The sequence below is a fragment of the Sphaerodactylus townsendi genome, linkage group LG13 (assembly GCF_021028975.2).
Source record: "Sphaerodactylus townsendi isolate TG3544 linkage group LG13, MPM_Stown_v2.3, whole genome shotgun sequence".
NCBI lineage: Eukaryota > Metazoa > Chordata > Lepidosauria > Squamata > Sphaerodactylidae > Sphaerodactylus > Sphaerodactylus townsendi.
The window spans coordinates 21,190,634-21,334,812 of NC_059437.1; the positions used below are offsets into that span (position 1 = coordinate 21,190,634).

The following is a 144,179-nucleotide window of genomic DNA, read 5'->3' on the forward strand; positions in this document are numbered from 1 at the left end:
AAACCTGGTTTTGAAGGGACAAAAATGGAGCTGTGGTAGGTTCTTGTTTTCTTTGACCATTAGGGGATGCTAGCATAAAACATAGTTAACTAAAAGATTCATTTAAACCAATATACAAACAACATGTGCAATAATCACAAATGTGCAGCTATGAAGGAAGCTGTACTAGCAATCATGAGTAAACAATTAAAACAATTTTCAAACTGTGAACGAGATAAATAAGTCCAAACTTGGAACAAGGCAATCAATAAATTAACCAGGGAAAGATATTTAAAAAATCTGATTAAAGCAAAATGTATATAGAATGATCCGTTCCGCACAATAAATAAGATGTCCTGGGGATATTTTTAACAGTTCTGGGAAGGCAGCCTGCACAGCTTTCTCCCCATGATGGCCTCAGGATGCTTTATTTTAGCTCAAGGCATCTTTTTTTGAAGAATGCTTCAAAGTGCACCTTTTCCCCTTAAGCCGCCTGCAAGACATCTCCTGCTTGGCTGTGTAGAATGCAGAGCTCAGGAAGTGTCTCCTTTTTCTGGTCAGTTTCACCGTCAGCTTGTGCCCAATGTTTTGTGTGCAACTGAAGGCATTCTCCCTGCCACAGAGGTGTATCTGGGCCAAACTGCGTCCAGGGCGGATTCTGTGTTTCTACCCCCCATGGGCCCTGCCCTGCCCTGCCCCCATGGTGCCCCCCACAGCACCCCCACCCCTATGTCCACCTTCCACTTACCTTAGTTCAGCTTGAAAAGTTCAGCTCAGGCTGGAAAAGCGCCCTGGTGAAAATCACACTTCCCAGGAGACCTTGGGGCTCGCAGTTTTTCAACCTGAACTGAATAGGCCATTTTTTTCAGCTTGAACTTTTTTAAAAGTACCTAATTTTTAAAAACTTAAAAAAAAACTTTTTAAAAAAGTACCTAATTGTACTCAGCTGGTCCTGCTGATTTTGGCGATATATAGTTTTCTTTTTAAAAATTCAGTGAGCTATCTTGGTAGCTATGCAGTCTCAAATATGAGAACCTTAGCCACTGAAAAGACCTGTCTATCTCCCATTGTGAAGCATTGGGTTGACCTGCCCTCTGTGGACCAACTGTTACAGCACAGTAAATTGGCCAATGGAAAAGCCCAGCAATATATTTATATATTTTTAAAAGTTCAGCAGGAAGGGCATCAGAACCTGAGGCCTTACCTGTTTTTAACTCTAAAATTAGTTTTTCAATTTGCTCAGGCTTGAATGGAGGCCATCTTGGAACATTTTGCAGGATTATATTATCTGAATTAATCAGGGAGTCAGACAAGGAGTTGTTAGGAGTGTTGAATATACTACAATAATAATCAAGTCAAATTTGAGGGCAGATGTGAGGTTCAGATGAAAAAGATTTATCATTCTGAGCACCAGAAACAGCTGACCAAAAGGCTGGTCCCATTTTCCCTGGGAAAAAACCTCATTTATTCCCTTCAATCAAATCCTGATACTTCTTCTTGTAGTCTAAGTAATTCAAATCCAGGTATATTGGAACCAAAAAATTTCAGGATTTACTGAAAATTCCTGAATTTTCATACCTGGCTCATCTTGGGATTGCTAGCTCCAGCAGTAGAAAGGGAAGAAAATCCTGTCAAAAGAAAAAAATGCTTCAGCACATTTGTTTCACAGGGCATTATGGTTCAACCCACCTCCCAATTCAGCTCCATTGTAGCCCATAAGAAAACTTTCCAGGGCAGGGTGGGTGTGTTATTTTTAAGGTAGATTACCAAATTCCCAGCATAGTTGTTAATGACTCTTCTTAGAAAAAAACCCAAGTTTGCTAAAGATTGGGTCAGAGGGTCCAATGTTATGGGCCCCCAAAGAGGATTATTTCCAATAGAGAATGGATAGGGTCACCCACTTTGGGACCCTGACCCAATCTTTAGCAAATTTAAGAGTTCCTCTAAGGAGGGTCACCAATAGCTAAGTCACAACTTTGGTGACTCTACCTTAAAAAAATGCCCCACCCCCAAACCCCTGAAAGATTTCCCATAAGCTACAGTAGAACCAAAAGTTAAACCTTAAATCCTTGCAACCCAGTGCAAATGTGCCAATTGAAGCAGGGGTTTTTTTCTTGTTAAAAGGATCTCTTCTCTTTTTTTCTGCTGCAGCTTGGGATTCCAAAATGATCACTGAAAAAAGCCAGTGTTTTTTAGCTTTTCTGGGATAATGATTGCTGGCTACAGCTTAAAAAGCCATTTTTCATTTCGGCTTTACTGAATGTGCACCCCTAGTAAAGAATAAAAATAAAACATAAAGAAGTTATATAAGGCAGGACATTTGCATTTAAAATTTGAATTTTGCTGGGAGGAAATTACATTGCTATGACCTCACAGGATGTGTTATCACATCCCTGTTGAGCTCCTGCCCCTCTCCAAATCCTGCCCTTTTCAGGTCCTATTCTCAAATCTCTGGGAATTTTCCAAACCAGACAACACTAGACACCTTCCTGATTTACAGAGCAGGACTGTAGCCCCAGCTCCCACCCCCTACTATCTTCTTGCAGCGGCACTGAAACTGTAAAAGCACTTTGCAAATGAACCAAGTAAAAGCTGTCAGGTTAATTGCAGATGCAACAAAACATGGCATGTAAACAAACCTAAATCACAAATAAACTTTTGAGCAAATAACATGTACTTAAAAACATAGCCAAAACTGACAACCTAGATGAAGTATTAGGGGGAGGAATGAACCAGGAGAGGTTCTTGGTTTTCACTCCAGAGGCTGTACATGTGCCAGTTTAAAGTTTGGGTAGACAGTGGAGGGAGGTGCAAATAGTGTTGCCAAACACCAAATGGCAACCACTGGGGGAAGTAACCATAAACTAGAGCTCAATATACAGCAGAAAAGTATGTAGTTGCTCCTGTCTGTGAGGTGGGGGTATAAAACTTAATACTCTTAAGAGATGAATGTGTCATTGGCCCCTTCTGCACAACACAAATCAGTAGATGCTGTGAAAAGAACTGGGTTTTTTTTTTGGGGGGGGGGGGGTTGTCCGCATAGTACTATGGGGGCTAAAGTTCAGCATTTTCGGAAAAGTTCATTTTGAGCAAAAATAAAACGTCTTCTGAACATTTGGGGAGGGGGGAATTGTGCAGAATTCCACCCCAAAATGTTTTTAATTTAAAAAAATCCTGAAGACATTTCATTTGTGATTAGCAGAATGGACCATTCTTGCTGGTTTGACTCCAGAATCCTAGTTTCTATTTTGCTTCTCTGGTCTGCAAACTAAGTACATGATTCCTTACTTTTGGTACAATTTCTGTTCCCTCTGGCCACCAGCATTATGCAGTATTATAGGTATAAATGTGTAGATCCTAAGATGTCGTTCCATTGGTGGTGCAGCAGCTCCTTCAACAGAATGTCTTTATCATCTGGGGAGAGGGGAGGGAAGTTTCTACTGATCCCCCCATACACACATTCATACTGCAGGCTCTCAATATGCACCCTATGGTGATCTTTTGGGTCCCCTGACCTCCATGGGCATAGTTTCAAAGAGCTCAGGAAGGTGCAGTGGGTGAGGGAGGCAGGGAAACTGCCAGTCGATGTAGTATAGTGGTTAAGAGCAATGGTCTCTAATATGCTGAACTGGGTTTGTTTCCCTTCTCCTCCACATGAAGCTTGCTGGGTCACCTTGGACTAGCCACAGTTCTCTCAGAACTCTCTCCGTCCCCCCTACATCACGTGTCTGGTGTGGGAGGGGAAGGGAAGGCAATTGTAAGCTACTTTGAGTCTCCTTAAAGGTAGAGAAGATCTGGGTATAAAAACCAACTCTTTTTTTTCTTCTTCCAGCACAACTCTGCTTGCACAGCTTGCGCATCATTCATAACAATTGTACCAAGTGTATGCAATAGGAACAAATCTACAGCACCTGTTGAAAAAAGTAGAGAGCCAAAACAGCTGATTGAGAGAGAATAAAACAAAAGGAGATGGAACGCAGAACATTAGACCATCCCTAATAAATATATTAATTTATAGTTGGTAAGTAGAAAATGCATGTTTATCACAGTAGACAAGCTGGCATTTTAAAATGTGTGAGGTGCTCCTGACAGCCAGGACCCTCCAGAAACAGTTTCTTGTGCTTCTTCCTATTTTATTGATTGGAGAGGATGCCTGTAAATCTCGTGTGGTTTGATCTTACCGATGCTTTTGGGATTGATGCCTGACTATGTAGGATGCTGTTTGTACCAGAAACTATTTTTGGTGATTTGGGCATGCAAGCAAAAGGGGACACCTTGTAAGTTTTTAATATGTTGAGGATCATTAACTTGATTGTATCAATTTGCCAGAGTGCCAAGTAATGATTTTACAGGTAATTAGACTTTAACGGGGAGAAACAAATTTATGTTCTCCTTGTTTTTATGACGCATGTAATGATAGATGTACCATCATGCAAGCTGTTGTTTCTAGGTACACAACATCTCTTAATGTCTTGAAACAAATGAAATATTACATGTCAAGAACTGATCACTGACTGTATAAAACACATTAGTGGCTTTTTCTTCTTTTAGCTGCTGTTAATCGAAGCTCATTCGTCATGTCATAGAAAGATGGAATGTTTCAAGTTATTTTTTGCTGTGTGGAGAAATGGCTATGAACCTTTAAGGTTAAAGGGATAAGACAATAGTTTCGGGTTATTACAATTGTTCTCCACCAGCACCCCCCAAGTAACTGAGGTCTATGCTACTCTAATAGTTTTTGTGCTTTTTACACTGTATCTGCAAGTACTCATTGTTGTGGCAGTCTGAATAACAGCACCTTCTGACTTTTTAGACGAATTTGTCTGAAGGCCAGTATGGTACATTGGCTAGAAAACTGGGTCACTCAGTTTTAAATTCCTGCTCAGACACAGACAGAATGTTCTTGCGACTGACCTGCTACAAACTTTAAATCAGGGTTAATGCTAATGGGCTGGCTAAGACTCTGAAGGAATACAAGAACACAGTTGGCTTGCTAAGCTAAGCTCTGCCCTAGAGGGCAAATATAGAGAGATACTCTTTTAGGGTCTGCTCGTCATCTTGCAGGCAAAAAGGCTTTGTAGATGGGTAAGATGGATCTTGTCTACCAGATGTTTGAGAGGAAATGTCATAACTGTGGTTTGCTCAGTGCAGATGTGGTATTAAATCATCGTTTGCATACCTAATACAAACTATAGTTTCACATTCTGGTTTGTGGTCAATGTTTGCTTTAGATACCTATAATACTTAACCAGGGTTAAGTTGAACAAATCATGTCCAAGTATTATGGTTGCCTAGAGTTTTGACACTCTACTATTCTATAGCTCTAGGTTTTGGTGATGGTAGAACTGCTCTGCCCTGATCTGGATGGGCCAGGCTAGCACAATCACATTAGACTGTGAAAACTGAGTGGTGGTGGTCATGACTACTATTTGGATGGGAGACCACCAAGGAAGTCTAGGGTTGCTATGCAGAGAGAGCCAATGTCAAACCACCTCTGTTTATCTCTTGCCTTAAAAATACTACACAGTTGCCATGAATTGGCTGTGACTTGACTGCACTTCACATGGCATGTCACACACTTCACAATACTCTAAAGCAAACTTTGTGCTGCAGAATATTGGATAGATATAACTGTAACAAATAAGTAGTCTGTATACTGTATACTGTATACTTTCTCTCTCATGGGGCCCACCACAACTCATACATTTCTCTGTTAACATCCTCCCCCTCTGTTGTGGTGGTCTTCCCATCTTCATTGCACCATGCTGCAGTCTCTGAATTTCACCATTACCCGGGTCTACAGTCCCACTGCCAGCTGTTTGCAATCTCTGTGGGCTCCTGGCTTGTCGCACCTCCCGAGTAGAGGCTGCAGCAAGTTCAAAATTCAAGGCTTCTTGGTATGCCGTTTGAAAAGTCAAGTCTGTCTTTGCCAGCAGCAACTTTTGCAATGGTGCCTCTCTCAGGCCACAGACCAGACGATCCCTTAACATTTCTTCCAAATTGGAGAAATTACATTGTTGTGCCAACCGCCGTAAGACTGCAACATAATCTGCAATGCTTTCAGTCCCCTCCTGATCACGTTTATAAAAAACACTCCGTCTAGCTATTTCTGACGGTTGGGGAATGAAATGGTTCCTTAATGCAGTCAGTATCTCTACAAGCGGTGTTGCTGATAAGTCTCTTGGCGCTATCAATGCTGAGGCGAGGTCAAACACCCCTTCACCACAGAGGCTCAAAAACACAGCTCTTTTCCTTTCTGGGTCTGTTATGCCATTTGCCAGAAGATAAAATTCCAATCGGGCCTCATAACTCTGCCACTTCAAAGGAAACTCCAAATTAAACTGTTCCAGCTGCCCTTGAAAAGCCATAATTTACTCACAGTCCTTGCTTCACAAAAAACTTGCTAGACTCGTCATAAGTTTATCCTCGTCGCCAATATGTTATGTCTCAAAGAATCAGGAGTCGGAGGAACAAAACATGGTGCTTTATTTCAAAGCTGCTACTCACACATAGCCTAAAATCACTCTGCAGCTGTGCTCAATATAACACACCTACTGATTACCAATTCCAGTGCAACAGCTGCAGACTCTTAAAACAATACAGTACCTCACAATCAATACAATACATTACAGTTATGTATTGAATGATGTCATTTTTCTCATCTTAGATCTTAATAGCAATCTTTTTTTAGAAATGTTTTCATGGATGCCTATATTAGATTAGACAAAAGATAAACAAAATTGAAACTTCATGGAAGAAAATGGCTCTAAGCCATGACAGAGAGAAATGAACCTTCCATGTTCTTATATTCCTGGGTGTTCAAATACTTGGTGACAAATAACAGAATTGATGTCACTGGGCTACCCTGCTAGCGAGCCACCAACCTAGCTATAAGGAAAAGAGCCCTGCCCAGTCTATCTAGTTCAGCAACTTGATTTCCACAGGAGTCAACCACAAGACAGCCAACATAGTGAAGTGGTTATATTAGGATCAGGTCCATGTTCAGATCCCCATTCTGGCACAGAAGCTTGTTAGGTGGGGCTTCTGACCTCAAGGTAGACCTTGAAGCTCTCCTGAAATTGCAACTGATCTCCAGACCAGAGGCGTAGCTGGGCCAAACTGTGCCCGGTGTGCAGTCTATATTTTCTGCCCTCCCACGGCCCCCCCGCAGCGCCCCCCTTCCCCCCTTCCCACACTTACATTAGTTCCTTTCCTTTTCCTAGAACTTTTTCAGGCTGAAAAAAAGGCCTATTTGCTATTCAGGCTTAAAAACGGCCCAATGGGAACTATACTTTCCAGAATACCTTGTGAGCCCCAAGGAACTGTAGTTCCTCAGGCCATTTTTAGCCTGTACTGTGAACAGGCCTTTTTTTCAGCCTGAAAAAGTTCTAGGAAAAAGAAAGGAACTAAGGTAAGTGTGGGAAGGGGGTGACTGCCACAAGGAGGCACCATGGGGGTGCCGCAGGGGGGTGGGGGAAGGGGGAGGGGTGGGGGGTGATTTTCCATGTGCCCCCAAGCATGCACCCAGTCACGGCGCCCCCCCCCACGTCCCCTTGTGGCTCTGCCACTGCTCCAGACTGCAAAGATAAGTTCTCTTGGGGAATATGGCTCCTGGAGAATATAGGGCTGTATCATGGATCTCCAACGTGGTGCCTCAGGATGCCATGGTGCCCATCGACACTTTTTCTAGTGCCTGCCAAGTGTTTTTAAGAGGTGGTTGGGACTTGACCCAGCAAGGTTTTTGATTAACTATTGGAGATTCGATTGGCTGTGCAGGTTATTTTTAATCTCGCTTAGGCAGCAGCGGCCACCACAACACAAGGAGTCACACTGTGTTTCTGAAGTTAAGCTGCAGCAATAATTTGACGGCTGGCTCCACCTCCTGCAGCAGCCATTTGGTCACAGCCATTTTGATGCTGCGCCCACCATGACTGGTCATAAATCCAAATATGCTTGCAGACCCAAAAAGTTTGGGGACTCCTGCATTAAATCCTGCAGAGGTCTCTCCCCCACTCCCCAATGCCCCCCTCCCTAGGCACCACCCAAGAATTCCCCATCCTGAAGTTGGCAACCCTATTTCTGGGTGACCTTAGGCCAGTAACACACTCTCACCCTGAACAGTCTCCCATTTGTGAGGATCACAGGTACAAGGAGAGAAGAATCTTGTAAGCTGCTTTGGATTCCCACTGGGAAGAAAAGTGGGGCATAAATATCTAAAGGAAGGAAGAAATGCTTCTGGAAAACCCCTGGTCAGGATATGAAGGTAATACCTTTCCTTACATCTCCCCCTCAGGATCTGATACTAATATCTAAACTGGGTGGTTTCATTTAGCCAACATGGGTCTTCTCTGCAACTGTAAAGTATGAAACAAACTATTGGGAAACTCAGGGATCCAAACAAGCTGCACCTTCTGTTAGGCAGCCTGGGCCTGTCAAACCAAGACAGAGATTACCTGCTCCTCTGCCTTCCCAGCAGCAATTCTAGTGACAATTCATAGGCAGAGGTTAATTAAAGATAAAGCAATGGCTTGTCTTGGTTAATTGCCCTTGTTGCTGTTTTTATCCTGGAGGGCAGAGAGGGAAGCAAGGAAGAGAAGATGATCCATACATCTCGTGTGCACTTAAAAGCCAATTGTGTCTGTGTTATGTTTTGGCTCGTGGCTGCAAAAAAGTTTGCTGTCAATCAGTCCTGTTGTCAGCCAAATGCTTTGTACCGAGATGTCAGAGTGGCAGCCCACCTTTGTGATGGTTGATGCTTCGCAAATGAAGTGTTTACTTCAGTAGATTCTTACCTACAATTATAATGTCACAATGCACATAACGGGATTTAAACCTCTGTCACCATTTTTCTGTTGCAAGCACAATTTTCAAGGGTTTATAACCTGGAAAAATGTGATTAAAGGCTAAAAGTTAGCACACAAACGTTTGTTCAGAAAGTCATTGAAGTCACTCGAGGAAACATGCCACATTTCACTCTTTCCAAAGGCAGTAAAAGATGGTATTGGCTGGTGTGAGTGGGGTAAGAGGCAAATTCCCCTAAGACCTTTCTTCCCACTGAAAATTGTAAACAAAACAGCAACAACAACTGTTTTTGCCTTCACCGGGAACGTGTCGGAGTATCAACAAATCTTTAAAATGATCATGGGCCTTTTATGCACAGGGCTTATCATCAACGCATTAGGCTTACCTTTCCTCTGGGGTAGATTTTGTTTATCCAACAACATCATGACATTATCCTGATTTTTATTTACGCAACTGGGCCATGGGTGAACGAAAGGTCAGAGTTTCCTGATGTGGGAAAACTGTGATCTTTTTCTCAGCTTTGCTAGGCATGCGATACAGAAAGAGTGTGCCATGCCTGCCTTGGGCTATGTTCTCTCCTCCCTCACACCTTCTTCCCTCTCATGAGGGGATCATTCCTCCATTTCATCCACCCAGTCTCCATCCATTTTGCTCCCTCCCCTTGTGAAATCATTTGGCACATCTCCTCTCCTCCCATTGTCATTTTCCCTCAGTCTCTTCAGTTGCATTTATTCCATACACCACAGCTGATAACCCTCCCATCAATAATTTTCTCTCCCCCCCTCCCCCGTTTTTGAAAGGATTTCCCAGCTTTGCATTAGTGGACTAACATTATGGCAAAATAACACAAGTCAGGCTGACTGTGTTCTCTTTTTCAATTTCGCTTAGTATTTGCAAGTGAAATTAAAGGCAAAGATCCATTGTGTCTGCAGTTAGGAGCATGAGTCTTTCCTAACTCCTTGCCTTTAATTTCACTTGCAAATACTAGGCAAATTGAAAAAGAGAATATAGTCAGCCTGACTTGTGTTATTTCTCCCTAACATAGTCCACCAAAGTGTGGGGGGAATCCTCTCAAAAACTAGGAAGGGGGGAGAAAATGGCTGACATTGAGAAGCTGCAGCAGATTTTGGGGGAAAGGGAAGTGTAAAATTCAAAGCACACACTGTGAGGGAAAACTTTGCAAAGAGCTATGAGTGTATAAATGGCCATGGAACTAAATATGACATGTGATTCTATGCAAAATAGATTGGATTCCTGGTTTGCTGGAAAAACATAAAAACCATTACTTGCATGTTAAGATGTACTGGTGAACTATAGTTTGGTGTGAAAGCAGAACTATGTTACTAATCTGACCACACAGAAAGGGGAGAAGATCCATGTGAGCGACCCTGGGCCACTACCCACTTACCTCACTAAACTGCAACGCCGCTGCGACCCCGCAATGAAAAGCCTCCGTGGCTTCTGACCACGGAGACATTTCAATTCTACTAATGTTTGCAATTCTTGAAATAACTTGAGGGCAGCAAGAGCTGGGAGTTCCGTTGCAATGAGGGGAATGGAAAAACTCCGATTGGCGTCAGGCGTGTGCGTCATGAGTTCACGAGAAAGTGAAAGAAGCGGCCAGCCGAGGGCGGAGTCTCCAGTGTGATTGGCTGGGAAGAGGTTGTTTGCCATGTAAGGTTACGCGACGAAGCGTGAGTGCGAGCGTCATCAAAGAGGCGTTAACAGCCCTCCATTAAAGGCGTCGGCACATGCTGGCGTCAGCAGTCATCGTTGGCTGGCGCTTTCTGTGGAGACACGCGTCATCAGCGAATGTTTGGAAGTGAAAAGCAGAAGCCAGTCTGTACGCCGCATCCTCTTGTACTTCCCCTCATTAAACCGGTGACATTATTTCCATTTACCGGCTGCGGGCTTTGGAACAAAGTTGAGGCGGTGAAGACGCGGTAACCGACTGGATGTCGACAAGTGTCCTCGTCATCACTACAGCGCTTGCGACTTTAGGCAGGGGACAACCCCCCACTTAACAAGATGGCTTCCCTGTTCCCTGATTGGCCATTGAGCCTGTGGTACAGCGAATCGGCAGCCAAGAAACAGCAACGAGGTTCCCCACAACCCAGCGGCACCAGCCGGTTTTTTTAAAAAGTTGCTCTTTTTAGCGGAGCTAATTTGCCGCGCAGCCAGGAGGCGGGAGAGAGGTAAATCCCTGGCAGCCGCGCAGTGAGCGCCGGAGATGTGGGGAGCGTCCAGGACCCCCGTGGCTTTTAAAGAGGTGACCCCGCGGCTTATGGTGAGTGGATAGTGACCCCCTGAGTTTGTTCCAGAGTGGCAAACCATGGTTTGCTGTTTGTTCAAAACTGTGACGAGTTTCGAATCAGATATCTCGCTGAGTAAGATCCCCTCCCCTTTATTCCCATATTAATAGGTACCGACTTAGTTGCTATCTAGTTTACAAACTAGTGAGAAGAGAAATGTGGTAATTATTTCCCATTAATATCAGAGTACAGGATTTGTATAACTGTCATTAAGGCACTGTATGAGTTTTTCTCTTTTGGCGAAGCCAAAGGGCAAACAACAGCTAATTAGCCACATGACTGTCATTTCCTCTTTGCTGGTGTCACCTCAGCTTGTCCACCTGGGGATGTAACCAAACTGGAAATAATGTTATGCTTTGCTCTGTACGAGACAAGACGATAATTTTTCAGCGTTCTAGATGGTCGGTATGGCAATGCAATTCTAATGACTAGATAAATCCCTGAACTGTATCATAAATAATCAATGAACAGCCCCTGGTCTCTCCCACCCTGCCTTTCCGTTTAATTGTCAGGCACTCTTACCAGCACATTTCAGATACTAACCATTATGCATAATAGTACAGAAACAAAGAAGCTGGGCTGTGACTTACATTCCATTTTGTCTTCTGCCATCACGGTCTTTGTGACACAAAGCAGTATATACAGCAAGGGTGTCTTTCATTTTCTGAAAGGTATCTAATGTAATTTTACACCCTGAGAAGATGCTGACTTACATTAAGTGGCAGAATGGTTTCCACACACCTTGGATTTCGCATTAAGGCTTTTCTGTTTTAATTGAAAGGTAAGAGACATAAGAAAAAATGTTCTGAAATGCATACGTACAAAAGAAAATAGGTGCAGGGAGGGCAAATTCTCCCATTGCTCCGTGCTGGTTTTATCGGTTTCATATGAGCATGGATTCTGGAGGAGACAAGCCTGATATAGGATACATATTGCTTATGTGGGACAGGGGATCTAAACATATTGACCCCAGCCCCCCACAAGTCATATGAACCTAGATGTCATCTCCATGATCAAAAGCAATCAGGAACTGTTTGTACATTGCAGAGTTGGGACCACCATGCTCACACCTGCTTCCACTGCCCTTCTGTGCATGTTGGTTCTACTCATCAACATGTTATCTATAGAGCACCCCAAATTTCCTCTTAAGAGTAGATGAACAGAGCAATTCATATGTAATGCTATGACAACTAGCTGCCAAGTGATGATAGGTATGTGGGATGGGGGAAGTAATACTCTCATCAGGCTGTGTGAGAATTAGCATGCATGAAATACTGCCAAATACTGCCAGCTTTTTCTACACTGTGAGACTACATGAAAAGTAATCTGTTGAACCGGCTTCAGCTGCTCACAAACAGCTGAGTTAATGGATGAAAAATCTGTTCACAGCAAGCAGAACATGAGAGAACTGGGGGCGGGGAGGGTTGGACCATCCTAATGAGAACTTCCTTGGTTAAACTCTCAGTCTACCAAAGCTAAGAAAAAAATGTCAAGCAAAAAAAAGAAGGAAAGCATTTGGCAGAGTGCTATGGATCAATGTAACGGTTCCAAATTCCAATTTTGATTAATCCTTTCCGCACAAATTGCATAAAACATTTCCAAAACCTTTTCAACCCCCCCCCCTTTACTATGAAGTAAATCTGAACTCACCTTCTCAAAACAATTCATGGTTGCCATTACATGATTTTTCCCTCCTTTTTGTTTAGTCCTGTGTTGAATTGATGTTTCAATGCTTCGAAATCTCCTTCTGCAATTCTCTATTTCTTGTATACTTGATGCTTCAAAGAGTGGCCCCCACAAAAAATAAAAAACAAACAGAAATGCTTCAAATAAACAGGCAAGGGGGAATTGAGTGACCTCAGAAAATGGCACCAAGGCAAAAGTTCAAGGAAGCAGAGAATAGTGGGCAGCATAGTCAATAGATTGCACAGCAACTGAAGATATTTCAATCAGAGAACTGTTTTAAAAGAGGATTCATTTAAAACATTTTGAGGCTGCAAATAAAACACTTGGGGGTAAAAGCAATGTGGAACTCCTGCCTCAAAACGTTTGAAAGATTTTGTATGGAAAGGATCATTGTTTAAATAATGTTTCAAATATCCTGTACTTCATAGAAAAAGTGTATGAAGAAAGGTCCTTCCTTCCCATTCCATTCCATTAATTCCATAGTACAAAGTTTCTACAAGTGATATTGATTGGCAGTGTCACTGGGGGGAAGTATTCCTTCCCACAAGATATAATTAACTTGTGGGATTCATAGCCACAAAGTTTGGTGATGGCATTGCAGATAGTCAGAGGATTCAATAATTTCATGAATGCTACAAGATCAACAGGTGTGTTAGCCATGACCTGAATGGAGTTCCTAGGTTCAGAAGCAATATACCTCTCAATGCTAGTTGTGGGAGGAGGGGCTACTGCTTGATCCATGAAGCATCTTGCCAATTGGTGTTGAAAAAGATCCTGTTGGACCAATCCAGTGAGACTGTTCTTATATTTTATCTTAAAACTGTTAGGATAAAATCTTTTTTTTTAATTCTGTCTTAAAATTTTGCATAGCACTTTAAAAAATAACACAGGCTTGACCACATCCTGATGTCATTATGATGCACATTTCTCTGTTTGCCAGTGATGCAGAGTAGAGATGGGAAACAAATTTGTAATCGTGGCAGGATACAGGGTAGAAGAGCACAGCGTATGACACAGGGATGCCATTTTCAGCAGCAAGCCTGTGTTCTGAGTAATCTGTAGTTCCACTGTGGTTTCCTGGCTCTTTTTTAGACTGTTGTTAATCATTTAGTGGCACATTATCAATATTATTTATTCTCTGAACACTAAACATGTTCTCTTGTACAGCTTTCAAAAAGAGCCCTTCCTTCGGGAGCAAAAAAAAAAGAGTTGTTCTCAAATTAGCTACACTTGATGGCTTAAAGTTAATTCACCTAGGAAAATTGGATTGTGCTTTCCTTATCAACCCACCATTACCTTCCTGTTGTGCTCAAAACCCATTCCAGTTTGATAATTTCAAGCGACACTTTGAAAGTTTGCTATTCATCCGCTCTTAATCACGGAGCACTTTGATATCCATCACTGTGTGACAGGAGTGCCTTGGCCTCTCTTTTTTTGCAAGAGAATTTTGCTTTGTTGAATTTTGCTTTCGCCGTAAATATCTTTCTGGAACAAAAGTTAATTCTTTAGCATGATGCTCTCCATAAACTAGTGACTTTTTAAAAATGACAAAGGCCACTTGGGCCAACCCACTCTAAGGACAGTACAGATATAGCATAGACCCCTCTCGTATTTGTGGATCAGAATCTTGCACTATTCCCAGACATCAATTATTTAGAGCACATTTCTGTTTTCCACTAAAATAATATTGGCAATAGGGTTTGATTATTCCCTATGCTGGGGTGGATCCAATCAGCTTTTGGAACGATAAGAAAGGGAGGATGGAGTCCGCTTTGACCACCACAATTGTTATGCTAGTGATCATGGGACTGGCATTGACAAAAGCCATGTAAACTTGCTATTGTAGAGAGGAAGTGAATTGGACAAGATTGGACTTTTTTAAAAAAAATTAGATTTTAATCCCACCCTACCCTGACCAAGCTGGGCTCAGGGCAACAAACAACTCAATAATAACTGTGTAATACAGTCCACAAAATCAAATCAAATCCTTCCAACTATGGGCCTTTCCCCACTTTTCCCTCTACCACACCACTGCGCTGCAAGCGCATACTCCCAGCTACCCCTCCAGCGCAGACTTGCAGTCATTTCTGGTGCGCGCCCTGGCATCCCCATGACCCCGCACTCTGCGTGGGGTCGTCAAAAGGCGCCGTTTTCTCCAGCGCCAGGAATGACGCGCACTGAGGGGTCGCAACAGCAGCAGTGTCAGGGCGGCTGCGTTGTCGCCTCCCCTGTAGTGGGGAGTGCCCCAGCACCCCGCGCTACTTGCCCCAAGTAGCGCACAGCAGAAGGTAAGTGGGGAAAGGCCCAATAATTAAAACAACCTTATAATATTACAGTTTGACTAAAAACTGGCATCATAAGAGATTCTTTTCAAATTTTGTAGTGTTTCAGTTAAAGCAAGGAAGTGTCTCTATAGGGAATGTCTTGAAATAAACTACTCACCCTAGACTCCCTGCCCTCTAGAGCTTAAAACTTAAACTTAAAACTTAAAAAGAGCAGGTGGACTGGGACCTGGAGAACGGAGTATGATTTCCCACTCCTCCACATGAGCAGCAGACTCTTATCTGGTGAACTGGGTTTGTTTTTCCATTCCTACATTCCTGCTGGATAACCTTGGGCTACTCACAGTTCTCTCAGAACTCTCTCAGCCCCACCTACCTCACAAGGTGTCTGTTTTAGGGAGAGGAAGAGAAAGGAGTTTGGCTGTTTTGGGACTCCTTAAAGGTAGAGAAAGGGGGGGGGGTATAAAACCAAACTACTACTACTACTCATTCTGGTAACCTGACACAAACAAAAGATAAAAAGAGGCTCAAAAATGATAATTAGGTCTACCCTTTAAAAAATAACAACGTAGGGAGTTATGCCAAGGTAAGAACTTACACTGCAGGTTCCAGGGAAATTCCTGCAGAGGTAGCCAACATAGCACATTTTAAAGCAAGAGGTGACCAGTAATAAAAATCAATCCATTCTGCAAATTCTCTGGAAGTAAGTTGTTCTCACAGAAACAATAAGAAATAAAGGTTATTTTCTGATTGTGACCTTTCTAATTGAGTTGTCTGCTGTCAATCGCCCTGCTAGTCTGATGGTGGTTTTTGCTGGGAATTGATTGAGTTCCTAATACCAGTCACCAGGAGATGGAATGAAGTTATCAGGTATAAACTACGCTTTCTTGTTTGCCTTTATCAGCAACTGCTAATGATGGTGCTACTGTGCCTTAAACACAACACAATATTAATTATGAGAGTCTTACGTCAGGGAAATCCTTTTCCAAATTTTAATCTTACAGCAATTCCCTGTGGGGTTTTCTAATCCCAGAAGCCTTTTGGAAATCATCAGAGACAGCATGATGGGATAACATATGTGTTGGTGATTTTGTTTAATTAAATAAAATTCAAAATGTAGGGTTTTTAGCTGAAGATATGTTAATTAACAAGCATCAAACGTGGCACAGTAATGAAAGATGCTATGCCTCCAGGGAGGCTGTGGAGCTTAAAAGGTAAAGAATGCAAAATATTTTAAGGAAGGCAAAGGAGGTTTGCCTAGCCTTTTTGGCCCCAAGTCTCATTGCCTGCATTTCTGAGTCCTGGGGATACTGTATGCAGGTGAAAGCAAACAGAAGCAGAGCATGGTAATAGTATTCGGTTACACCTGGGGAGACCTTGATTTTACCCCTTTGGGGTGATTCTTGAGTCATTCATTCTCACTCAGCCTAAACTGCCTTGCAGGGTTGTTGAGAGGGTAAAAACAAAACCATGCATGCTGCCATAAGCTCCTTGAGGAAGGGTAAGATTTAAAACAGCTGAATAAAATCGCAGTGTTCCCCAGCAGAGAGGCACCAAAGAGTTCCGCTGGACAAAATCTTACCTGGAGCAGAGACTGAAAAGACTTGTGTGCATCCGGTACCCAGTGCTAATGGCCATTTATATTTCTCTCATGTTCTGTCACATTTTTTTTCAAATCTTGTTCTTCCTACACAAAGTTTAGTATGTTGCACAGCTTCTGCTATTCCTCAAAACTTTTTCACAACAACCTTGTTCCACTCAGAGATGGTGATTGGTCCCCAAAACCGCCCAGTGGATATGCTTCATGTTACAGTCTGGAAGGGTGTGCTTCCCTTATATATATTTTGCTTTGTTCTTATATGTTTTGCCATGGGTGTCTCTTTTGTGAAAAAAACAAAACAAAAAACCAGATGGACAGAATTTTCCTCATCATTTGGAGAGTTATCCTAATTTCTCTCAAGGTCTTGCTTCACTGTTTCTCCTTGTGGTCACCTCTTTGTGCTGCCGGGTTCCATAAAAAGTATGTGTTGTCTGGTTCCATAAAAAATAGTAATAGTAGCTGTGCTGAAGGTTTTTGTTTTATTTTGCTATCTGACTATCATTTTTGCATTGCTGCTATCTTCAGAAATATTGGGATTCCGACAGTGTTGCTCTAATATTTTGTTCTTTTAACAGGTGCCGCTGTTTAAGTTGCAAAGAAGGCCAATACTGTCTTCCACAGTGCTATATTCTGGCCAGTAGCAAAAACCACCCATTTCAAGAAAACTGACATTTCAAGACAGCTCAGAGGTCTTCTCTCAAATGAAGGTAAGCCACCCTAGGAAGTTTTGAAAAGGAAACTTTATTCTTACAACCCCGCTGCCAAGAATCCTCATTGGACCACAATGGATTTAGACCAACCAAAAGCCTGACTTAAGTCTGGATTGCAGCCCGCTGGTGCAATGCCAAAAAAGATGGAAGGGAGCCAGATGGCATCAACTCCTCCCCCGGCCCAGCCCTACTCTACTGTGCTAGCATTGGCAGCAGAGGTACGGAGATGCTGTCGCAGCATCTTGCACCACGTCCCACTGCCAGGGGATGGCAGCAGCAACCACATAGGGGTGATTTCACACCTCCACTGGGGTAAGTGCCCCAGAGAGGGCAAATCCACTGGTACAGCCACTCCACCACTCCCACGGGCAGACACCCCCCCTTCTTTGGGTGGGGCTCACAGTCATGGAACTCTAGCATCAAGTGGACAGCCAGTGAGATGTACAGGTTAGAGTTCTGGACTAGGAATTGGAGACCCATATTGAAATTCCTACTCTGCCTTGAACTTTGCTCAGTGACCTTGGGCAAGCAGTCCTCTCTCAGCTTCACCAACCTCCCTCAGTTGCTGTGAGGCTTAAATGAGGACAAGAAAACAGCATATGCTACTCTGAACCCCTTGGAGAAAGGGGTGAAAATATACTCGAGAGATAGAAACATAACCTGCTTTTTAACTTCTCCATACTGCAGGGCCCAGGAGTGTCCCATCTTTCAAAAAAGACAATAGATTTTGAGCCAACTATGTTATGATACTATCAGCAGTATGTACAATCAGTGTATTAATTGGAGGGGGCAGCTTTTCGCAGAAGCCATTGCAGTGTGAAGATCTGCTTAAAAAGTACTGCCGACCAAGATAATTATGGGTGACAGTCATCAACAATCAATTCCTTTTTTTAAAGAATGAGATAATGAGACAACAACGTTTTGTAAAGTATTATTCCCATTTATCATGCTGGTCCTCCCCCCCTCCCCCCTCCCCCCCTCACCCAGCCAAAAACCATCAGTCTTTGCTGAGTAATACATTACGCCAACATACTTTCAAACTATTAAGTCCAATAGTCACTGGAAAGCCCTCAAAATTAGTTTAAAAATTGAATAATTAGGCCCATGCTGTGATGACACTGGGTTTGCTGGTGCGGCTTTCAGCTCGCACCCACAGTCGCTGAGCGGCCTTCATTAGTCGCTCTTCATAAATTGGTTGCTAAAGGAAGCCGGGTTGGTTTTTTTAATTAGATTTTCGCAGAAGAAGAATGAATTATGGAGCCTCCATGACTTCAGCCAATTCCACAAGGCAAGTACAGTGAACTACAGGGAATTAAACCAATGATATCTCATTATGAATTCTCATGTCAGCCCAGGCTTCTGTGATGTATGTAATTTAGGAGTGAAGGCTTACTATTTCACAATTAAAATAAAGTTCAAACAACACAAATTTACTGGGAGATTTAGATCTGGAGTCTGTCAGACTGGTTTTTTTTTCAAAATGGCAGCCATGTAGAGAGGGATCCATAGATCAGAGTAACAGCACAGGAGGAAGGGGATTGGCTCCCCTCCCCCATGACATTTTCCTGCTCTAAGTAGCCAGTCTCCCAAATTATAATTTGCTGTGTTGTGGAACATTCATGTTTCCCTCTAGTGGGTAAATAGGAGCTCTGAGGGGCAACTGAAGCCAGGCAAACAACTCTCCAGAGCATAGGTGTCAAATTCGCGGCCCTCCAGATGTTATGGACTACAGTTCCCATCATCCCTTGCCAGCATCATGCTGGCAGGGGATGATGGGAACTGTAGTCTATAGCATCTGGAGGGCCGCGAATTTGACACCTGTGCTCCAGAGCCAGTCTGGATCAAAGCACAACTGCTGCTGTTGTTGATCATTCCGAACACATACAGGCGAACTGTTTACTGATCTTTCAGTGTCTCCCTTTGTCAAGCCTGAAAGCATATTCTCTCGTCAGTTTCCATTGTCACACCACCACCTTATAAATCAACATGAACTTTTGAAGGAAAAATATGTCTGGTACGTACTTATCACACAATGAATTGTTGACAGTCCTTATGAATTGCCATCTGGGGATCAAAGTCTTTCTGGACAATCTCTAGACAGGTCGGGCATTAAAGATTGGGGTAAAAGAGAGTTGGGATGATTGCACTTCACAATAGAAATGGGAATTGGTCAAGGAGAAGGGCCGTGTTTTCTTTCAGAGAAATTGCTGCTTGCTGTGTGTATGCCCATCCCAATCTTAGCTTTGGTTAAACAGACTGGGGAGGGGGCAGGCTGTGTCATTTCAGATACTTTTGAACTGATTAAACAGGGGTGAAGCCAATCAGCAAACAGGTACATGTATAATATATGGTAGGAAGCCAGACATTTCTCGGACCACTTTCCACTCTGCTAGGTTGGGTGAACAGTACGGTTAATTGGGAGAAGTGAAGGAAGTTTCTTAGCTGGTTAACTGGCTACTCTGGTATGGGGATGCCATAACATTTGTATTGGGCAGCTTGAGCAGGTGAGCACTCCTTACTGGTCTGATTCAACTACCTGCAGGCCAGCCCTCAGACATGTCCACTCCAATGTAGCTGTTGAGCTCCAGTGGCAGGCCTTCAGGAGCAGAGGAAAGTGGTATGTGGGACTGATGGTGAGCAGATATACCTCGCTGAGCTACAGAACACAGAGGATTACCAGAGAGTCTGATCCTCTTTGTTGGGCCATAAGGTTGGAGATTCAGACAGTCCGAATCTGGATTTTTACCGAATCTGCACTGATTCGGACGGATTCGGACGAGCAGGGGCCGAATCTGAGCTGTCCAAATCCTAACAGATCCGAATCCACGAGATTCGGATCACCAGCCAAATTGCGTTTTTATTTTTTGGTGTTTTTTCACGTTTCGGCTTGCAGGGGGCGCATTTTTAAACATATGGGCACCAAAATTTCAGAGTATCATCAGGAGACTGTCCTGATGATACCCTCCAAGTTTAGTGCAGTTTGGTCTAGGGGGGCCAAAGTTATGGACCACCAAAAGGGGTGTCCCTATCCCCCATTCTTTCCAATGGGAACTAAGGAGATCAGGCTACCCTTTTGAGGGTCCATAACTTTGGCCCCCCTGAACTCACTTAAGCCTGGAGGGCATCATCAGAACAGTCTCCTGATGATACACCTGAAATAGTGGTACCGATACATGCTACAAATGCACCCCTGCAGGGACCCCCAGAAATTTGCACAAAGATTCTATGTTCTGCAGTGACTTAGCTGCATTGCTGTCAATAAGAATTTCTGATAGAGGGCTGTGGAGTGCACATTTTTCATGAGTAAAACCCACAAAACTTTCCAGGGTATCTTCAGGAGACTCTCTGGATGACACCATCTAGGTTTGGGGAACTTTACTTCCAGGGGGGGCAGTGGGAGATGGGCCCCTACCCTTTTGGGGTCCCTTAGAATTGAACCCCCTGAGGCAAAATTCCCCAAACCTGGATAGTGTCATCCAGAGGCTCTGCCCTGAAAGTTTTGTGACCATACGCTTTAGAAATGTGCACCTCACGGCTCCCTCTACCAAAGAAATTCCTCATTGACAAGCAATACAGCATAAGTCACTGCAGAACAAAGAATCTGTGGGCAGAATTTCTGAAGTGCCTACAGGGGATGCATTTTTGAGATGTATCGGCACGCAAATTATCAGGGTATCATCGAGGTGACCTGTCCTGATGTTGTCCACCAAGTTTGCAGTTGCAGTTTGGTTCTAGGTATGGGACCACTCAAAAGGGGTGCAACTATCCCCATTGTTTCCAATGGGAGCTGATAGAGGATGGGGGCTACACTTTTGAGAGTCCCATAACTTTTTAACTCCCCTGAACCAAACTGCACCAAGCTATGAGGGTAATCATCTGTAGGACATTTGTGTCTCCTGATGATACCCCCTGAAAGTTTAGTGTCACTAGCTTTAAAAAAATGCTGGTTTGCACGTGTTTTCACCGCTCACACACACTCCACCTCCAGGCTTCGTAATGTGCAGGAAAGCGGTGAAACATGAAAACCAAGAATTTTTTTTTAAGCTGAGTGGCAACCGAATTTCAGGGTATCATCCAGGGAGACTGTCCTGATGACACCCCCCAAGTTTGGTGTAGTTTGGTTCATCGGGGGGACTGTCTCTGATGACACCCCAAGTTTGGTGCAGATTTGGTTCAGGGGCCAAAGTTATGAGACCCTCAAAGGGGGACCCTATCCCCATTGTTTCCAATGGAGGAGCTAAAGGAGATGGTGGCTACCATTTTTGAGGGTCCAGCTAACTTTGGCCTCCCTAAAACTCAAGCTGCACCAAGCTTTGAGGGGTGTCATCAGACAAGATCTCCTGATGATACCCTGATATTTTGGTGCTGATATGTTCTAAAAATGCGCTCCTGCAGAGCACCCCAAACAATTTGCCCAATATTCTTTTTTTTTTCTGCAGTGACTTCTGCATTTGCCTTGCTTGCCAATGGGGAATTTCTGGTGGAGGGCTGTGGGGTGCACATTTATCATAGGAGTCACAGTCACAAAACGTTCAGGGTATCTTCAGGAGGAGAGTCTCTGAATGACAGCACCATCCAGGTTTGAGTGAACTTTTGCCTATGGGAGGCAGTGGGAGATGGACCCTACCGCATAACATTCAACCCCTTGAAGCAACGGTCACCAAAACCTGGATGGTGTCATGAAGAGACTCTCCCTGAAGACACCCTGAAAGTGTTGTGGATTTACTATGAGAAATGTGGACTCCACAGCCCTCCCACAGAAATTTCCCATTAGGCTGCAATGGAGCCAATAGCCAGCCAGCCAATGGCTGTACTACAGAGCATACAGAATCTGGGGAGGCTAATTTCTTTTAGGGTGATCTGTGAGGGGTGCACTTTTAGAGCTACTGTCACTCAAAATTTCAAGAGGTATCATGCAAGTACTCGTCCCTATGATAACTCCCCAGAGTTTGGTGAAGTTTGGTTCAGGGGTCCAAAGTTATGGGACCTTCAAATGTGTAGCCCCCATCTCCCAAGTTAGCTTCCCATTAGAAACAATGGGGGGGATGGGGGCACCCCTTTTGAGGGTCAATAACTTTGCCCCCCCACTGAGACTCAAACCGCACCAAACTTGGGGAGAATCATCAGGACAGTCTCCAGATGATATCCTGAAAGTTTAGTGCTGCTAGCTTTAAAATTGCGTCCCCTGCAGGCCAAAATGTGTAAAAACGCCAAAAATTCAAAAAAATAATAAAACGGACCCGAATTTTTCGGATTTACCCGAATTTTCGGGCATATCCAAATCGGCTATGATTCGGATTCGGGTATACAAATCATTTTATGCCCCAAAATACCCAAATTCGAATTTTAACGAATTTTTTTAGTATTGACCAACCCTATGGGCCATTCTTTGTGGTTCAGCACAGTACAGTATGGGCAGCCAAACAACCCATTGGGTTATTGGCTTCCTGTGCATAACTGGTTGGCAGGGAGTGAGATTAGCTGACAGCGTTGCTACCTCTGGTTGTCTTGATAGGAAACTTTCCAAGGAAATGAGTTCTAGCGGAAAGTTGCTCCCAAAACTGGCAACAAAATGAGTATCAAGGTATACTGGAAAGGACTGTGACTGCATGATGAGATATCAAAAGACCTCTGCAAAGAATGAGTTCATTCTATATGTTGTATCTTTGAAAACGTTTGCAAATGGTGATTGTTGCATGAACATGAACATTTGAAGATGGCTTATACTAAATCAGACCATTGGTCCATCAGGGTCAGTATTGTCTACTCTGTTCAGACTAGCAGCAGCTCTCCGGCATGTAAGTCTTTCACATCACCTGTTGTGAGGGTTTTTTTTGGGGGGGGGTATAAATCATACTCAGAGTGATGTCATTCTGCACTAAATCATAAAACTACAAAGAAATGTTTGTTAGACTGCAGCAAAGAAATGAACAACTGTTGTGTCTCAACAACCAGAACTACTTTTCCAGCTGAACCAGTCAAGTAACTGCTCAGGGTGGCACATTGAGGTGAGTACCAATGACCCAAAGGTGCTTGGGTCACTTTTGACCCTTGGTAGTGTAGAAGATGGCAGACATAATCTCCTGGCCCATGGGCTTCCCCCAATTGGCTACAAACCAATCCCCTGAGCCCTGTGCAGAACTATGGGAAGGAGCTATGATGTTCCAAATACCTTGAATCCGCCCTGCCAACAACTCCTTGTAGACATAGACAGGAATTACCTGAATATATGCAGCCTATTCATTTTTTTCAGGTTATTAGTTGACCCAGAAGTACTCTGACTTATTGTAATCACTTGGCGTGAAACTGTTTCTTTTTTTTCTGACTTCACTCAAAAGTTATCCAAAGTATTTTTAACAAGCTGATGATCCGTTAATTGGTATGTTTACTTTTGGGCATTCTTTATTTTTCTTTAGCTCTTTCTGGCATGAAACTTTGGTTACAAATAGAAACTCACACTTAAGAAAATGGTCTTTTGTTTTCTACCAATCCTCTTCCACCAGAGAGAGGAAGAAGGGGGAGATTTTTTTCTGGTATATTATCTTATGTTGCCATCTAGTGGAGTCATGAATATGAGCAGCTATTCAGCTGATTGTGAAAACTGCCTATTTATACATGAGACTGTGCCCTATTTTGCATTTCCTATTTTCACTGGATTTATTGCTGCATGAAATCACAACTTTTTGTAATATCCTTCACGTTTTGAGATCCATCCCAAAGTTGGTTTGTGCTCTATTTGTGATTTCCCCTTTTCTTACCCGAGCAGTTATATTTTCCTGTTCTGAACTTTCCTTTCAAAGTGAGACCTAATCGATTGACTCTCTGTGCAAACCCAAATTTGTCGCTGATGCAAATGCATACCCACGTGATATCCACCATGCTAATTTGTGTCCATGCTACCCCATATTTTTCCTCCTCTCCCCTCCATTTCCCTTCTGCATTTGTCAGAGTGTTTTTTTTAAAAAAAAATCAATATAATGTACTGTTAGTTCATGGATTTGCTGATCTGTCATGTAGCCAATCACCCTCATAACTTTGAGACTGAGTGAATAAAATGATGCCTCTCCTCCAGCACTTTTTTCCCCAACCGAGCTGCCGTCCCCCACTCTCCATGTAAAAAAATGCTAACATACCCATTTTCCCCCTTCTGTAATGAAGAAGAAGAGTTTTGGGTTATATCCCCCCTTTCTCTCCTTTAAGGAGATTCAAAGGGGCTTAAAAACTCCTTTCCCTTTCCCCCTCACAACAAACACCCTGTGAGGTGGGTGGGGCTGAGAGAGCTCAGAAGAACTGTGACTAGCCCAAGGTCACCCAGCTGGCGTGTGTTGGAGTGTACAGGCTAATCAGAATTCCCCAGATAAGCCTCCACAGCTCAAGCAGCAGAGCGGGGAATCAAACCCAGTTCCTCCAGATTACAGTACACCTGCTCTTAACCACTACGCCACTGCTGCTCTTTTGCATTGGTATGTTGGTTTGCTGATGAGTCTTGAACATGCACCCTTGTACAGAAATTACTGTTTTAAAGAGCTGCAAGCGATGCCTCTCCCTCAGGTGGGGTAGATTGTAGATCCCAAATCAACGCTCACGTGTCCTTCTCTTCTCCCTGTGTACCTCCCTTTCTCTTTCCATGCAGAACAGAGAGAAATATGAACCTCCTGCAGGAGAAACTGAGTGTTGCTGGTGGATCGGAGCAAAGCTGATCTCTAGGTTTGTGGCTTGACCCTGCACAAAATCAGTGCAGAACAGGCCTGTTTGTTCTGCATATGTGTAGGTAGCTGGGGAAGTTATTGTTGATCAAATCTGGTCTGATTTGAGGGAAGTCTACAGCTTAGTGATTTTTGTGTGCAGAAAACCCCAGGTTTGATCCCAGCATCTCCAATTAAAAGGATATCCCAAGTGCAGTGTGAGAAAGGTCCAGCAGAAATGCTGCCAGCACACATGAAGCAGCATTATACCAAGTTATACTATTAATCCTTCTAGCTTAGTATTGTCTACTGTGACTCTCTGTAGCACTTCGGGGGCAGAGGCAGAGCTAGATCTCTCCCTTCTACCAAATCTGATTTAATTGGGGATGCCGAGCACTGGACCTTCTTCATGCAAACCTTGTGCCTCTACGTTGACTTTTCTCTCGTGCTGTGCAGGATGGTGCTGGAATTGTGCTTACATCTCATGCCATTACACATCTCAATTTACTATTTCTCCTTCCTGTTTCCTTCACCAATAGCCTCCTCGGGTGATTCTTTGACTTTCTTGTGCCTCAGAAGCAGATGCACAGCTCTGAATGAGATCCCAGCGCAGGACAGAGTTCTGTAATTGATGTTTGAGCCCAATGGATAACCTGGATGCGATGGGAGCTGCTGAGAGCTTTTATTCACTTGTCTGCCAGCAGCACCATAAGGGTAAACTGTGGCCAGATGAAACAAAAAGAAAGCTTTTGTATAAAAATGAGTTCAAGCCCTCAGCGCTATTCCCACAATAATATAACATACTTGAGCTGGCTAGATAAACTAGGTGGTTCAATTAAATGCAGAATAGAAGCGAGGAAGCTGTGTTTGGCATAAGTTTCAGGTGAAAGGGAAAGGCTTCCATTCTCTGCTTCTCGTCTTTGAGTTGCATTTCTCAAAATATTTTCCGGTAGTATCAGGAAGAGGAAGAGTTGGTTTTCAAGCCCCACTTTTCTCTATCTTTAAGGAGTCTCAGTGTGGCTTCCAATGGCCTTTCCTTCTCCACATCACAACAGACACCTTGTGTGGTATGTGGGACTGAGAGAGAGTCCTGAGAGAACTGTGAGTCATCCAAGGTCACCCAGCGGGCTTCATGTGAAGGAGCAGGAGAAATGAACATGCTTCACCAAATTAGAGTCCACTGCTCCTGTGGAGGAGTGGGGAATCAAACCCAGCTTTCCAGATTGGAGTTCTCCACTCTTAGCCACTTCACCACACCGGATTTTCATTTTATACATCACTTTACTCCTTAGTGGAAACTCAGAGTGGCACACAACATCATTCCCCCCCCCCCTTCCCCCCCCCCCCCCGCATACACACAAACACAGTAATACTGTAAGACAGGTTAGACTGTGAGAGTATGACTGGCCCAAGATCACCAAGTTAGCTTCTGTGACAGAATCAGAATTAGAACCTGGGTCTACCGCATCATAACCTGACTTGCTGAGTACTACACTGCAGTAGCTTTGGACCTCTGAAGATGTGGTGTCCCATTACTGATTCATATGAATTTTGCCATATGGGAACTCAAGTTCTTCCCAGACATCTTGCTGTCTAGATTCCACCCAGCTCCTTATTCACTGTTTTATCCTTTTATCCCTATATATAATACATCTCCATTTGTCCTGGCTGCTTGATGCTCCTTGCCCAGCTCCCTGGTAGCCGAGATAAGTTTTGACCCAACCTCTAAATAATTTCCCTTCCTATTTTGTCTCCAGTGCACATGTGGCATTTTCTTTCTCATCACTCCTGCGACTGACTGGAAAGGCCCCAGGACACTCTCAATGCAAAACGAAACTTGAGATAAGCAATACATAATGCTGGAGATACAACGCCCTATTTGGGAGCCCCTGCTTCTGTTTCTGCTATATCGGCTTGAGTTCCCAAAAGTCCTTTGAACTAAAGTCAGCAGCTCATTAAAGGAAGCAGAACCCTTTATTATATTCTCTAATCTCTTTATTGCCAGAATCACAAATGAGAATATAAGGTATGCACCGGTAGCCTATTAGCCCCCCTGGATTCTGTATTCGACTCTCTGCCTTAGTGGTTTCCATAATAATAGCTCTGCCCAGGACTCTCATCACTATTGCAGCCTCCCATAACAGTCTCTGCAGCGATCGCTTCAGGGGTCTCCAAGGCCCGCACAGTGGTAATGGACACAGCCAATTAATTTTCTCTCTACCCTTTCCCCCATGCGCCTCTTGGCTTAAAGCTGGCACTGAATGTCAAGTTCTAAATTCCACCCTTCCCATCCCAACCTATCTAATAAACACTGTGAGCATCAGAGACCCAGGCGTTTGATCAAGCTGAACGCAGGCAGCTTTTTAACGCTGCTTAACCTGAGGTGGGAACACCAAGTGTGCCATAGAGATCAGGACTTTGGGGTATGATCAGGGGGACTTGTGGGTCTGTCTAAGGCTTTTGTCAAGTTAGGCCAACCCATCCTGAAACTGAGCTGTGATCGAATTCCCTGATAAATTGGGTTAGAAAGGCACAGTTCAATGGGGTTGGATAGAATCATAGAGTTGAAAAGGGCTGTACAGGCCAGCTAGTCCAACCCCCTGCTCCATGCAGGATCAGCCTAGAGCATCCCAGCTGCCATGTAAAGATTGCCAATGAGGGGAGCCTACCACTTCCTTTGGCAGCTGGTTCCAGTCAGAACCTTTCTCCCAGTAATTTATACCCATTATTATGAATCCTATCCTCTGTTGCCAACAGCTCCCTGCCCTCCCCTAAGTGACAACCCTTCAAATATTTCAAGAGAGCAATTTCACAGTGCACTGTTAGGCTGTGTTATGTGTAGGAGTCCACTGAGCGAAAAGGCTACCTGTAGCTGTGGGAAGTCAAAATCCCTGTGCTCAGATTCATGACTATTCAGGACCTAGGAGAGTTCTCAGAATAGCAGGAGTTTTTCCAGTGGAGTTCAAAGCTGACAAAATATGTGTTTGCTGGAAGAGGTCCTGGCAACTGAGAGAACGCAAACCCCCCACCCACCCCCTTCCTAGAAACATAATCATTTGTAAAGCTGAGGGAAGTAGTGATACTTTCCTTGAACTAGATTTTGGATAAGCCAACCTATTTGCCCATAAACAAATATTACTGTTTCGTAAGTTCGTTTGAAGATTTGTGACACTGATGAGCATTCCATACTACATTTAATTCCTGGCGCAAAAGATTCTAGGAAAGAAGCTGAATTATTTTCTTGGGTGAAATTTAATGGTGTACTACAGAATTTAATGGTGTACTACAGAAAACTAGGTTCAAATTTTGTAGCATAACCTCCTAGCTAATACCAATTGTCAAATATTTGGCCATCTGAGAAAAGTAGATCAGTATCATGTGCTGGAAGAAGTATGCACAGGTTTGTAGCATACAAGAATATGCTGCTTTTATTTGAGAATTTTGGTGGGATGACTTCACTTTGGTTGCAGATGTTCCTGCCATATCTCCAGCGAGGTGGCAATTAAGGAGTTTGAACAGCAGGTTGTCCTTAGGAAGCTTCCTTTCCTCACATCTGATGACCCAGCTGCCAGACTCTCAGGTCTGCCTGCAAATTACAACATAAAACCACTTGCCTATGGGGCATCTACATTTGACATTCTCCACTGAGAGTTGGCTGAAGCATCTTGGGATCCATCCCTCTGTGGACCCAATGTGGGTTAACAGGTGTGTTGCCCCCTAAGGCCCTCATTTCACATTTCAGAATCTACATAGTGTCTTGTATTGTCGAAGGCTTTCACGGCCGGATTCAACTGCTTCTGGTGGGTTTTCTGGGCTGTGTGGCCATGGTCTGGTGGATCTTGTTCCTAACGTTTTGCCTGCATCTGTGGCTGGCCACACAGCTCGGAAAACCCACCAGAACCAGTACATAGTTTCTGTCAATTCATAGCTCCTTTATAGCCCTTCAAGGAGCCTGAATATCCCAGCTTAGCTTGAGATCATCAGGACTTGGAAGCAAAACAGTGTTGGACCCATCAAGAAAGACTGGGGTTTGCAATGTAGAGAGGACAGTGGCAAACCACCTCTGCTTATCTCTTGCCTGGAGCACCCCATTGATGCAGTTGCCATGAGCCAATTGTGAAGAAGCTGACAAGAGCAGAGGGCTATTCTCCAGTTGTTTTCTCCAATTTACAATAAGGAAATTGCTTGCTAAATCAGAGACTAATAAGTAATGCATCAGAACTGTGTCTATTTTCCTTTTTTATGCATTAGGTATAGAGATACAGACCTATATAGAGGTCACATACAGTTATTTTTTAAATGCAGTTCTTTTTATGAAAGATGATGTTTTAAGTTCCAAAAGTGAGACCTGCACCAGTCAAACAGGGTCAGGGTGATTTAACTCCATGGCAACAAGTCCCCTCAGTGTCCCTAATTACCACATAAAATGCTGCTATTAAAAAGAGTAGCCAACTGACTAATATTCAGTTAAACAGAATAGAAGTCCAGTGGCACCTAACATAGTAGCAATATTTAGTAACTACAGGGAGCTGTTCTCATTGGCAGCAGAGGATAGGACTCACAATAATGGGTTTTAATTACAAGCAGAAAGGTTCTGAATGGATGTTAGGATTTCCTTTTCAGTAAGAGTTGTGCAACAGTGGAATCAGCTGCCTAGGGAGGTGGTAAGCTCCCTGTCACTGGCAGTCTTTAAGAAGCAATGGGACAAACATGTGTCAGGGATGCTCCAATTGGCCATGCTGACAGGGGCTGATGGGAATTGTAGTCCGTAACATCTGGAGTGCCAAAGGTTCGCCACCACTGCTCTAGGCTGATACTACATTGAGCAGGGAGTTGGAGTAGATAGCCTGTATAGCCCCTTCCTACTCTATGATTCTATGACTCACTAGACTTTCAGTTTATTATGCTATCTCTTACATGACTATCCCTTAGGAATGAAAGTTCAGTTACAGCTGATGAACACAAGGTTATGTTTGGTTATTTTTGGTCATTATTTGGTTCTTAAAAACAGGAAGCCAGATGCAGGCCCAAGAGTAGTCACACGAAGGAGAAGGTGGGCCCCAAGGTTGACTAATGTGTTCTCAGACCCTAAGGTGGGCCTGTTTGCTTCCATACGTGTTCTACCTGTTTATTTGTAATTTAGAGCTTTGTACATACTCAGAGATACTGAAAATTGAATACCAGATTTAAATTGTTATGAAGATCCTAAGTGGTTGTGCAGTTATTATAGAACAGGGGTCTGCAACCTGCGGCTCTCCAGATGTTCATGGACTACAAATCCCATCAGCCTCTGCCAGCATGGCCAATTGGCCATGCTGGCAGGGGCTGATGGGAATTGTAGTCCATGAACATCTGGAGAGCCACAGGTTGCAGACCCCTGTTATAGAAGAACGTTCTAGGCCCCCTTCAAAAATATACATTTATCTATTGCACAACATATGAGAAAGCAACTCCAGTATCAACTGTTGGTGTGTGTGTGTGTTTTTTTTTTCAGAATATTGTGTTATTGGCCACTGAGGAAGGCCATAAGGGGCCAAATCATGTATGGTTTTGCTGGTCATTTGATATGATCAGTGGTATGGGTAGTAACACCTGTGTTGTATTTGCAATATATTTTATGATCTGGTTTCCAGGACCTGCATTCTTAGTTATCCCTTCTTATTCTGTGTGTGCACTAATTAAATATATATATTTGATAATATTGTATCAGCTAGACCCTTATAGAAATACTAATGAAAGGAAATACTACACAAAAGCCAAATGTATCCTATGTCTTAACTCAAAGGGAACCAAACAGGGAAAGTACCAGTTCCAAAAACTTCTCTCTGCTCAGAGAAGTGGAGAGAATGTAATAATAGAACTATCCTGGTATACAGGTCTTCCAGTTCAATCCTGATCCCAAGGCAGCCAGGGATGGGGCCGCTTCCGCACCACCACACTGCTGTGCTGCCTCCAGGGGGCTTCCAGGTGGTGCAGGGAGGAGGCTAAAAGAAAAAAATCCGGCCACTTGGAAGCCTTCGTTAGGGCTTAATGGCGTTACTCCACCCTTTCAGGTGATGTAAATCATAAGCCCTCAGTGCAGCATTCCCAGCTCTATGGCTGAGTGGAAGCCAACTAAAATTGGCTGGACCCCAGGAACATGTCAGCTCCCCCCACACATACTGGTGTCCAATTGGACACCTGCATTGCTTTGTTGTGGTGCCCACTTCTAGGTTTCTCTGCCTTGGAGCTGTTAGGCACCCGGCTGCTGGCACCTTTGCCCTCTCCCCCAGTGGGACAGCCCCTTACATTGGCAGAGAGGATAAATATGCTGGCACAGTCCTCTCCTGCTTCCTATGCCCATTTGGCCCTCCCCCATTTGGATTGGGCTGGCCATCTCTCTGGAAGTCCAACTAGATGAGAGCAGGGAGACCTGTAAGGAAAGCTTTACAACATAGTAAACAGAAATTGAGGTGATTTCAAGCCTTGAGTTCTGATCAGGACCACATGATGGAGAAAAGGAGTTCAACTATAAAACCCTTGCATCAGTTCTCTCCCCACCCCAACATACTGTTTTTAGTCTTGGAAGGCAAAATGGCGGCATTCATCTTTAGCCATGATTTTTATTATTGTGGATGGGTTCATTTGACTTTGAATAATGTTAAATGGCCCCAGTTCAGACTGGTGAACCCTGTGGCTACTATTTCTAAGAAGATCAAATCACAGTTTTCTAAGTGTCTTCTGTACCTAGACCCTGATTTTGAAACCAGTTTATTTTTTGGAATATCATGATGCTCTCAAGGAAGTGTGCTACTGGAAGAGCCAAATAAAAACACAAACCAACCCTTAGATGAGAACTTCTTTTAAAAACCTGCTATTATGAAATGTTCCAATCAGTTTAACATTTTATCATAGTGTCCCACACCTCTTCAACCTACAGAGTTCTCATAATTAAGGGCAAGGAAATTTCCTTGAATAGTTCTTGGTAGCAGAAGAGTTTTAACTTGCATTATGATAGAAGCCAAGGTCATGCTGTGGACAGGAAAAGCAGAATGAATGGATGTCTCTTGAAACTTGAACGATCAAAAACATTTTTGATAACACCTTAAATACAGAGTAGAGTGCATGTCAGAAATGAGCATAAATCCTCTTGACATAAAATTATACTGTTTAATGAAAACAAGCCACAGATGGATGGAAGACTCCACCTGAATGCTTTGTAAAGCCACCGCCATTCCGAGGCTACTTGGCGACAATAAATATGAAGGAAAAGTAAAGATCTTTCTACTCAATTTTACACACCATTTACTTGCCTGCATTGATTCCCCTATTAGATGAACATTTTTTTCCAATGTCACATGCAGCGTTGTGGAGGAAAAGTGATTTTAGGCATTGCCAAAGTTGTTCAATGGAAAATTGTTGGTCAGTGTTGGTTGGATGAATTTGTCATAGGTAGATTGGATTAATCTGGTGATTAGGAAGAATGGGGTTGGACTGAAGCATATTTTGCTTCCTTTCTCCACTAGAATTCCATGAATACACCTACACATTTGTAACTCACAAGTAAGCAAAGGACCCTTGAAAAATCCCTATGTTATATTTCCCTCCCAACAACCAACAATTCTTTCTAGTCTTGTATAATGCTAAACACAGGACAGTCTTAAGTGCTATATACAACACACATTCCATTTATTGTAGCTGTATCTAATTGTGAAATCCTGGGTAGGTAAAATTAAAAAAAACCTCATTGATATCTGGGGAAGGGGGTCAAAAATGTCCAGGACTATTAAAGCGAAAACCAAAAATACTGAAAAAAAATGATCACACCTCTAGTCCTGGGCCCTGTGTGGATAGTGAAATCCATTCAATTAAGCCAATCAAAAGGGAGACAGATGGGTCTGCAAATCCAGTGGAACCTAGATATGTAAAAACAAAATCTGGACATACAATCCTCTAAAATTGCTCCAAAAAATCCTAAAAGGGTGTTCCATGATCTATGAATGCCTATGGAATCCACCATCAATATAGCTGCCAATACAACCAAAATGGTACATGAACTCTCACAAAACTTCCAGTGCCATTTTGGTTGTCTCAGCATTACACATTAAAGTCTTTGGTTCCCACTGTGCCATGTAGCCTGACCACACAGCAAATCACCAAAAAAATGGGAGAACGGGGAAGGGAGAAGGATAAGGACAAAGACTTGAGAGCAAGGATTACAAGGATGGGATAATGGAACAGCACTGATAGGCAAGGGACAAAGCACAGTGGAACAGCACTCATAAAGTAAAAGACTGTACTCAGGCTGCTAGACCAAAAGGCATCAAGAACGTGCACAGTGACTTAATAATAGGGAAAAATGCAGGTGCAATGAACACTATCGATGTAGATTAGAGTTTGCTGCTCTTGTGGAAGAATGGGGAATCAAACCCAGCCCTTTGAAAATCAGACCTTTAGGATGACAATGAGACTCAGTTTTATTAAAGGGAACATTTTTAGTCAGTTTTTGTGGTGTAGGTCAACAGATGAGTTAAAATACGACTTAAAGAGCATGATCATTTCTGTGACTTTACCCAAACCTGCTGTTTTTATGAGAAGTGCTCAAGTTAAGCTAGTTGGTTTTGGTTTCACTCTAATTTATGCCAACAGAAAGTCTGCATTAGCTTCGGTGAGCTATAGCTAAGTGCTAAGGTCAGTTGTGCATTTCATACTTCAGCTGTACGGGAAGAATTTTATGGCTTTTCAGAGTCATGCTGCAGCGAAAAAAGGTTCTTTATGATGCCACAGACAATTAATTGAGCCACATTACCTGAAAGCGAAAAAGGTCACACATGGAACATAATCGACACCTCGTAGCCCCTCTTGCTGAGTGTAGAAATGCAAATGAGTGCATTTTGGCTTCCTCAGAGAAGCATAATTCTTCTTCAGCCTTGAATTATGTTTCCATTTGCTTACAGTTTAAAATACTCAGTTTGCTTCCTTTTTCAGTTAAATTGATCAGAGTTGGATATGGTCACAACCCTATATTTTTAAAAAGAATGTATTAAGTGTATTAAGTTGCAATTATGACTCGTCTGGCACAAATAGGACAGGAGTGTGGAATCTGCATAAAAGATGTTTTTGAATGCTTCAGTAAACCCTCTTAAGGCTGCAATAATAACATTGTGTCTGTACCTTAGGAAATATAAAAAGGGCAGACCTTGAAGGGTAAGTTGGATTTGAAAGGCATCCAGATTTGAAATCAAGTAGAGAAAAGTACAGCATAAGAAGTTGCCTTATACCAGTGATGGCGAACCTATGGCACGGGTGCCAGAGGTGGCACTCAGAGCCCTCTCTGTGGGCACGCACAGAGTTCATCATGTGGGGGAAATGCGTCCCCCCCACACACACACACACACACGCACATGTAGGCTGGCCTGGGCCGCTGGCCAGCTTTGATTTATTAGCACAAACCTAAAAGACCCTAGTTTTGGTGAAGCGGTGTAGAGTAACCCTGTTAGGAGTGCTGTTAAACCCCACTGATTTTCATGCCAAAAGAACTAGTAAAGCTGCGAAATCCTTTTACCTATGTGTAAGCTCTCGGTTTGTTGGCAATGGGGCTTCGTTTCTGAGTAAAATCCTCCTAGGGTGCGTGACTCACCCATTCGAAGGAATTTGAGCTGCCAAAGTTGTTTCAAAGCAAAAGCCACTGACTACCACCCGAAGTTTACTCCCGAAGTAACGTGCGCCTCTGAGCCAACTGCTTTTCCTCAAAAAACAAAAAAAACCTCAGTATTAGTGGGTCAAGCACTACCATGTTGGCACTTTGCAATAAATAAGTGGGTTTTGGGTTGCAGTTTGGGCACTCAGTCTCGAAAAGGTTCGCCATCACTGCCTTATACTGAGTCAGAACATTTGTCCATCCAGAGGGTATGAAACATGGCAAAGTCTTTCTCATCACCTAATACTTGAGATCCTTTTTATATGAAGTACCAGATGGAAGTGAAAACTGAGTATTTGCTTTGGGGAGCACATATAGTAATATGTAATCCAAAGTAACCCAAAGCATTTGCCACAGGTGATTTTGGCTAGCATAAAGAAACATGCAATTCTGGTAACATTTCCTTTAGGAACAATACATTTTGCTCACACCAAAGCCCTACCAGAACACTGTATTTGGAGTTAAAGAGGAGTATTCTTCTTGGAATATGATACTAGGTATGTTCAAAGTTGGTCCTCTGATGTACACAAGATGAGGGTCATTGCTTTGTATCAGAAGGTCCCAAGTTCAACCCCAGACATTTCCATGAAAAAAAACTCTCAGATGAAGATTGTTAAGAGATTCTGGGGAGTCACTATCAGTCATTTTAAACACTGCTGAGTTCAATGGACCAGTGGTCTCACTGAGTATGCGGCCTCAGATAGCAACAATCAGGAGAGGACTTTTTCTGCAGGAGATGCTCGCCGTCAGTCAGAGTAGATCACACTGAGTTAGATGGGCCAAGATGGACCATATATGTAGATCATACTGAGTTAGATGGACCATATATGTCTTCAGACAGTTTCACATATGGCTGTTTCTTGTATTTCAAGTATCTGTAGCATATGTGGTATACTGGCAAAGGGAAGATCACGGCTCGACAGGATGACTGTTGCCCAATTTCTGATGTTCTGTGATTTCTAATGGAAAATCTTTATTGCAACGAATGAAGGGGGGTTGTATTTTTATTTTTGCAATCAGATCACAGCTAACTTGGGAAGATCTCATACAGTTTTCAAGGCAAGAGACATTTGGAAGTGGTTTGCCATTGCCTGCCTCTGCTGTTCCTTGTAGGCCTTTGCTAGAATTTCCACAGTCCTCCTAGCTTTAAGTAGCCTGTACTGGCATTTTGTTCATAGTATGGGTGGAGCACAAATGCAACTTCTTGTTCTAAAAAAGGGGTAACCACAACATGGGAAAGAGCTATCTTCATATCACGGGAAAGGTAGGCCTAAATCTGTGAAAGGCCACATGCATTGCATGCATAATGTTCCCAATTCATTCTCTTACCAATACAGAGCTAAGAAATGGAGCACTGACCATCCAGTTAAACAAGACAGTACTGGGGAGATGGACCAATTGGTAGATTCAATATGGCAGCTTCATATGCTGGTATTTCTTATGGACCAGGACTCTATTCCACCCTACTGATGATTGAGGGTTGAAAAAACAATGAAGAGACCAAATGTCCTGAAACAGGAGGAAGTAATCACTCTACCAGAGATCCCTGTAAGAGTCCAAGAGGTGCTCTAAGAAGCAGGAATTCACCAACTCCAGAAGAAGCTGGCTTTCCTACTTGGATTTTAAGGAAGAGCTCCCAGGATGTTGAGCCATACAACCTTTGAGACAGCAGAAGCAAGTACAGCATCATCAGAGCACTCACTTTCACCCCTGTGCAGATGACCTTCAAATCCATCAGCCGTTCTTTCCCAGTAGATGGAACCTGAACTATGTGTTGAATTGCAGAGCTGTTTAAACCTTCAAATGGCACCAAGCTTATGCTCCCTATTGAAAGTGTCACTGAATCCAGCCTGTTCCAGGCAGTAACCATGGCCTTAAATGCTGTTGGATAACTTGACCCTAACTGCTTTTGTCTGCTTAGCTTGAAATCACCCTATGGATTCTGTTGGACCATTACTAGACCACACTTTCCCTTAAGCACTAATGGCAAGCAGAGGAACCTCATAGACTTTCTCCAGAGGTTTCAATAAAATCATGGGAGATTATCTGATCTGATCATCAGTGAAAAGAATGGATTCAGTAGAAAGTGTCTTCATCTGTTCATATATGCATTGTGGCTGCTGCTCCCACGTGATGGAGAAGTTCTGAAATTATTTCTGTGGCATAGCTGCAGTGACTTCAGCACCACAAAAATAAAGTTGGAAGAGGCCTCCAAGAGGACATGGTCCTGGATTATGGAAGTTTATTGGAGCCATGAGGATATGGAAGATGGCTACCTTTCAATGTGGCTGAAATGGTTCTCATCTTAGTACAGGGGTCCCCTATGTGGTGCCCACGGACATCTGATACTTTTTCTGGTGCCCAGCAAGTGTTTTTTTTTTTTTAGGAAATAGGCTGGAACAGGAATGGGTTTTTCCCAGCATGGCTTCTGGTTGACAATTGGAGATTTGATTGCCTGTGCAGATTTTTTTAATGATATTTTGGCAGCAGCTGCAACTACAAGGATTTGCACTGTGTTACTGACATGAAGCTGTGGCAATCATTTTGTGGCTGGCTCTGCTTCCTGAGGCAGCCATTTTGTGGCAGTCATTTTATTGCTGCGCCCACCACGCCATGTCAGAATTCCAAAGGTGCCCACAGGATCAAAGAGATTGGGGATCCCTGTGTGCTGTCTTCTAGTTCTGATGCTACTAGAAACAGAGAGTACAACACTTAGCTGTCAAATTAAACTCCTACACAAACTAATTTAATATTTACCTTGAAAAGGGCAGAATATAGTCACAATATCTAATAAGTGGGAAAAGTCCTCCAGATTCATACACATATATGTAGATTAGTGTGCCGCCAGCTGCCGTCTCAATACATTTTCTTTTCTTGGTAGAAAATGCTTTTATAGTTCAGTGGAGGAGGAAAGATTTAAATAAAGTTATGAGAGAGAATTTGATTTGATCATCAGTTTAAAGAATGCTGGAATAGTAATTGGGAAATTGAATCCTTACCAGGATTAACTGTAAGGAGAGTAAAATTTGGCATGCATGAAATGAGATATTCCTGGCCAGGTGATATATCACCCAAAGTGAGTCTGAAACTGCTCATTTGTTTTTGCTGTTCAAGTTCTTCCCCTTTCTCCTTTTACTCACCCTGATCTTAGAGCTCTATACATAGAGGTTAAGGGGGAGTTTTAACCATAGCCTTCTGTCAAACCTTTGTTTGCTGTCTTGGCATGTATTGTTGGTGTGTACTGAATCGGTAGCTAATATGATGCTTACAGACTGAGAAAACATGATTTCCTACCGATTCCAGCCATCCCACAAATGTTCAGCCTGTACCAAAGCAGCTATTGTCATTTGAAATGCTGCTCATTTTCTACTGCAATCAAGTCAATGGTATGGTATGCTTGACTTGAGAGAAAGCGGGCACTGCAAATAGGCTAAGGTTGATTTTGAAGCATGCCATTTGCATGAATAGCAACATCTATATTTTTTTAACTTTCTGATGGCTGCAGCTGTTTTTTGGAGAATGAACAAGAATCTGATGCTCACACCCACTGTCCTACAGATCAAGCTCCACCTATTCACCTCAGTTGTGATCCGACAGCCATTTATGCTAGCAAGACCTGGAAGGCATTAACAAGTATCAACAACAGGCTTGACATCTTCCAACAGGAGTGCCTTTGCCAAATCCTGAAGATCCAATATTATGACCACACCACTAACAAAGAAGTGCTCTGAAGGAGCAGCATGTACAAATTCTATACCATCATTGCACACAGAAGACTTCGACTGGCTGGCCATGTCCTTTGCATGGAGAATGGTCATATCCCAAAGACAGCAATGAAGTGGATACCTCCTGATGCCAAATGACAGAGAGGATGCTCCTGATACACCCTGAGGAGAGCATTCAAGCAAGACCTAAAGGCACTGAATATTGCATGGAAAGAGACTGAAACACTCACCCAAGACTGGAAATGCTGGACAGCACTTGTTGCCAGATATGCTACTTTGCATGGGGGGATCTGACTAACTAACTAACTGGTCCCAAGAGCTGGTGTTCCAAGTTTCCGTTCTGGTCTATGCTTGCAAAGAGGGCTATATTGTTGAAGCAGAGGTTACTCAGAGTAGACCACCATGTAGAAGGCAATGCAGAAACAACTGACAGACATACAGTCAACAGTGCAGAAGTTCTATTTATTGCTACAACTACCAAAGTGCTTCGCCAGACAACAGATGTTTCTAGGCACCCTCCTCTGTGTTCTCTGTGCCAACTATATACAATGCAGGTCCCAATCAGGTCCACAGGTTTTATCAGTTATACACACCTTACAATCGTTGCACTCGACACTGATTGTGCACACGGCACCTGTCTAGGGGTGGATACATCTGTCATGTAGATTTTGCTCATGTGCACATGTCTTTTTGCCTGAACACACATGTTCCAAGAATGCTTTCAAGGGTAAATCCTAGCCTCAGCCCATTAGGTTCCTGGTTCAAGCCTCAACGTCCCTGATACTAAAATGCTCTTTTTCATTTTTCTGCTATTGTAACTAATGACAAGCATGTAGAAGAAGCCATGTCTAAATAGAAGAGTACATTCTCTGAATATATAATGTCCTGTGTTCCATACTTGGGATCTCTAGTTAAAGGATTTCAGATTCTGGGAAAGACTTTTCTCTGCCTGAGCACTGAAAAGTTCCTGACAATCATAGTAGGCAATGTTAGAAGGACCAATTGGGTGCTGTGTGGTTTCCGGAGCCTGTACTCATGGAAACAGATGTTCTAGAAACATTCTCGATGCCTGGCGTTTATACCAAATGTGGCTGGCATCTTCAGAGGATCCTCTGAAGATGCCAGCCACAGATGCAGGCGAAACGTCAGGAGAGAATGCTGCTAGAACACGGCCATACAGCCCGGAAACCACACAGCACCCAAGTGATTCCGGCTGTGAAAGCCTTCGACAATACTTAGAAGGACCAATGTTTGGATTCTGTAGAAAACAACTTAGTACACATTCTTTGGAAACAAATACAACTGCAATAAGTAAGATAGAACAGGATAAATGCAATGTAAAAGTGATTATTCTTTTTACATTTTGAAATTGCAGTCATTTTCACAGATAGAAGAAGAGTTTGGATTTGGAGTTTGGATTTGTACGCTGCCTTTCTTTCCTGTAAGGAGACTCAAGGAGGCTTACAAGCTCCTTTCCCTTCCTTTCCCCACTACAGACACCCTGTGAGTCTGGTGAGTCTGGTGAGGCTGAGTGAGTTCTGGAGAACTGTGATTGGCCCAAGGTCACCCAGCAGGCTTCATGCGTGGGAGTGGGGAAACAAATCCAGTTCACCAGATAAAAGTCTGCCACTCATATGGAGTTCTGCGGATAAGAGTCCACCATTCTAAACCACTACACCACATTGGCTCTCAATGGGACATTTTCGTTCAAAATGGCCTTTACTGGTTCTTCTTGCAAATCTCAGTATTAAAAAATTAAAACCTTCAGTCATGATTCAGTCATGAGGAACATGATGTGTGTATGTATGTATGTGTGTGTGTGTGTGTTATATATCCCCTCCACACACAAAGTGTCTTCAAAGGGTGAATAATTAATGAGATTCCCATTCTTGTTTTCATCTGGGCCCTGATCAAAAATTGATGATGATCTTCATAGGTCATCCAATTATAATTCAAAGTAAGTATATCTAATAAAAGATTAACACAAATTCCCATTTATCCAAAGACAAAAAGCTATGTTGAGATTAAGTTAAGGGTGAGAGGTCATAACAGTAATTTAAACCTCGGTGTATTGCAGGCAAATTGTAGTCAGCTTCAAAGTAAAAATTAAAAGCCTTGGAAATTCTGCATTAATCTGGGCTGAAAAGCAGACTTGCCGCCTGATCTGGGCAGTGCTTTGCCAAAGAAAGTAGACTCCTCTGTGCTGCCAAGTGGGGCAGCTTCAGAGTGTGGGCCTTTATGATACAAATGTGCCTCAATTCCATGCCAATATCTGAGAAGGTATTGGTTGCCTTACTATCTTGTCTTTGGTCTTTTCCACATGCACAACTTACCACAGATTTTCCAGTGATCAAACCTAGTGTCTTAGAAACATTTTCTGTCAAATCATTCCATACCCTTCCTTTCCCCACATCATTTTGGTTCCCCACCCCCTTGTCTCTTTTGTTGTATTTATTCCACATGCTACTGCAGAAAGCATATTATTCCTAATGGTGGTAAGATGCCATCTGTGATGTAGAAGAACAACCTTTCCCATTTTTTTTCTTTTGCTCAGGCACTTGAGTGTTACTGCGCAGTTACATTCTGAAATGACAGTTCTAAAATGACTCAGCCTCCGTTGCTGCTATTGAGAACTACCAACCCAAAGTGGAAGCCAAAATAACTCCTGCTGCAGATGCCATTACCTGAAGGAACAGAAACCTGGATCCCCCCCTTGACAAAACCACATTTTCCAGCCAAATTTGATCTGCAGGAATACATAATAATTACTGTAGCAGTCCCTGATTGCATAGAGCAATTATTCCTTTTCAATCACCCAGTGTCTCATTGTTCTCTCACTGATGCAATCACCCCCAGCTTCAAAATCTGTCTCTGCCCTAAATTACATTGCTAGTTCTATATGAAATTGACAAAGCTGATCCCATCACCCATGCTTCTTTGTTTCTCTGCCTCACCATTAACATTGCAAGTTCCATGTGAAATTAACAAAGCTGATCTGATTGACCATCTCTGCCTTAATGCTTCATTTGACCCGTGAGGAAAGGGCCTATGCTTGGCTGATGGAAGCATTTTCACAGCATAGAGATATTTGACTGGGTATGAAATATATATTGCCTAGTACGCCATATGCTCAAAGGCATACTTTACTATTTGTTTGTTTGTTTGTTTATAAAATGAACATGCCATCTCTCCAAAGACCTGCTTTAGGTGACTCACAACTAAAACAGCACAATAAGCCCTGAAGCCCTTACAAAGAAGTCAGAACATAAAAACAAGTACCTAAAATGGGATTGTGAGGAGTTTGTTCCATGTGTTTCCAGTGTGGGTTTTATTCTTGGTTTGTTGAATTTCTGGTTGCTTGTGGTTAGGCTACCTGTTTTCCACCTGTTTTCAGATTGATAATTTGGGGTAACGTTGCATTTTTATTAACTTATGTTTGGATAGGTAGGGTCCCTTTCATTGACATGTTCATCAGGGCAGGTGGCACCGCACTGGACAGAAGCTCTGGAAATATTATTTTACTCATAGTTACTAAGTGTGGTTTTAAAATATCATTCTGGAAAAGTGGCTGCCATTCTTGGGTCTTTTTTATTATAATCCCTATTCCAGGGGCAGTGGAAACAGATCATTTTGTCAAATTCATTGGAAACTTAGGGAATCTTTAGAAGGGAGGATAAACTAGATTTCTGGCTATTTTGACACCATTCAGTAAAATATGACCATGCAGAAAAATCTCTTATCCAATCTTAATGAAAATGGAAATGGAACCTCAAAAAAGGCATCATGATATGACATTTCCCCAGAATTCTTAAAATTTATACTATTAAATTATGATATATAAATAAAATGCTAATTTTCCAGCACACGCCCCAGTGCACACCCCTAATGTAGACTTCCATCTCATCTTTTTATGTTCTTACTAGACATTGGTCATTCGTGCACTTGCATTTTGCCTCTCAGCAATTGTACCTTTCCTTCACCATAGACTTTCTTTTTTTGCATTGTTTTTTGTCCTTTCCAAAGCCACCGCTGCACAGATCAGAGTAGCCATGTGGTATCCAAATGATGGCAAAATGCAACTTTTCCTGCCTCTTCATCTTTCCTGTGAAGCTAAACTGCTAAACAGGAAGCATAATTCTTTCTCCAGGTTTTGTTGCTCCTCTCCGCTTTCCTCCACTTACCCAGTCACACCAATTTTTTGTTTTTTCAGGCTGCTGCTCTGTGGAAAATATAATAGACCAGTGAAATTTACTGTATTTTCAATGGGCCACCCACTGTCAGGCCCTGCCATTCTAACCCTGCCAAAACACACAAGACATGACCAGGCATGTCTGGCTGCAGCTGGACTCGTATTAGCATTGCCCAAGGCCAGAGGCCCTGCCTTTTGTTACTGCAGTAATGTAGTGAATGGAGTCCACCAACTCTCCCTAATTGCCCCTTCCCGGAGAGAAGCCAAGCCATTCCCAAAACAATGTATCTACAGCAACTGTCTTCAACTGTCCTTTCTCATGCTGATATGGGGGGGGGGGGGATGCAAAGGTGGGGGTTAACTGACTGTAACTGTAAGGTTTATACTGGGGCCAGGGAGCTGGGGATTCAGTCTCAGCTACCTTGCCATAGGGGTCAGACACAGTTCTAATAAAGCTCCTGAAGCCATTCTCAAGTCTTGTTATTGACTGGAGTACCAAACCCTTACACCCACCCCCTCACAAAAAGGCTGCAGACGACCTGCCCCAGAGGGAGGTCCCATTTAGACGAGAGGAGGAAATGACGGGTGGCAGAAATTGAGGAAGTGGAAGCTTCACAGTGGGAGCTGTAGGGAAAACCTCTCAGCAGTGGTAACTGCACAAATGGCCAAAGAACTGATTCAGGGCTACTGTTTTTATGGGCAGCTGTGCAACCTATATCCTGCCTAGCTCAGCCCCAATTTTTCATGTTTTTTCCCATAAGGCAATGGAGTACGTCCCCTATCTGTCTACTAATCTTTCTTAATTGGAGTAAACATTACTGTAAATAGAAGACGTTTAACTTATCTTTGACAGAATGTTAATAGGATTAGCAAGCAATATGGAATCTCTCTGGCACCGAGTGCTGTAATCCTGCTAATTAGAGTTGTATATCGTGGCACAAACTAGCGTTGTGATTTTAATGAGCAAAAACATAGTTAGGAAAAATATGGAAAAGACATAAATATTTTCATGTTGTCTTTGCTTCTTCAGCATGAAAAAAGCCTCTGTTTTAATCAGGGATGCAAATTCTGTTGGCATTCACACCTGCCTTGCTCTTTCAACAAGCTGCCCTGCTGTGTGTCTGAGGAGCAGCTCCTTTGCAGCAGTCTCTGCCTCAGGCATACCTGCATATGTCTGGTTATTAATGATGATTGATTAATGTATTTACAGTCATAGACCAATAATAAACATTGAGTAAGACAACCCAAACTAATGCTGTCAGTACTTGTTCTGAAGGAAGGTGCCGCCTGCACCTCTGAGAGTCAGCCTGGTGTAGTGGTTAAGAGCAGGTGGATTCTAATTTGGAAAACCGGGTTTGATTCCCCACTCCTCCACCTGAGTGGCAGAGGCTTATCTGGTGAACCAGATGTGTTTCCGCACTCCTACATTCCTGCTGGGTGACCTTGGGCTAGTCATAGTTTTTTTTTTGAGCTCCCAGCCCCACCTACCTCACAAGGTGCCTGTTGTGGGGAGAGGAAGGAAAAGGAGCTTGTAAGCCACCTTGAGTCTCCTTACAGGAGAGAAAGGTGGGATACAAATCCAAATTATTCTTCCTTCGGGTGTCAAGGAAAGAGGGCTTTAAAGTGGCTTTCAACATAATTAAATATACAACACATCACCCCTACTCACTCAGAGGGAGGGCATATGACTGTTGTCCTGATACTGCTGCCACAGCTGTTGTTTCTCCTGAATGATTTAGTGCATTTTTAGTCCCACTCTCCCTCAAAAGTGCACACAGTAGTCTAAGTGGCTCATCCTTCCTTCATTTTATTCCTGAAACAGTCCTGTAAGGCAGGTTTCAGCTAAAAGGGAATGTATTGTCAAAGGCCTTCACAGCTGGAATCAACCGACTGTTGTGGGTTTTCCAGGCTGTGGGGCTATGGTCTGACAACTTTAGTTCCTAATGTTACATCTGTATCTGTGGCTGGGATCTTCAGAGGCATGTCATGTGATATGTCTTTGAAGATTCTAGCTAAAACCCACCAGACCATGGCCAGACAGCCTGGAAAACCCACAACAGCCATCTTAGAGGGAATGATTTGTGCAAAGCCATCCTGTGATTTTCATGGCAAGCAAGGATTTGAACTCAGGTCTCCCTAGGCCTCTTCAAACACTCTTAGTACCACAGTGGCCCTGGTGTTCACTAAAATTTACATCCTCCCACCCCACAAAAAATGTGGCTAGGTTTATACTCAGCACCTGGATATTGTCAAATACAGTAGAAACGTGGCTTCTGTTCCTGAGCTATGCCCCTCTGCTGTAGAACCCAACTGTTCTCACAGGGCTGCTGGAAATCCTCCAAAGGTTTTAGGCATTGGGCCACCTGCTCCAAAGACCTGCTCCAAAGACCTGCTTACATATGTATATATACATGAATATCTATAAATATAACATGCAGCCTGGATCAGACAAGCCATCCCTGCTGCTCCCACCCCTCCGATGGCCAGGAGAAGAAGAGAAGAGTTTGGATTTATACCCTGCTTTTCTCAACTGTAAGGAGGGGGGGGGGGGTTGAGATTGATCCAAAAAAACTGTGACTAGTTCAAGGTCACCCAACAGGAGCAGAGAAACAAATCCAGTTCACCAGATGAGAGTCCACCACTCATATGGAGGAGCCATCTCTACAGACAGAAGAAGTATTTGGATCTATACTCTGTCTTTCTGTCTTGTAAAGAGTCTCAAAGTGGCTTACAATTGTTTTCCACTCCCTACAACAGACACCTTGTAAGGTAGGTGGGGATGAAAGAGTTCCCAAAAACTGTGACTGTCTCAAGGTCACCCAGAAAGTGGGGTAACAAATCCAGTTCACCAAATTAGAGTCCACTGCTCATGTGGAGTGCAGAATCAAAGCTGGTTCTCCAGATCAGAGGCCACCACTCTTAACCACTACACCATGCTGGCTCTCAAGGGGATTGGAAGGGATCTTCCAGTGTGGTGTAGTGGTTAAGAGTGGTGGACTCTAATCCAGAGTACCAGGTTTGATTCCGCACTCCTCCACATGAGTGACAAACTTTTACCTGGTGAACCAGGTTTGTTTCCCTGCTCCTACACATTAAGTCTGTTGAGTGACCTCGGGCTAGTCACAGTTCTCTCAGAACTCTCTTGGTCCCACCTACCTCACAAAGTGTCGGTTGCGGGGAGAGAAAGGGAAAGGAGTTTGTAAGCCATTTTGAGACTTCTTATGGTTTGGAAAAGTAGAGTATAAATCTAAACTCTTCTCCTCCTCCTCCTCCTCCTCCTCCTCCTCCTCCTTCTATTCCAGTGCTACTAACCTGAGTCAGAACCCACTATCACAACCACTAAGGTACTTTTTGCGTCTTGGTTATTCATGTGAAGATCTGATCACCAAAGGGATCAAGAGACCTCTTGGCATTCCACCTCATTGCCCATTTGGCACCTCAGATATTGGTGAGAAGAAATGGAGAGACTAGAGTGCACACCAGCACAGTGTTGGCACACCAGACCCACCTCCCAATTTCTCCAGGGGGTTGCCAGCTGCAAACTTGCAACTCCAGATCCCCAACTGTCAATCTCACAGGTAGGTTAGTTTGCAGTTGCTTTTGGGATTTGAAACCCCCTTGAATGTCTTTATTTTTAGAGACACAAGTTTGTCTTTAGAAGACTGTGGGGATAGCAATAAGGCCTTATATCCTAGGGGGAATTGCGTCTTTCTAAACCCACAAGCTTCCACTTTCATTTGCCTTGCCTTTAATCTTTAGTGTTTTCCTGCCCCTTTCAAAATGGCCCAAATGGGTTTAGGGAAAAGGGGGGAGAGGTGGGAAAGGAAGACTTCATTATAGCTACATTCCTCCAGCTTCATTGTGAATAAAATCCAATTATATTCTAGTAATGAGATGACTGGATTTTAAAGTCATGTTTAATGAATAGTAAAGTGCACTCAAAAACAAGCTGAACAACTCAGCCTGCCCCAGAGGTCCTCGGAGATCAATGCGCTTAATTGGTTGTGGCAAAGAATCGGAGTAAATGTGCAAGAATGTATTGATCTAACTAGTTCTTCTGAAGTAAGGCTGATGTTAGTGTGAGAGAGACTCAGTGAGGACAGACTCTGTTGTATACCCTAATTTTGTTTCTTTCCCTCTCTTTTTTTCCCCACAAGATGCAGTCCATAGAGAAGTGTGCATATTTAAGCCATATACATAGGGCTAAACCCTACAGGTTAGTTAGTGTGGGATGGGCAGTTGCTTTAAATAAATAAATTATGCACAGTTGCTGTGCAGCAAATGTTTCATGGGACTCCCTCCCAAGAAAGTATGCATAGGATTGGATCCCTCAGTCTCCACCCCGTAGGGGGTTCAGTTATAGCCAAGTTGTTTTGAATGAGATCAGTTTAGCTAGAGCAGTGGTGGCAAACCTTTGGCACTCCAGATGTTATAGACTACAATTCCCATCAGCCCCTGCCAGCATGGCCAATTGGCCATGCTGGAAGGGGCTGATGGGAATTGTAGTCCATAACATCTGGAGTGCCAAAGGTTCGCCACCACTGAGCTAGAGTATTGACATGGACCAGGGTTCAAATTTATTCCCAGCTAAGAAGCTCAGAGATCAGGAGGGGCACCTTGAGCAAGTCACTGTTTTTTAATCCAAACAACCTTGCGGGCTTTTGGGACCAGACAAGAACATAAGAAGAACCCCGCTCGATCCCACCAATAGTCCATGTTAACATTCCCTGCATGTTGCGCGCATATTGGTATTGGTGCCACTGTATTGGTGCCACGCAGATAAGGGGTCACCCAGCAAGGGGAGCTCTCTTGGGCAGCTCAGTTCAACACAGTGTTTTGGAACTTGCACACAGCACACAATGAAAAGAATAAACTGTCTGTTCAACATCGGCATAACTGCCACAAAAAAGGAAGAAAAAATGTAAAAGTGATATACATAAACATGTATTCAATAATATAAGAAGAATTACAATAATTCCCACCAACATGAAATACAACAATGTGAGCCAATACAACTTATTGAAATCGAATGTGTACAAAAAACCTCTCCAACTTAAATACAAAAAAATGTTTTTGATATTGTGAATTACAGTCAGAAATCTAACCAGTAAATGTAATATAATTTCAATGTCCAATCTTACTCAGGAGGTGATCTGCATATTCCCATACTCTATATCTAACCTAAAAGAAAAATGCAAGAAAAATAAAAAAATTACTAATGAGCTATAGCTAGAAATTCAACAGGTGAGCGTAGTCCAATGTTAATATCCAATTCCAGTAATTTAACCCTTATTCTTCATAGTTTTATTTCATCCGCGGAGAATGACTCAATGATACATATCTATAGACAGCAGATGGAAATCCAACTGGTGGATGCAATGCAATATTTATCTCTGACTCTGGTCACTGAATAGTCTTTTCTCTATTAGAATGATGCATAGTCAACTCATCTTCTGAAGACTAGAACTAACCAAGACTGCAAAAACCATTTACTCAGATGATCTACAGAATCAAAAAAAAACTTCAATGGAATAGTGCTGGCCGCGGGATAATGCTAGCTACTTTCAGCATGTCCTTCATCAGTTTCTACTTCCACACAGCAACAGGAAAGGATTAGAGGTTAAGTTGGCCCATGTAGTCTCTCTCTCTCTCTCTCTCTCACACACACACACACACACACACACACACACACATCCCTTTATTAGGCATATATGGTCAATGACCAAATATAATTAGGCATAGTACAATTACAGCCATGTAGTCCATGATCCTGTTCACACATCAGCTGAACAGCTGCCCTGGAAGGCCAACAAACTGGGCATAGAGGTCAAGGTCTTCCTCTAACATTACCTTCTATCACAGTGGTTCTCAACCTGTGGGTCGAGACCCCTTTGGGGGTCAAACGACCCTTTCACAGGGGTCGCCTAAGACTCTCTGTATCAGTGTTCTCCATCTGTAAAATGGATAAATGTTAGGGTTGGGGGTCACCACAACATGAGGAACAGTATTAAAGGGTCGCAGCATTAGGAAGGTATCACTCAGAGGTTTATGCCTTCTGAATATGAAAGTTCCCATTAGTCATCGTGGATAGTAGCCAGTGAAGAATCTATCTTCCCTGAATCCATCTAATCCTTCAGTAAAATCATATATGCTCATGGCCATCAGAGAGAATTCTAAAGGAAGATCAATAAATGGGAGATTTTCTTACATGCTACTTTTTGCCTCAGTTTTATATAAACATAGAAAATTGCCTGAGGGTGGGAGATGTAGCTAATTCCACTAAAGCTAAACAGGGCTTATCCTGGTCCATGCCCAAATTAGAGAGCTCCAAGCAGGATTGTGAAAAAATAATGGGGATAGAAATGTAATAAACAACCAGGAGTGGAGGAGGAAGAACTATAGACTCAAACTGGTGTAAATTTATATTTACATATTTCTGAAATGTGTTCCCTTCCTTTTAACTTTCAAAGTCTACAAATGGGCTTACAGGTTAAGAAAGTCAAAATCATTACAGAAGATACAAAATATGTTCAAAACAGACAGGAGCAATAGGTTTGCCAACCTCCAGGTGGGGCATGGAAATCTCTCAGGATTACAACTGATCTCCAGGTGACAAAGAGCATTTCTCCCAGAGAAAATGGCTGCTTTGAAGAGTGAGTTGTATGGCATTATAACCTGCTGAGGCGCCTTCCTTTCCCAAATCCTGCCTTTCCAACCTCTAGCACTAAATTGCCAAGAATTTCCCAACCCAGAGGTGCCAACCCTGGCAAATGGTGCTTAAAAACACACACAACATGCGGACGCATCAAATGCCTCAGGGAAAGAACAGTGTCATAACTTGATGACTAAAGGAAAACATGATTGTCAGCAACAGAGGATTTTTGTCAGCACAGAGGGCATCATCACATAAAAAGCCGGTGCCCCCCTCCCCCCATCCAAAAAAACCTCAGAGGGCAGGGCCATGCAGGGCAAAGCCTCAGAAGATAATGTAAAAAACCAGGCACATTCTTCTGAGAGTAAGAGATCCTTCTGAGACCTGGGTTGCAAGCTGTGTAGAGCCAGCACATCTGGATGCTGCTTGGGAATACACCGGCAACCAGTGCAGTTTTTGACAGTTTGGGCATAAAGTTTACACGTGCCACTTTAAAAACAGGCTGCCTTGTTCTGCAACAACTGAAGTTTTAAAAAAAGTTTTCAGATGCATCTGCTTGAATAATGGACTGCAAGAACGTGGTGACAGATATAGATGATTTCTCTTCTAAGGAAAATTGGAGAATTGTCTGACGGGGGAGATAACAATCTTCAACAAGAAGTTCTTAACGCTTCATTGAACTACACTTCCCAAGGTTTTCAAAGTTTAAACTGGTCCCTCAAGCTGTCCTTTTAAAAACAGTTTGAACTGCAACTATTAATATATGATAAAAGGCTTCCATTTCCCATTTCTGTATTTTACACCTCTACTAAAAGGAAAGGGTTTTTCCCCTGGCCTGTTCACAACCTTAGTAACTCACCAAACTACAGCTGCCAGGATATCATGAAAATTAGTGGCATGGCACAGATATAACTCTGTAGTGTAAATACTGGCCAGGTCTATCCACTTCTGTTTTATTTATTGCCATACTGCCTGCAGTGTTTATGCCACTGTTAATTTTCACTGTGTCCTCAATCATTATAGTTGGGAAATATGATTAAAGGAAATTAGTGTTGAGTCAGTTTTCATTCTAATCATACAGCAGCCTGCTCTGTTTGATATTCTGTTTACTCTGTTGTAATGTTTTTTACAAGTCAACTAGCTAGTCTGGTGAATGGGAAGAACTGGACTCCAACGCCAGCTGGAGAATGTTGAATGAACTGTGAAATCCATGTTCAGAATTTACAATGGCTACAAAGAAGCAAGAAGAGAGAAAGAGGGGAGCCCTTGGCAAATAGCAAGAATCAGTCAACTACTGAGGCAAACTGTAAAAATGGAGCCATTCAGTAAACTGCTAGAAATAATATGGGGTGGGGGGAATAAATCCCAAATGAAGAGAGCAGCAATGCAAGATGATGAATCTACTTTATTTTAGGCATCTTATATATGTTTGCATCTTGTCCCACTCAAGACAGAAAGCTATTTTGTTAAACACTATGGATGTTTTAAAGATTATCGGACAGCATCATCTTCTGGGCAAAAGTTGTATTGCAAGAAATATCCCTGAAGTCTAGAAGGGGAAGGGTGTCAAACACACAGTGAAACCGGCTAGAAGGTGCCGGTTTGGAACTGGTGCACAGAACTGGGGTCGACAGTGATTGGTAGTGACTTTTCTACTGCAGAAAGTCAATGTAACCCAGTAAGCGTCATTAACAAATCTCTCCCTACAGTACATGCCATAGATTATCTGGCTGAAAAGACTTTCTGCAGCAGAAAAGCCACTGCCAATCTCTGTCGACCCCAGTTCTGTCGACCCCAGGTCTGACTGTATCAGTTCTGTGCACCAATTCCAACCTGGCGCACTTGTTCCTTTAGCAAAGTCTCTTATATGAGACAAACACAGTCTATCAGAATGGAACTGTGTAAGTATGTTAGATGTGTTAAATGAGCCAATCAGTGAATATTTGTTTAAGGTTGGAATCACAGATAACTTGTAATCTGTCTTAATGGGAAGATTGTCATGGTATGAGATACAAATGATTTGGTCTTTTGAAACTTGGGTTGTATAATTTGTCATTGTCCACTGGCCGTTGCTTAACAAAGTTATCCTTTGGGGGTGGAAAATACACAGACCTATCCTTTTGACATGCAGGTGAGTCCCAAAACAAATGTAATTCATGTCACAGGTCTCCATTTGCCTTTACAATGGAAACTGCAAATGTTTGTGGTCCTAATAAAGGTGGGGGGGGGAGTATAGTAACAGGAGAAGAACTATTCAGACCTGCTTGGTTTCACTATTAGTGGTTTACAGGTGGGAATTTTAAAAAACAAGGATCCTTATTCACTTCAGAAGCCAGTAAGGTGACCCTGGGCCAGCCTCCCCCACTAAAATAATAAAAAGAGCCCTGCAGAATCAGACCAGTGGTCCTTCTAGACCAGCAGCCAGTCTCTCACAGTGGCCAACCAGTTACTACAGAGGGCCAACAGCAGGGCATGGAGGCAAAGGGCATCCCCAATTCTGCTTCCTGGCATTCATATTCAAATATTACTGTCTCTGAATGTGGAGGTTGCCTTTAGTCAGTATGGCCAGTAGTCACTTGGAGACCTATCCTCCATGCATCTGTCCAATCTCCTTTCCCACAGTTTCTGTTTGTGGCCATCACAGATAATTCCAAATCAGGGACCCTCTTTCCCTGTATGTCCCTAATCGGCCTCTCCGCTCTGCAGAGGAAAATTTGCTGGTGGTCCTGGGCCCCTCAATGATGTGACTAGCTTCTACCAGGGCTTTTATTGCCCTGCCCCCTACCTGTTAGAATGCTCTCCCTCTCCGAGCCATCAGGGCCCTGCAGGACCTTGGACAGTTCCACAGGGCCTGTAAAACAGAGCTGTTCCAACCAGGCTTTTCCGGAGGGCTATTCACTGATTGCCTCCCCCGCTACCCTCCACATACCATTGCACCAACTCTTTTATACTGTGTCAGTCCGCTCCCTGAGGAATAGGAAGTCTTCTCGGGTTGCCATCTGATGTTAGGTTTCTTTGGGTTCCTGTTGCTGAATTTGATTAATTTGGTTAACTATGTGATTTTAAGTTTATTGGTTTTATCTTGTACACCCCCCGGTGGGCGGTATATATTCCCATACCTTGTACACCCCCGGTGGGCGGTATATTAAGTCTAATAAATAAATAAATAATCATTCACTAAGTTTAAAAAAGTATTTCCTGAACCTGTTGCCCATCAATTTTTGTCAGATGCCCTCAAGTTCTAGTGTTGTAGGAATGGGAAATAAAGTTCTTTCTCCACTCTACTCTGTGCATAATTTTATACACCTCTTTCATGTCTCCTCTTAGTTGTCTCTTTTCTAAAGTGAAAAGTCTCAGTCTCGTCTGCTTTTCCTGTTGGGAAATGTTCTCAAACTCCTTAACCACCTTCGTTACAGATCTTTGGTGTTCTTTTAGAGATCCTGTGACCAGAACCGCTCATTGTATTCCAAATGAGGCTGCACCATAGATCTATAACGAGGTATTTGGGATGTTTATTTCCAATCCCTATCCTTATAAATCCCCAGCATAGATTTTGCCTTTTTCACTACTGCAGGGTTGACATTTTCAATGAGCTATCTGCTATAACCTCAGTGTCTCTTTCTCTCTCCATCTCAGCAACTTCAGAACCCATTAACACATACTTGAAGTTGGAATGTTTTTGTTTCAGTGTCCATTACTTTATACTCACCTGCACAGAACATCCTTGGCCACAATGTTGACCACTCACTCAGTTTGTGGAGATACTTCTGGAGTTCTTCACAATACTGAACAATTTTGAGTCATCAGCAAATTTGGCCATTACACTGCTCACCCCCATTCCAAATCATTCATGTACCTATTAAGTCGCACCTGCCCCAAGATTCTTGTGGGACACTACTGTTTACTTCCTTCCACTGAAAGAACTGTCCATTTATTACTGCTCTGTGCTTTGTATCATTTAACCAATCTTCAAACTTTGAGAGATCCATCCTGTTATCCCATCACTGCTAAGTTTACTCAGGATTAGTGAGCAACTTGTCAAAAGGCTTTGAAAAGTACAAATATATAATGTACCAGATCACCATTATTTACATGTTTGTAGATTATCTACTTTCTCAAAAAAACTCCAAACAGTTGACAGGACTTCCTTAGTCTAACCTACCTTACAGGGTTGGTGTGATGATAAAATACTGGATAGAGATCAACTGAAATTTGACTATGTTGACGTCATTGCTTTTTTTTTTGTCTTAGCATGTGTCCTGTTTATCCAAACTTATCTTTCTAAAATTGAATGAATGCCATTAATTGTAACTGAAATATTCTGGTTTATTGCTCTTTTTCTTAACATAGGTTGTTTTAACTCAAATTTATTTATGTAAAATTGAATGAATGCCATTAAAGGTAATTTGAATTTGAATATTACAGGATTGAGGAAACATACATGCTACATTGAGCTCCTTGGAGGAAAGGGAGGATAAAAATGTAACGGATAAAAGACAGAAGTAGTTTATAGCCCCTTCCACACATGCAGAATAATGCACTTTCAATCCACTTTCACAATTGTTTACAAGTAGATTTTGCTATTCTGCACAGTAAAATCCAGTTGCAAAGTGCATTGAAAGTGGATTGAAAGTGCATTATTCTGCATGTGTGAAAAAGGCCAAAAAGCAGCATATCATGGGAAGTATGTACACATTCAGCATTTCAACCTTTCCCAGAGACTCCACATCTATGCTAATCCGTCTCTTTGAGTAATGGTCAAATGTGTTACAGCCATTAATATTAATTAAATATTAAAATTCTGACAGTACAAAATCTTGTTCTGAAAATGACAGCCCTATTGCAAACTCTCAAGTTTTTAATCAAATCTTATTTGTGTTACCTTGGGAAGAAAACTAGGAAGTGTATTTTTTTTTCACGTTTACTCAATAAGTGGTATATATTAAATATATATTAAATGCTTGGTTTAAATGCTCTCAGTGTTTGGACTGCTTTATGGCCAAACCATCTCCTGTAGCCTGGATTTTTAAAAAGCCAACAAACTAACTCTCCATTATTTACTTGAACAGAACAAATACCTTGACAAATGTTTGTTCAGTATCTTATTAATGTTGTTCAATAATTCATTCCGCTCATCATATTCATGGAAACAGAGTCCAGACCGGATGTCCTCTCTAATTGTTCCATAGATTGCCTCTAAAATATCACAATCCTTCCTACAAAGTACTAGAGCCAGCTCTTCCCAAACGATTTAAAAGCTGAGTTGTGCAAACAGCAGAATTGTATCTAGCAGTTTCAATTTAACCGTTCCAGTTGGGGAAAGTTATTCTTCCTGGTGGGAACCCAAACAGCTCTAAATATTGTTCTCCCTTCTTTCATTTTATTCTCACAACAACAAGCATCTGTGGTAACTTCGACTGAGAGACATGACTGACCCAAGGGCACCCACTGGGCTTCCAGGCAGAGTGAGGATTCAAACATACATCATATCTCTGTTGTGGGGAGAGGAAAAGAAGGAGTTTGTAAGCTGCTTTAAGACTTCTTACTGTTGAGATAAGTGGGGTATAAATCCAAACTTTTCTTCTTCCAGATTCAGTCGGACACTCTAACCACTCTAACCAAGTTCAAATGTCCACTCTGCTACCAGGTGGTCTTGGGCCACACTGTCAGCCTATCTTAACCCACGTGATTGTTATGAGAATCAAATGGAGGAGATGAAAACAACATAAGCCATTTTGGGTTCCTATTAGAAGGAAAGGCGAAGAACAATGGAAGTAAATAAAATAAATCTGACATGACCTGTCTTCTGTTGTCCTTAAAGATCTTCCTTGTTTGTTGTGTTTGTATGCCACCCTTCTTCTACCAAGTTCGGGACAGTGTGGTAAATTACACTGAGAGGGAATTACTGACCTCAAATCACCCAATGAGCTTCATGGCCAAGTGGAGATTTCAACCTGGTTCTCCACAATCTGAGGCCCTTTCCGCACGGGCCAATAACAGCGCCCTAGGGAAGGCAAAAACGCCGTCCCTAGGGAGCTGTTCGCATGAGGGGCGCAGCTGCATCGCAGCAGCGCCGCCCTCATTCCCCTCCAGTGGCGCGAAGCCACTGTTTCCCAAGCTCGCTCCCCAAGTAAGGTTTTGTGGAAACAGAGGCTTCCAGCCACTGCCATGCAAACGGCAGCGGCTGGAAGGTGCCATCCCCCCCCTTTCCCAAACAACTTACCTTCTCTGCGACTTTCCGCCACATCGCCCAGGCCTGGGGACATGCCCCCCCTGCCCTGCGACTCCAGAGCTGTCGCGCAGGGCAGGGGGGCATGTCCCCTGGCCTGGGTGACGCACCGGAAGGTTGCAGGGAAGGAACGTCATTTGGGCGAAGGCGCAGCACTGCGCCGTCTTCCCTGCCCCTACCGGGATCATTCATGTGAACGGTACCGGGGGGGGGGGTGCGTCGGCATTGTATATGCCAACGCACGCCCGAGCGTGGCCGTGTGGAAATGGCCTGACATTCTAATTGCTACCCTGCACAGTGGCTGTCAAATAGGGCAATATTTGTACCCTCATCAGTTAAAATAGTGTGGGGAAAATTGAGGGGGAAAGACTGCGGCTTTCAATGGTTAACCATTGAACTGATGGCTGCTGAGACAGGAATGACACCACTTTTTTGTAAAGGTTTTATAATCCATATTTAATAATGAGATTGGTCTATATGATTGTGGTCATTCCCAACTTTATATATTAGAGTTATAGTTGCTTCTTGCCAAGTAGGTGATATTTTCTTTCTTTCCTGAATTATTCCTCTATAAATAATACTACTTGGAGGCTGTCTGGCTCACAGCTTTGTCTTTTAATTAGTATTTGACATGAGCTCTAGACTGGGATCACAATTCCTCTATGACCACCTCAAAAATAGGGAAATAGTCCCTCCTTTTCTTTGCTTAAATACAGGAGTAAAAGATACAGTGAAGAATGACATCATAACGTTGAACAAAAAAATCCTTTGTTGGAGAAAGTAAAGTTTATTTAAACAGCATGCTATACTTGTTTTACTATAAAAAATAGATCACCCTCCTTTTTTGCAATTTGATTATGCAGGGTTTTTTTAAAAAAAAAAGGCTTTCATTTTCCCACTCCCACCCCTGAATTTTCAGTAGTCCCATGGCCTAGCCATTTTTTTGTATCCATTTCCTTCGAACTGTATAATAATATAAAGTCTGCTTTGAAATAGTATGTTGCCAGAGTCTGGAAAACAACATCCATTTTCTGACAGCTTCTTTTTATGTAATGACAAATCTGTTTTGGTTTGTTTGTTTAAGAAAAAATAATCTTGCTGTGAAAATGGTTTTTTTAAAAACCCATGCTGTCCAAATATTTTAACTAAATAAATCTTCTTATATACAGTATAACATGTCCTTGTTTGATGGATAGCAGAATGTGCAAGGTTGGAAAATGTGATGTGATTCCATCCTTCTTCTCATGGGCACTGCTGTGCCCCAGTGTCATATTCAAAGCTCAAATGTTGACAAATGAAATGAAGAAAATGTTACATGTTGCTTGCAGATCTGTAGCCCATATGAGTGCTGGCCACTGGGCCAGACCTATTTGCATGGTAGAGAAGCCTCAAGGACTTTGGGGGAGGGAATATAATTTTCACCTGTATCCCCCTCCCCACACTATTTTCTTCTTCCCTCCTCCAGGCAACCTCCATGTCTTCTTCTCCCCTTTATTTTCCTCAAGCTCTCCTTCTCAGCCATTCACCAACTAATTTTTTATCTGCTTGCATCTTCAGCTATATTTATTATTTATTTACTTCATTTATACCTCATGTTTCTCCACAGTGAGGACCAAAGCAGCTTACATTATTCTCTCCTCCTCCTTACCCACACAGGTTAGGCTGAAAGTATGTGATTGGCCCCCAAATCACCTAGCCTAATTTCAGTTGTCTCCGGGCGTTGTGTTGCCAAACCCCAGGTGGGACCAGGAGATCTCCCAAAAATTTAACTAAATTCTAGATCACAGAGATTTGTCCCATTGGAGAAAATTGCTTCTTTAGGGGATGGACCCTATGGCATTATGTTAATCTGAGGCCTCCTCTCTCCCCAAACCATACCTCCCTTAGACTCCAAGGCAAAATGTCCAGAAATTTCCCAACCTGAAGCCGGCAAAATAAGCCTTGAAATAAACCATGTTTCCTCCCCCTGCATTTTACTAAGAGAACCAAGTTTGGAATACTGCTGTTGCCTAGCAACAGCCAGTGAGGAACTCCATTGCTTAAAGCTACAGGTGCTCCTTTTATCATTTTCAGATGTTTAAAATCCCCAATGTATTTATTTTATGTCAGTTTGGTTAATTTTGATTTCAGGTTTTTCTGCAAACCAGGGGCCACTTTCAGGTTTGTGGAAATATTTGTCTTGCTCGTTCACAGCTCCAGTCATCAGAGTGAAGTATCATCAGATTGGCCAACTTTGCTATTAGAATATAAGATAGAAGTAAACATGTGTCATTTAATATAATATAATGATAAGCAGCACACTGTCTGTTACTTCAGGTACAGTTGTCTGAATACGTATCACATTTTGTACTATGCAGCAGAGGCCAAAGGTTTGCCATACCAATATGATAAACATATTTTCACTGTATAAATTCCATTCTGCAAATATAACAACATCAACGCCTCACTGGCGATAGATCTTAACATCCACTGATTATTCCTCGGAAAGTAAATTGGTTAAAATATTCTGACAGGTGGTTTGTGAGCAAAAACAATTCAGAGAATCACTGGACACAATGCAATTAATATGATAATAACAGTGCTGTGTTTCTGTCAAAGCAGCAATTTTATCTGCCATCCTGATTAGATTTTTTTCTAAAAGAAATTAGGTTTCACTTTGGTGGCATGTAGGCTTTACAAACTGTGTTATTTACCTGAGAGTATAAGGATACCCATGCATTATTAGACCAATGAGCCACCTTGTCCAGCATTCCATTTCCAGCAGTGACCAATCAAGTGCCGTAAGTACAATGGGAGACTGAGCACCACTGGCCATAGGGAAGCCCACAAGCAGGCCTCTCTATTCAGGGGTCTTTGAAGCCATAGTAGACTGTGGAAGATTGATCAGTATATTCAGAAGAAGAAGAATTTGGGTTTGTACCCCATTTTTCTCAACCAGTCTCAACTGGTCTCAAACCAGCTTACAAACTCCTTCCCAGCATGGTGCAGTGGTTGAGAGCAGGTGGATTCTAATCTGGAGAACTCGGTTTGATCTCCCGCTCCTCCACCTGAGTGGTAGAGGCTTATCTGGTGAACCAGATGTGTTTCCGCACTCCTACATTTCTGTTGGGTGACCTTGGGCTAGTCACAGTTCTTCGGAAATCTCTCAGCCCGACCTACCTCACAAGGTGTCTGTGGGGAAAGGAAGAAAAAGGAACTTGTAAGCCACCTTGAGTCTCCTTACAGGAGAGAAAGGTGTGGTATAAATCCAAACTCTTATTGTTCTCTCCCCACAACAGACACCTTGTGAAGTAGGTGAAGCTGAGAGAGTTCTAAGAGAACTGTGACTAGCCCAAAGTCACCCAGCAGGCTTTTGGTGGAGTGAGAAAACAAGCACAGTTCTCCAGATCATAGTCCACCACTCGTGTGGAGGAGCAGGGATGAAACCCAGTTCTCCAGATTAGAGTCCACCACGTGTGGAGGAGCAGGGATAAAACCCAGTTCTCCAGATTAGAATCCACCACTGTTGACCACTACACCATTCTGGCTCTTAGAGATATTTTGTCAAGGAGACAATGTACTAAACTATATAGCTCCTTTTGTAATCAAAAAAGGCAACATGGTTACATGGTTACATTGATTACTGGATTTCCAATATTCTTTTAAATTTCCATTCTTGACAAGGTGGCACACTAAGCCATTCTAGTTGACCCAACAGATAGATTTGCTTCCCACTGGTATTGTCATTGTGCACATTTTGGATGGCACCATCTATCCTTGGCACCATGGCCATCATTCTCCTTACCTGCTCAATGTCACAGGGCAACTTGACAATATGTACTGACATGGCTGTAAACACTGGGAGAAACATGCTCAGGACAGACATACCACAGGCTCTGAGAACTAGATGAATGCTCTGTGCAAAATCAGTATATCAAAAGCCAGCTGCTGGACACATCCCAAAAAGAAGTCCACCAACCATCATGTTTTGCTTGTGTACATCTGGAAGGTCATTGTTGGGAAGTGAAGCTGTGCTAGATAAACCTTTGGTGTGATTCAGCAGGACAATTCTTATGCCTCAAGTATCATGAAGCAGGAAACAACTTTATGGCGTTGATACACTAGAGGAGGTTGGCCTGCCTATCAGCTTGAGTTTCTCAGTCAGAAGCATTTTTAAAAGACTTTGACTGATTATCTGGTCTGATAGTCTCTGCTCTGACAGGCATTGGTTTTCAAGGTCTCAAGCAGCCTTCTTTCCCAGCATCTGCTACCTCAGTTTTTGGAGATACCAAGCATTGAACCCTGAGACCTTCTGGATGAAAAGCATGAACTCTGCCACTGGGCTCCAGATCTTCCTCTTCTCCTTTGGAGTCTTCATCTGTCCCTTTGTCATAAATTGTATTTATATCTCAGGTGGCACAGAGACAGACACCACAATGCTTTCTGCATTACAGCTAATGAAGCAAATTGTGCTCTACTTTAAGGTGAACAATTGGCTGGCTCTTTTGGCTGTGGTGCAGAAAGCCCTTCTGGTTGTGCATGCACCTTTGAATTGTGGGCATGCTGCTCCTTGGATTGATCCAAGGCATTCCGTTGCAAGTTTCCCATAGACATTGCCGTCCCAAGGGAATGCCAAAGTTTCTGATGACTTAAGGTCCACAATAACTGGGCTTCTGTGTTACAGGAGCAAACATCATGCAATACAAATTCTGAAGGTGGTCAATATTGATTGATTTGAGATGGGAGGAGCACCTAGGTGGATCATGCTCAACCAACTGCATCAGGAGGCTGCTACCTTTTCTTAAATTTGAACTAAGCACAATACCAATACATCCAAGGAGCTTTTCAGAATGGAATTTGTTCTTCAAAGATCTGATTGGGTGTTTTTAATTTGTTCTGATCCGTTCAGAAAATTAAATATGGTTTTTCAGAGGATTGGTCCCTCCAGGACCCACAGCACCTCCACCAGTCTGCATGGCAGGTGAGGGAACTACAGGCAACCCTTAGATGCTCAGCCAATGCAGGAGGAGGAGTGAAACCTTTTTTTGGTGCTTATGTTTTTTTTTTCCACAGAGCAGGATGCCTCTGCTATTGGATCATAATACATTGGCCTTGGATTGGTAGTTTTCAAGACCAGCTGACCTAGGGCTGCCAACTCCATGTTGGGAAATTCCTAGAGATTTGGAGCCTGGGGACAGTGCTTGGCAGGGATGTGATGTCATAGAATCCACCCTCAACGGCTGCTAGGAGAACAGATCTCTGTAATCTGGAGATCAGTAATCATTCCAGGAGATCTGCAGGCCCCATGGTGAGGTCACAACATGGGAGAGACAGAGAGGAGGACAGGTTCACATTCAGTACAGATCAAAAATATATATTAAAAAAAACCCAAATGCCCTGTGCTTGTAAGCTGGACTTCAATATGGGTTTAAGAGGTTGAAGGACATTAGTCCTTGAAGTCATTTGCCAATTAGCAATGCAGTTAACAATGCAGCTACATAAGTAAATACGTCTGAATTTCTGCCTATGCTGATGAGCTACACACTGTTTTATCTTTTATGCCATGAGGCTCTTTCTTCACTTTTAGAACCGGCACCCTCTGAAGGGTTTTCATTTCACTAGAAGATCTCAAAGTTTTACCAATGCCCCCCACCCCACCCCATGGCTGAAATCAGAACCCCTGATTTTGTCATGTGCTATAGTGAAGGGTACAATCAGTTCTGCTACATTTTTCATTCTTGGAAATATGTGGCCACTGTCTCTGGATATCCAGGGAGGAGCAGGGAAAGGATTTCCAGTCATTATGGAATGGATGGGTCTTAAGGGTTCCCTGTGGCTCTTCTTCCCATATGTAGTAGCAAGCAAATGAGTTAATTGCACAACATAATCAATAAAATGCAAATGTGGGCATGTTTCTTTTGCCCGCACAGTCTGGCTTCCCTTGAGACTGAGTTACTGAGTGAATACCCAGTTCTTCTCTGTGAATTGAGGTTAGCTTCACCATGACAAGGAAGCATGGACCGAGTTTGTCTTTGGAATGCAGATCAGTTAATTAGTCATGCTCAACTCCATGCTGGCTCATCCTTTTGTCTTCCCTTCAGTAATGGAGGCTGCTGACACTGTGTCCAAAAACATGTCTCATCATTCTTCTGCCATGCTGCTTTTTGGAGCTGGGCTGACATGTTGTTTCACATCTCATTATGTCCATCACGGTAACTTTACAACTACAACACATGCTCCGGCTCTTCCTATGTTGACTGGAACCTCCTAAGAAATAAGAAGTACTTAGTTAGCTTCTTGGACTACAACACTTGCTGATCTGAATGAATGAAGATCTACATTCTCTTTCACTCACTCACTCACATGCTCATGTTTTGTCAATGGTAGCAAAATAATGATGTCCAGAAAAAGATAAATCCCAGATCCTAACAACTGACATATGTTTAGAAGTGGTTGTTGTGGGCTTTCTGGGCTGTGTGGCCGTGGTCTGGTGGATCTTGTTCCTAACGTTTCGCCTGCATCTGTGGCTGGCATCTTCAGAGGTGTATCACAGAGAAAAGTCTGTAACACACAGACTTCCCTCTGTGATACACCTCTGAAGATGCCAGCCACAGATGCTGGTGAAACGTTAGGAACAAGATCTACCAGACCACGGCCACACAGTCCGGAAAACCCACAACAACCAGTTGAATTCGGCTGTGAAAGCCTTCGACAATATGTTTAGAAGAATTATTCACCATGCATGTGATATGGGTTAATGTTAAGCTAATTGAAGAATTATCCTATATACTCGTGTATAAGTCGACTCGCATATAAGTCGAGGCACCTAATTTTACCACAAAAAACTGGGAAAACTTATTGACTCGCGTATAAGTCGAGGGTGGGAAATGCAGCAGCTACTGGTAAATTTCAAAAATTAAAATAGATACCAATAAAATTACATTAATTGAGGCATCAGTAAGTTAAATGTTTTTGAATATGTATTTCAAAGAAAAACAGTAAACTAGCTCTGATTCTCCCTTTAAATCCACTCGGGGGGTGATTTAAAGGGAGAATCTGGGGAAAATTTGAGGGTGCCTGTCAGGGGATGAATGTTTATGTTAGCAATACCAACATTCCGGAGTATCTTTAGGAGACCCTCCTGATGATACCACGCAGGTTTGGTGAAGTTTGGTTCAGGGGGTCCAAAGTTATGGACCCTCAAAAGGGTAGCCCCACCTACTATTAGTTTCCATTGGAAACAATGGGGAATGGGAGAACTCACTTTGGGGATCCATAACTTTGGGCCCCCTGAACCAAACATCACCAAACCTGGCTGGTATCAGCAAGAGATTATCCTGATGATAGCACACAGGTTTAGTGAAGTTTGGTTGAAGGGGTTCAAAGTTATGGACCATCAAAATGTAGCCCCATCTACTATTAGCTCCCATTGGAAACAATGGGGGATGGGGCATCCTCTTTGGGGGTCCATAACTTTGGACCCTCTGAACCAAACTTTACCAAACTTGGCTGGTATCATCAGGAGTGTCACCTGATGATAGCCTGAAATTTTGGTATCACTAGCCCAGGGATCTGCAACTTGCAGCTCTCCAGATGTTCATGGACTACAAATCCCATCAGCCAATTGGCCATGCTGGCAGGGGCTGATGGGAATTGTAGTCCATAACCATCTGGAGAGCCGTAGGTTGCAGACCCCTGCGCTAGCCTAAAAACTGCGCCCCCTGGCAGCCGACAAAGTAAAAACCCTAAAATATTTTTTAAAATACACCTCACTCGCGTATGAGTCGAGGGGGGCTTTTTTCAGCACAAAAAATGTGCTGAAAAAGTCAACTTATATGCGAGTATATACGGTATGCAGATTCACCAAAAACATTTACACCAGGAATAAACAGGAATTCACATTCTAAGTTTCAACAGAGGGCAATACAACAGTAATAATTGTTATAGCCAATGGCTCAAACAATAAATACTTGACTGACTGACAACAGTAATAAAAAGCAAGACAAGAGAAGCAGGAGAATACATGTAAAGATGATTGGATGTAAGCAGAGCTATTTTCAAAAGGCATGAACATTTGCAGCATTGCACAAAAGACTTTGCGAAAATGGTGGATTATGAGAAGGGATTTATAGGAAAGGGGAGAAGTAGTAACAAACAGTTTTTAAGGAAGTAACGAGAGAAAAGCAACAAAGTAGAATGGATAGACTCACAGAAGGAATAGAAAACCTTCGGGCATCTGAATTTAGCATAATTGCAGAAGCTAAGATCATAGGTTGAAATATATATGCAAGCAGAGAGATAAGTACAGGCAATTACCTCTGTCCATTCATTGTTTTGGGCATCATATGATTCTACTGTGTCCAGGTACGTGTGTCCATCATAGCCTCCCACTGCATATAATCTGTCTCCAAGAGGACAGATTCCCACAGCATCACGAGGCACACTCAAAGGCGCTACAGTCGTCCAAGTATCTGTTTTGGGATCATATCTAGAATATTTTGTAGGAAAAGTTGATCAACAGATATTTAAGGCTAGGTAATGAAACTCCTAACTACTCAACTCAACAACCTTTAATGGCATAATAAAACAATTCTATCAACAGATAATTCAGTCACCAAACAGGTAATGAAAAAAAAATTATGAATAAATATCAATACATAAATTGAAAGCTAAAACAAGGGGGAGAGGAGGAAAAACGAATAACTCCAAACTAAATTCTTGCTATTCCTGTCTCACATAAGCCATTATTCTGTTGGCCAGTGAAATATTTATAGATCTTTGCAACTGTTCCTGAGGTGTCTGAAAGAGAATCAGGCCATCTAGCCATGCCTTCTTCTGCCACCAGAGGGCTGTCCAGATTCAAGATCTACTCCGGTTTTGAAGCAGTCACATTCTGTCAGATAAAACTACCGGTATCAAAGGCTGTATAATCTGAATACCCTGAAGCAGGAAGGAATGCTGTAATTCTCAATCAGCCGTTCCTTATTTCCTGTCCATGTGAAGTCTGTCACATAAATATCCAAGGGCAAAGCAATTTCTTACACAGTTGCTGCTCTATTTTTAACCTATTAAAATTGTTATTATTATTATATTTTATTTATAAATTGCTCTTCTCCCATTGGGCAAGGCTCAGAACAGTAAACACCAATGAATTATACAGGATGAAAACTTCAATTTCCACAGTATGGTACCTTTTCCTTTGCATCCATGAGGGTAGGGCTAATAACAAAACATTTTTAAAAAACATAAAAAGAGGAGCAATTCTGTCTTACAGGTCCTGATGAATCGTTGGACCAGTTGAAAAGGTTCTAGACCTGTTCAAGGACAGCTGGACAACCTTTGGGCTACGGACCTCCAGAAGGTTGTTATTAGCTGAATGTACTATTCACTGAAGGGTATGTTGGTAGGCAGTCCTGTAGATATGACAGTCCCAGACTGTTTATCTGATCATTAGTTGATCGATTGCTGGCCTTTTAACTGATTGATTTGATTAAACTAAAATCTGCATTTTACCACAACCTCAGTATAGGTGCCTTTTTGAGACCCCGAAGGAAATCTGTGACTACTTAATAATCAAAAGCTACTTCTTTTAGAGCAAGGTTGGCGTAGTGATTAGAATGCTGTCCTGGGATCTGGGAGACCCAGATGCAAATTGGCCATGCTGGTAGGGGCTGATGGGAATTGTAGTTCCTGAACATCTGGAGAGCCGCAGGTTCCCTACCCCTGGCCTAGTCCTACACTTGCAGCCTAACCTACCTCACAGAGATGTCATGAGAATAAAATGGAGGGCAGGAAAATGATGTAAGCTTTTTTTGGGTCCCCGAAGAAAAGTGGGGTATGTGAAGTAAATAAATACATGAATATATTCATAGTCAGACTGGATCCAAAGCCGTTCTTTTTTCTGCAGAAAGGTCCTCTGCTCAGGGAAACTGAATCCAAAGGGGCAGTTCTGCTCATGCGGTGTCTAGCATAACTGAAGTGTCAGAACAACTATAGAAGTTGAGCCTCTCAACTACAGGACAGCAAACTCTGAGAACAGCATGTATAGAATGGTTCTAACAGCTGTTCTTTTGCTCTTTGTGTCCAAACCATTGTTAAAAGGGAAAGGCATTGTTAATTTACATTTATTTTTCATTCCCCATTTACAGAAACACACCAGAGTCAAATTAGCACACCCAGATAAATGTGCCCTTCCTTATCGACTCCACAGAAAAAAAATAAGTAGCTTCTACCAGTGAGTCCCTTCAAGCTTATTTGGATGATTAGCCACTTTGTGCTTGCAGCCCTTATAGCTGTGGTGTCTCCAATGTCCCACTGTTGCATCCCTTGGCTGGCATCGAATACACCTGCTCTAAAATACATTACATATGATCCGTGTTAAAATGTATTGAATGGTCAATTTCACTCGTATTTCTGAAGATTCTCTATTGTGTTTTCAGCAATAGGTCCGCCCGGCATACATCAGGCACATAAAAAGATTTTAAGGAAAAGGAGTATAAAGAGAAACAAAGGGTGTTTTATATGCTATGCTTGAATTGGAATGCAATGCAAATTCAATCCTACATTGTCTGGAAAAGACATTCCATTTGTCTTCCGCATTCTCCTCTTACGTTAATAAAGTGTACACAAAGAGCGCAAGAGCTGGGGGGTGAGGGGAGGCTCAGGGTGGCTTTTTAGTATCATGAGTCTCTGTAGAATCATGGAATATGATTGAAATCTGCTAAAGGTGGGTAAAGCAATGCTGAAGAGTTTCTGGTTGCATAGCTACAGATAGATTAATGTCAGAGCACTGAACTGATTTTATCACATCTCTCTCCGCCTCCCACCTTCCTCCAAGGAACACTGGGTAACCGGCTTTATCTCCCATTTTATCCTCCGAAGCATCTTGAGGGATACAGAACTGCCTGGCCCAAAGTTACACAGGGCCTTTGTGGCTAAACACTGGAGACAATCAAGGCTTCATCAGACCCAAGTTCTCTCCGCAATGGTTCTCTTGCTACAATGACATTTGAATAAAACCAGAGTGCAGAGAGGAGCATTTGCTTTAATATGCAGCAGCTGGGGATCAGTTCCTGAAGCAACACTCTCTGTGGTCCATTAAGTTTCAAACAGAATGGTTTTCCTGGTTCTAACTTTATTCTTATTTAATTAGATTTATTATGCTGTCCCTCCCCTTGCGGGTTTAGGATGGCACACAACATCCATATATAAACAGATAAACAAAATAATAAAACCTCTAATAAAAACACATCAATTGCCAAGGTGGAATTTGTATTTTGGCCCTTTTACAACAGTAAGACCTACCACACCCAGGGGATCTTTATTAACATTAATAAATGTTAATGGGGAATGAATAGATAATTGTACGAATGATTAAATAATTGATTGAGGGAGGCCTAGAATGTTAACTGTAGCTGCCTCAACCATAAGCCTGGCAGAACAGTTCTGTCTTACAGGCCCTGCGGAACTGCATTAGATCCCTCAGAGTCCCGGTCTCCTCAAGCAGAGCATTTCAACAGGTTGGGTCCAGGCCTGAAAAGGCGCTGGCCCTGGCCCTGGCCCTGGCCCTGGCCCTGGCCCTGGCCCTGGCCCTGGCCCTGGCTGAGACAAGCTGGACATCCTTGTGGCCAAGGATCGCCAAAAAATTGTAATTCACCTATCTCAGTGCTCTTTGTCTGGACAATATGGCAGGCCAAACTGCTGTGGTACCAGTATGATGTAGTGGTTAGAGTGTCAGACTAGGATTTGGAAGACCCAGATTTGAAAACCCACTCCACCAAAGAAGCTTGCTGAGTGACCTGGAGCCAGTCATACACTCGCGTAATCTACCTCACAGGGTTGTGGTGAGAACAAAATGGAGAAAATACAGCAATTTAAGCAACATTGGGTCCCCATGGGGAGAATTATGGGGATAAATGAAGTAAATAATAATAAACTAGAAAGTAAACAAACAAGAACTACCAAGTGCCACACTTTTAATGGATATTAGCTATGATGACTAAATGGGGCCTCCCATGAAATGAAACTGACATGATGTAAGGCAGGGAGATCAGGTGGTGGGGTGGGGAAATAAATCTGTTTTGCTCCCACGGCATTCGCACAGAATCGGATTCAACGTGGGATTTTGGAAAAAGTTGACAATTTTAGCGGTTTTTGAAAAACCAGGGATGAGGGAAATATCACGGGACAAACCCACTTTAGAATCGGGAACCATGCGAACTTCTTGGCCAAACTGGGATGTTTCCCTTGCTCAACCCAGGATATTTGGACCATGAGGAATCGACCTTTGAGAGGCTGTAACCCTCTGAATGGCAGTAACTGGGGGAGGGGGGGCATGGACTTGTTTACAGGCATTTCTGGACATCTAGTTGGCCTCTATGTGAAGCTAGACTAAATAAACTATTGACCCAATCCAGCAGAGCTTCAATTAAGTTTTCCCACGCGCACACTGCTTTTTTAAGGAGTCACGCAGATTCTCTGAAAGTGTTTTTTGGGTGAAAACCACAATTGATCTTACGGTATCCATTCATTTATCCCAGCTGGACAAAAGGATTTAAGGGGCACTTGACATTGAGGGAAATAGAGCCGGGGGACAAGTTAAGCATGCACACTTGGCACAACTGCTCCATCTCACCCCCCATCCTCAGGTTGCTGCTTTGAAATTAGGATAGAAGAAACCAACTGCCATCATATCTAGTTTGGCCCTGAATCTGAGCTCTTAATCTGATTTATAATCTATCAAACATATTGTTGAGACCTAAACAATTTTCTACAATATACAGTCAAAACAGCAAAACCTTTCCCTCTTCCCCCTTACCTTTCTACACAATCAGATAGCCGAGAACAGTGATTTGATGCAGGAGCATCATGGCCGCCCACAGCATACAGGAACCCATTGTAGGTTGCGACACCAACTCCTCCTCTCCGCTTTGACATTGATGCGCACAAGCTCCATTTGTTGGTGTGAGGATCAAAACACTCCATGGATTTCAGGCAAGAGCTGCCATCTCGCCCTCCGACTGCGTACAACCTACACAATTAAAACACAGAAGAATGAAGTGGTTGTGCAAAAACTTTGTGTATTGTCCAAACATTTCTCTCTTCGCAACATAATCTGTTTCAGGAAATGTTTGTGTTTGCATTGTCGTAATGTCTGCTGGGCAGCCATCTTGTTCCCCAACACCCAGCAACTGCATATTCATGAGAAAGTATTTTCAACATTGATAGGCTTTTCTTCAGCTGTTAAGATGTTTCCCAAACCTCTCTGCCTTCCCTGCACTTCCTCATCGGTGCCATTTTCTCAGCTCACTCCTTGCCCCTTGTCCGTTTTTCCTGCATTTTTTTCCTGCAGGTGTCTTTATTTTGGGAGGGACTAATCATTGAAGGTTGGACTGCAGAAGCAGAGAATTGCAGCCCTCCTCTGTGAAGCCCAGAAGCAACGTTCTCAAACAAAAAGGGAGAAAAAACAGAGAAATCACAACATGGCAGCCAGGAATCATTTGGAGGGAGGGAGTGCAGACATGCGACATGGTAAAGTGGGGGCTTAAAAATGTTTTACAAATGTTTTCAGGTATTTGTGCAGAAAGGACCTCTGTATGATTTTGTATCCACTGCATTTAGGCCTATAAACTGTATTTTTTTTTTACCAATTGTATACATTATTAAAATACTTCATTCCCTAGTTCTATGTTGGTTGTTTCATTTTTTGTTTAAGACCATGTCATAACTTGGCAGAAAAATCTAACAAAATCCAAGGGTGTATTTGGAGATGGTCTACTAATGTTAGGTGTATTTGGAGATGGTCTACTAATGCGACAATAGTGGTCTCCATTTCAAAGGCAGGACTCCAAACAGATTACTGATCAGGAATCCTTAACTGGCTGTACAGAAAATCTCTGTCTACTTTTTAATTTGGGGGGAATTGTACTGGGGGAGACTTTTCACCTCTTCTTCTGTTTTATCCTATCACTCTTCCTTTTGTCTTGCAAAGTGAAAATGTGGCTTTTTAAGGTTAACAGTTTTTGTTTTAGATATTACTGGGGTTTTTTTTGGGGGGGGGGGTAGACATTGAGGAAGTGGGGATTGGGAAGGAGGAGGAGGAAATAATACCATAGACCCCAACCTCCAAAATTGCTATTTCCTCTACCAGAGAAGAAGAGTTTAAATTTATGACCCGCCTTTCTTTCCTGTAAGAAGTCTCAAAGCAGCTTACAAACCCCTTTCCCTTCCTCTCCCTACAACAGACACCTTGTGAGGAAGGTGGGGCTGAGAGAGTTCTAAATGCACTGTGACTGGCCCAAGGTCACCCAGCAGGATTTAGGATTGAGAAATAAATCTGGTTCACTGGATAAGAGTCCAGAGCTCATGTGAAGGACCAGTGAATCAAACGCAGATTAGAGTCCATCTGTTCTTAACACTACACCATGCTGGGTCTGGAAATCAGTTGTAATTTTAGAGGGACTTCAGCTCCCACCTGGAGATTAACAATCTTAGGAGGGGATGTTTGCTTTTGAAACAGGAAAAACCAACCTTTGCAGTTTGCTTAGCTAAACACACAACAGTGGACACAAATTTGAGTAGAGAGAGGATCAGTTGCAATTAGCAAGTTTGTACTGAAGGCTGACTTCTTAGAATCCCCCCAGGTGCTTCAATCTTTCCATTCCAATCTCTTGCAAATTCAGCACCAGCAAATTGGACCGCATAGAAACCAGGTTACAGACTGCTGCATGCATAGCAATAGCCTCTAATAACAATAGGATAACGACAATAGCGCTGGAAATACAAAATTTAACTCTGCTACCGTACTTTTTATTCACATCATTTTCCAGTGGTCATATGGTAAGATAGACCGACCTCAGCAGATCTCAGAAGCTAAGCAGGGTTGTCTGTGACTTGACCCCTGCTTTTCCATTTTAGACATTTGCTGCCTTGGTGACGGCATTTGAATGAAGAGGCAGTATAAACATTGTACCCTATATAACTCACATATGTTGCAACAATTAACCCTCAGAAACAGCCTCCCCCCCCCCCTTCCACCAGCCTTCCACACTTACTGGACTCCTGGGACCAGCACATCATCACCAGGTGGGTAGGAAGCAGCCAGGGGGGCAGGGGCCTTGTGAGGCAGGGGGAGATGTTTGCTTGCCACCCCTTTTATAGAGCCCATTGAATTTTCCCCCGCAATGGGCTTCACTGCTAGTGATACCATATTAGGCAAGCCACTATCCTACCTGCTGCTTACCAGCTCTCATGTCATTTTTACATGCTGAAGGGAAAAGATGGGCTATGGGCCAAGCATGGCAAGAAAATCTTGCTGGCATTTCTTTATGCTGGTGAAATCAGTATGAGATTATATTCTACTTGTGTAAAGACACACAGGTCAATTGCCCACCGGCACTCTGGTGCACGGTGGGACAGGAAGTGCATTAGGCAAAAAATCTTGTCCCGCTGAGCTTCCCATTTGTGGCATGCTGAAAGAGGAGGCGCACTGGGGCAAGATTTCTTGTCCCAACGAGCTTCCTCTCCCCCACGCATCCTTCTCACTTTCCCCAGAGAAAATGAGAGCACTTCTGGTGCGACTTTTCATGCCCGAGTAGGGCAAGACCGGGGAATGCTGGCTGTGGGTAATTCGCCACAAAAGCTTTTCAACCATGTTAGGAGGCATTTACAACATATTCTGTAACAGCCCTCATTACCTTATCCTGCTCAGTATCCTTGAGACTCTGTAATTTTTCTTTGCACATTATCTTAAATGGAAGACTTCATCTCGATGGGTAATAGGTTTGCTTCTTTCCAAGAACTCCTAATATCTGAATGAAAGTAACCTTGTGGGCTTGCGGGTGTCATACATACTTGTTGTTCAGTGCTGCAACCCCCACTGTGCTCCGAGGAGTTGCCATGCTGGCGACGTAGTTCCACTGCCGTGCCTGAGGGTCCCATCTTTCAACCGTGTTGAGGTAGCTCCACCCATCATGACCACCAACAGCATACATTGGCCCTTCAAGCATTGCTACCCCTAAGGATAAAAAGAGGGGGTGGAAATAAATAAATAAATCATACTGGATTTTAAATAGATTTGTAACTTTGTAACAAGGAAGACTGTGGCACAGAGGGGCATATAACGAGCAGGAGCCCTTTAAGAGGTATTGGAGTGCACTGAGGGGGATCAGTCAGGGGTTGGCTGGAAGAGCATTGGCTTGGAAGACACTAGTTGCTAGGGGCAGATGCTGCTCTGTCTGGTCTGTGGGCCTTACGCTGGGGGAAGACTTCAGAACAGATATGGAGAGAAGCTGAATGGTGGTGCACCGTGCAGGGCAAAATAATGATGGATGAGGACCAGGTGTAAAGGTGCGACCACTAGCATAAGGAAGACAGGATGGAATAGGTGGCCACACTCACATGAACACATAAAGCTGCCTCACTGTGCTGAATTAGACCAGTGGTCTATCAAGGTCTGTGTTGTCTACTCAGATTGGCAGTGGTTCTCCAGAGTCTCAGATAGAGGTCTTTCATGTCAGAAGATCCTGTTAACTTGAGATGCCAGAAACTGAACCAAGGATGTTCTGCTTACCAAGTGAATGATCTACCTTTGAGGCACAGCCTCTTCCCAATGATGACAGACTCTTCATCATCTGTGTGTCTCATGCATTTTTATCCCAGCCTACACACAGGGAGCTCAGGGCAACATTTATGGGTTTTCTTTCCCCACTTTAGCCTCAAACAAAAACCTGCGAGTTCGATTAGGCTGGGAGAGTTGCTGACTAAAGGTGGCCCAAACAGCTGGACAGTTCAATAGGGATTTGAACACAGGTCTCCAAGATGTCCTTAGAACAAGTGAATTGCAATTATGGGAAATAAACTACAGAGATTGGCTGTTGCTTCTGTTAGGTTTCTCAGGCGCATCTGGCTAGATACTGCAGCAAATGGGACTTTGGTCTGGTTTAGCAAGGCTCTTCTTGTTATGGTGTAGGTCTAAGTGTAACAAACTGTCACTCCCAAGTCATTACATAAGAATTTTGCAGGCCAAAGTCCTTCTGTCAGCCATATTTAATTATATATTTTGAACATTTCTGCCCTGCCTCCTCTCCTCAATCTCAAGGCAGCAAACAATGAAGCAACTAGGCTGCAAGGACACAAACTGTAATCAGTTCAATGAACAAGATTAAAACACAGATAAAATGCCCAGATGGCAAATAAAGAGCATGCAAGGTTAAAAAAAAATCTTTACCCAAGCCGTGCCTGTGAGTTGACATAGGAGGCATCACAATCCAGGCTTTGGTAACTGGATTGAAACATTCCACGGTATTTGATGTTTTCAAGCCGTCTCTCCCACCCACAATGTAGAGCTTGTTGTCAATCACAGCCACCCCAAACTGTAGCCGCCTCCCATTCATAGTCCCAATTTGTATCCAGCTGTTTGTCCTCAAGTCGTATTTCTCAATTGTTGTCGTCCCTGTTGAAAACATAAATACCAGATCTGACATGTGCCCGAGGGAGGATTGTCACATTTCCAATTTGCAAGTAGAAGTCTTCATTTCCAAAGCTATATTTCATAGTGTGTGTTATATTTGAGATTTACATTCTGGGTGATTTTTTTTTCCTCGATTGCCTGAATTATGTACTAACCCCATTTCCCCACAATTATTCTACTGATAGAATACCAAAGACATTATTTTTTTTCCAGCTAATCATTATCGGAAATTCAATAAATACACATTCAAAAGAAACTCTTGGGTATGAACTCATTATCTTCAGTGAAATAATAAGGCAGCATTTAATATATGGTGGTTAGTGTTTTGGAAGTTAGCCTTGGGTATAAAAATGCTCAGAAAATGGGAAGTATGAGAGAAAAAATCATGAACCAGTGGCCCTTTCCCCACATACCTTAAGCCCCGCGCTACTCAAGGAGAGTAGCGTGGGGTCCCTTGGCACTCCCCACTGAGAGGGGCGGCGACAGCGCAGCCGCCCCGACGCTGCTGCTGTCGCGCCCCTCAGTGCGAGGCATTCCTGGCGCTCTTTCAAAGGGCGCCTTTTGATGACCCCGCGCAAAGCGTGGGGTCGTGGGGACGCCCGGGCACGCGCCAGGGATGCCGCGCGCTGGGAATTGCCCTCGGAAAAGGGTAAGTGGGGAAAGTCCCAGTGTTATTATGTTTATCAGTGACAGTTAATGGAATATGGAGACCCAGCTTACTTTCTTACTGGGCACAGATTGATCAATAGATTGGAGTGGGGAACACACAGATTTGGGTCTTGCATAGGGTTGCCAGAAGCCCTGGAGAAATATGTCCTGCCCCTTTCACAGAGGGTATTTTCCATGCCAGTCAACACTTCAGCTGTCCAATTCCATATATTAATCCTCTATTAAACTGACTTTTTTTTTCTCCAGGCAAGTTGGTAACCCTGCAGTCTAGCAGAATTGAAATGAGGCCACTGCATTTGGTCAGAATCCTTTCTTGTCCTATTGGATACTCACGGCTTCTATTTTAAGGCCTGCTGACTTAAGCAAGGAAGTCTGTGGCTTTCCATTGTTATATTATTTTTTCTGCAAATACTTTAATAAAAGTTTCCTTTCTAACATTAGGCCCCCAGTTCCCCACCCTCGCATAACTGGCACTTAATGAAAAGCTGTGACTTCCATGAGTCATTTCAGTGAATCATTTGTGAACGGCGATTGTGTTAGGGAAAGAGCTGCTTTTAGCCTCTGGCCAAGAAAGGCAGGTAGGCAGAGTGCCACTGTGAATTTGTTGGCAAGAGTCATCCAGTTTTGTCAGACTAACCAACTGTATGTGTTTTAAAGCAGCATTTATTTCCTGGTTTATACAGTAAAATATTTTAGTTATTTGCAACAGAATGAAGCCATAGAACCCTTTCCAATTGCAGAGGCACAAGGGAAACAGGTAGGGATGAAGGACCAAAAAAAGGATACATCTTTCTTCAGTATGGGGAATAAGACACGTTTCCATGCTCTGATCACATCCAGGTTAGATTACTGCAATGTGCTACCATGTAGACTAGTTCCTTGAATTCTGTTCGGAAACCTCCAATGGGTCAAAATACATCAGCCAGACTGTTCCCTCATCCACATTACAAACACCAACCTTTAAATAATTGCACTGGCTAGCCATTTGTTTCTGCTGTGTGCTGAATTTTACCTATATTGACTAAACGGTCTTGGAACAGGATAGCAAAAGGACATGTGAGTCTACCCCATCAATTAAGATTGTTCTCAGAATCTTTTCTTGATTATGAGATATATCAGAGGATCTATTTGTGAATTATTATAAATGTATGTTGTTACGTTTGTGCTATGTATAAGAAATTTAATGTTTAAAAAGAGGCTTTTCTTGACGTGTCTGTACTTTTGGAGGGAAAGTGAGGGGCCATTAGTGATGAAAAAACTTTTCTAATATGACACCTCAGCAATCGTAGCATGTCATGCTATTTGGCATCAGGCTTTTTAAGTCTAGATGCCCCACAAAAAACAGTTCATTGTTCTCTGTATTAGTGGTTGGTCTATTGTTGAATGATAATGCACTCCTGTGCAAAGCCACTCCAATCTAAGCCCCCTGAAATCAATGCAGAAATCTTCTGCTTAGGACTGCACCAAGTGATTTCATTTTGTTTTGTTTAATGTATTTTTGTTTAGGGGTATGTGGGGGGTTTCTTTTAAATTATCTGATGCAGTTGATTTATTATTTGTGTTTTAGCTGTTTTTTAATGTTGCACTCTTTCCTTTATTGTGCTGCTCTGCTCATATTCTATGCAGCTTTATACTAGAATTTGCACAGTTGTGTCCTTGGCCTCACCCAACAGCTGTAGTTTCCCAGCTGACAACTCCTTCTACCTTATTCCTTCAAATACAAACAATTATAAAAAATTACAGTCAAGACTGGATGGTGTGAATGATTTATGGGTCACCTTTGGTAGCATCCATGCCCCCCACGGCATAAAGGGAGCCCACCGTGGATTTCCTCGGCTTGGTACGGGGGCTCTGCATCATAGACCGCCTCTCTGGTAGGAGGTGATATTTCATGGCTTCCATGAGAAGTTTTTGGCACTCCAAGTCATTGGTAAACATGGGACTGTTCTCTAGATCTGCTAGTAGCTGAGACACAAGAAGGGCCAAAATAATTGTGTTGTAAAACTGGAAAATTATTTAGTCTCCCCTTCCACTCTATTTGTGTGGCTAGAGTTCTAGACTATGATCTCTCTGGGTCGATTCTGCACAACATAATAATACTGAGTTACATTCGGTATTTTAAAATCTGGATTTTTAAATCCCGATTTCTCCCTTCACATGGGTGCCCATATCTGTGAAAAAATCGAGTTAAGACCAGGAGGAGATACTCCAATTTCTTTCGCACAAGCCCTGCTTTTTTTGTTTTTACAATGCAGATGCAGCCACACACGCTCAAACATCCCCAGTGTGCTGCACTCTGATTGGCTCTCCCCCCGCCAAGGCAACGCATCTGATTGGTGGATCCACAGCAATTGCAGGAAAACCAAGCAGGACATACACACACCTTTTCTCTAGCTTTGGAAAGGAGTTGGTGTAGTGAGCAACACGGTAAGCATGTTGTGCTATACAGACGCGTAGGGATATCCGGGGTGGCTTGTCCCGGGTGCCTCCACTACCATCATGTGTTGGGGATGGGGCCAGGGGTGTTTGGGGGGCATGTTGGGGGCATGTCAGGGGCATGTCAGGGGTGGGAGGGGGCACACAGGCAGCTCATGCCCCAACCACAGTTCCCCCTGCCTTCATCACTGGTGCTATACAAAGTAAAAACTTTTGACCAATACCAGGCAGAGCACTATGTCCCATCCACATTTAAAGGTGTGCAAGAAACCACAGCACTCACACCCACCCACCGAGATATACCAGATTACCTAATACTATCAGATACCCAGAGTAATTCATGGTTCTCGCTGATAGAGAGGAAGATCGAGTCAATTGGTGTACCCCTTGACTCCCTTCTAACTTTAACTTGTTCAGAGTCGTATAGATTATTGAAACAAAGGTTGTTGGTGAGAGAATGGAACTGTTTAACTCTGGCAGCGAGGAAGACTTGTTCACCTTTGCATCTATCGATCCCCTTGCAACATAACGGAATGGCCTCTTATCTGTATCATCTGACCAATCCAGATCAGAGAAGAGTTTTTTCACTCGCTCGCTTCAATGTTTTCCCTTCTGCCATACTACGAGGTAGATATAACAACCTAGAAATGTGCAAAAGGGTGTGTTCATGTGGTGCAAATCAATTAGAAACATTAACTCACCAATTATTCCGTTGTCCTAAATCGGCAAGTATTAGAGCCAAATACTCCAGGTTGCTTTCTATGATACCTAGCGAGCTGGATGAACTAAGCAGACTATTGTTCTTATTAAATAATTCTGATGCTACATTCTGTGAAATGGCTGCGAACTTTCTGCTGGAAATATCCCACAAGCAACAGTATGTATGAATCAACTTAATTTGTATATGTTGCAAGTTTGTATTTTGATGCGATTTAGATGTGATTTTATACTTTTTATACTGTTTATGCCAAATAAAGGCTAAATGAATGAATGATATACCAGATCACATTTGACTGGTCTTTGGGACTGTCATGGGGTGAGAGCATCCTGCCAGACAAGCACTTCTCCACCCCTCCCTCCACGGCCCCATTGAGAATGTGAGCCCAGAGTTGCAGGAACAGCGAACGGGAATGGGGCGAGCACTCACACTTTCCCGCACGGGCTTGCTTTGCCTGGCTCCTGAAAGAGCTGTCAAAGGGCAGGAAAACTTGTTTGGGGAACGTTTCAGAAAGGCTGGGCTGCAACTCAGCAGAAACAAAACTGACATGATGTAAGGCAGGGAGATCAGTCGGCAGGGTGAGAAAAATAAATCAGTTTTGCTCCCATGTTGTTCCCACAGAAGTAGATTCAACACGGGATTTTGGAAAAACATTGCAACTTTAGCAGTTTTTTAAAAACTTGGGATGAGGGAAATATTGTGGGACAAACCCGCTTTAGGACTGGGAACCATGCGAACTTCTTGGCCATACCATGATATTTCCCTTGCTCAATCCTAGAGCCAGAGTGAGGGGAAACTGCACCCTGTGCCCATGCCATACCCCCACCCACCTCCACCCTGCCCTGGAATGCCCTCAAAACGCCCCCACCATGCCCCCACAGTGGTGCATGCCCGGTGCGTCATGTCCCCCTTCCCTGCCCCCTTGGCGCTACGTCACTGCTCAACCCAGGATATTTGGATCGTGCAGAATCGACCTGGGTACAACGTCCATTTAGGAAGTTCACTTGGTGACCTTGGGTCAGTCATTCTCTCTTAGCCAACTCCACAGAATAGTTGTGAGGATAAAAGTTAGCAGAGGGAACTCTGTGTGTGCTTCCCTGAGCTCTACAGGGGAAAGCCAGGAGAAAAATGTGATGACAAAATGCTTGCATGACTGACTGACTCACATTCTACATCAGCATCAATTTCCAACATTCTGTTTGCTGCTTGTCCTCTGGATTTCTGGCCTGATTCTTGTCAGTCTATCACCGTGGTGGCGAACCTTTGGCACTCCAGATGTTATGGACTACAATTTCCATCAGCCCCTTCCAGCATGGGGCTGATGGGAATTGTAGTCCATAACATCTGGAGTGCCAAAGGTTCGCCACCACTATCCTGCTGTTCTCCAAAGAGTTCAGTGCAACATATCTGGTCCTTCCCTTTTTGTATCCTCATAACAACCCTGTGAGGTAGATAAGTCTGAGAGTGACTTATCTTTTCCTCCCTAGTCTGGCACTTTGATAAAATCTAGAGAAGGGAACTCAGTGAGTGTAGTTAGTGTACTTAGAATGAATCACCCACGGAGCCAATGTTGCCACCCACCTGTGGGGAGAGCAGGGGCAATCTGATATAGGAGAGAAGCGTCCCAAGCTCTCGCTGCCTGTTCTGCAAGTCGTGCCGAACCCACATCATTAAGGCCTTGAATATGGCTTCTTCATCGGGAACGTTGATGTCATCACTGGACAAGAGTTTAGCGATTTCGCTGGCTGGCAGCAAGAGAAATTCCTGATTCTTTATTACTTCAGTGAAATGTTCCTAAGGAAGAGAGGAAAAAGCAATAAGCAACCCATTTGCTCCGTAGAAGTCTTCAGACTAAGCAATATTTTGTAAAGTATTGTTTTAAGGATTTCTTTCAGGTACAAGCTTACCATACATCTCCATTTCAAGTTCAGGTTTTTTTAATGTAAAATATTAATAAAATTAACCATCACTATTGCAGGATAAAATAATTATATAGTGCTAAAATAGACTTTTCTGTTTGGCTTAAGTTGCCATATTTATGAGTGTATTTCCACATGTGTTGTTAACAGCCAAGGAGATTTAATGGATTGTGTATTAGATTTCTATTTATTTATTTTTATTTGTTTACATTTATTTCCTATTCTTTATTGTGGTCTCAGGATGGGTTAAATATGAACCATGCAGCAGTAAAATCACAATAAAGATCCTCAACAGTAAAATCACAACAAAACCTCATCCTATCAACCCAATGCAGTCTAAAATCTCCTGCACTCACCCCACCCACCCACCCACAAAAAAAGGAGGGGTGTATAGACGAATGGCCTGGTGAAGAGGACAGTGTCGAAACTCCATGTGAGTAGGCACCTGGTGAACCTCTGGTGGGAGGGCATTCCACAATGTAAGGGTCACTGTAGAGAAGGCCCTCCGGGCTGCCCCCACCCCCCTTATCTTCAAAGGGGCAGGACAGCCAGGAGGGACTCCCTTGCCAATCTCAGCACCCAGGCAGCAATATATATGTGAACTCTCTCAGGTACCCCAGACCAAAGCCATATTGGACTTTATAGGTTAGCACTTAGATTTAGCACATGGTTTCACACATTCATCTAAGCTTAATGCTATCATGAGACTTCATTCTAAGCAACAATTAATCCAGAAAAAAACTAACCCAAACACAAAGCCCCACTGAGATAAGTGACCCAGTATGACTTCTACCCATGATCCCACATCTACACCTCTGCATCCTTGGTTCTCTGAAATGTGGTTCTCTGAAATGAAATGCTTCCATTCTGTTCATTCGAGAGGGCAAACCCAGGAACAAAGAGGGAAAAAATGTTCTGGATGATTCAGGTATAGATGTGCACTTAAGAAATCCTAGCCAGATGATTTAACTCTTAGCCAAAGCTACTCTTCAGTAATGCCATAGGTTGATTCTGGATATTATACACAAGTAAATACCATTAGGCCCCTTCCGCACTTGCAGAATAATGCACTTTCAATCCACTTTCAATGCATTTTGCAGCTGGAGTTTACTGTGCAGAATAGCAAAATCCACTTGCAAACAATTAGGAAAGTGGATTGAAAGTGCATTATTCTGCATGTGTGGAAGGGGCCTTACAGAATCTCTGCTTCCATTCTAAGCTCTTTTTATTAAAGCATAATTATTGCATTCTTAACATGGACACAAGAAAGTGTTATACCATCCATCCATCTATCCATCCATCAGTCTCCTACTGAGGTCCTTTTTCTTCCCTCCATTTCTTTACAGCTCAATGTTCCTCTGTACCAGCAAGAGATTTATGGACTGGGGCAAAGAACTGTAATATTAGAGGTGATTCATACAAAGGATCGATATTTATGCCTCATACATTCCACATTATGCCAACATCTCTGTTCACAAAAAGTGGTCGATGTAATATTGTAAAAAGAACTTTTCAGTGGCTGTAGATTAACTTAATAATAAGGACCAAACTGACAAAACTCGGGAGGATCCAAGGCCATCTCTTTCCTTCGTTTTTAAAATGGGGCCTGGAACCAGATCAGGGCCGCCACAAAATGACGGGGAGAGGAGATTTAAACCTTCAATCCTTATGCAAATTCACTTTTTGAAATCTCACACTAGGAACTTATGTATAGATTTGCCATCACCATTGTATTTACTTTTGAATTTACTTTATGCATATCTTTTTTGTCTTTTAATTTTTTTCTTCTTTTTTGAAGGAAACGATGAAGAAAAAAACTTTTACAACAATCCCACCATTCCTAGTATCTTAGGAAAGAAAGAAGATGAGCAAAGGTTGATACCCTTCTTTGTTTCCTTCCAAGACTAATAGGAGGCTGGAGGGGTGGTACTGTCTGGTCAATAAGTGAGGTGGAAATTAATCCCTCTGTTCACTTCTGTACAGCGGTAGTCTTCATTGGGGCGTCAAACATCTGAAATTTAGTTTTAAAGCTGCTGGGAAAGCCATGATCTCAATCTCGACTAGAGAGACTCCTGGCCAAAGAGAATTGCATTCATTATGTTTTGTTTTTGTTTTGTTTTTTAAATATCTCTGCTTTCTCAATGGGGTTCTTTTTTAAAAAAACAAAAGAATGTTTCTTGAGAGTGAAAAGGGAGATCTTGGCTTCCCTCCTTATGTATTTCCTGCTCTTTGTAATGTTTCAGAAAATAGGAAAACTAGACGGTCATTGCAGACTCCTGAAATAGCATGAGCTGCTGATGGGAAACGATTTCATCTGTGGAAACGAGATTACCCAGGCAGGAAACTGTAAATAGTCAACATCAATAACAGCAAAGGTAAAATAATAGGAAACTCTTCTTGATGGACTGTGGTGATGGATAGTATCTGAGCTGGCTGCCTTTTGAGAGAAATGCAAGGTAGTTCCTTACGCCTATTCACATTTGGATCAAAAACCCGCACACTGATCAACCTACATCTCCCAGTATACTCCTTGGGCTAGCTAAGTTCTTCAGACAGTCTTCTCCATATGATTCCCTCCCTTGGGACAGTCTGTATGGTAATAGCCAGGTCAATGTGTGTGTTTTTTCCCCCGTGGTGGGTTCAGTCCTTTGAAAAGGCCTGCCAGAATGGGTTAAAGAAGGTGCATAAGAGTGAACTGTTTCACATATTTGGCTGCATTCTTTTTAATTCTGAAGAAGAGAAGAATTTTGGTTTCATAACCTGCTTTTTTCAACCATAAGGAGTATCAAAGCAGCTTACAAACTCCTTCCCCTCCTCTCCCTCAACAGGCACCCTGAGAGATATGTGGGGCTGAGAGAGTTCTGAGAGAACTGTGACTAGCCCAAGGTCACCCAGCAAGCTTCATGTGGAGGAGTGAGGAAACAAACTAGGTTCACCAGATTAGAGTCTACCACCTATGTGGAGGAGTGGGGAATCAAACCCAGTTCTCCAGATTAGACTTCACTGCCCTTAATCACTACATCATGCTAGTGCTCCAGTGGTGTCGATTTGTTTTATTTTAATTCTGTGTTAAATCTGTGTACTTTTCTATATCTTGTGAACTGGACAGTATTTTTTTGTGACTTGGAACCTGGTGTTGCATTGTTAGCTGCCTTGAGTCAGAGGAAATCAGGGGGTAGGGTTTAAATGCAGTAAATAAATAAATAAGGGTCAACCAGGTGAGACATTAGGAGATCTGTGTTCAGCTGTTTCTGAAGGTACAGTCAGTTGCCCCATTATCATTTTCCATCAGTCATGGTGCAGAGGTTCCATAACCCACATAACATCATCATCATCTTAGCTTTGCTAAGTTCAGCTCCTGGCTTTTGTCAGCTTTTTGGTGAATGTTATCTGGGGGTAACACTCGTCATTTTTTAAAATAACATTCTCTTTGTTAGCTTCCAGGAGGGTTTTAGCCTGTTTTGGATTGTCCATCACCTTGTTTCCAACCATCTCAGCTTTTCACATCACCATAGCAGATTCTAGTCACATTCAGGCCTCAAGTTGCTGCAGTGCCCTTTTTATGCATCTGAAGAGGCGCAAAGTGGTTCTATTAGAACTTCTCTTCTGAAATATTTATGCCTTGATTTGGCTTCACAGCAAGCTTCCTTTTCTCATCTGACAGCCCAATTTTTCTCCCCTCTGTTTTGAATTAGCAATGGCTTAATATCTGAGCAAGGCGGCTCCACGAAGACATTCTAGCACTCTAAATATTTTTTATTTCTTTTATTCCACCCACCCACCCTCAAGCCCCGGGCCCTTCCTCCCTATTTTGTTCCCATTTCGGAGAGTAGTACTGTAATTTCCTTGTCGCCAAAGGCATACAAAATCCAGCAAAAACAAAACACTGCCCTCTTTCCTTTGACTGCAAAGTTTGAAAGCATATTTTTCCCTTCTGAAATAGAAGGGGAAAACATCCATTTGCCCTTTGAAAAGTAGACAAGGGAAGAAGCAAGCATGAAAGTTTTAATCTGTGCAGTTAATCAATTATTTTAGGCTGTTACTGCATGGCACAATTATACCGGTTACAATCGGTATCTTACAATCTGGGTCTATTTTATCCCAGTTTCTCCCTTCACATGGCTGCCCATTTCTATGAAGGAATCAAGTGAAGACCAGGAGGAAACACTCCAGTTTGTTTCACACCAGCCCGGGTCTTTTATATTTACACCGCAAGCGTATCTGCGCATGCGCAAACATCCCAGTGTCCCGTGTTCTGATTGGCTATTGTTTGGAGGCAGCAGTGAGGGAAACAACCCCCCCCCCTTTTCCAGTTCTGGATAAGGCCCAGTGCAGGCCTCAACATGGCAAGCGGCAGCAAAAATCAACGGGGGACAGCATCACAACACATTGCCACTCACATTCTCATATTTTTGTGGAAAATGAGATGCAAACACCACCACCCCATGATATGCCCACTAACATTCGGCCCAAAGTGCATATCTCCCTAGCTATGCACTCCGAGCAATCAGTACATGTGCAGAAAAGAAAACGAGGACATTTTGGGACTCCACTCCTGATTAACCCAGGCAAAATGGAACCCGGTTGATACCATGAGCAGAAAACTTGCCCAGGGGAATGTTTTGGGAAGGGCGGGCTGCAATCGTCAGTGGCTCAGCAGAGTTGAAAACTGACATGACATCAGGGGGGGAGATCAAGGGGATGGGCTGTGGGGTGGGGAGATAAGCCAGCAGGGTAGGAAAAGTAAACTGGTTCTGCTCCTGTGGTGTTTGCATGGTAGCAGGTTCACCACAGGATTTTTTGAAAAGAATAGCCAAATTGGCAATTTTTGAAAATCCTGGTATGTGGGAAATATCACAGGACAAATCCTCTTTAGGACCAGGAACCATACAAACTTCTTGGCCAAACCGGGATATTTCCCTTGCTCAACCGTGGATATTTGGGCTGGGCAGAAACAACCTTAGTCACAGATTAAAAACTCTTCAAATTAAATGGAGTCAGGCAGATGAGCTCATGTTCCTTATCTATCACAGATCTCGGAACTAGAACACATGAACAAACATCCCAAATGATAAGTGATCAGTCTGTATCAGTTTAGGCAGGGGGAATCAAATGGGTATGTGGATCTGCATTTTCTCTCTCTCTTTTGCGGGGGGTGGGAGTAAATTTTTAGTCTAGAACCCAGTCTAGAATTGTGTCTTGTCTCCCTCTACCCAAGAATCTGATTTCATAGTGTAATCCATCTGCAGATTCATTCCTAGATGTTTCAGCTCAAGAGTTTCAGCTCTTAGTTCTGGCTCTGTGCCAAACCTGCTTTCAGATGGGCAGAAAATAGTAATGGTTGAGGGCCAAACTAGAGGAAATGAGGAGTGATACATCCCTGAATCTTCCTAAGCTCTGCTTTACTTTTCTTATAGTTAAAAGTACCAGGCCCAACTTAGATCAGGGCCACAATGGTGGGGATGCAGTGTAATCAACCTTTCAGCAGTTCTATTTGTGCAGTTGTGAATAATCGCTGCACTTGTCTTGTGGACATTTCCCTGTTTATTATTTTTTCCTCATCTTGTGGACATTTCCCATTTACTGTTTTTTCCTCTAAGTCTATGTATATGCATCTGTCGACTGAGAACAGGCATTTGATGAAGTAGGTACTAAATCTCACAAAGGCTACACCACAATGAACCAGTCAGAGCAGAGCTGTTATTTTGGGTAGTTTCACATCTGCAGCTCCAGAGAGACCGAGAATAAACCATAGCAATGAAGTCTAATTTTTCTTTCTTCTTTCTTTGTTTTACAATAGTCAGAGGTTTTTATGGGCACATCTGGCTCACAAGAAATAATTCTAGCTGCCTCTGGAACACAGACCTCATACAGAGCTAGATAATCTAGTGGTCTAAGTATAAAGCATTTTATTCAGTATTGATTCATTTTAATAATATGCTACGTTTTTTGGCCCCCATCAATTCTACAACATCTTCTCTTGCCTTTTGTAATACCCACTTACAAATTCCATAATTCATGCTTGACCAGAGTCTGTTTTCTCGTTCTCACCATGGTATACATATGTGCCACTCGCAAGAGTTCAGTGCATCCCTGGGCATCTCCAAAGGACCGGATCCCTAAGCAGTTTGAAGGGTGAAGCTGCTTCATGAGAAAGTTGCAACATACATCAATCACTTGCGAAAGCTGAAGAAGGCAAGCTGCAGCCAGCAAACTCTCAATGTTGTCTTCCTTGAGTTCCAAGACACCTGCTCGGTTTAAAAATCAAACACACATTTGCCCATGTACATATGATAAACCTGAGAGAAATCATTGTTAAAAGAAAGCCACGTATGTCTTAAGAGGGCTATCCAGAAGTAATAATTTAAAATGAAGATTTGGTGCAGTTTCTTTAAAGTAGTTTCCAGCTATCAGCAACCTGTTGCATGTCACCTGTGAAAGCATTCCCTCCCCCCAGCCATTGGCTGAACTGCTGTGATGTCAGGCAAGGCTCACAAATATTGTTGCTGCTCAGAAAACAGTACAGATACTGAGATGGGAGAAAAAGCCTTATTTAACTGGGGGGCAGAGCCTTTCATGGGATCTATTGAGAGGAAGGGTTGTGTCTTAAGGCAGAAAATGTGGTGGTAGCCATGCTGAATAGCTTCACACCAAGAAGGTCAGTAGGAAGTATTTCCAGGGGAAAGATGGCTGAAGAAATTGTGACAAAGCAGGCATCAGGAACCTGCTAGATGAGAGCACTTAGAAAAGTCAGAGAAAGAGTGGGTGAAGAGCAAGAGAGAGAGAGCAAAAGAGAGAGGAGACTCAGCACTGAAGAAATGAGATGCAACTGCTAAACAAAGGATGGAGGAAAACCTAGCTAAGGACCCACTGAGGAAGAGCAACATGTTGTTGGCAATGGAGTCATCTGCTTGACTCCATTTAGAAATTGGGAGAACTATAGTTAGAAAACCAAGGTAGCAACCAGAAGTGAATACCATTTCCTTTGGATGTAGATCTGTAGAACGTAAATCATCTAGTTTGACTCCAGTTCAACAATCCATATTAAAATGACAAAGTCAACTGCACTGCGCTGAACACATTGTTCACCTAAGGAAGTTGACTTACCAGTGTAGGCGTAGTGAACGAGGGCTTGCAATGCACCAGGATCCACTCCTTCCATTTTGATTTCCTCTTCTTTTGCTTCGCGGACATCACTGGTGAACATTGCAGCAAAATAGTCAGACGCGGCGCTCAGAACTAGCCTGGGAAGCAAAGCATTTTGTGAGAATCGCTTGCTGTTCCTCGATCTCAATGGAAGCATCAGCCTTGCTTGGTTGGATACTTGTCACTATTTTGTTTTAATGATGCGCTGTGTGCCTGGAATAACATTGTTTTGGCTTGCAACTAAAAGAATAGACATGTGTGCAGTTGGGAGGAAAAAAAGTAATTTAATGTTCTTGGGAGCTGCTTCGCTTCACTGGCAAGATCAAATTGTTCTTACAGGCCGGCACTTTGAACCTTTCTGTTGTGATTGGGCAATGTAAATGTTTCCCAAAGCAGGAGGTTGGGGCAATTTTACACAGTTGGTTTACCGTAGATGCCCTAATGACTTTGAGGAGGTTGTTATATCACTAGTTTTTCCAACCTGGGATGGCTTTGGATTCAGGAAGCACTAGGACTGGCTCACACATGCATGTGCATGCATATGTGGAGCTGATGTTAGTACTGGCTAAGACTGAACTACAAATCAAGAAGTCCCTGGGTCAAATCTCACCCTACACTCATAGCTTAAGGAGAGGAGGACTGAGGGCAATCCCCCCAGAAATATGCCACTTTCCAGTTTTCATTTAAAAACAAACAAAATAAGTCTCTAGCCCTTTTGTTGAGGAGGAATAACATATTGGTCATTGTTGACTAAGGTTGCTGGGTCTCCCTTGGCCAATGGTGAGGGTTGGGGATAGTGTTGCAATATCCAGGATAGGAACTCCTGGAGATTTGGGGATGGAGTCTGGGGAGGAGAGGGACCCCAGAAGGGCACAATGCCATAGAGTCCAACCTCCAAAGCATTCATTGTCCTCCAGGGGAACTGATGTCTGTACTCTGGAGATAAGCTGTAATTCCAGAGGATCCCCAGGTCCCACCAGAAGGTTGGAATCCCTGTTGTCCCAATTGCCTGGGAAGGAATGCAGATGGGCAGCTGCAAAAGGCTCTAGAGCTGAATCAGTTCACCTAATTTTGGTCAAATTCATTCTACCTGAATCTTATTGGGGGAGGGTCTTGTTTGTTTGTTTTAACTTTAATGTTGAGCAGCAGTGGCGTAGGAGGTTAAGAGCTCGTGTATCTAATCTGGAGGAACCGGGTTCGATTCCCCGCTCTGCCGCCTGAGCTGTGGAAGCTTATCTGGGGAATTCAGATTAGCCTGTACACTCCCACACACACCAGCTGGGTGACCTTGGGCTAGTCACAGCTTTTTGGAGCTCTCTCAGCCCCACCTACCTCACAGGGTGTTTGTTGTGAGGGGGGAAGGGCAAGGAGATTGTAAGCCCCTTTGAGTCTCCTGCAGGAGAAAAAGGGGGGATATAAATCCAAACTCTTCTTCTTCTTGACAATTATGACGGAGAAAAAAATTGGCTGGAAAATGGCTCCATTTTGGCTCAGGAAAATGGCACCTTCCTTCTCCTGAGTCATGATCATGAGCTGAATTAGGCTCTGGGGTTACTTGGAATATTACTAGGAATATTACATTCATCATGTAAGTCAGCTCTTGGTGGATGTCTCATCTGGTTTGTCCAAGAGTCTTATGCCAGCAATATCTCTTGCAAGAAGAATGTAGATCAACCAAAGACACAGAAGATGGCCAGAATCAGTTTGTTCTGGATTTGAGTCCAGTAGCACCTTAGAGACCAACAAGATTTTGTGAGATTTAATTCTCGAAATCTCATACCTCAAAAATATTTCATTTCCCAAACCTTCACATCAGCAGCAGACTCTGATCTAATGAACTGGATTTGTTTCCCCACTCCTACACATGAGGGCTGCTGGTTGAGCTAGGGCTAGTCACAGAACTCCCTCACCTACCTCACAAGGTGTCTGTAGGGGGAAGAGGAAGGGAAGGAGTTTGTAAACTGCCTTGAGACTCTTTACAGTTGAGAAAAGCAGGGTATAAATCTGACTCTTCTTCTTGTTGACCTCTAAGGTGCTACTGGGATCAAATCTAGCTGTGCTACTGGAGGTCAACATGGCTACTTTTTTCTGGGTAACTGCAGATTTCTCTGAGTAGTACCATGAGGAAGAAGAAGAGTTTGGATTTATATCGCCCCTTTTTCTCCTGTAGGAGATTCAAAGGGGCTTACAATCTCCTTGCCCTTCTCCCTCACAACAAACACCCTGTGAGGTGGGTGGGGCTGAGAGAGCTCCAGAAAGCTGTGACTAGCCCAAGGTCACCCAGCTGGCGTGTGCGAGAGTGCACAGGCTAATCTGAATTCCCCAGGTAAGCCTCCACAGCTCAGGCATCAGAGCGGGGAATCAAACCCAGTTCCTCCAGATTAGAATGCACCTGCTCTTAACCACTACGCCACTGCTGTTCTCTGTCATTCCTTTTCCAGTGGTATTAGTCTCTTCTATTCAAAGGGAGGAAAAGGGGACTCAGACAGGATATTCCTGAGGTGCTGCATGAGAATGTGAAGTCGGAGAGTAAAGTGATTTACCTGTGAGCAGGAATCCTGTGATCTCCGGCAATGAGGAGCACATCGCAGAGTTGCTTCTGCTGGAGATAATTCTCCATCTTACGGAATGTCTGCTCTGCATGATTTACAGAATGGAAATATTCATCTGATCCATTGTTGTTCACTCCCGAAGAAGGTGAGCTACTACTTATCGACACCCTGTTGGAAAACAAAGAAGAAATGAGGGCATTTACACGATTTGAGGCCTCTGCAAATTGCTGGGCCATCAAACCTGGGGGAGAAGAGCAAATGAATTACATTCAGACCTGCAACTTTTTAAATTCAGTTTTTACTTTGAGTCACATTCTGGGATGTCTGCCAAATAACACTTCATTCTTGCCGTTCACAATTAGCTGATAATATTCTCATGCAAAACTATTTACTCGGAATAGGGAAAACAATAGGAAAGTAATAAAGATTTTGGCAATGGAATTTTAAACACTCATTCACCCGAAATTCACTAAATAAATTGAAGCGTACAAGTGGGAACACACAAGGACTTGTGGGAGGTATTTGATTTTCCCCTTCCCCAGTATTCTTTCCTTTTCCTGAAAACCCCTATAGCCTCTTCCCTTTCCCTGCTTCTGTAACCCCCATGCCCAGAATGGGTTGGCCCAGAATGGGTTGACCCAGTAAGGGGTGGAGACTCGGACCAGCAGAGAGGCTGAAAGAGCTCTTTTGCAGAAGACAAGGGTACCAGACTCGGACCTTGATTTCTATAAGCCCTTAACACTTTGTTAAGGTAATTGCAATATTGTTGGGAACTACTGGGAAGGTAGTTGTTGTTTTTGCTATGTTGTAAATGTTGATGTTTTAAAAGTGTTAATTGTAAAGAAAAGTAAACCATTTTGTTGTTTAAATTTGGTTCTTTGCAACTCATTCCAGGTTCTGCCCCACAGAAGGAGGTTACAAATGGCGCCCAACCAGCATGGGGCTTGGAAGTGAGATTGCAAATATAAATTGCTTGCAATGGAAGTGTGCAGCAAGTTGGGGGTTTGATCCCCATACAATTGTTTTGTTATGTGATGTAAGTTCAAGAGATGTTGCTGTGTTAATTTGAAACACTGTTTGGAAGTTGCATGAAGGAAGGGATTCCAGTTGCAATCCCCCATCCCTTCTGCAAACTGCTTGGCTGAATTGCAACAATTGCTGTAAAGAGTTTTGCAAACGGCCAGTGCAGCTAAGCTTAAGGGAAAGACAATGTTCTGCATTCAGATGCACTAAATGTGGTTCCTCCAAGTACAGGAATCTCTGGGGAAATCATTGTTTAATGATTTCAAAAGTTGCATTGCAATTACTGTCGGGACGACAGAATTTTAGTGGAGGAGAATGTAACCCCCATGCCCAGAATGGGTTGACCCAGTAAGGGGTGGAGACTCGGATCAGCAGAGAGGCTGAAAGAGCTCTTTTGCAGAAGACAAGGGTACCAGACTCGGATCTTGATTTCTATAAGCCCTTAACACCTTGTTAAGGTAATTGCAGTATTGTTGGGAACTACTGGGAAGGTAGTTGTTGTTTTTGCTATGTTGTAAATGTTGATGTTTTAAAAGTGTTAATTGTAAAGAAAAGTAAACCATTTTGTTGTTTAAATTTGGTTCTTTGCAACTCATTCCAGGTTCTGCTCCACAGAACCCACAGAAGGAGGTTACACTTCCATCTCTCTATGGTTGTCAACCTCTACCCTTTTTTCAACAAAAGAACTCAGGAGAGGTGTGAATTAATTTGCCACATCTTCCTGAATCTTCTTTATGCGGAGTACTCTGATAGGTCCTAGTGCCTGCCTTCCCTCCTTCCCCCAATTCTCAAGGAGTGTTTTAAAGCCTTATTTCCTGCGGCGGGAAAGAAAATGGTGGGTGCAACTTTACAAAAAGGGAAGTCTCAGTAACAAGTGTCCAGAGCTTGATAAAATGCTATTTTATCAAAGTGCTATGTTTCCAGGTACAGATAATAATAGTTTTAACAGAAGCGGTACTTAAATAAGGTTTTAAAACACTCCCAGAGAATTGGGCTACTTAACGATGCGGGCACATTCTGCTTCAATTTCCACCGCGCACAATCGCGCTTACTAGTTCTTTTTGTGGATCAGAGTATAGGTGGAGCTTGAATATTTCCTGGATTGACAACACATCTCCCAACTGCAGAAATCAGTTCCTGCCTAGGGCTGTTAACCTCAGATTGGGAAATTCCTGGAGATTTTGAGGTGCAGCCTTGGGAGGGTGAGGTTTGGGGAGAGAAGCGACCCCAGCAGGGTATAATGGCATAAACTCCAGCCTCCAAAGCAGCCATTTTCTCCAGGAGAACTGATTTATGTCATCTGAAGAGCAGGTGTAATTCCAGGTGATCTCCAGCCACCACCTGGAGGCTATTTTCAAACAGAGAAGGGGCTGGTGCAACAAGAGCAGAATGAAAAAACCACTTGGCACTCCCCCAGCTCACAGTAATACAGTATATATAACTCAATACAAATTTTAAACCTTTAATATTCCAACGATGCACTGTGTGGCTACACGGATCCTAGATCTGACTCAAAAGGTAATGCATAATTTGGCTCATTCATCAAGCCTATCCTTTTATTTAAGACATGTGTATTCCATCCTGCTACTCAGTTTAGGGCCCCTTCATGTTGCAGAATGAAGGACCATCTCCTTTCGGCTCCCCCTGGACACTGACTGCAGCCATCAGGCTGCCCTCTTGGTATCCTGCCAGTTAGGGTGGCCCATTACCTCAGGACCCGGTAGTGATGGACATGGGTTAAAGCTCTTTTAAAAGTCCAATTATACAATACCTAACAGGTGGTATGGTTAGATGTTATATAATCTTCAATTTTTTAACATTCATTTTTATTAATATTCAACTTCATTCTCATTAACATTCTCAATGAACTCTGTTCTCTGGATGAACCATTTCTGCAAAATTCTGTAATGTTTCAAGCAAATCCTTTCTTTTAATACTGCACAATTTTTAAAAGGTTGTTTTTTAAAACTTTCTTATGGATTGGCTGGATGAGACATTGCTTCCAATTGGCTTTGTTAATTTCACCAGGCCATCTACCAGACTGCTTGGCCTTAGAAAGGCTGTACCAAGCAGGCTTTCTCCATAGTTCTCTCTAACTAATGGAAACCTGTGAGGAACTTTCCAAAAAAGGAAAATCTACACACCATGATTCCCACTTCCTCTTGCTGCTTCATTCTGCCAACCTGTTGCCTTTCTCCCTCTTTGCTCCTCTGCCACTGCCTCTCACTTCTTCTCCATCTTATGATTCCTTCTGACTTCTCCTTTCCTCATTGCCAACCCACCAGCCTGCACCATCATTGGCTGCTTTCTTTCCTGCCTTTAGTGCTGCAGCTATCTCCTTCACTCTTCCCAACACTCTGGCTCACCTGCTCACCCTACCACCTGCTGAGCTGGCCTCCTAGTGCATCCGGGTACTGGGGCTCAGCTGGCTCCTCCTGCCCTCCCCACGGATGGTAAGTTTACCATCGGTACATCTGTTGGGGAGAAAGGGATTGAAAACCTTTCTCTTTTTGTAAATGCCCTCATTTTTCAACAAGCCTGCGGGGAATACCCCAAGTTAGTATCAACATGTTTTCTCCCAACTTGGCCTGAGTTGCAGATTTAAATATCCATAGATGGGACCATGTTGCGAATTACGCAGTGGCGTAGGAGGTTAAGAGCTCATGTGTCTAATCTGGAGGAACCGGGTTTGATTCCCCACTCTGCCGCCTGAGCTGTGGAGGCTTATCTGGGGAATTCAGATTAGCCTGTACACTCCCACACACGCCAGCTGGGTGACCTTGGGCTAGTCACAGCTTCTCGGAGCTCTCTCAGCCCCACCTACCTCACAGGGTGTTTGTTGTGAGGGGGGAAGGGCAAGGAGATTGTCAGCCCCTTTGAGTCTCCTGCAGGAGAGAAAGGGGGGATATAAATCCAAACTCTTCTTCTTCTTCTAATACATTTGTACAGGTATCAAGGTACTGGTACTGGATCTCAGGGCCAAACTAAATATTACAGCTTTACAGAGGCCCCTTCCACATATGCAGAATAATGCACTTTCGATGTACTTTGCAGATGGATTTTACTGTGTAGAATAGCAAAATCCACTTGCAAACAATTGTGAAAGTGGATTGAAAGTGCATTATTCTGCATGTGCAGAAGGGGCCAAGTGTGTCTGGGTTCCCTAGATCCAACTCAAGTTCCCGTAAGACATGCAGTACCTGCAGGAAACAGCTTCTTTTTAAAAAGCCAAAATGGGCTCAGAATGGCACTGTAGGAGAATGACAGCCTCCTGCCTTTTTCCCAAGCAGTTTTCCCATATGAAAACTGTGCTGGAATGAAATCTTTTCCCTGATTTTGCTGCTCCATGATGTGGCATATCTGAGTTCTTTAAAAACAGTAAAAATTTAGTTTGACCCAAAGTTAGAGCTACACTAGTGCCAGAGTGCAAAGCTAGTTCTACTACCCTGTGGAAAATACCATCCATATGCAACCTAAAAACCTAAAAGATTTGCTCTTGTTGCCTGAAAATGCTTGATGCTCTCTCTTCCACTCTTCTCTCCCGATTTTCAGTCAAAATGAGTTATCCTCAGTGCCAGCAGCAAACTGAGCATTTGACGAAAACTCATTATATGCTCTGGAATGCCCGTACATTTCAAATAGAGATGTTATGCAGTTACATTAGAAAGTAAATATGGTAGACGAGAGCTCAAAAATGGAACTATTAGGTAAATAGCGCTTCAAATTGCTGGCGTTGCATTTTGTGCCGAAGATGACGGCAGGCTAGTGTTGAAATTACTTATGAGGACAGAAAAATCCTGGGGGCAGCAATGCGGTTGTGTAGGGGATTATGGTTCTGTTGACGTGATTGTTTCAAAAATGGACCAGAAATGAAGACTCAGTGCCAGCTTGCCTGTCTCTCTAAACTCTGATTTATATACTCTTTCTTGTACCCTGTCTTGCCTCAAAACCTTATGGCATAATCATTAGCTTGATTTCACCCAGAAATAATTGCAAGCCTTCCATGTTATCTTCTCTTATTTCTACTTCCATGCCGTCTTGTCAGGCTTTCCCTGTGCCTTGAACAACCTCCTGCCTGCTAGAGACCCAATGCGGTGTAGTGGTTAAAAGCTGGGGGCTCTAAACTGGAGAATAAGGTTGGATTCCCCACTCCTCCACATGAGCTGCAGACTCTTATCTGGTGAACCAGGTTTGTTTCCCCATCATCACACATAAACTTTAAGCCTGAAGCTGTAAGTTTATAAAATCACTTAAGAATGTCAGAGCTGCCAACAAGATCACCTACTCCAAATTCAACAATTCCCCAGAAATAGCCCTCAAGCTGATTTGTGTCATTTCTGTTGTGTCATTATAGACTCTAGTGTTCATAGCAGATAATTTTCTGCATTTGTCCTAGGTGGCTTCTGTCCCAGTCTCATAACCTGCCACATCAAAAGTAAAACACAACAGCAAAGAGGGTCTACGGGCTCAGTACTATGAGTGTTTAGATGAGAGAGCAAGTGAATTTGGCTACATGAAAAAATCCTGTCCTTAACTGAATTGCTCAGGAAAAAGAAGCAACCCTTATAGTGACAGTCACCAACGTGGCAGGGGATTTTCTCTTGGCCTACAAATGTTATTGGAGGTTTAAGCTGTTGTCTGTTTCAGCAACTCGAAATAGACCATCATTTTCATGATGTTTATGAGCCTTCTAGAGGCATTTTGCTGCCCACTGATGGAAACAGATGGGCCTGGGTCTTCTCCAACAGGACTTTTCTTGTCAACAGTCTTTAACCATTCTGACAGCCAGAACAGCAGGATAGTAAAAGACAATAAGGGGGTTATAATTGAAGGCAATTTTGGAAAGTAAAATGAGCACATTTCTTCTTTTAAAATTTACAATCTGTTTTCAAAGAAGGGATTCTTCATCAGCTTTAGTTGGGAACCCTCTGATTCTGCCTTCTGGTAAAATATTTCGGATGCTTATAAAAATGTTCCCTGCAGGTAATTTTGATGGGTCCCGATATAACAGGAAGTTCATGTAACATTAATGGGTAACTCATATAATGATGACTGTGGAAAATCATTTTCATTTATCATCATTGGGCTGTTTTTATGAGTTTGGGAGTAAAATAAGATGCTCTGCCTTTTTGAGGTCTCTTGTTGCGTTTCCATGGTTCAGAAAACAGCAAACTTGTTTATATTTATGAAGGAGGAATATCAAGAGACTTATACCAGAGAAGCAAATTTATTGCAATATGTAGTTAGGGACCCCCAAGTTCCAAGGATAAAATTCCTTTTTTTTCTCTTCTTTTTTTTGCTATCACACAGAAATGTTAAGACCTGAAGTATATTTGGTGTTCATTACTCTGTTTTAATGCTTTGTTGTTACAGGCTCCCTATATCACGTTAGTAATGTGTGTTAAAGTCGGTGCAAAAACTGCACTGCTCAGGGATGAGTGTTAGTGATATCTGTTCATATGGCAGTTTATACAGGTTGAATAGATGGGAAGCAAACAAACACAAGCAAGCATGCACACACACAGTGCTATTCCCAAAATAATGACCAGCACGTATATCCCTTTTCTGTTTCTATGCAGGCTGCTTTTTTATCCCAAGAATTTCCCAGCTAGCTTCAGACTTTTTCTTTCTCTTTCCAATAACATGAAAAATTGTGGGCAAGTGTCTGTTGCATGAAGAGGACGTATGTCCATCATGGCAAGATCTCTTGCACAGACGTATTTTCTCAAGCCCCACTTTCACTTTCCATTCTCTCCACAGCAAGCATGACCACTTCTAGTACAATTTTAATTTGGTTCACAACCCAAGCAGAATAGATTTGCCAGTGAGCACAGCTTTGCCCTGGACATGTTCCCTCTGCCCACAGCCAGCCTTCCCACTCCCTCACTGCCATCCATGCTTTCCCCCTCACCCTCCCTTCCATGTAGCTGGCTGCTTCGAGTCACAGAAAAAAAGCTTACTCACACCAACTTACCCAAAACACACCAACCTTTATTTTTCACATTGATATATGGAGATATCAATATAATAACAGATACTGCTTGGAAATAACAAGTCTCTCTATCCTCTCGGGACAGCAGCAACAGCAGCAGGATGTACGTGGGGGGAGGGGAGGGGAAGAGAATATCAGCTCTAGGGTGGTCCCTTTCTTTAGCAATCTGTGGTCCAGGGAATTGCTCTTGGGGAGGGGAGTTGTATTTGGAACAGTAATATTGATATAAATAGATTTTAAAGGGCTAATGTGACACACTTTTCAGAATGCTATTTCTTTAAAATGCATTATTTCAAAAGCCTTATTCATGGTTCATTTCTTGTTAATCTGTGAACTCCAGTATGCATCTTCCAAAATACAGTTCTGTTGAAACTGTTCTCTGGAGAACATGCTGGGTTATTGTTCTTGGTGGTGCGTCTAAATTATCTGGAAACAGTTTCTACATAACTTCACAAATTAAAACTTCAGTTAAAACCAGATTGCTGAGGGGATAGTGCATGGACTTATTTCCTTCAAGGAAAATGGGAGTGAGAGCATTAAGTACAGGTATCAGAATATATTCCAGCTTTAAAGGGGATTGCATTTGAAAGGCAATGTTGTGGTACTAAGGCAGTGCTGCTTTTTCTCTCTGCAAAAAGGGGGGCTCAGTTTTTAAATTGATTAAAAGTTGTTGAAATTGTAAATCACATTACATCATCGGGTTTGCAAGTAGTCCAAGGTAACCCATGATTTAGCCAAGGTTAGGCATTTTCATATTCCACTAATTTCAAAAAGAGAGTGAAGTTACCTCCATCTCCCTTGCCCAAGTCATTTCATGAAACCTACCAACAAAATTCCTTCAGCTATTTTGTCTCAGCAGGATAAAATTGAGGATGGACAGAGAATCTCCTCAAATTTCACTGAAGGATAAAGTTGTAACATCTAGAATTAACCCTGACCAAAAAAAAGTAATAGTGATAGGACCCTGCTAGGAATACTTAATTGAAATCAATGGAACCAAAATTGGCTGGATAATGCCTATTCTTTGTAGTCAAGCAAGTGTTTGCTGTGCCTTGCAGGTGTATATTTTTTTTAACATTGGAGCACAGCTGACTTTCAAGGCAAGAGACATTCAGAAGTGGTTTGCCACTGCCTGAATCCATGTAGTGACCCTGGTATTCTTTGATGGTGTCCCATCCAAATACTGACCAGGAGTGGCCCTCATTAGCTTGCAAGATCTCACTACATTTTATTTATAATATGCCTTTCTCACTGAGACTCAAGGTGGATTACAAAATATAAAAGAATCAATCAGCCTGGCACCATAAGGTCTCCACTAAGCAACACAGAATGACTAGGATTACAAAATTAGATAAAAGTACAAAAAACTTCCTAAGACTTGATAGACCATACCATTAAAAATACAGAAAGTGGGGTAAAAAGGTAGCGGACAGTAAGGGGTGGGGGGTGAGGTCATGATACATATGATAAACATTACAACAGAGTTTGGTCCCATTCTCTTATAAAAATGCTTTTCTAAAGTTGTGAGTATTACCTTGCTTCAAGTGCACAAAATGCTCCATTTTATCAGTGGGGTAAATCCATATTTTCAGCAACAGCAGAAGTAGATGACTTAATATAGCTACAAAAGTCCATATCTCCAGTTACAACAATAAGGACTTCCGCATGCTTTTGGTTGTGATTGGGAAGGGCAGCCATGAAGGAGACAGAAAAAATTCTTACATGTAAGGGTTTTCATGACAAGAGTTGTTCATATGTGGTTTTCCATTTCCTATGTCTGCATCACAACAGTGGTATTCCTTGGAGGTCTCTCATCCAAATACTGACCAGGGCTGACCGTGTTTAGCTTCTGACAAGATTGGATTTGCCTGCGCCATCCAAGTCAGGATGTTTTGGACATTTGTTAATTCATAGATTCACCATGAGTCAGAAGGGACTTCAGAGCCCTTGCACACGCAGATAATTACATGAGAAATGCCATTTTTTAAAATTTTCACTTTGTGCGTACCCTGCTTTTCTTCCCAGAGGGAACCCAAAGCAGCTTACAACATCCTCCACTTCTCTATTTACTAAAAAAGGAGACTAGAAAAAATGGGTTCATAGTACACTGTCTAGGAAAAGTTTATCTTGGGGAAATGATATGTTTCATCAAGAGAGCAGCCTTGAAAGCTGGTGTCCTGTAAAGAGGTGTGTATTTATTCAAGACAAGGAAGGGGGGAGACACTCATTTAACCAGGAAATTTAACACTATCAACTTTTGCTATAATAAACACAATTGCCAGCTCCTCCTCCCCCTGAACCACATTTTCCAATAAGAATGAAACTGCAGGGGGGAAAATATTAACCTCACAGAAACAACAAATTCAACTGCACGTGCTGGAAAACTGCACCCTCACCAGCCGTCTTTTGCACATGCACCTGCTTTTCTTTCACAGACACTCGCTCCCTGAAGTCTCTCTGTAAAATCTTACACTCCTCTTTACATCCTGTCTCCTCCGGTAATCAATCATCGATGAGGGAGAAGGTGGAACAGAACTAACTTTGTGGCTCATTACCTCACTTCTTCCACTTCCTCCTTCAGGGTCCCCCCCCCCCACCCTCACTTTCCTCACCATTTAAAAAAAAAATTGCCCACCCCTGGATGTTCATGCTTTGTCAGACTAAGGGTAATGATGGGGGACCAAAAAGAGAATGTCCCACAGTTGCTACCAACATAAAGGGAAGAAAAAACACCCCCCCCCCCTCTGAGCCTGCCAATTAATCTTGCCCATGTAGCCCAGAGGCTGCTTGGGGGGAGTGGCCGAATGCACTCCCCACATGACCAATTTGAGTGGTGCCTGGGGCAGGAGCCCCCTCATGCCCCAGGGTGGCTACACCTCTAGACACATAACTGTCAGTGCACATATATTCTTGATTTGCAGTGATTTGTAATTCATTTACTGCTTACAGCCCTACTTTTATGATGAATACAAATACAGTAGCTTTATGAAGGTTAATTTAGAGTATTGTTCAGACTAGGTGGTAAATTTTGACTGAATGAGGTCTAGGATCATCATATTTGTCAGGTAGAAAGCAAGCAGACAGACAAGTCTGGGAAGGAAACCAAGTTGTATAGCCGATTTGAGTGATTTTCTTTGACCTGGAAAAGTGCCTTTGACTGATAAACTTTGAGAAGCCCTGAGGAAACTTTATGGAATCTCCCTGCCAGTCAGTTTTTATAAAGCATTTGAAACCACTTGGCAACTTTGACCTTATGAATAATATTCTCATTTTACTGTCAAACATCCCAGTAGATTGGCCTTCCACATACAAGATAATAAATTAAAGCCTGCCCATTGCTCCACAGTACTAACAACCTTTTTTGCTTGTCTGGTAAATAGCCAATTATGGCTTGATTAGTTGTCCAAGTCCAAAGGTTATGAAATGCAGAAGAATGATTTTTAACTGGGAACCTATTGCAGCAATGCTTCTGGTCCTGGCGGACCTGATTTATTTCCAGTGATCATGTGCCACCAGACTAATTATGCTAGAGTTAGTAATTGTTCATCCAGCTGCTCCATCATAATTGCTTGGGCAATTAATCTTATTTATTTAGCAATTGCTTATACATTTTAATATCTGATTTAGATTAGAATAAGGGCTGGAAAATGACTTGCTGGATGAATGGCACGATGAAAACTGAAATAATGACAAGTGGCATTAAGGCAACAAATTTGAACACAAATGTCATGTGTATTCCTTTCCAGCTTGGGAAGACTCTTATCGTTCTATTATTTTGAGAGAGCTAGGCAAATTCATGATTATGTTCAGATTAAATTTCCCATACATATTATTGTAGTTTATCATTTCTAATAAGACTTATTGTACAGAACATATTTTCCTAATGGCAAAAATATAATGCTCACTTGGTCATCTCGCTGACCAACATTCTACACCAGCAGACTCGAATCTGGTTTGTTTCTCCACTCTAATCTGGTTTGATTAAAGTAAGGATGGACTCTAATCTGGCTTGTTTCCCCACTATTAAAAAAAATTAAAGGTTTGGATAAATAACTAGGGATGCCAGTCTGCAGGTGGAACCTGGGAATTCCCCAGAATTTTAGCTAATCTCCAATTCATCTCCAGAGATCATTTCCCATGGAGAAAGTGGGTGGTTTGGAGGGTGGACTCTATGACATTGTTCTCCCCAGGTTCCATCTCCAAATCTCCTGCAGTATCCCAGCCTGAAAGTGGAAACCTTACCCACCATCCCTTGCCAGTGACCAGGGGAAACCTGGAAACCCTACTTGTAATTAAAAGCCAGATAAGCTGGATTTGAGGTGAACTGCGTGGAGAAGGAGTTTTAAACCGAATGTGGCAACACAGAGGAGGCCTTGCCTCTAGTGGCTAGGCACCTCTCTTCACTACAATGGCAAAACCACATAAAGCCAGGCCTCTCTTGCAGCTCTTAACTGACAAGCAAGTTCATATGGGTACAAGCAGTTCTTCAAACAACCAGCACTTTAGTTTAGGCTTATAAGAAAACGTGCACGTATCCACCATCCATTTCTTAAAAAATAATCTAACAAATATTTCGGCTGTTACCTCCTTTGAGCAACATCGAGTTCTGCTCATTTTCCCTTCCAGTAATCATATCATGTCCTATTCTTCTTCACACCTGCTTTAAAGGCACTCTCCTTTCATGTGGGCAGCCAAGTATCAGATGCACCACTGCAGGTGGAACGCTTGTTATGCACAGTTTCCCAGCTTCCCCAGCTGAGGTTCTTTAATAAACCATTTCTACCAAAAGGCACAGAAAGCAATTGCTGAAAATGCCAGTAATTGAGCACCTGGGAACTGGAGAAGCTTCTGTTAATAGATCCTGGAAGTAGAAGAGCACACAGGGCCTGCTGTTCCCCTTTAAAGTGATGTATGCTTTTGCATAAACTGTCAGAAATGCCTGCCATAATTAGAAACTGTTGTTCCCTCAGAAATAATATCATTGGGAAACAACAAGCTGTCCTGATGATACCTTCACACTTTTGCCCTGATGACACAGAAGACTGACTATACTTGGCGTCAAAAGGAGGGTTGGAAGAGAACATTGACAAGTACAGCAGGGGGTTGGAACAGGAATCCAATGATTTCAGAAAGGATAGGAAAAGCCATTTTTCACCATGTGCAGTATATTAGACAAGTGACCATATGAACCAGACCCCACTGATGACAAACAAGTACCCTGCGCATGTTCAAAGTACCACATTTGGCAGGAGAACTTTTAAAAGGCTTTAGGAGCTCCGCAGTCCACTACAACCAGCTCATGCGAAGCACAGGATGTCAGAAGACAAAAATGCAAAGGGATAGTGTGGTATAGCAGTTAGATTATTGGAACTGGGATATGCCAACTGGAATAAGCTTGTTCCCATCTATGAAATTTATCCTGTTCGTCTTGCAATGAATTCAGGGCCACACAGCTAGTTTTCTTGCACTCTATTTTGCGCTCAAAAGTAGATTCGATTGAGAGAGAGAGTACCTGGTCCAGTCATCCAGGTTCACGGCAGTCTGGGGATTTGAACCAGTCTGGCACTATACTGAGTTTCCTCTCTACTATACTGAGAGGAATAGTAGCATAACTACTATAGTAGTATAACTGCTATACTGAGTTTCCTCTCTAGTTCCTCATGAAGCCAGATGGTCTTTCTCAGCCTAACTTACTTCAGAGGGTTGTTAGAAGAAAGAATGGAGACAGGGAGAACCAGGTACACCGCTGTGAGCTCTGGGGCAGATTGGCAGGCTGAAAAAATGTGATCGATACATCTCAATTCAGACTGCCAATAAAGCAGTGAGGGTGCTCCAAAAATATACTGTGAAGGAACAGCTTCCCTGGCAACACTAACTGTATGGAAGGTCTCAGAACAACTCTCCTCCCACATTGGAGCTTCCGTACATTTTAGCGGTTCCCACATCAGCTTGTAAGCAGAGCATAGAGCCCGATCCTGAAAAATGTCATGGGGCTTCTGCGTACTTTGGAATGAATAGGTGTTGACAGCTCTTAACACCTCAGATTCTCAGAGAACATGAGGAGAATCATCGGAATGCTAATGTAACAGGTCTGGAATCCCGAATGTGCTGATTTAGTGGGCATAAAAACAACTGAACACAGAATCTGGATGGAAAGTGTCATAGTAGCACTTTATTTGTATGTAAGACTGCATACTGCACACAAACTGGCCTTTAGCCAATCCTTGTCCTCTCTCTTGACGTAACACAGGGTTGTTATGATGATATGGGTTGGACATGTGAACAAAAAATATTGCCTCCTAGTAACTTTTATCCCAGGGTATTTGTCTTCAAGGCTCATGACATACAATTGGCTTACACCGCAGTCTCTGGTGTGTACGAACAGTTGTCCAGTGGCACCTCTCTTTCTCTCTTTAGCTCATTCCACACATGCAGAATAATGCACTTTCAAACTGCTTTCAGTGCTCTTTGAAGCTGTGTGGAATGGCAAAATCCACTTGCAAACAGTTGTGAAAGTGGTTTGAAAACGCATTATTTTGCGTATGTGGAAGGGGACTCACTCTCTGCGGAAGGGGACTCACTTTCTGCCTTCTTTCCTATTATCTTGATCAGTATTAGAGGTGTGCACCTCTCTTTTGGGGGGGGGTGAATTTTGGGATTTGGGTTCAATAGTCCCAAATTTTTTTGAATAATCTGAAAAGGAAAAAAAAGCCAAATCACCATATTAGCTTTTTGGTGGGGGGTTTCTTTTTAAAAAAAATTGGGTCTATTAAACCCCAACCTGAAAAATTCCTGCTGCCTCCCAGCTCCTCGTGGCTCACCCAGCATTCAGCTCTGCAGTGGTGCTACTTCCCATTCCATATGGGCTCAGAGGCAGTACGTGCAGAGCTGAGCAACAGGTCCCAGGACCCCAGTGTTTGGCCCTGCAATGCTGCTACTTCTTAGCTCCACATGGAGCCAGCATTCAGCTTTGCAACATTTCTACCTTCTCATCCCCACAGATATTGGGGACATTAAATTTGTCAGGTGGACTGGAAGGTTCTGGATTTTGGACCCACTAGTTGTGAAAAAATCCAGAATCAGCAGTGTGAGTGAGCCAATGAGCTCTTGGAAACAGCCTCCCCATTTTCTTTGTTTTTCTCCTCATTAGTCTTTCTTTAATTTTCCTTCTTATTTCTTATTTTTCAACAATAAGTGGATCTGCATTACGTGAGGAAAAAGACTCTAAGTACACTGGAGAAAAACTGTGATGAATCCCACTTCTCAAGTCCACCAAGGTGCTAGTTTCTTGTCATCCACTTCATCTCCAGAGGATTTAACACATTTGACAGTGGAAGGGATCAGACTACAGTCTGAAGCTGGAAAGACATAGCCCTCATTCAAGTTGATAAGAGCCCAGAAAATGTTATTCGAGCTCCTCAGCAACCAGACTGCATCTTCCATACACAGGCTCGGCCTCTTACTAGACTAAACCACTCATTCTTGGGGGTTACAGAAAGAGCCTAAAAAGGGCATTTGGCACCATCATACAGCACATGGTTGTTAGTGCAGCAAAAGAAAATGGAGATAATAATGCCATTGTACCTTCTGTCTAATGTGGGCATTACACAAAATGGCAGCATTTTGTTTTTGATGCGCTACCTCCTTTGGAGGCTAACATTAACCCCACAGCATGGAAACCAAGGGCTAAATTGTAATGTGTGATACTGCCTACATACCCTGTTTGCCTAATGCTACACTCTCAAACGTGAAACCCGTTTTGTTAATGGCCTGGCTTGATCACCTCATAAATAGCTGGGAAGTCAATAATTTCACCATAAAACAACCTTTAATTGTCCATTAGCTCTAAAGTGCTTTCAGACTGCATTTCTATAAACCCAAGCAATCTTTTTTGTTTCCTTCTAAAAATGCATACTCTGACATGCTGTTTCCTGTTGATGCTACAGCTGCATACCCCACCTCTTTGTGAAAACAATCAAATGTTCTCAAGTCATCTCACCACTGTGGATTCCCTGCTTCAAACACTTTCGACACACATTTTTTCCCAATGATGATTTTTGCAAGACTAATGAACTGTTCTGAAAGACTGACCAGCTATAATTGGAAAGGATAAAATGTGCCTGTTTCATTATCTTGATTCCCATGATGATAAAGAGAGGAACAATGTAAAATAAAACACCAGAGGCATTATTTCTAACACTGTCCTTTTTTTTTTTTTGCTGGAGCTACAATGGGGTCCTCCTAGTTTAGCCATACCCAAATACCCAAATTCAGTCAGGGTGGAATAATACATTATACATGCTTCTATGGTTATGTTTTCTGAAGATTTTTTAAACAGTGCAACCATGGGGCCTTGATTCAAAGTGGAATAAAGGGAGAGGAGATATTTAACTCTTCCCTTCTACTGTTCTCCCAACAAAAATTGCTACCTTGCCCAAGTTGCTGCTGCTGTTTTACTTATGAGGGTATGGCAGGGGTGGGATTCAAATAATTTAACAACTGGTTCCGGTGGTGGGATTCAAATATTTAACAACTGGTTGTTTACAACCACCATTTTAACAACCGGTTCTGCCAAAGTGGTGCAAATCTGCTGAATCCTACCACTGGGGAATGGGCATTTTACACTTTTCCCTGAAGGTGTAAAATGGCTTGAGAAAAGAGAGTTGAATAGCTTCTGTCACCCTGCACCAGTTTCTCCCTTTAAATCACATGATTTTGTTCTATTAGAAAATAATCACACCAAGGAGGAAAGATAATGGCCCTTTCTGCATAACCAAAATAAAATGTTCTGAGACAGGAAATAAAACGTTTTCTCCAAAAAACCTTTTCTTTTCAGCCTGAAACTTTTTTATTTGCATCATCTTCTTTGATTCATTTGAGGAAACATTTTCACAATGTTTTCACTTGGCTGTGCAATCTCTTTAGGACGTTCCCAATGCCTCTCCACAAACTTCCTCCTTGGTGCCATTTTGTGACCTAGTGCTTGCTGTCTCACCTGTTTATTTTGTTGGTTCTGCTTTTTTTATTTTGAAGAGCTATTTCTTCGAAGCTTTAATTACCCATGTTATAGCAAATCGCAGCGCAAGGAATTGAAGCATCAAATCCATGGAGACATTTAAAAAACCCAGAACGAACACAAAATGGTGTCTAGGAATTGTTTCAAGGAGGTGAATGTGAACAAACGAGGGGGGGTGGGGTGATTGAAAATGTTTTGCAAATGTTTTCAGTGACTTGTGAGGAAATGGCCAATAAGATAACAGGACAGAAGATCCCAGCATTTATCACTCTCCAAGCCAACCCAGAGGCTTCATACTGTATGCCAACTGCAGGAGCTCGTGTAGCCTCATGTCACCTCCCTGTTTCCTTTTTCTGACTGAAATATATATAGAAACTTATTAGACCATGTCCCAGCCCCAAATCCTGAACCATCCATTTCAGACCCTAAAGTCAATGACAGTAGAGGACAATGCCATGTATTTAGGAATACTTCTACAATGTGCAGACGATGCTTCAAAGGGGGAAAGTACAGAACCTAATCAAGATCCTGAGCTACTGGAGCTGTTGGGCCATTCTGTCTTTTGTGCCATTATTTCATAGGCCGTTTCCGCACGGCCTTTTTATGGCGCCCTGGGGACGGGATAAACGCCGTCCCCAGGGAGCCATTCGCACAGGCGGCGCTGCTGCAACGCAGCAGCGCCAACCTGACTGCGCTCCCCCTCCCCCAGGGTGGCGTCAGGCCGCCCTAAACAACAACCCTTTAAAGGGTTGTTTTTGCCGCAACAGCGTGTTCCCGGCGGCGCAGTGCGAACAGCACCGCCGGGAACACGCTGTTTCCCTTCCCCGTCCCACTCACCTTGTCCCCGTCGTCGGTCTGCTGGCCTCTGCAGCCCCTCCCTCACTGTTCTCCGACCCCTGGAGGTCGGAGGGCAGCGTGGGCGTGGCTTCAGAGGCCAGCAGGCCGACGACGGGGACAAGGTGAGTGGGACGGGGAAGGGGGCAGAGGCGGCTTTATGCGGAGCCACCTGTCCTCCGCCGGCCTCCCCTGAGGCCGCACGCATGCTTGCACACAAACGGCCTCCGCCTCCACGCCGGCAGAATTCTTGCCGGCTTGGGGGCGCCCCGGGGGCCGTGCGGAAACGGCCATAGTGTTTTGATCGAGCTACTTGTTAAAGGGGGGGGGATCTCATCTGAGCATATACATAGCATGAAAGACAGGGTAAGGAAACCACTGCAGGAATACAAATAGCTTCTCTTAATGCCTCCAGATTTCACCAAATTTGTGCATAACCCTTACTTAAAGGCTACTTTTGTGGTGCTGAATTGTGCTGCTCTCTCAGGTTAACAGCTACTGCCAATTTTCCTGCCTGTAATGAGAAGCTATAATATATAATTTAAGTTATTTTCAAAATGATATGCCTGCTGCGTTTAATGTGATTAAATGGGAAACCTGTTCCTAAGCAGAGTCTAAAACAGGCTAACATTGGAACAAGAGAACAGAAGAAAAGGGGGGAGAACGCCTCAACATTAAATACATTCACATTCAGAATATGTTGCTTTCTTCATTGAGCAATGTTGAAATGGTTCCCCAGAGACCATCTTGTCCAGTCACATGAACTTGTCTTATCTGAGACATACAATAGACTAGGATTGATTCCCCACGGTCAATTAATCGCGTGATACTCATGCGAAATATCAAGGTTTCAGCAAGAACTCCCCACTGCTTGAGCGACGAACAGGGATTCATCCTGTTTCTGGCACTCATTCTTCCCCTTATCCTGCGTCCCGGCAGAACCTGCTTGCAAATACAACTTTTTCTCTTAGCATGCTTTCGATCCAGTTTCGTGGGGAGGAACGGGGGTCCAATCTGTGTTTAAAATTCCCGCCGTGGAGCGTGACGCAAGTCTCGCAACCAATCAGCTCTTGGCTGGCGCTGAGCAATGCGCGCACAGCCTCTTCCAGGTTTCAGTTTTGCTGTTGGACTTGGCAAGAGACGTTCGCATAACAAAAAACTGATTAAACGATTAACCGTTCACCCTTCCAAACGAGTGAAAACCTGCTTAGCGCCTAAACGCTTAAACGTTCATCCTTGCAAATGAGCAAACCTCAGGTTAGCAAGTTGCAGGGAAAAATTTCCCGCCCCAAAAAGGTCCCGCCCCAACACAGCATGCCAGCCAATCAGGACAGACCCACAAAAGAGATTGCGTGGTAGTGGGGATTGCTACATTTCTGGGATCCAAGATAGGCATATATGTCTTTGCTGAATACATGATGCGGTGGGGAGGTTGAAACCCCAATGAAAAGATGTGGTTTCTTTACAAACTTGGTTTGATCTGGATAAAATTTCCCCATGGGGAATCGACCTAGAATCGTATGTGGCCTTTAATGTAAACAGCCATTGATTTTGCTCCCATGATTTCATATTAGGGAAACTTGCACAGAGTTCTCATTGGCTCTGATCTGCCACACATACAGCCATTAACTTAGCTTCTATAGAGTCATATAAGGGAGACTGTCAGTTCTGAATGCTGGTACATAGTACTACTTCTGTGAGGGAAATATTTGCTTAGTTTGGCTGGGAGAAAAATGTCATCCAGAACAATGATGTCAAAAAGGAAATGGATAGTCATGGAGATGCTGAATCTTTGGAATTTGAGACTTGGGTGACAAAAATATTCATGTGTGTAGAAAAACACTTATTCGCTTAACTGATTATTGGTTTGTTTAAACCATTTCTTTATTTCCCTTCTGAATCACCAGGCAATGGAAATCAATAAAAATTAACCATCAAAAGACCACCATATAGCAAACTGCACAGAATCAAAAGATCAACAGACTAAAGTTGTTGTGGAGTCAGATGCAGCACTAACAGCCAAATATAAAACCACCCTATGGTTTGTGAAGTCCAAGGGCGATTCCGCACACGAGTAAAATAGGTTTGACCCAGTTCCCTGAGAAAGGCACTAACCTAGGTCGAAGCCATTGTTGTTCCCCACTGCAACCAGCTTGATTCCAGCTCGGAGGGCGGAATCATCCTGTGCCTCTTCGCCGCTCCGTTCCAATTGGCTACTGTTCTACGGCCATGTTCCGTCTATGCCCACAATGTTATAAAAAAACTGCCACAGGAATGCAGGGATGAAGGTGGCGTTTTTTGATTGGCCAGCTGTACGCATGCCCAAAACACTCAGCTGTGATTGGCTGAATGGGGTACTCCTGGCACCAGAGATTACGCACTTTACTGGAATCGAGCTGAGTTCAAGTGTGGTTCCCTGAAAAAGTAGTAGTTCCCAACTGGAGTCAGATATCTGACCATTACACGGGGCGAAGCTGGTACAAAACCACGTGGATCCCAGTGGTTGTGCGGAGCATTTAGGTCGAACGCAGCTCGAACTTAGGTCGATAACGCAAGTGCGGAATCGACCCAAATGTGCTTTGAAAGAGCGTCAACTAACACAACAGTGGAAGTGGGGGCAAGTGGACCTCCCTTATTAGCGAGTGTCATAGTTGTGTCATGGTTGTTCAAAAAAGATGGGGTAGATTTACAGAAGAAGGCCTCTGAAGAGGACCTGAGCTAGGACCATATGGGAAAAGGCATTCCTGAATATTCTCTGGTCCCAGGCCATTCCAGTCTTGCATTGGACCATCAGCAGACATTGGACAGAGACCATCAGCAGGCAGTGTAGAGTCATGGTTCTGGTGGCCCATATAAACAGCCACATTCTGGGTCTGTAGCCACTCTTCAAAAATCTGCATAAGAAATCTAGTCTGGGTGCCTCTATGGTATAAGCAGCACAAAGATTTCTTCTACTTCCACAATCTGGATGATAACAGAACTACTGGAAAGTAAACCTCTAGATATCAGATACTGTTACATGTTTATCCATCCTTTCTTTAAAGATCTCCCCTTCTCCATTTCCCTCTTAACTGAGAGAATGCCTGCCTAAAGTATTGCAGTGATTATCTTTTGGGCTTTCCTTTCTTTAGCTTCCTGGTGCTTCCAATTATAATTCCAGTAAGATTCTGCTTCTTATTTTGGCCTCTTTCTTTCTGACAATCTGTACAAGAAGTTGGAGGGGAAAAAACTTCCACTGGATTTAGTTGGGAATCAGCATACCCAATCAGGCAGGGGAAAAAATTGAACTTAGACTCTCCTCTGTTCCTAGTTCAATACTGGAATCACTACAGCACAACGTCTGTTGGATACCAAGTGGCAGAAAGAAAGGGCCTTAGCAGTATGGAGGAGGAATAAGGAGAAGACCTTGCTGGGACAATAATTGGAAGAGTCAAGAAGCTGTAGAAAGGAAGGGTCAAAAGAGAGAGAAGTTTGGAGGGGGAAAATGCTGCAGTTGGACTTAACTAGGAATTAGTATACATGATCATTATATTGAGACATTTCACACTACATTCTTTTTTTGTAATTTTAGCAGTCACCCTGTATGGTGGATCCATATTATTATTTTCCCTAGAAAAGTTAGACAATTGGAGGACACTAAAAAAAAAACCCTATGAAATGTTTTATCTTTTAGAATGAGGGCAGAAGTAAATGATACAATTTTTAATGAGTCTGGATTCAACTCACTTTCCTTGCAGTTGTCCAGAAGCTCCAGGGAATGGCTTTTTCAAAGTCTGCAGGGCCCCAATTCATCTCAGACCACGTCAAGGCAAGGGGGAGCAACAAAGAACCCCCCTCCCCGGGGCATTTTGCCTCTGAAAAATGGTGTGGGGCAGGGAAACAGGAGTCCATTCTCTATTTTGCAGTACTGAGCTGAATCGGACCTCTGCGGCAGCTTCAGAAAGCCCAAACCTGACTTACTAGAAGCTGGATTGTGTAATTCGGCCTTGAGTGAAGTACTTTTTAAGGCAAGGTTTATTCATGCAAATTATGCAGTATGGAGATTTTTACAATCTACAACATTAGTGGCTAGCAATTCATGTGTATAGAGTATACAGGATGTACTATGTGTGTCTAATTTTGTCAACAAGTTGTGTGTAAAAGAACAATTTGCTGCTGACTATTTTGACATTTTCAGTGTTGAAAGGTTAGCTATAAGAGCGTTCTTGTTTGTTTACTATAACATTTGGTTTTCTAGTTCCAGTTTGTATTTTTTCTTGCCCACCAGATGGTAAAAGCTAAGTTTTATATGCTAAGGTGACATAGAGGACAGCAATTTTCAGCTCTCTCTCTCTTTCTCATTTTGTATATATTTGAAATTTTTCTTGTTGAAAAACCACTTTAAATTTTCATAATTTTTTAATATAGAAAATTATAAATGTGGTATTTTGTGATGTTAAAGCAGTACAATAGGTGCAAGCATGGCATATACTTTAAATTTTCCCCAGTTTCTCTCTCCCCACTCCACCCTCATGGCTCCACAATTTGTGGAAATTTTACATCTTTGCAACAAAAAAATATTTGAAATAATGATCTTGGAGGACCGGGTCACAGCTTATTGTAACTACTACTGTACACTAGCATGATTTTGGCAGGAAAATACCAAGTCATGAGTAAGATTTTGGGGTGTCAATTATGGATATTAAGATTCTCAGAACAAAATCCAAGCCATATATCAGGTTCCATGTTTTGGTTTTCCTCCACTGCCTCTTTATCCTAGAAAAGATAACTTTGCACTTCCTTATAATGTCTTTTAGTTGTTTGAAGACTTTGTTGTACACTCAGCTTCTACCCGGAGATCATTATTCCTTATAAGTGTGCCAGGTCGATACCCTCTCTCAATTTTTTACAGATCTTACATTGCAATCCTAAACCACAAGTATTCTAACTCTGTTTAGGATTGTGCTATTAAGTCATTGTGTTCTCTTCATATTGTAATACAGACCAAAGGGTACCTTGCTTTCCAACGAGGACAGCAATTCCCTGCTTTCTCATCGAAGCCTGTAAATTGTCCAATTTTTATCCCTTAATGCTGTGCCTCACAAAACAGTGTGTCTACTGGGGTATTTGAATCATACAGGGCATTTGGCAACCCATCGGCAGCATCCATGTGCATGCAGGAGCCAAAGAAGGTAAAGACCTCTGACTATCTTTTTTAGAAGGCAGGGCACGTGTCAATCTCACCTTGTCAATCTCGCCCCCAAAGGCTCTACTCCAAGAGGTAATGATTTTCTGTATAGCCAACCCTGACCATATTTGGGTGACGTTGATTGGAAGTCATTGTGTGAGCCTGAAATAAGCTTACGCGGCTACTCAGCGTTCCAGTTCAATGTCATCTGCATAGAAAGTGCAGATGTGACTTGAAATTTAAATGCAGAACTCTGCAGAGATCAAGATACCAAAGGCTCATAAGGATTGAAGAAGGGCACAAAATGTACAGCAAGTGTGGATTGGGGCCATTCAGACTTGCCTCAAGCTGTTTTGAGAGCTTGCTGGCAATGCAGAGATTCCACATGGCTATAATAACCCTATGAATACTGAAGCTAGAGGAACAACTACATAGCCTTCCATATCCCGCCTTCTGAAAACCAGCTGCAACACTTCTATAAGTAAATGTGAATGCTGACAAGTGTCAACATAGTGGTAGACTGCCCAAACACTTATGTGTTTACATCTTGAAATTTTTGCACATCATCTAGAAGACCATTTTCATCCTTTCCATTTTCTTTGGTAAACTCCCCACTGAAGTTTGGTTCTTTCATGTCATGCCATACCAGGGGTATTGAACTCATTTGTTACAAGGGCCAAATAGGACGCAAACGGGACTTAGTTGGGCCAAGGCAGGGGGAGGGGCTGTCTCATCTGGTGAACACCCAGCAGGCTCCCCAGCTCAGATCAGTTCTGGGAGGGGGGTTGCTGCCTCACCTGGTGAGCTTGTATTAGGTTTGCCTGTAGCAGAATGCCACTAGGGCAGGTGGTCAGCCCTGAGGAGTGGCTGCTGCAGCTGGCAAGCTTGCAGCAGGATTGCCAACCCAGATTGCCATGATGGCAGGCTAGCCAGGACAGAGTGGGACCAAGGTAGGGTGGGTGCCTGGATTGGCCAGTCCACAATGGGTTATCAGACCTGCAAGCCAGCTGAGGCAATCCCTTCTTGCCCGCTGTGAGCTCACCAGCTGAAACTGCCCCCCCCATGCCAACAACCTCCCTCAGTGCCCTTCTGAGCTGGCAATCCAACTGGGGGCTCACTAGCTGAGGCAGCTACCCCCCCCCCCCCGAGGCCCAACCCAACCAAGTCACATTTGTATCTGGCCATCCTAACAAAAGAGTTTGACACCATTCATTCAACTGATGGCTTAAGGAGAGCAAAAATGCCTACTCAGATATGACACCCATTGGGTGACCTTAGGCCAATCACTTTCTTTTATGTATCCTGCCCTGAGCTTCTTGGAAGAAGGGATAGATACAATGATAGGGCTTTTTTTTCCCCTGATGGCAGTTTTATGGTTGTTTTTCATCATTTGTTTTATATCCTGCCCTGGTGATCTGTTTTATGAATGGAAGAGCAGGTTAAAAATGTTTTATTAAGTACTCATAATATTACTATCACTATTCCACTTGTGAGTCCCCTCCCAATCCCGCAACCTCACAACCAGAGGAAGATGGAAGAGTGTTTTAAACAAAACTGAGTAAGACTGAGGATGATTTAAAATTCTAAAATTCACAATTTCTCCTATAAAGGACATAAGATGTTATTGTTAAATACTGTAGTGATTAAAAATGCACAAATATTAAAATGAACAGTGTGAAAACCTTTTGCCGTAACTGCAGTTGTTTAGAGACTGCAGTGTGTTATGACAGCAATGTGTAAGAAAGGCCTATGACAGTGACAAAATATTATATGTCTTGGCCAGAAGCCCCCTAGGCTTCAGCCTATCAACCCTAGATAAATCTGGCACTGACAGAAGGGCACAGACAGATCTCCATAGAATGAAAGTTCCAGAGCTTTCCAGCCATGACTGATAAGGCCTTGTCCTGGGTTGCCGCTCATCTAATCTCAGAAGGTGGGGGCACCCAAAAAAAGGCCCTCAAAAATGACCATAACAGTTGGGCAGCTTTAGAAGGTATTGGGCAGTCCCTTGGATATGTTGGTCCCAAATCATAGGGCCTTTGAGTTGTGCCGAAAAACAAATCAGAAGCTAGTGTGGGTGGGTCAAGACTAGACTGGTATGGTCCCCATAACCCACTCCAATCAACATCCTGGCTGGATAATTCTGTACCAATTGACTTTTCCAAACACTTCTCAAGGACAGCCCCATATAGAACACATTGCAGAATTTTAATTTAGGCTTTACCAAGTCATGCACCATAGTGACCAGACCTTTTCTTCCCAGGAAAGGGCATAGATCCATGGCTAATTGGCCATGCTGGCAGGGGCTGATGGGAATTGTAGTCCATAACATCTGGAGTGCCAAAGGTTCGCCACCACTGGCATTGATGGTTAACCAGTCAAAGTCAGTAAAAGTAGGGGTGCTCACCAGCAGGGGATGGAGGGAGTAGGATGCCAGATCCAGATTTCCATATGGATCTGTTTCCAACTCATATGTTTAAATGCAGGTTGGAAAACTCCTAGAGATTTTGGGATGGAACCTGGGAGGATAGAAATCTCAATGGGGTCCAATTCCACAAAGCATCCATTTTCTCCAAGGGAACTGCTCTCTGTAGTCTTGAGATGAGCTGTGATACCAGGGGATCTCCAGGCCACACTGGGAGACTGTAATCACCGCAAATTTGCACCTAGTGGCTTAACCAGCTGAAAAGCAGCCTGTATTTCACAAATCCTTTCAATAAAGATCAATAAACTCAATATAACATGACCTTATCTCTACATTTTCTAGTTTCCAACTCATATGTTTAAATGCAACCTCTACTCACATGATTAATCACAAACACACAATTATGAATACAATATTTGATTAAATATGACTCCAATATAGAAAATGATCACACAAGACTCAAAAACATGTAATCTTGTATTCCACCGGGCTAGTCAACCCCCAGATTAGGTTTGACCTCGTGAGACTGGAATCCCTAGATAAAAAAAACACACTCCTGGTCACAGCTGCCACTTGCTTGTCCAGCAGTAGGCTGAATTAGTCCAGCAAACTACAGACCTGTTCATTCAAGAGGAGTGTAGCCCCATCCAGAATGGATAACACATGAAATCCTGGGTCAGTACTACTTCTGTCTTGTTGAGATTAAGCTTCAGTTTATTAGTCCATTTCCACTCCAAAACTGCCTCCAAGCACCAGTTCCATGTTTCTACAGTCTCCCTGGGATCAGCAGGAAGTGTGAAATACATAACAGCCAAGACAGCCAACAGCTGTCTCTGTGTCCTTATGGTTTGAACTTGGTCCATGAATATATGGTGCCATACTTACTTCTCAGAGCTGAACTATACCGCACATTTTTTCTGAGATCCAGCTTTTACCAATTTTTTGTTTGCGATAAACATTCAGCTCCACTCCCAAATCTCTACATGCTTCCTAACCCATAACTGGCAAATGGATTAACTATGGAGTAAGTCCCACTGAGTTTAGCACAATTTACTTCTGAGTCAACATGCTTAGCATTGCAGTATCACTGACCACACCTTCTGCTGCTGCTGTAACAGCCCCATAGGTTTAGTACTGGGGGTGACCTGAGTAGTACTGAGGGGGACCTGAGGGGGGGTTGGAGAGGGAAGGGACTTCAATGGGGTATAATGCCATACAGTTTACCTTCCAAAGCAGCCATTTTCTCCAGGTAAGCTGATCTCTGTCACCCAGAGATCAGCTGTAATAGCAGGAGATCTCCAAATACCACCTGGAGAATGGCAACCCATGTGAAAATCTCGTTATTAATTGTCCTAAGAAAACAATAGTTTTGAAGGGTTTCTTCTTAAATGTTGACTTTACCATTTTCCCAGGAGGGCTATTTGACTTGATCTACAAAATAAATTTATGTCTGTTCTGTTTTATAGCATATGAGCTGTCATGGCTTCCTCCAACACTGGGATTTGTAGTTTAGTGAGATGTCAAGAATTCTCCCTCAGAGATTCCTGGCTTCTGCTTATAATTCCTGTGCTGGCACGTGTGAACGGCTTTGTGAATGACAGTTAAAAATTTAAATCTGTAGTGTGCATATACCTTGTCAAAGAAATATCTCCTGGGGCCAAATTGAGATGGTAACATTATGACATCCTGACTTTTCAGAATTAAATGTTGGAATCTTTCCAGGGCTTTCCTCTAATAATCCTTAAACAAACCCAATTCTTTCCTGGCTGGCAACTACAGATGACCATTCTAATCCCACAATGAAGTCCCTGAGGCTGTTTCATCTTCCTGTATCGCAAGAGGGTAGTAGCAGCAGAGGCTTCGCTATCAATGTCTGAGGGATGCTGCCCAGTTAGGCCTGTAATGGTGAGAAGCAATTACTGCATGGAGATTGGCTATCACATTATCAGTCTCCAGGGCCCCATTCTACATTCCTGAAAGGAATGTGAAGATTTTCAATGGACTGTCAGGTTTCACTCATTTTCAGTAGCAACTATGTTGATTCGTCTAAAATTATTCAGGAAGAAATTATAGCAGCACATCTGTTGTTAAGACATGGCTAAACTATACATTATGCCCTAGATGTAATTTAGCAGTAAAAAATCACCTCAAGGGGAAAGGGGTTACGTGGATTGGGACAGAGGCAGTGGCACGGGAAAGGGAACATTTAACTCTTCCCCTTCACTTACTCTTTCCTGGACCAGAAGTGCTCCCCCCATCAGCCCTCAAATTGTGTTTATCACTGGCATTATCTTTGATTGCTGTGCTGTCCCTATCCTTTTCCCTTCCTGGGTTTAAAGGAGCCAGAGAGCAGACATCACCAATGAGGAAAAATGGCTTGCGGCCCCAGCATTGTAGCCCCAACTTGTGTCATCCTTTCTTCATTTGTTATTTGCAGAGGTCTGGTGCCCAGATCACAGTTCCCCAAGATCATATTTGTTATGCCCAGAGGCGGAGCTGCAAGGGGGCCGGAGGGTGTGTGTTTCACCAGGCATGCGCCTGGGGGCAGCAAAATTTTCAGGTTTGTTTTTTGTATTTTTTAGTGTTTTTAAGTTTTTGGCCTGAAGGGGGTGCAGTTTTTAGGCTAGCAGCACCACAATTTCAGGGTGTTTTCGGGGGACTCTCCTGATGATACCACCCAAGTTAGGTGAGGTTTGGTTCAGGGGGTCCAAAGTTATGGACTCCCAAAAGGGGTGCCCCCCATCCTCCATTGTTTCCAAAGGGAGCTAATAGGAGATGGGGGCTAGAAGAAGAAGAAGAGTTTGGATTTATATCCCCCCTTTCTCTCCTGCAGGAGACTCAAAGGGACTTACAATCTCCTTGCCCTTCCCCCCTCACAACAAACACCCTGTGGGGTGGGTGGAGCTGAGAAAGCTCCGAGAAGCTGTAACTAGCCCAAGGTTAGATACACGAGCTCTTAACCTCCTACGCCACTGCTGCTCCTTCTGAGAGTCCATAACATTGAGAGGCTTTTGAGAGTCCATAACATTGGACTCCCTGAACCAAACTTCACCAAACCTGGATGGTATCATCAGGATAGTCTCCTAACGATACCCTGACATTTTGATGCTGCTAGCCCAAAAACTGCACCCCTTGCAGGCCAAAAATGTAAAAAAACACTAAAAAATACAAAAACCGCAAACGAGCATGGGGAGGAGGGGGCAGCAAAACTCAGGTTTTGCACCGGGCTCCATTTGCCCTAGCTACGCCTCTGGTTATGGCCCTCTGTTTCAGTCCACAATGCCATGCATACGTAATTAAAATTAAGCCTATTAAACTCATTTGGAGTTTTTTCCTAGTGCACATGTATAAGACCAGAGCAGTTTCTCCAAACCAGCGTGACACCTGCACTCTTGAACATCAAATCAGTTTCCAATACATTTCAACAAACTGACATTTTCCAACTTGGGTAACCCAGGCATAGATTTTAAGGAATCGGAGCAGTTGTACATTACTTCCCAGAGCATTGAGGAGTAATAAACATGCAGGTTTTCTAATTTGATTTTTAGTGCCAGAACATGCTGGAGTGTAAACATATCTTGCATGGCTATCTATATTATGGGGGGGGGGGGGTTTACTGAAAAGTAAAATAAATTGTATTTCATCCTGTTTCTATTAAGAAGTTGGACTCTCCATTTGCAGACCAAGTTATTTCCTGATAAATAACAAACATACCTGGAAAAGAATTCATGCGCAGAATTTTAAAAGGAAATACATGCTTGTCTGTACTTTTTGTATGAGGAGCTTCTTGCAATCCCTTGCATTTATCCTGTTCAGTTCTAAAGAAAGCCGTTTGCACCCTGATCCTGAACTCAGAAGTCGTCCCTACTATTTCAGTGGCATTTACTTCCAAGTCAAGCTGCACTTGCACAGATGCCCATTTGGGGTGTAAGTTCCATTGATTTCATGGGAGATTATCTTTGACACGAGGCTGTTTGTGTGCTGCGGACTGCAAGCTTACAGCACTTCGAGTGCAATGGAACTTACTCCCAAGTAAGTGTGCAGGCAAGAGAGTGGTTTCTCCTTGCACCCAAATGGTTGGGGAAACTAATGCCATTTGAAAATAACCCTTTCAGACGCTTCAGCCACTTCGTCACAAGGCTCATCGTTAATTGCCTGCAGAAAGACCACAGCATGTGTGTGAATGCCAAGCATTTCCCATTTATCAAAGTTGCCCTCTTACTGATAAAGTTGCAAGAAAGGGACAATTTTAGGGTGGATCATCAATCCCAGGACAAATTAAAATGTGAGGCAGAGTGCCTGAAAATGCTATGGGAATCTAAAAATCAGGTGAAGCGTGAAAGAGCTTGTTCCTCGAGGAATGCATCGCATAGATAGGAAACATTAGCCACACAACGCATCAGAATCACACAGCAACAATTGAACTAAATTGCATCGAAAAGCAATTCTTTTGCTTGGGGTTATAAACTTCCTCTTCCTCAGACTAGGTAAGATCTGGATTTCATATTCCTTTGGGATTTCTATAGCTCCAAGACAAAACCAAAGAACTAGAGGGGATTTTTGTTGTTGTTGTTTGGGGTTTGTTTTAAAAACATTTCTGACCAGCAACTTAACAGACTATTTTCTTTGATCCAACTGTCTGGAACACTTACCTCTCGACGGACTCATTATTGTGGTTGTCTGTGATCATCTGCAGTTCCTGTGTGTGTTTGTGTGACTGGTCTTTTTCACAGTTCTCCTCGGTGCCAGCTTCAGGCATGTGCTCAGTTGCCTGCAGATGTTCAATGAGGCTTTGTTCGTGCCAGGTTTGAATCGGTCGGTGGTGCACCGGGGTCGGGCCGGGCACCGGCACCAAGATGTTGTGATGGATGGGGCTGTTGTTTTTCTTCAGCCCATTTCTGTCCCGCGAGTGGCTCTTCAGCCTGTTCTGAACCGGCGTGCCTCTATGCTCATATCCTTCCTGCTGTAGACAACCTCCGGTGCCTGTGGAACTCTGCGAAGGGTGACTGAACCACCTCCAGCGAAGCCTCAAGATTTGTTTCACATCAAATTCCTTCTTTCCAGACACGGACATCTTTGCAGGTCAGGCAAAAGAGGGAGAGAGAAACACACAAGCAGACACAGATCCTGTTGTTCCAGAAAGGAAATGGAGTCTGTTTCTCTCTTCTGTTTCAGTGTCTTCTCTTAATCCAAAAAAACACAAACAAACCCCCACACGCAAGCTGATGTGTCTTCTTTCCTTTCCGCTTGCTTCCTGTGTGTCGTGAACACTTCTGCGAAGCTCTTCCTAACTGTATAGGTGGGAATCCATTCTGACAGAATGATGAGGTCAGATCTTAAACAAGTAAATCGGCTTAGTGCGAGCGAGCATCTGCTGCTACACTCTCCAGCTGCTTACATGCACACACACAGAGCGCTGCTGCTCCGCTCTTGAATATATAACTGAGCCTCCTGTCATCCTCAGGGACCTTACCGGTGCAACTTCAGCCGCATATTAAAAAGAAACTGGTTCATACTTTATTCTACACCTCCCCAGGGGGACTGGAGCAAACTTGACTGAGAAGCAAGGCAGGATTTCAGTCTCACCCTGCAATTCTAGGCACGCTTGTGCAGGAGTAAACTGCACCGAATTCAATGTAATTAGCCTCTGGAGTCAATATCCGAAGGATCCATCTGACTGGCTGCAATCTTAGGTTGTCTTTCTTTGTTGAAAGTGCTACTGCAATCTATGAGGTTTGCTTCTAAGGAAACCTATCTAGGGTTGGATTGCCAGATTGATAGATTGGAGATGATTATGTTTTTTTTAATGCACCATTCTCTAAGATACGATTCTCTGGCAGTTAACTTTCTCCTCTTTCATGAATTCCAGCAAGCTCCTCATCATGAATTCCAGCAAGCTCCTCATCAAATGTGAACTAACTGGAAATGGCTGTCTTCTAGCCTCATATAATTTTACACTAAACGAAAGAGACAGCATATAAAATTCACAATACGGCCTTGTGTAAAGCCTTCTCTCGCTCCTCAACACCCAACCCTTCATTTCTTAGAGCAGATTTTTGCAGAATTCACCGCCACTGGATGGTGGAAGGCAGGAGATGATTGAAAGCGTCCAATGAGATTACTTTTTAAAGGGCGTATCTATGGAAAACACAGGTGGTTTTCTATGGAAAACACATCCCAAATACGTCAGGCTGAGAAAGCTATTTATCCCGTCTGAGGGAAGAATTTCACACAGGGCTCTTCCCCAAAATGGGTTCTGCCCATTATAATTCCCTCAACCTGGATTTTACAAAAATCACTAAACTGGCAATCTTTTTTGGAGAAACTGAAAAAGCCACAGCAACCCCAGACTGTCTGCAATCGCTTTCTGAAGGGGTGAAATTCCCAGTGCAATGGCAAACAGGAAAAAGCAGGTTCATCAGTAACATGTTACACACATTATTCATGTGCTGTGCAGAAACCACCAGAGTTTCCTGCCAAAGCTCTTGTATGAATATTCTCATGTCATCCATGCCTTTCTGTTTCTCTCACATGTCCCATATCAGCACAGAAATGTTGACTGCATCCAATGCATGGACTGGCAAGCATCAGCAAATGGATTTCAAGTTTCAGCTAGCCAAATGTGTTCAAAAGGAGTGGTTGCATTTCTCAAGAGTCCCTGAGAAGGTGCCATTTGCCTCAGATGAGTGGCTTCCCCTCAGGGGCAGCTTCTGCACAGGCTGAAAGCAACAGCTTCAGCCCAGTAAAACACCATTTTGGCAGGGACCCTTCGCACAGGCGCCGCTGCCAAATTGATGCAGCAGCGCTCTGTGCCTGCCCAAACAGTGTATTCAAAACTCGCTTGGGGAGCGAGTTTTCCTGCAAACCCTGGCTTCCATCCGCTGCCATGCGAATGGCAGCGGGTGGAAGCCAGCCTTTTCCCCTCCCCTCCCCAGCCCCAAACGCGTTACCTTCTGCTGGCAGCCACGTCGCTCTGAGGAGGGAAGGGGACATGCCCCCTGGTCTCCGGTGCTTCAGCCATCGCTCTGGCCATGGGATCGGGGAGGGGAATACGTGGCTGTGTGGAGCTTGCTCCCACAGCTGTGCATCCCATGGGGCCATTCGCACAAATGAAACAAATGATTAATGCTGATGCAGGGTCTCTCCCTTGGCTGTGCGGAAACCGCCAGGGATTCAGTCAGTGTAGGCTGGCCCTCCCAATGTCAAAGATGGAGGGAAGGTTTTGCCCCACTGATATCCAGTGCAGTGTTTTACTCTTCCCTAGCAGTGAGGCCAATTATAATTTGCTCATATGAAAAAATGGGAGAATCAACCCCAAGTATTGAGAATCAGGTCTGTAGCGGCTCCCTCAGCTGCATATCTGTGTGTTTCTGATGCCAGCCAGAGAGAGAGAGAGAGAGAGAGAGAGAGAGAGAGAGAGAGAGAGAGAAGAGAGAGAGGATTATACTATATATGGATTTTGTATCTGTTCCAGGATGGTAAGTTTAATATGTGTCATCAACATATTTTTGCACTTATGTATCTAAGTTCAATACAGCAATACGCACACGCCATATATACATACTTAGGAAATGGTTTTGCCTTGTGGTACATTTAGCTTTGTAAGCCAAGTTGGGACATACCCCTGAGGGTTGCTTTCCGAAGGAAGGAATTCTTCACTCATGCCCAAAGTTACATTCCCACTGTACCTTCTGAATCTACCTCATTTCACAAACCACTGCCACCTCCCTTCCAGCCTGCACTGGTATTAGACTTCCCATTCATGCCTTCCTACTCCAAAAAAGTCTTTGTCCCAAGATAGCAGACCTCTGCGTTGGGACATGAGCAGCATTTTTGCAGAGATAATGTCTCATTCTTTGGCTCATTCTGCACATGCAGAATAATGCACTTTCAAACTGCTTTCAGTGCTCTTTGAAGCTGTGCGGAATAGCAAAATCCACTTGCAAACAGTTGTGAAAGTGGTTTGAAAACACATTATTTTGCGAGTGCGGAAGGGGCCTTTGTCTTTTCCACCCATTACTGGTCAACTGAAGCTGATGGTGCTCGCTACGGCTCTTCTTCATCTGGTGTTAACACTAGTTACTATCTGATTTCTGCTCTGGGTGAGTGATCTGGGGCTAGGGCTGCCAACTTCCAGGTGATACCTGGAGATCTCCCTGAAGAAACTGGCTGCTTTGGAGAGTGGACTCTATGACATGACACCCTGCTGAGGTCCCTCACCCCAATCCCACCTTCCTCAGGCTCCACCCCCAAAATCTCCAAGTATTTCCCAGCCCAGAGATGGCAACTGTATACTGGGTCAAAAAGCTGAACAGAACACTGAATGCCCAGAAAACTTTGGTTCCTAGACCAAGCTGGGGGCATGTGCAATCCTGCTGACCCTCCCCTGGGGTAAGAAGACTATGGAAAATGGCCCCATGTGTTTGGGTTCTCAATGTGAAAAAAGTAAGCCAAATTCAAGCCAGCCTGGAAAACACTTTTGTCTCCAATAGGTGAAGCAGAACTTGAGTGAGTTGTGAGTTCTTCAAGGCTCAGAGACTAACTAGACATTACAAACTGCTCAAGTTCACCAAGGGGGACTGAAGCTACACTGTAGCTGCTAGTTCCTAATGGCAACTCATGAGTAAACATGCAGCATGTCCCACATCAGATCAGGAGAACTGCTTGGGAGAAGGAAGAATTCCTCCCTTCTCCCCTGGGCTGTTTTCAGCAGTTGAAACAGCTTGGGGGCCATGGGGGAGGGTTATTTGGGAGTCAGCACTCTATTGGGAGTCAGCATATGGACTGAATGTTTACACAGGTGGGTTGCCCATAGGGAAAATAACATTTCTCCACACACAGCCCCTGGGCTGTTTCAGCTTGTTTTCTTTCTTTCTTTCTTTCTTTCTTTCTTTCTTTCTTTCTTTCTTTTTTTCTTTCTTTCTTTCTTTCTTTCTTGTCTTAATATCCTTAAATTTTAAAACATGTAAACATATGAAACATATAAATGTCACAATAATACAGTTACCAAGCTGTGACTAAGTCCAGATCATCTTTGTTTGGGATCTATACATCAAGGACAAACTGATGATCAATGGTAAGCTAAAGTTGGAAACAGTTGATAGAAACAATTGACTGCTGAAAACAGTACAGAGGAGAGCACAGAAATTCCTCCTTTTCTCATGCAGCCATCCCAATCTTAATTGGGTAAGGTGACCAGACGTCCCACTTTTGGCGGGACAGTCCCGCCTGAAACCAATCTGTCCCACGTCCCGCGGGGTTTTTTAACTGTCCCGATTTTGCCTTCTGGGGAGCTCCCGGTTCCTGCCCTGTCACAGGGCGGGAAACAGGGGCGCCAGAAAGAGCGAATAACCTCCTGCACTGCCCCCCTTCCCGATTTAAAAAGGTGATAATCTGGTCACCTTAAAATTGGGCCATATACTCCAGGTTGAAAATTCATGGAGATTTGGGGCTGGAGCCTAGGGAGGGCAGAGTTTGAAGAAGGAAGAGGCTTCTGCTGCGTAATGGTCTGTAGTCTGGAGATCTGTTGTCATTCTGGGAAATCTCCAGGTCCCACCTGAAGGATGATAATTCTAGCCCTGCTGTGCATTTACTCATGAGTTCTCATAGTGAGTTAGCCAGTACAGTTCAGCTGCAACTCCCTGGCCGATTACCCACTGCAGGCATTCCCCGCCCTCTCCCTGCTCTGGTGCAAAAAGTCACAGCAGAAGAGCTCTTGCTTTCCCCATGGAAATTGCTTGGGAGAAGGAGGAATTACTGCCTTCTCCCCTGTGTATGCTTCACGGAAAGCGAAAAGCATGCCTGAGGCAAGGGGAAGCAAACTGGAACAGGAAATTTTGCCCCAACTCTCAGCACGCCACAAAGAGGAAATGCACGGGGACAAGATTTCTTGCCCCGATGTGCTTCCTCTCTTGACACACTGCAAAGAGGAGATCTTCCTCTATTACATCTGACCTCTAGGCGACAAAGATCTGGAGAAAATGGGTGCATTGGAGAGTTAACTGTGAGGAATTATACCTCATTAAAGTCCCTCCCCCTCAAACTCCACCCTCTTCAGGCTGCACCCCCCCCCAAAAAAACCCCTCTAGGTATTTCCCAGACTAGAGCTGGCAACTCTAACCCTCACAAAACCTCCCCCCTCCCCACTATCTAAGAGAAACATAGTAGTAGCTCAGATAGGAGGGAAAGGGGTAAGTGAAATGAAGAAGAAAAGGTTTTTTTAATGTGGCCTTGATCAACATCTCTCTGCCCCATTCATCTAAAGGTTCCAGCTTAACCCCTCCCCCCCCCCACACACACACACACACAAATCCTTATGAGAAATCACTTTACCAATACCATCACTACATCTAATTTGGCCCTAATGTCCACTGATTTTCATGAAAGACAATAATGGGAGTTAAAAGGGCTTCAGTTTAGCTCAGGGGTAGGGAACCTGCGGCTCAAGAGCCGCATGCAGCTCTTCTGCCTTTGCACTGCGGCTCCACGAGCCAAGCCGCTGGCTTCATCCTTGCCCGCCCTGCAGGCAGCAGGGCGGGCACACCAATTGCCCGCAGCCGGCTGGGCCGCACCATGGGCTTCCCCTCTCACCCGCCCCGTTGGAGCAGGGCGGGCACGTTCCCGGCGGCCGGAAAGGCCGAACCCCCGGCTTCATCCTTGCCCGCCCTGCAGGCAGCAGGGCGGGTGCATCCATGCGCTTCTCAGAATGAGTGGAGTAAAAGGTAAAAAAGCCCAATATATACAGTGTTATCCTTATTTTAAATGTCAAAAATTATTTGTGGCTCCAAGTGTTTTCTTTTCCCGTGGAAAACGGGTCCAAATGGCTCTTTGAATGTTAAAGGTTCCCTACCCCTGGTTTAGCTGGACTGCCCTCCCCCCTTCCGTGCTTCTTTGGGGCTCTCCATTTACCCATTCAAATTCAGAATTGCATGTGCACAGCACTGTCCCCACGAAGTTTTGTCTCCCAGGTATTGCACAATTATTGTTCCCTCAATAGCCAACATATTCCTCAGTTATTTATCTCCATATGAATATACATTTATCTAAACGCATATTTGTATTTCCATGTACGCACACAATGTTGAATTTTTCATCCCTAATAGCTCAGTTCCAAATTCTCATTTTAATTTTGCTTCTCCCTTGTGCAAATCAAACCCATGTTTCTTTTATTTTCACACCATTTCCTGTCTCCTCACAGCAAACCTTTCCCATTAGGTGCAGCATTTTTCAACATTATTTTTACATCGGGAAACCAAAGAGCTCTTATACTATACACATAAATGGCACTGGTTGTACATCTACATCACGGAGAAAAGCTGGTCTTAAAAAATGAACCCACAAAACCAGGAATGAAAAATGGAGAACCAAAACTGCAGACAAAATGTGAAATTAAATGAGTAACATTGACTCCACCCCTTAAAAAAGGATCATGAAAGCAAAGACTCGCAACACTAAATAACATTTTGGGGTCTGCTCACTTTGACATCCACACGTCTTCCCATTACTCTTCTGCCCCCGTGCATCTGAGTGCGTGCTTGCATAAGCTCTTGCTCGGCAGTTTTTTTTAAAAAAAACTGCAACAGAGAATCCCCAGCTTAGCAGACATAAATTGATCCTGGCGGGACGCTAACAACATATTACCTGAATTGGGGCTTTAAGTATGTGTTAGTGTGGGGGGCGTTCCTGTTTTGTGGCACACTCAGCGTGCTTTCTGTCAACTCAGCACTGTTCCACGGGGTGATGAAAAGTGTGCCATCTGGGTATTAGCAGCATTTTAAAGTGAGCTCTGCCTAAAAGAGGTTGGCTGTTGGAGGCTTTCCTGGTGACATGTATGGAGTGCCTCCAGTGCTGTTTGACAGCCCAACCCTATGAGCTGCTGAAGCAATGGAATTAGGGATGCTTCAGTGGGCTTGAATTTGGCACGCTAGCAAGCCACATAGAAATGAAGTTAGCTGAAGCTGTTTCTGGTACAGTGGAAATACACAGTGGCAAAGGCTTTGCTTTCTATGAGCTACGATAGCCCTTAAGAGTGCAGGAGAAAGACTGGGGGTGGGTAGCGCCTCTATTTGTAGGAAGCACCAAGAGAGCAACTCCATGAACTCCACACAACAAATAATTAGATCTATAAGCAGGCAAACATTATTTTAAAGGATGGGTTGGCATTCTAGACATGGTGGGAGTGGTTTATTCTGTATTTGTTGTTTGCTATGACTTTGAGTCAATGCAATAAAAGTATTGGAGGGATGGAGAATGTGTTTTGCACAAACATGCAAAGTTCAAGCTAATTCCAATTAATTTGCAAAATATGCTTCTCTTAAGCCATTAAGGATGGTGGAAATGTATGCAGACTGCCAAAAGTCAATGCCCTTCAATGCAGTGGATTTGTGTTTCAACCGTGATCTCCCTGGAAGAGTTGGTCCTATTTTTCTACTGCAGGGCTAACTCTGCATCTCTCTGCCCTTGCTCTTTTACTACGGAATAAATTCATTGTGGATTTTTATCTGATCCTCCTGCCTCTGTGCTTTAGATAGACCTTGAACTTTCTAAAAACATGCATACCTATTTAACCGTACATTCAGCACTATTTTTGAAAATCAATTGATGTGTATATATACAACCAGAAGGGCCACCTTAACAGCACTCTGTAGAGGTGGATACTTCAGGAAACAAGGAGCCCCAAATTCTGTTCATCTTGGGGTGCATAAAAAGATGTGACTTGGCGGCTTTCCCCACTTACCTCCTTTTGTGTGCCACCCCGTGGCCAGCCCGCATAGAAAAGCCTCCGCAGCTTTTGAGCGCGGAGAACTTGTTCCCCACTTGTTTTGCCCTTTCGCCCCTTAGCAAAATAACGCGGGGTCACAGAGCAAGTCTCCCACGGCAATCAGCATGCTGATTGGCTGGCACGCGTGCACGTCATGGACACGTGGAAGCAGCGGCCAGCGGAAGGCGGGTCTCTATTGTGATTGGCTGGCACGCGACTTTGATTTGGGATTGGCTGGCACGTTTTCACGTGCTCACTTGCTCATGTACAGACGTCATCATTTCGGGAATGGCAGTCAGTCAGTTTTATTATGGCCATTAGGCCAGCAAAAAAAGAGTAGAGAAGAACAAGAAAAAGGAGGAACAATAAACAAAAGAAAAATCGAATTTGTACAGAAATCCACGATACAGAAATCCACACAAAAAATATCATCAGCTTGTAGCATTATTACGGTCACCCTCATGTGGTCTGGCTCTTGGTCCCAACATGATTCTTCTCTTACTATATGCCAGCATACAAAGAAATTTAGCTACCTGCTGAGATATAAAGAGAAACTTCGGTCTTCCAACAAAATTCTCCACAAGGAGAACTGAATCGGAGTTAACTCTAGTTAAAGTTCTGTAACTGGATAAACAATGGATGAATTAAAGCCTCCCTTTCCCCTTTATGGAGTTCACAATGCAATAAAATATGTAATACAGAGTCCACTTCCCCTGAGTTACAAACACATAGTCTCCTATGTCGGTGGGATTTTTTTGAAATCTGCCCATTAAGATTGGCCCCTGATGGAAAAGCGTCAAAAGCGAAGGCTCCTTAAGAAAAGGCCCAGCGGCATTTCGTAGATGTTATATTGGACAGGTAAGGGGCAGCTGAGATACCTGTCCAAGATTTTAATGGTTTATATAACACCGGTAACAAGGAGTAATCTGTTTGCATTTCAATATCATTGAGCCGTTGATAGACCAAGGCTGTTGCTCTGCAATGATCCAGTTCCAATAGTTGTACAGGATCCAAGCCACACTGTGTAAGTTTAAGTGTTATCGGGAATGGCAGAAATATGGAAAAGAAAGTTCGCGCATGCGCAACGCGCACGCACTCCCCCGCAACGACTTCATTGGACTGGAAAATGAAAGCGAAAATCAGTTTTGTTTTCTAATGCCTCTGTTCCCCGCAACCCCGTGCGCTCAATGGCACTTTGCCGCAAAGCTGTAGAGCTGTGGAGCTCGAGTAACGTAATGTGGGCACGTTACCTTGTGCTCACGTGCACACGGCTCAATTGTGGCGTTTTTGCATTGTAAAAGATTTGTCGCCACGTGATCACGTCATCACATAGCCAAAAGTGTCTGCAATCTACTCAAAAGCATAAAGTCTCATAACTGTACAGGTACAGTCGAGGCAAAATGTCGCATTATTTCTGCCAGGGACAGACTTCCTTGAAAAAATGGAAAGGCCTGTTGCCTGATTGGTGGGAAGGCTGTACGTCACAGCGAATCAACTTTGCGCAAACATCTAAGTTCCCCACCACCCTGCGGCAAGCGCGGGGCTTCTGGAAAAGTTGCTGTTTGGAGAGCAGCTGATTTGACGCGCGCTAAGGAGCTGGGAGAGCAGCAGATTCGAGGCAGCTGCACTGTGGCTGCTGGTGCGGTGGGGAGCGTGGAGGATCCCCATGTCTTTTCGAGTGGTTACCCCGCGGCATATGGTGAGTGGGGAAAGCCCCTTCAGTGGGCTCAATAAACAAGCCACATGCAACTGTATGCTGCCCAAGATTGGTACATTAATCTTTACAAATAAAGTAAGGTAGAAATTAAACAAGGAGTCCAAGATTAGATAAGCATGTAGTCATTATGCCACTCAAAAATAGACACACACAAAGACCAAGTCCACAACTCATCATTTCTATTCTGTTTATTTATTTATTTTTTTATATTTTCATAGACTCTCAACAAACCACTCACTACTGAAAGAAGTTATGTGTATCTTCTCTTTTATTGCCCCAATCAGGTACTAAGCAATCTGTAATCTATTTAATCTCGAATTTTTCAAGCCAAAAGTGTCTGCAATCTACTAAAAAGCATAAAGTCTCATAACTGTACAGGTACAGTCGAGGCAAAATGAAAGTTATTCCAAGCTAAGAGACAAAACAGATCCAACAGAAGATTTTAGCAAAAGGGTCTCTCAGTACCCTCAAATGTCCACAAATCACATTAAGAACTCTCCAATCATTGTACCTCACAGCCAAGAAGAATTCCCCACCTCTTGTCAAGAGAATAAATAAATCAGTTAGTTTATTGTCATCTGTCTGTCTTGAATGCTTTTAAGTCTGAGAATCTTAACAGTTAGCATCATTCAAACAACTAACCAAAACAATAGAATAAAAGGCTTCTCTATTTTCTATCTTGTTAAAACAACTGTCTAATCTGCATGGTAGGATACCTATTGCTGTATCATTTTGCTTTTAACTTGCTAAACAGATCTATTTTTATTGCAATTTTATATTGGATTGTATTTTTGCATTGATGTGTAGGGGTATTTGTTGTTGTTTGCTCTGGCTGTTTCTTTTTAAAAAAAAGGAATCTGAAGTGATTTGAGCCCCTTGGGGTCAACCGTCAGGTTATGTGATCTGTTTTCTTGCTGCTGAACTATACTTGAGACTGAAGAATGTGTCTGTGTAAATCTTGATCTATTTATGCCTATTAAAGGTTAAAATAAATAAATAAAAACATTTTTAAGAATCCTTCAGTGCTTAAAAAAACCTTACTGCAGATTTAAAACGGAAACTTAAACAGAAGAAAGCGAAAGTAGAAAATTAAAAAGAAAAAAGGGGGTGAAGAGGATTGTCTCTTCTGCCAAAATATGGTAGCACACTTGCACTCACTGATCATAAACATTACCAGAACTAGTGGGACAAAACAGACCCAAACCAGCCCACCTGTCTAATTAAAAGTCCTAAAAATGACTGAGGAAGCCAGAGCAAGGCCCAATCTACTCTTTAGCCCGTTGATTGCCCCTTTCAGTGAGTGCAGCCTGAATCTAATGAGAGCTCAGACCGAACAAGACACCATGTCTCCCAGAAGTCAGAAGGTAGGGGGTGTTTTTGAGCAAAACTTATTCTACATCTTATTCCAGTGATCAACACATATTACTTCCACAGAAATTTTGATATAGAAAATAAACCATGCAGGGAGAAAAATGCTGAAAAGATCTGCAAAGAAAGATAAATTTGGGAATCAGATTTAGGACACCTAACCTGTGCTTTCTATTTATATAAATTCTAAAAAGACTCTCCCTACCTGGCATTTGGGCTCCCAGGAAAGGAAGGAAAGGCTCACTTTCATGCCTCACTGTGGTAAGTTAAATAGCCTGTACAATGTTGCCCTTTCTACCTATCTGCTTGAAATTTGAAGGCAAGGATTCCTTTGGTGAGAGATTCAATTAAGAATTTTCTCCCATCTTAGTGGAGGTAGGCGTTAAAACTGGAAAGGGCTTCTGATTGAAACCAATAAAATGACAATTGGGTTGATTTACTAACAGGATTTGGTTTGATTCTGATTTTGAAGAAAGTATCTTAAGTGTTTAAAGCAATCTCTTAAAAGAAGGCAACACACATTCATTTTACAGATACGCATGATATTTCAAGGCATAGAAAAACCTTTTGTGAGAAATAAAGTTCCAGCACTTTCTAATGTGAAAGAGTTTCTAAATAGCCTAGAGATTTAAAAGAGAGAAGCAGAAAAAAAGAGAACATTCAGTTTAGACACGTATCATATTGCAAACTGAGCAAATGTCACCTTTCTTTTGCAGACTCACCATTTAACTTGCTTGTTACTAAAGAAGCAGAAAGAAAGTGCACAGCTATAGCAGGATTCAGATGAGAGGTTTTTTTCCTTTAAGTTTTTGTTTGGAAGTTCTAAAATGTTCAGTATCCACTTTCATTCCGATGTGTATCCATGTGAAGCCACAGTCATATCTGGCTACAAATCCTTGCCACTTGGAAACTTCCCTATTGTGTTTCATGTTGTATGGCAGTAAAGCCACTGAGAAGGATACACACATTTGTACATACAGATGTTTCTAGACATATACTAATGCAAGCCTGTCCTAAGCATCTGGCATTCAGAGAGGTACTGCCTCAGCACACAAGGTTTTGTTTAGTCACCATGGTAAAGAACCATGGATAGAATTGGATCTCTACAGGACCAGCCCAGAGGTGGGGCAGCTGCCAGGGCCTGGGGTTTCTGGCAGGACCCAATTCAGCAGAGCTTCCTCCCCTCGACCATATGCTGTCAGGAAAGACTTGCAAGTAGTATGCAGTGGCAGCACAGTAGTGGTCTTCTACACACCATTCAGCATCGTTAAGGAATGGACATACTGTCAATGAGAAGGACACACGGGCAGGTAGAGATATGTTGGGTGTCCCAGTGGGGATGAGAGGAGAAGAAGGGATCCTGGGTGCTCTCTGCCTGGTACCCCCAAAACTGGCCCTTTTGCCCTAAGTCTCAAAAGTCTGAGGGCCCCAACATATTAGTTCATGTTGCCAAAGACTGCTGGACAAACAACAAAGTGTCAATTCAACATTTACCTTTTATCTTCAGAGCAGCGGCTTACAAAGTCAAACAGAAAGCTTTTGTACTTATTAATGAACTTGTGCTCATTAAATACTACCTACAAAACCATCACATTGGTTTTAAAAATATTTCTGTGTCATCGTTGCTGTTCTGTGTATGTGAAAATATGCTGCGATACATACTGACAACATTTGGAGGCGCAGGTGAAAGAGGAGGGGTCCAAGACTATATTTGGTCCCAGACCAGTAGTTACCTGGAAATAAGGCAGACATAACTCTGGAGGATTTGTGGTTGGATCTTCTGAGAGCTTCTTTTAAAGGAACAACAAATGTGTAAAAAAACCAGTGGAATATTATCTGCCCTGTATGCTAGAGCTACTGTTGGCTATGACCTAAGGGACAATATGTGAGGAGGAATACCAATATGTCATCCAATGATATCTAAATTGTTTGTTTGCCACTGTGAATCATCTCTTCCCACCTGAAGCTGCTGAAATCCAGCAAAATGTGGACATTTTGAACTGCTATGGTAACATCCTAAGTCATAAAGATTTATGAGGTTTCTGCCACTGGACTTCAGTGGTACGTACCTTAACAGTTGTGAGGCATACTGGATGTCCTTTGTTTTTAAGGAAATGTCCGTTTTACACCTGTCCTGTTTTCAGATCTTGTAGAAATAAGGCTGTTATGAACTCAACATGGTACAAATTTCAGATTTTCAGCTCATCTGAGACCCCCATAAAAAGTCTGAGACCCCCCCTAAGTAATGGAGACTCAATTTTCTTTCTGGAGTTAATGATGTGCATTGACTGGTGATGTACAAGGTGTCTGAAAAACATAATGATGTAGAGACTCTCAGTGTCTTCTCTTTCTCCTGAATATGCCAGAAACACCAGTCTTGTATTCTGTTCGCAACCTTTTTGAGAAACAACTGTCAAATTCTTGAAGAATGGGCATGATAGAGAACTTGCCTCTGACTCATATTAGTTGCTACAGCAGCATTTTCTCCTTTTAGTTGGTGTGTTCTGAGAATTATGCTATGAGAGGTTCACTGCCAACCTCCCTCTGTGGCAAGCAATTACATTTTTCATAAATGAATTTACATTCCCATGCTCCATTTGCCTGTTATGCAGGGGTATTGTGTCCATACATCGCTTGATTTATGACCAAATTTGTGAGCTGATTCTTGTACACAGCACATATATTTGCAGCCAATTTTGTCGTATCCGTGTTGTCTTCTGGTTGAGTGATGACATTTTTTTTATTGAGGTATAAGTTATTTCCTAGCAGCAATTTGTAGGGAAACAGAACAATGGAAATGTATTTTTGTATGTCTTAAAATATCCATACCCACCTTTCCCATAGTTTGAGGTAGCATAATGCTTACTGCTACTTTGCTGACCATTAAAAATGTGTACGTGGGGGGGGGGGGTGTTGAAAACCATAAGAAGAAGTAGAGTTCAGGTTTATAACCTGCCTTTCTCTCCTGTAAGAAAACTCAAGACAACCTACAAACTCCATTCCTTTCCTCTTCTTCTGTGAAGTAGCCAGTAGGTGGAGCTGAGAGAGTTCCGGAGAACTATGACTAGCCCAAGGTCACCCAGCAGGCTTCATGTGTAGAAGCAGGGAAACAAATCCAGTTCACTAGATAAAGAGTCCACCACTCATGTGGAGGAGTGGGGAATCAAACCTGGTTCTTCAGACAAGAGTCCACTGCTCTTAACCACTACACCATGCTTGTATGATAAAGAATTACATATTCCCTCTGCAAATAGAGAAGTAAAATCAAAGTGGATATTTTCAGGTTGAAACACTAAGAATGAGAAACTCCAGATCTCATTGTAGGCTGTTGAACTATTAGTGTCCCAGTTCTTTTTCAATTGGGCACAAACCACCAGAGTAGCCTACTGTGCAAGCCACTGTTGGTGAAAGTAATCCATGTTCTTGCTCATTTCAATGGCATGGACAGCTGGAGAATTTTCACCAAAGACTGTCGCCCTTGACACCAATTCAGTTCTAAAAGCATCCAGTTGATAACTGCCTGAATGCTTGTGCGAACACACCCCTCTCTTCATTGTGCTTCTACTTGGTATTCAGATAAGTTTTTCCTCTTCTGTGTGATCACATTTTGTATGCTGGAGAAGATAGTGTTGTTTTCTGATCATCAAATTTAGATTGTAGACCTATCAGCCACATAATAAATAGGTAAGAGCAGGTTATTCCACACTTCCTAGTGTATAGTTTACACTGAAGAAAATGGTGGTATTTTTTCCCTCTACTAATGCATAGGATTTAGATTTTTTTCCCCCTGAATGAATGGATGTGTTTATTCAAAACATAGGCTTTGTTGCTCAAATGATTCGCAGGTGAAGTATTGTATGAATCCCTCTTGATGGTGCAGCTTGGCAACCAGAAGGCATACCTGTATGTAGAATTACACTTTGCCACTCAACAACTGTAGGGTTTGTGTGAGCATGGTGTGCCAGCACACCTAACCCATTTTCATTTGTTCAAGGTCACTGCAATTCAGAATCTTTAGTGGGCTCAATCATGTTAATTATCTTCTGAGTAGCAATAGCACATTACCTTTATTAAGGCCAACTGAATATTGCAAAATAGCAAGCAACTCTGCTTCATGTTTGGTGTTCAGTTTTTAAAAGAAGGGTAAGAAAAAGATTGAGAGCCAGTGTGGGGTAGTGGTTAAGGGGTTGGACTTGTGATCTGGGAAACCCAGGTTCGAATCACCTACTTTCCAGGTGACCTTGGGCCAATCACACACTCTCAGCCTCGACCCTGGCAAGTATTTGGGTGGGAGACCACCAAGGAATAGCAGGGGCATAACACAGAGGCAGGCAATGGCAAACCACCTCTGAATATCTCTTGCCTTGAAAACCCCACCAAGGGCTGTCATAGATCAGAAGCTGACTTGACAGTAAAAAGATGTTTCAGGCTATGGTAGGAAAACCTCCTGTCTAAGCATGGGGGGCAGGCATATTTCATTAGGTTAGACCAGGGCAAGTGCAAAACAGACTTCAGTTTGCACCAAGAGCTAATGAGACGTCTGAGCCAGCCTTGACTCTTCTCCCACTGAAAATGCAACAGCCAGCAGTTATTGTCTTTGTCCATAATATTTATTGGAAGCATGGGGTAACAGGTAAGTTGGAATTCTGAAGCAAAGAAAACTATAATAGCCTTTGTATTAACACATCTTGATGCTGATTTTACATTATAAAATTTGGCTGTGTAACAGATGGTACAGCACCAAACTAAGGCTCTTTCCACATGGGTGATATACAGTGGCCCAGGGATGGCAAAAACGTGCGTCCCTGGGCTGCTGTTCGCACAGGAGGTGCTGCTGCATCACAGCAGTGCCGTCCTGGCCGCCCGGGAGCAGCATAAAGCCACCCCTGTAAACCTTGCTAAACAAGCGAGGTTTTTCCAAAGCAGTGTCTTCCTACCGGCGCGGTGTGAACACCCTGGAGGTCGGAGGGCAGTGTGGGCGGGTCCCTGCAGCCCTCCAGAGCGATGCTGGACATGATGGTGAGTGGAGGGGGCTGAACGAGCCAGCCCCCGAGCCTCCACCGGCATAAATTATGCCGGTGGAGGCTCGGCTCCATGCATGTGCAGAAAGGGTTAAAGAGTGAAAGGAATACAGGCCCATTTGAGATATCAGAAATAAGAAATGGTTTGGTGTGGGCAAGGATGTTGAGAATGATTCAAACAGCCAAGCTGTTTTCACTTGCTGAGTGATTTCTTTAAGACGTTCCCTTGGTCTCCTGGACTTCCTCATCAGTGCCATTCCCTAAGCTTGAGCCAACTGTCTAGCTCTTTATTTTTATCAGGATTTTTTTTTAAATTTCCTGGGGTTGTGTCTTTGCCAGGAGGAGAGCAAGAGGAAGTAGTGTTGAGGAAGGCAATATAAGAGATAATGATGTGACTGACCTCTCAGAAATCCTTGAAAGTTCCCCACTTTTTCTATTCTACTTATCGGATATTGAAAATCTTCTTAGGGTTAGGGTTACCCTTTGCCTGTAAGTCCAGCACAATTAAAAATAACTTTGTTTTGCAAAAATTGGGAATATCATTGAATTCTTGACTTAAACTGTAAGATACATTACCCTCCTTAATTTCTTGTTAGCAAGGAAAGAATATGGTCCTCATGGGCTACCCTTTTTTCTGCTTTATTCTTCCGTCATGTCAAAAAGCTGTTGAGATTCACCAGATAGTCCCCAAACAAATCATTGCAGGTTCCTATTATTTCTTGATGACTGTATGAGGAATGTCTTTTTGCAAAGGTTATACCATACTTCTAAATGACAGTGATATAAAGTTTCAGGGACGTCCCAAACCACCTACCACCATGAGGATGATATAACAATGAGTTATTCATCCTTGGACATTCACTGGAATATGTATAACTGACAATTCAAATACCTGACTAATTAGAAATGCTGCTAACATTGCCAGGATGGCAGAGAAGATGAATGTGGATATGCTTACTATTCACTAGGTATCAAAAGTCTGACTAGGATAGCTCCATTTATTTGATTAATGGGCTATTCTGGCTTACAGATGCATTTTATGATTTCTATTTGCTGTGGGGAGCTAGTGGTTCAATGGTGGACTTGGCCGGGATCCAAAGAACTAGTTTCATGCACCCAAGGGACCTGTGTACTTGGAACAGTACCTCTCTCTCTCTCTCTCTCTCCCTCTCTCTCTCTCTCTCTCTCTGTGTGTGTGTGTGTGTGTCTGTCTGTCTGTCTGTCTGTCTCTCTCTCTCTTTCTCTCTCTCTCCCTCTGCTGACCCATTTCCAGGTAGCATATAGCAAATGTATTTTGAAGTTGGGGAGTGAGGTGAAGAAGAGATCTACAGAAGTAGTTTGTTAAAAGGCACCAAAGAGGGGAACCTACATGAAGCTTATAAGACCTCTGTTATATCAGACTAAAGACTTGCCTGGCTCGGCATGCTCTGTCCCTTAGTGGCCAACCAGATTTGCAGTGCAGTCCTAAGGAGAATTAACACCTTTCTTAGTCTATTGACTTCAATGGACTTAGAAAAGTGTAACTCTGTATAGGATTAATGCATAACACTGCATTAGTTGGTAAACTGTCAAGCAGGATTTCTTCTGCTGTTGCCCTTTAGCAACCATTACTTAGTGACATTCTCCTTTCTAACATGGAGATTGCAGGTAGGCATTTAGGCTAATAGCTACAGATAACTCCAAGAATGCTCCTCATCCTTTTTAAAACTTGGCATTCTACTTTGTGGCTGTGAGTTCCATAAATTAAGCATGTTGTGAAAATATATTTTCTTGTCTTTGCTTTTAACTGAGTGCCCATCTATTTCATTGAATGACCCCAAGGTCTACTAATACGGGAGGCAGAAAAATACATTCTCCAGATCAGTTTCTCCAACCCTATCACCCATATCATCATTTACAGAGAAATCTCACTGCGATATGAGAAACCCCTACAATTTGTCAATATTTACTTATTCCTTTAAAGGCAATCTATTGTTTGTCATGGCACAGCCAAGGCCCCACTTAAGATTCTGTCCTGAGCTCAATCACTACTATTCTGTGTTCTTGTGCAGTGACCTACACGGAAGAAAGTGTCGTCAAATGACAACAGACATATGGCAACCCCATAGGGTTTTCAAGGCAAATAATAAACAGAGGTGCCTGCCTTCATACAGCAACTCTGAGTTTCTGTGATGGTCTCCCAACCAGATACTAAACAAGACTAAACCCTGTTTAGCTTCTGTATCTGATGACATTAAGCTAGCCTGGACCATCCATCTGGACACCAAACTTACAAACAGGAAATAATGGCTCAAATATGGCTTGCAACTAGCATTCAAACTGCTGCTACTTGCACAACTGCACCTATTGGATATTTGTTTGTTTGTTTGTTTATTCAATTTGGTAAACAGCCCTACCCCCGAAGGGCTCAGGGCGGTGTACAAACATGACAACCAATACAATGTAATTAAGAAGAACACAAAGCCAATAATCCCAATTAAAACAATAAAAACAATAAAAACAGTAGCATTAATAACCCATCCATAACTAACTAAGGGGGATCATGAAGATCACCCCACTTTGAGCTCTCTGAATGCCACTCAGACAACTGCAGCTGCTCTATCAGCCTACACCAATAAGACTAATAATGAAAGATTCTGATTCCAAAGAACAAGCTTGGAGAAATAAGTAGATTTCATTCTTCACCGGCCTGATTTCTTCCCTCTCCAAGAACGGGCAGCTGGTCTAAATAGTAATTCTCTGCGTGTGACTGAAAGGCATTTTCTCATTACAAGGTAATGCGAAATGTCACAGTTCCTGTGTTGGCCACATCAGCCCCCACTTCTCTCTGTGTTAATGCCAGCAGGGTTAGCCCTGCTCTCTGTTTTAAAGGCCCTGATGTCACATTATCAGAGTGACTGGTAAAAGATGTCTTGTGGGGTCTTGGCACTAAAAATATCCGTGTGTTTTGAAACTCCCAGAATACCGCACGGAGGACCACACGACGGGAAGGAGATCCAAAAAGAATGGAGTTAATTAACGAGATGCTCACCTGGGGTTAAGGGAGCTGTCACTTTGGCTGCCTCAGCAAGGAGTCTGGATATGAAACTGTGGATGAGAGCAGCCAAGTTATAAATATAATGGATGGAGAGGAGGAGGAGGAGGAGGAGGAGGAGGAGAACGAGATCATCGGGTGTAGGCTCAGCGGCATTGTACAGTGAAGAGAAGCAGGCAGTTCCAGCAGTCTCTCTCCCTCTAAATACTGCCAGCTGTATCGCCCAAAATAGCCTTGGATCGGCATGTCTGACAATATCCCTGTCCCAAAACTGCATTTGTTCATAGTGCAGCACAGAGAGGACAACCATGTCAGCCCCAGAGAATTAGGATCCATAACATTGGAAGGAACCACCCAACCCCGAACCCAACACACACACACACACACACACACACACACACACACACACACACACACACACACACTTTTAGAAGAGCTCCACAGTGAGGGGAGATATTATTGGATGAGTACATGTATGTGTGTTCTGTCAAGTCTCAACTGACCTATGGTAACCCTAGCCATATGGGGTTTTCAAGGCAAGTGAAAAGGAGAGTTGATTTGCAGAAGGGGATATTAAAACTGCATTCCTTGGATGCGTATTTGTACAAGGTTAAATATACTTTAGTAACAATCTAATTTCCTAGGCACAAAGTCCACTCAAAATGTAAGTATCCAAAAAAATGCCAGCATGCCACAGTGGTTAAGAGCAGATAGACTCTAGTTTGGAGAACCAGGTTTGATATCATAACTTTTTCCTGCAAAAAAGTAGACCAGATCACCCTTACTGTTTGGATCTCAAGGAAGCTGCAGAGCCTGCTGGCTTTTCCCCCTCCTCTATGCCTGAATCCTAGGATATAAAAGAAGAAGAAGAGTTTGGATTTATATCCCCCCTTTCTCTCCTGCAGGAGACTCAAAGGGGCTGACAATCTCCTTGCCCATCCCCCCTCACAACAAACACCCTGTGAGGTAGGTGGGGCTGAGAGAGCTCCAAGAAGCTGTGACTAGCCCAAGGTCACCCAGCTGGTGTGTGTGGGAGTGTACAGGCTAATCTGAATCCCCCAGATAAGCCTCCACAGCTCAGGCGGCAGAGCTGGGAATCAAACCCAGTTCCTCCAGATTAGATACACTAGCTCTTAACCTCCTACGCCACTGCTGCTCCTTTAATAATCCTTTAAACTATGCATGTGCTTTTCACAATATGTTAAGTGTCAATAAAATGTATCATCAGACCTTGCTAATGAGCCTCTGGAGTTTGGCTGGTCCCAGATCCTGCAACAGCAGCTGTTGATCATGACAATTCCTAGGTCCTATTGCTAGGCTTCACAGCTCACATGCCATGATCTATGAACAGGATATATAGCTGGTGAGAGCTAGGTACATCCAGTTCAGTATCATTTAACTGGAGCTGCTAGGGACTGAACATTTGGCATTTCAGAAGGCAGTCCATGTGGTACAGTCATTAGAGTGTTGGACTATGATTCAGGTTTGAATCTCCACTCTGCCATGAAAGGTTGCTGAGTGGCTGTGGACCAGTCATTCCCAGCCTAACCATAGGGTTGTTGTCAGGATAAAACCAAGAGATTAATGATGTAAGCCACTCTGGGTTTCCACTGGGAAGAAAGACAGTGTATTGGGTAAATAAATAAATAAATGCCAAACCCAGTAGGCTATTGCTGATCCACACCTGATGAGATCATTGGGTTTAGAAATATTTGTCTACCAAAATTATGCTTGCACTGAAAGGTGGGCACTCCACCTGCTAGCACTGGCTTCTGCTTGTGCTCATTGACATATTTGTTCCTGATGCCATTGCAAGGACAACCTGAAGCCAGGAATCCTTAGGTCCTGAGATGCTGAAGAGAAGGACAGGGGTATAAATATTTCAAATAAATAATTATATACATCTAAACCCCAGCCCTTACTAGAGCCCACTGGGGCACCATCTTCTGTAGGTATTCCAGAGTGTCTATTAGAGGTGGCTGCAGTTGGGTGCCTCTTCAATAGCTAATACTCCAAAGTTTGTGTTGAAGTGCAGTGTTCCTGGTGACTCAGCCTCCATCCCAGAGGATGCCCCTTCTGCTAGTTTCTGACATGGGACATGAAATCAGACCACAGCATGACAAGCTGTTCCTAGTTTCTCTTGTCTCTCATTCTTTTCACTAGATTCCCTGTTCCTTTCTTTGCTAGCCATGGTAGCTGCCCTTTTTCCTTTTGTTTTGATGCTGCAGATGTTCTCACATGGTTTCATAAATACATGATGGATGGGGGGTGAAGGGAGAGTGTTGGCACCAATATTAGCAATCAGCTCATGATTTGAGGATGACTCCCAGAGGAGCAGGTTAGGAGAGTCTGGCATGGGCTGTGGAGATCTTGCAGGACAAGACCTATGAATGTGTAGGGTCAGAAGAGAAAGCAGACTACATGGGATTCCCAAAAAATGATATGATACAGCCAGGATCCTTTTTTGAATCATATTTTGGGTTACAATTATTGCTAGCACCCAACGGTAAAACTTTGTGCTAGCTATTTATACTAGTAAAAATCAGAGATGTTTCTATAAGACACATCAGTTGGAATATTATTAACTGTATTAAGAATGGCCTTATTTTTTCCTCTCTTGAATGTCATCATGTCTGCAACGCCCTTTTTTCTGTTCTGAGTCATGCTGCTAAAATAGAGGACAGGAGTGTCCAGGAGGCAAAAAGTGACACTTTGCAACACTGCATTTTAAAGGATCCAGTGATAATCCTGAGAGGCATTAAAGATGTATCAAAAATAGATCAGTCAATACTGGTTTGTATCAATTTCGGCAAAATTCAGAAGTGTTGGGGACACCCTCCCCATATTGTTGCTCAGTTCATTGCTGGACTCATGCAATGATATATTTTTGGGATGGGATGCCATTTGCTGGGGCTAATATGAAGTTTCCTGGTAGCCTTGGGGGAAGTAGGTAGCTGTTTCAGGATGGGACAGACACCTCAGTCTCTCCTGTGATGTAACAAGTATCTCCTTGAACACATTGCCCAGTTGCTCCAGGAGGCTCTACCAAAGCTACCTGTATCTCTATGGTGGTGTTTCCCAACCTGTGGGTCACAAAGCCTGAAGAAGTAGGTCACTGGCTCTTGCAGGTGTATGGGAGCTTTTCCTTTCCCTTCCTTGCCTAGACGAATTCACACTGAAGAAGTTGGGGTATAGCTAGCCAGGGAGCTAACCAGCAGTCCCTGTTAAGCAAAGCTAAAGCTTCAGCTAAGTGAGAAAACAGTACACCTACCTTCTTACCCAGCACAGCAGCAAACTTTGTTGTTCCCCTCTTTTTCTCCTTTTCTTCAGCCCCTCTCTCATTCATTCCCTCACATTAGCCACTGGCAGAGGTAGAATGAATGTGTCTGGGACTCTGGACAGCATGTACTGGTCTGAGCTGCTGATCAGAAGAAAACAAACAGGGCTTCATGTTTAGAAACAGACCCATTTCCCAAAAGAGGAAGTGTTCCACTGAAGTTGAATGGAATCTGGGGGTGGGAGTAGGATCCATGAATTCTAAAACAGTATTTGCAAGGCCCCTTTCAAACTGCCCTTGTAATCCCTTTGAGCAGCCAATTGCTAACAGATTTTTGTGCCATTTCAGACATTTCAGATTTTTACCTTTCCAATTTTTCCAATTCCAAAGCCTTTATTGGCATTATAAACTACAGAGTTAGTAGAAAAGTAGAAAAGAGGCATTTATCTACTAACTGAGACATTAAAACATTAAAACAATGTTAAACGTTCACTACCACGCCTATGATCACCATTCTATGATTAGCGATCACCTTCCACTCATCCTCTCCCTCGCAGAGACCTCTACTGCCAAAATTTCAAACTATAAAGACGAACACAACTCCATAATGGATGGTCCAGCCCAAACATGCAATAAAATGCAGGAAGCACTAAGCAGCACCACCTGCAAGTTTTAGGCTCCTCAGTGGTTATTGCAGATAGTATTAGCAACGGTATAGGAATTATGAAAACTTGTTTCATATTTGGTGTGTCCCTTTTAGGGGGAACAAAGAGGAAGAGGAAATCTCAAAGGCAGAGACTGGTTTGGCCCAGTGCAGCCTTTGAATCAACAGATTAGGATCACATACCACAATAGATTTAGGGCCTCAAGATAGGAATTCCCTTCTCCTGAATTGTTTTAGTCTCAAACAGACTCTGTAAACCACATCAAAATAAAAGCGTCAAAGAGTCTAATGCAGTAACTGGGGCAACTACTATATACCACCCTATCCAATAACACAAAACAATTCCTGGCAATTAACAAATAGGGGCATGTCAAAATCTCCCAATAGCTGCCATTATCCCACTCCTTCATTATGGCAGAAACACTACTCCTGGAATTTTTTTACTCCGACCAAGAAGTTGACTGACTCTAGCATGGTGGCAGTTGCCTGAATGGGCCCCAGTTAACAGGCAGAGAGGGTTATTGAATTAATTCCCTTAACTAAAGTCTGGAAGCAGCCCCTGATATCATTGTAGCAGAGATGTTAAAACTGACCCAGACTGGTGGGCTCCAGTTAGCACCTCATTATTTACATATATCAACAAAGTCACTGGTTTAAGGTTTGTGGTTAAGAAGTGATCATTGTACCCTCTATAAAAGGAGACCCCCAGTGTCCCTCTAATTTATGAGCCGATCAATGCACACATCTGTCGTGAGCAAATTGTATGCTAACTATCTACTGAAAAAGAATTAAAGAGCTGGACAGACAAACATCAGCTACTGTTGATTCATCGGGTTTCGGGCAGGTAACTCTATTCTAGATCACTGTCTAATTCTCCAACATCTTGCAAAGCAAATGCAGTAGGCACAAGAAAAGCAAGCTTTATGCTGCTTTTCTGGATTTGAAGGTGCCTTTGATTAGGTAGATAGGGGCACATGGCATAGAATTAAAACCCTAGCTTATGGAACAGAAGACTTTTAGCTCTAATTAAAGCGTTCCCACCGCAGACCACAACTTGCCAAATAAGGAACTTCAAGAGATATGCGTTAACAGGAATCAATTATGGTTAACAAAGGGGTTAAACAAGTTTCCCACTGGCACCCAGTCTATTTTACCTATTTCTCAATGACTTCCCTGCAATACCTTATGGAGTGGTGGCCATCCATGCCTTAGGTTAAGCTGCATATATCCACCCTGCTTTATGCAGGCAGCTGGCTGTTCTCTTGTCCATATTCCCAAGAGTAGGCTTAAAACGCCTACTAGAAGCTGCAGGTCTGAGAGATACTGTCATGTAAATAAGCTGTGCTTGCCAAATAAGTCAAAGTCATGATCTTTACAAAATCTAGGTGTAAATGTAGCTGGAAAGAGTGAACAACCATCCTAGAGCAGCAAGTAAGTCCAGTTTAGATATCTAGGGGCTCCCTATTCCGAGATTTACAGCCTATCTTGGGTCCCTCATGAGCAAACAAGCAGAGAACAAAGCTAGAATTGAAAAGATGCTGCAGCGATTCTCCGATTTTCTACTCTAAGGACGCAATTTGTCCCCGCTGCACTGAAAATCTTCAATGCAAGATAATCCCTCAACTATTATATGGAACCCCAATATGGTTCCCCGAAATTAAAATCACCTTATGAGGTCAATTGTACAGGGATACTTTTTTTGCGAAAATTTTGGGGTCACCAAGGTGTGTCCCATATGACACCCTATGCAGAGAAAACTGGACAAAATAATTGTTATAGGAACTGATGGCATGGACAAGAGTACTTAAGTACTGGACCCAAATTCATTTGAGCCCAAAGACCCAATAGTTTTATTCATCAAAGCTCTTATCAGAATCTACATCTACTGTGAAATGGATTTGGCTGACATAGATAAAACTTAACAACATGGGGCTTAACAGCTGACCAGTTCCAAACTATGTCTGCCATCCAAATTCATAATAAAAATTAAATCTGTTTTAGTTGAACAGAGAAACTGAGGAAATGTTGCGGGAGGAAAAGCTACTCCCCACGGAGCCTTGGGAATTGTCCGATCAGATTACTGTGCCAACTATCTGTACATTCTGTACAAGCTAAACGCGCAGAGTGTACACTTTGGCTCGTTTAATGCCTCTACCCTAGCAGCTATGACTCTTGGCGAGGTATAATAACCTCTCCACATATGAGAACAGGTTATGTCAATGTAACATGGCGTTGTTGAGGCCATGTTCCAGCATGCCCCACTGTGGAGTGTCCAATATACGAGTCTATACGCTCCAGGTACATCTGTCCATTGGTAGAGAGCTCAAACGCTGTCAGGTTACCATCTGTGATGAACTTTCTACTCAATGGGTCCTGTGATCTTGTATGTGAGAATGTTGCAAGTTTTTTGAGGCACTATTTGGTCAGGCGCAATCATTGTCTACATAGTAGTAATGATTTTTACCTTTCAATAAAGCCACATGTGTCCTGTTGACATCCCAGATTCAGCCATTCTTACAAAAACTGCTTTCTTCCATTTTCACTTCTTCCCTGCATTTCTGAATTGCCCCAGCGTGCTCTTTGAACTGTCAGGAGGTCTTCCAAAAGGACTGCTTTTTTCCCATTTTAAGAGTTGCACTATAGTGCTATAGCAGCACCATTGACACCTCTGTTGCAGTAGCTGAAGAACAACATGGCTCAAGAAAAGGTGGGAAAAATAGTGCACTGGCGTAATGCCCATTGGGCAAGGTGGGCAGCTGCCCAGGGCATCACCTTGTGGGGGGCATCAAAATGCTTGGTTCGTTTTGGGGTATTTTAGTGGTTTTCCATTTTCGGCCTGCAGGGGGCGCAGTTTTTAGGCTAGCGGCACCAAGATTTCAGGGTATCATCGGGAGACTGTCCTTATGCTACCCCCCAAGTTTGGTGAGGTTTGGTTCCAGGAGTCCAAAGTTATGGACCCCCAAAAGGGTAGCCCTCATCTCCTTAGCAAAGAATGGGGGATGGGGCACCCTGCTGAGGTCCATACCTTTGAATTATAATAAACTGCACCCAAGCTTTTTTTAGAGGACCTACCATAGGAACAGTTTTCCCAGATGATACCCTAGTGAATGCCGATATATCCAAAAATGCGCCCCCTGCAGGAACATCCCAGAAATTTGCCCAAGAATCTTTGTTCTGCATTGAGTTTTCTGTATTGCTGTCCATGGGGGTTGAAGGCTGGGGGGAGACATTTCTGAAGGCACAGTCTCAAAACTTTCAGGGTCTCATCAGGAGACTGCCCTGATGACACCCCCCAGGTTTGGTGCAGTTTGGTTCAGGGGGGCCAAAGTTATGGACCCTCAAAACTGTAGCCCCCATCTCCTATTAGCTCCCATTGGAAACAATGGGGGATGGGGCACCCCCTTTGGGAGTCCATAACTTTGGACTCCCTGAACCAAACCTCACCAGACTTGGGGAGTAGCA

General features: G+C 43.1%; 1 protein-coding gene across 1 annotated transcript; it reads right to left on the bottom strand.

Annotated features, from left to right (window-relative positions):
- Window positions 1-58,943: 58,943 nt before the first annotated feature.
- KLHL4 (kelch like family member 4) lies at window positions 58,944-118,215 on the bottom strand. Its single transcript, XM_048514811.1, has 11 exons — window positions 117,529-118,215; window positions 88,411-88,587; window positions 85,829-85,965; window positions 84,773-84,969; window positions 78,384-78,596; window positions 75,427-75,613; window positions 72,737-72,961; window positions 71,362-71,524; window positions 68,327-68,539; window positions 63,826-63,997; window positions 58,944-61,776 (listed from the first exon to the last, which is right to left on the bottom strand). Exons 1-11 carry the CDS (start codon window positions 117,948-117,950, stop codon window positions 61,717-61,719), a joined length of 2,166 nt encoding a protein of 721 aa, XP_048370768.1. The 5' UTR covers window positions 117,951-118,215; the 3' UTR covers window positions 58,944-61,716.
- Between the last annotated feature and the right edge of the window lie 25,964 nt (window positions 118,216-144,179).

Coding starts and splice junctions, on each gene's coding strand:
- KLHL4 (XM_048514811.1), bottom strand. CDS start 117,950: ATGTCCGTGTCTGGAAAGAAGGAATTTGATGTGAAACAAATCTTGAGG. Junction 78,597..84,772: donor TGGCACATATGTATACCATG/GTGAGAACGAGA, acceptor TCTCTTCCTTAG/GAACATTTCACTGAAGTAAT. Junction 71,525..72,736: donor AACTCACAGGCACGGCTTGG/GTAAAGATTTTT, acceptor TTTTATCCTTAG/GGGTAGCAATGCTTGAAGGG.